We start from the raw sequence: 143,780 nt of genomic DNA, 5'->3' as shown, positions 1-143,780 counted from the left end.
CCCCTTTCCCAGCGCACCGAGCCGCTCCAGGGCCGCAATATCCCGCTGCACCCCACGGCGGGGAGCTCGAGTGCCGGCGATGAACCCTGCATCTCCTGGGAACTCCTTCCTGGGAGCGGGTGAGCTCCGTGCGGCACTGCAGGGGCTGCCCGGCCTGCAGGGTGTTGATCGGGCGCGTTTTAGGGGCTTCTCCCTGGATTCAGAGCAGAGGTGAAAAAGGCCCCGCTGCTCTTTGAGTTTCCTCTGGCCCAGGCACTGCAAACCCTGGCCCGGGTCACCTGCCTGCGGGACGGGCACCTGTTGGGATCCCCATTCCCAGCCGGGAGCAGCGGGAAGAGCCATGGCGCCGGAGCGGGCCGGCTGCGCTCGCACAAGTGCCTGCGCAGGAAGGTCCCCCGCGCTGAAGATGAGGGGGCTCCATTAGCCTCATTATAGGGGATCCACAGGAAGATGTAAACGGCTGCTTGGCATTAGGTAAATAAACCAGTTTCCATGCCGTTTTAAGGTAAAATTTTACATTTTTTGAACATATTAAAAGTGCATGGAGGGAGGGAGGGAGGGAGGAAGGAAGGGAGGGAGGGAGGGAGGGAGGGAGGGAGGAATGACCTCCATCACGGCTTTGCCTTTCCCCCCTCCTTCGTGACTTTTCCAAGTGAATTCCACCAGCATCTTCATGGGGAGCAGCATTTTGGTGTCCTCCGCCCCGAGGCTCTGGCCCTGCAGACCACCCTGTGTCCAAGGTGTCCTGCTCGGACACGCACGGGAGGCGGCACTGGCACCCCATGGGACAGGAGCCTGTGCAGGGTGCCCTGGGATTGCTCCATTTGCTAGAAAATACTTTCATTAGGGGGCTGATCTGAGGTGAGACAGACCCTGAGGAGAGTTTGCCTATTAATAGTGGAATTGTAGCCAAACTGCTTCCCACCATCTTGCTAGCAGAGTTCACCATTTTTCACTGCTTCTCCTGGACCTCTTACTGCCAGCAGAGATATTTATTGCCATCCTGCTCCCCTCAGTAACGTCGGTATCATTCTTTTCACTCCTTTATTCTTATTTTATTTATAACAGGATTGAGCTTCCCGTGAAAGAGCAGCTGCTTTATGAGACTGTGTTTGTCCAAGATGCTGCTGCCTTGCTAGATGAGGCATGCAGGGGAGATCCGAGTATTCATAGAAAGAGTGCTCAGCCTTTCGGATAGCAACAGCAGAGAGGAAACCCAGGTAGTCTTTGCCCCACGCAGTCCTTCTTTGGGGAGGAACAGGGTGGGAGCTCACTGATCATCATCGAAATAACTGCAAAATGCCATGCATGAACTTTCTTTAATTACTGGCCAAATAAAGTTGTTCTTTGGGGAAGGAGCAACACGAGAGGTTTTGAACCCGAGCCATAGACACTGGGACCTATGCCGCTACGTTCACCAAACACTAAATATCTTGGTTAAGTGTGGTGACACCGATGTGCGGGCCATGATGGAGCTGTTGGGGAATAACTGGCGCTTCCTTTGCAGAGCATTTATAAAACGGGTTGGAAAGTAGGATTTCCAGTGTGGGTGACAGGAGCGGGCAGGAGCCCTGTGCCAGGCGCAGCGAAAAGGCCACTTGAAGAACGAGTTTCCTACAAAGGACAAAAAGGGCAGCAGCTTTTCATCTATATTTATGCTGCCACGAACGCGTGGCAGATGGTAATGCTTTTGTGTCTTCGCACTTTCATTGATGTTTAATTACAGCTCTATAAATAGCTGGTTTTATGACTTACAGTCAGATGCTCTTTCATCATGGTGGGGAAAATAAAGAACAGCAAGAACATGGAGAGAATGCTGCTTTTTTTCTTCTTTTTGTGGAACTCTCTATGCCCAAAACGTGGTTATGTATGTGCTAAACAAATTCCACCTGCAAAAGGTGGAAAATGCTCCAAAATAGACTTCTCAACCTCCCACAGGTACCAGGTAGCTTTAAAAAGATCCCCTCATTTACTTGAACACATTGCAGCATTTCTTTTTATCAGGGCTGCTTTTTCACATCCCGCCTTGTTGAAACTAGGAGAGTTTGGGGCACGTCCGCTGCCTCTTCCAAATGCCCAGGCAAGCTTGCAGGAAGCGAGCAAAGCAGACCCAAACCATGGGAATATGGCCAGCTTTGGTCCCCCCTCCCAGAAACTGCCCAGGGAAGGGTAAGGCCGAGCCTTTCCCGCAGGGTAATGGCACGAACTGCCCGCTTCTCCTTCTGGAATCAAAGATTTTGTCACCAGCAGCGAGCAAGCAGGACCTGGAAGGGCAGTAGAGTGATCCCCGGGATCGGGGAGTGAGGAGCTGGACCCAGCTTTTGGGACCGGGATTAGCCGTTGGATAACAGCAATGCAGAAGCTTTGGGAAGAGCAGTAGGGAACAAGCTTGGGTCCAAGGGATTTGGGAAGGGGACTGCAAAGCTAATGTAAAACCAGCGTTTAAGCTAAGCTGTTTTTCCTCTCATTTGCTCGTAGGTCTTGTGCACTGGAGGGAGTACATGGAAACCCAGCAGCTCGGCCGGCGCAGGAGAGCCCTCGTGGCAGCAGGACAGCCCAGGACTCACTCCCCCCTGGGTTCTCTCTGGGCTAAGTGCTCATTGCCCAAGTGTTTGCGAGGGGGTGGTTTGTTTTTTAAATCACTTGATTACTGGAAAAATGGAAGTTGAAAGCTTCCAAAAAAGCAGCCAGTTCTGCGAGTGGCATAACTGAGTTCCTAAGAATAAGGGCGTGTAACAAAGCTGACGATTTTAAAACTTTTTTCATGCAGCTTTTCTGTGCCCAGCAACTTCTGCAGTCATCCCCTGGCTCTGCCCATCCTGTTTCTTAATCTCTTTTTGATGAAAATGCAGTTTGGTATATAAAAAAGTTAAATCTAAAGAGCAGAAGTTTCTGCTATGCAGTGCAGCAGTCTCTCTTCGATTGGGATATAACCAATTTATCGGCTTTTCTCAGAGACATCCCATCAATGGCCCCGCTAGAATAACCCAGCACACGACGCGGCTCCACCGCTGTTGTCTGCGTGTCCAGTGTCCACCTGTCCCTGCCAGGCCCAGTCCGGGGTCTTCCCAGGGGGAACAGTCCGTGTCGCTTTGTCTTGGAAAATCCCAACCTCCACCTGCTGCCGGAGCCGGTGTCTCCGTGGGGCTCACGGGGGGCCCCGCTGCTCGTTGTCCCTCTGCTCGTTCCTACCTTCACTAGGCAGCTCTGGTGCTTCTGCCCTTCTCAAGTGTGGTATCTTCCACTGGGATAATCCGCTGGATTTTTGCATTCCAGCTACATAAGGCCGGGCAGGTTCAAGGGTACTGGAGAAGTGACGTATGGCATGAGCCAAGAGTTTAATTAAACAGGGAGCAATGCAGAGTCCCTCGGATCATTTAAATGGCAGCTCAGGAGGTAGCCTCTTAAAACAGGTAATTACCCAAACACTCCCTTTGAACATCGCAAACGAAAAAAATGTGTGTTTCCAGCTATCATGTGCTTAGTGCCGAAGTTTGTAATAAACACGAGCAACTCATTATCCAGGTGAAATATCTACCTTCTCTATTCTTTAATTGTAGAAATAAAACTTTCAGAATATCCATCTTGCTATGTGCTTCAATGCAGAAATATTTCTAAAATGTTAAATATCTCACACCAGTGTAAAAATATGTGTACAGTAGAACTGCAAATAGTAAAGAAGAAAGAATAACACTTGCTAAGCAAGAAAAGAGCGTTATGAGGATGTGCAGTGCAAACTTCGTTGACTTAATTCCATTATTTTGCTATGCGTTTTTCACCCAAAGTGTCTCAAAATGCGCTGGAGTGTGGGGAAGAGATGGTGGGAAAGGTGCTGTTTGATGACGGCTCTGCTGCTTTTCCGGCCCCACAGAGAGCACGAGTGGCAACGGGACCATGGGCACGAGGGGCTCCCCCCGCGCCAGGGCCACCTTCGCCACGGTGCCGCCATTCACAAATCCACGGAATCTTTGGGGATTTAGGGATTTTTTTAGCTGGCAGCTCGAGCACAATGAACAAAACACGGTTATATTTAGAGCTATGAATAATTCTGCATTATGAATGAAAGAGCGTGTCATGCGGGACCCACATGGAAAGGCACTCCGTGCGTGCAAGCGTTTCTCTCCACTCGGGCATTGGGTTTCCCCTCCCAAATTGGACTGTCCTTCATATCTGCATGATTCATTCATATGCAAAAAGCCCTATAAAGATAGAAACCTCTTATTCTCATATATAAATGATAAGCAAAGCTATAAATACCTAATGATGTTTACATATTTCATATATTCAAGGCTTAAGACTTCTTGACTTTTCTCCTTTGCAAATCTATCTCCCTCTGTTTGAATAAAGGCATTGGACCTGAAAAACATGAATTTATTTAATAAGATGTCAGATAAAAAGTCTTGCTCAGTATTGCTGTGGAGGTTGCATCGTGCTTAGTTTTTATATCAAAATGAAAGAATTGAAAACCAAAGAATGATAACTCGCTGTATTCAAAACTGTTTTATGTAATGAAATTAAGTTAAGGCCTGACAAGAAAAACATGTCAGGAAACTATACAAAAAAAAACAAAACAAAACAACAAAAAAAGGCTTGTCCTGATGGAAGATGCATTTCGGGACTTCTTTTAGCTATAGAGCTGTGTGAATGACATAACAAATCAGGCTACAGACTCCCAGCCTGACCTGCAGTGGTCACTTCAGGCAGTTATCATTAGTCCTAGGAAGCACTGAATGGAGATCATCTTCCCATCGCGGACCTGGCCACTCGTGAGTCACCAGACAAGGACATCACTGCTCCTCTGGACTTTTTGGTGGTGGCCTTCACACCAGGGAAGATGGGGTTTGATATCATTTAGTATTTACCTAACATCTCTCTGTAACACATGCTGTAGAAAACTGGCTCTGGTGCTCGTTTTCCCACCTGGAGACCACTCAGGCCCAGCTCGTTAGCAGACCCAGCTCATTAGCAGACCCAGCTCGTTAGCAGGCCCAGCTCCTTATAGGCTGGGCTCTTGGCCAAGCCCAACTCTTGCTCAGGCCTCTATGTGCATGTGTCTGCAAGCTTGGGTCCCTCCACAGTGTTTTGGGGAGCTGCAGGCTGGCACTGGAGCCAGGTGAGTGTTGAGCAGCCCATGGGCGGCACTTTCTGGGAATGGGAGCCCTTGGGCTGAATAGCCTGAGGACTCCTTGGCCTCGGGGCTTGCACTTGAAGATGGAACGAGTCATTGAAGTCTTGGGGAGGTGCAGGGCATTGCTGAAGTGGCATTTCCCTGGGCTGCTGTGAGGGTGACAGAGGGGATGCCTGGCCTGGGTGTCCTACACTGTCTTGGGCATGGCCAATGCCAAGGGCTGAGGCTGCACACGGTGCTGTCTCTGGATGTTGGTACTCTTCGGTGCTGGCCAGGCTGCCCTATGCATGCAGTATCCTTCAACACAGAATGTCTTGTCATAGGGGCTCTCCTAGTTTATCTGATGCTCGAGCATAAAATCCCTTTAAGGAGTCCCAATCCCAGAAAAGCAGTGTGCCTTGCTGGTGCTTTGCTATGCCCTGGAGGCTGCTCCCACATGAGGAGCTGGGGTTTCATAGGATCGTTATGGTTGGAAAAGACCTCCAAGCTCTTCCAGACCAACTGTAAGTCAGAAACAGGCTGGTTTTGTGGTAACTGGGAATCCCTCAAGCCCTGCCATGAGCAGTGCAAACGGAGCTAAGGTCCCCTTGGACTGCTGAGGGGGAGGGAGCAGCTGTGAGGCTTGCCAACAGACTGATATCTGGTGCTAATATTAATACGGAGTAGTCTAATATTCAGTAGAAATAACTCCCACCCACCCCCTATTGGAACGCACAGCTGTGCCAGTGCATTTGTTTATATGGGCTTGGATTGCTTCTCTCCACAAAGGCCAGGGTTGGCTCGCATCTCCCTTCTTTTCAACACATGTTCTGCTTTCTGTTCTTGATGGAGACTTTTGCCAGAAATAATTTCACACTCTTCTCTCTGGCCTTTATTGCGATAACAAGGGTGAAGTAAGCATGAAAATACGATAGCCATTAAAAGCTTTATGTTTTATTCTTCCAGTAAGACTTCTCATTGGTAATGAAAAATGGCTTAAAAGAAAAAGCTGTTGCTGTACATATCTTGCTTTTTCTAGTAACAATGCTTTGAGATTAAGCCATCTGCCTGTCAATAAAATAAAAGCATATATAGTATAGTTGAGAAGTGTCATGTTTTCAGTGATGCACACTGACCCTATAGCTTATATTACAGTAGTGTTGCAGCTGATGGTAACACAAATTGCTCAAAAGCAGTGATGTTGCTGCAGTTAGCGTCCAGGCAGTGTTGAATACCGAGTCTTGCAGGGAATGGGAAGTTTCTCTTTTCCCCCCAGCTTGGGGGTGCTTGTCTGAGCGGTGGGAGGCTGTGGTGTGTCACTGTGTGCATCCAGGGATGCCCCTGACACATCTCTTCTCCTCTTCCCTTTAGCTACACCTCAGTTGCTACTGGGATAGTTGTTCAGGCTTAGACTAAAAGGCTTCGTGGCATTCAAAAAAGCTCCAAGAGCTGCATTGCAATTGCCTGTTCTGGCTGATGGCAAGCCAGCCTTGAATACTGTGCCGCTTTGTGCTCAGGACTCCTGGCTGGAGTTAAAGTTTATGTAGCTGCATTGGTGGAAATTGTGTGGTGTTTTCCCCAGTTCTCTGCTTGTTTGAACTAGAATCGTGTGTGTGAAGTGGCCGTTTTCAAGGTCTCATGCTATTGTAGCCTGAGACACTAGACAGATACAGCCATTTGTGTGACATCCCCAAATATCTATTGGAGAAATGCTCAATCTTTGTGCATACAGTTCTTAACAAATAGAAAATATTGTTGTTTTATAGCTTATTTGTATTGAAATAAGCCATTCTAATGACAAACAGTTTGCCTACAATATCTGTTGAAATTCCCAGATATAACTGAAAAACACTAATACCAACTTCCTGTAAGAACTGAGGACTGTTTAGTCTAGAAGTTCAATCTACTGAAGTATATTTGAATCTCATCTGATGCTAGAGAGCTTTATCTGCAATGCAGATCATCATATCTGCATGTGAACCTCAATGTTGTTGCTTGGATTCGATGTCCCTTGTTCAGGCTCTTCTGCTGCCTAGAACATCTTGGAGCACAAGTGTCTCTCTGGATGCAATACTTGAGGTCTCTCTAGGAATTCTATTTTAATCCAGTGTTTTTCCTGTGAGAGGCTGCCTTGGAGAAGCTCTGGCCTTTTCAAGGGAGTGAAAGCAGGTCAGGAATACAAGAAAGAGTTGTCTAAAGCCACCAGTCACACCTTGGTTGAGTGGTTGCTGCTGGTTGGCACAGGAGTTTTCTGAGTTTGATTAACATGACTGGAGAAAAAAGTTCTTTAACAAATTTGGATTTGGCTCCACGTGAGGTCAGGGACCTTTTTTTGGCTGCCTTTAGCATAAATGCAGCAATTAACCAAAATAGTTAACTGTCTTGGTGTCAGGCATAAAAATGATGCGACTCCCTTGTTGATCTGTTTATTTACTCCTGCAGCTTAGAGTGGTTAGAATGACACAAGAGTCAGACGGTTAATTTAGCCACTGTTGAGCTTTTTAAGCAATATAGAGTAAATCATACTTCCAAATCTCTAAACTAATTCTTCTTAAAAGCAAACTAAAATCTATTCCCCAACATGCTTTTTTAAGATTTAGTAATGTTCACACAAACTACAGCAATACAAGCAGTGTTGCATGTTTTTGTGATGGGGTTGTTTTTCTGTGCTTCCATCAGGAAAGCGGAGCTCTGCCAACATCCTGAGCATCACGCTTGCTCTCAAGATGTCTGCAGAGCTCCCTGCAGGCCTGCACGTAACGAGGTACAACAAACTACTCGCTCGGTAGAGCAACTGCTCCCCCAAATCCCTGCTGCCATGTAGCAAGTGCTCGCTCCTCCGTCAGAGCCCTGCTACAGCCTCCTTGCAGGATCTGCCCAGTCCTCAGGCTGCTGTAGAGTCTCCTCAGCGCGGGGCATCCCCGTATCCTTGTGGGCATCTCCACCACGTTTGCTGCTTGTTCGGAGGAACCTCCTGACCAATTTCCTGCTTGCTCCCCTGCCTGAGTGATGGATGTTTTGTGCTCCCCGGCTATTGGTGTGGTAAAGAGATGGGAGGAATACGGATATGCTCTTTATGCAGAGATTCATGGCAAGCAGATTCTGTAATGAGAGTTTTTCCCTTGTCATCTCCAGTGATTAAATCTAGGCAATAAATACTGTTTATGAATGCTTGGAACAGCAGCTTTTCACATTAATTTTGCACTGAACTACAGCATATTATAAATCATTAACCAGGGCCCATAGTGTATGTACATAACTGCTGCTGCAGAGTATTAGCAATCAGAAAACTTTGGAAATGCAGGAGGGGCTGATGTTCATTAGTATGTTGCTCAAATATAGCTGTGCAATTAAAGGCTGTCTGTTGAAAATGCCCTTTGAATCTAAGGATGCTGAAATTGTTGGTATATATCTCTTTTACAAATGTGAAGAGTGTTAGAACAAATGGAATAACTTATTAATATCAGAAGGGATTAAAACAAGTGCTGGGGTTAATTGCAGTGAAATTCTTTTGTAACAAATGCTACTGCTAACAAAACTACCCTAGGACTAAAAAGTCTTCAGTGATCTCTAGGATTTATTTTGAGGGAATTGCCTCTGTAACTTGCACCTGAGATTAGTGTTGTTAATAAGCTTCTCCTCAGAATTAATCAGGATGATGCATGGATTGATGTTTAGTCACTTAAAACAAGGCTGATATACCTGTCACTCTAATAGATCTTCTAGTTTAGTATGTGTAGATTCAAGCAGGATGCTTCTTGCTATTTTGATACATACAGGTCTGAAGAGGAACTGTAGATCTCGCGAGCTTGTTTTAGTCCTGAGTAGGTAGCTGATATTAGTGAATACAGTCAATGAATCAGAGCAATCCCAGACTTGGGTAGCTTGGGCATGGCCTCTGGAGGTACCGAGTGCAGCCTCCTGCTCAGCTAGAGGTGGCTGCTCAATGTCTTGTTCTCGCTCCAAGGACAAGCCCTTGCGGGTCCCAGCTCCTGGGAAGGTGTTAGGTCACCTTCCTGATGAGAACTTTTCCTCTAACTGGCATTTCATATGTTCTGATTTGCCTGTTTCCACTTAAGAAATGTGCCCCTACTTTGGGGCAGACTTCTCTCAGAAGTCTTCAATGATGCATTTGGGAAGTATAAATAGACCTTGATAATCTTTAATACAGCAGTATTCAGAATGCTTCCTCTGAATTCCTGGGTGAGAAAACCTCCTTCTCTCCCATACTCCACTGGGTTTACTCCAGAGATGATGTTTTGCATCTGAGGAGCATATATGAAACACTGTAACTACAGGTACTTTGCCTTGGGCTCATCTCTGGTTCCAAAGCTACGTGAATCCTCAGGTGCATCCAAAATGCTCCGTGGTGCAGATCTGTCCCCCAGGGAAGGCAGGAAGGAGCTGGTTTGTGAAGCCTGCTGCTAGGCTCACGTGTGTTCCTGCTGCTGCGCCGCTTCTCCAGCACCTCCCTTGGGCATGGCCAGGGTCCCATCCCTTCCAGCTTCCCAAACACTCTGCCAGGCCCGGGCTGCTCTTGAGCACCTGCAGATGCTGTAGAGGGGCATGGTGTGCTCTAATGCAAACACCTGGCCAGCTGGGCAAGTGATGGCCTTGTACCTCTTGTCTTGACCCTCTGGTGACTGTTGGAGCACACTCAGTACTTGAGCCTCAACAGCTCTGGGCAGGTGCCTTGAGACAGGCAGAGAAATAACTGGCTGTGACTATCACAGCATGAGAAAGCTTTAGGGGGCAGTGTGATACAAAAAAAAAATGATCTCCAACCCAAACACTAAGCTTAAATACATTTTTTTTAATCATGATGCTCTTCATTGGAAAGTGATCAGAAGGAGATGGAAGAGTTTTTAATAATCAAAAGTGTGTTAACTTTGATTAAATATAGCTTATCCCTGTCTTTGGATGTCTTTCCCTGCTCTCCTAGGAAAATGAAGAGAATCAATAACAAAGGCAGGATGATTCTTAAGAGACAGGGTAGCTCCTGCCTTGTCAAGCTGTATTCCGTGCAGTGCCCTCAAGGATGGGCTAGCCTCACAGCAGCTCTTCAGAGCCTTACTCTTTCCTAATATAAACTACTTGTTGAATAAATAGGTTTTAAGTGAAGTTTTGGCAGGAATGTAAGAGAAGAAAGAGACTAGACTCACCCACAGATCACCTCTGGCTTTCAATAAATATTTTGCAGAAGATGATGTTTCTGAAGCCAGATCCCACTCTGACTTGAATCCTTGTTCAAGAGTCCTTGTAAATGAACATGTGCGAGACCCTGTCCCTGACCTGCTGTTCTGTCGGAAAAAGCAATTTTCTTAAAGGACTGCAAGTGCTGATCCTCGCCCTGTCCCGCACCTCCCCTTGTGCTGGAGGTGCACTGCACGAGCACTCTGCAAATACACCTTGGGACTCAGCTAAATTGGCTTGGAGGGCAATTTCTGGAGTAGCAGGCACTGTCTGGCTCGGTGCTGTAAGTGGCTGCAAGTCTTGGTGCTTGCTGCAATGTTAGGGAATGGAAAATTTTGTTTTCTTAGATTTTCTACTCTGTTTTAGTTTATTTTGTTAATGTGTGCTATAGCATCAGTGAAAATCCTTTCAGTGATCACTCCTGATCCTGATAAAATTCCTTTTTTCAATAGCTGTGTTCAATTGGATTTCAGTTTTATTTCTGGAAGAATAGCTTTGCTTTTGAGTCTAGGGTTTCCTGGAAGGTCTGCATAATGTTTTGTCTGTATAGACATCTCTGCCTGCATTTCTGCAGATGTGGGTTAAATGGGAAGTGGGACAATGCACTCAGCTTGATCTGTGTCTTTTAAAATAATTTGGTTAAAATACCAAGGAAGTTATGAAGCCTCCTAATTACTTTTAATACTCAGTCACCTGTAGAATGGGTGTAATGGGTGAGTAGCTACAGCTGAAGTTAGAAGACCTTATAAAAGCAGTTGTATTTTTTTTGCTGGATGTGAAGGTTTATTACCTAAATTAAGATCAGGTTGTTAAACTAATGAACTATACCCCTCATAACATGCAAATTGAACTGGTATTACCACTGTACAACATTAGTTAAGCTAATAATCAAACAAGGATAATTCCCTTTAGTAGCTTATTATATTTGTGGTCAATTCTCTTGAATAAAGCAGTAAAAATCTTCTTTGGTATAAATTAGCTACTCCTTTGTTTGTCCTTGCTTCTCCTTGATTCAATGCTCAGGAGCTCGATGAATTGGATTTCCCTATTGCTGCTCATGTTCATTGTGAAGCTTGTTTGCTTGACCAAAATCAGGACTGGGGCTTTGACCATGTGAGCCATGGTAACATATGGCAACAGCTTTCACACCATGTGGAGGGTCTGATTTCTGCCAGGCCTGGATCTCCTCGTCTGAGACTTCCTTCAGCTTCAAGCTATGTTCTGTTTCTAAGCTGTTTTTTTCAATGCCTTTGTCCAGGAAATGACAAAAAATGTACATCTAACACTGGGCAGTTTGAGCTGGTTTGGTCTAATTGGCTTTGCTTTAGTGGGGCAACTGCTGATTTTATCCTTATTAAAATTTTACATTGCTTATAAATAAGAAATGGCTTTCTAATAATAGTAATTTTCTTTAGTTAATTAAGGTATTTTTACTTTACTGGCTGCTGCGTGTTTCTGTGTTTCTGAGTTTTTTTTTTTTAACAGCTACCTGGTTTTATTGATTATGGAGTTGGAGGGATTATGCTCAGGGGGAGGAAGAACTTTCCTGCATCAATTTGCAGAAACCCCTAGGGGATTGTGCTGTGCGTGGCAACACTCTGGCTGTTACTGAGGCCTGTCCATATTAATGACTTGTAGATGCAACCAGTGAGTGATTCTGCACCCTTGCTGGGAAGGGTGTCCAGCAAACAGGAGCTGATCCAGGACCTGGGGCTCCTACCCCTTCCTTGAGGCGCAAGGTAATAAATGCAGAGCGTCTTGGGTGCTCTCAGTACCCCCAAGGGAGGGAGATATGAACTAACACACTGAACTAAGAGGCTGTCGGGCAAACACTGTAGAGAATCCTCTGGCTTCTCTCACCATTTGCTGCTGTGAGGAGTAGACATCCCCCTGCATCTCCACAGCACGTTGCATTTTGTTCTGTTTTAAGAAATTGTTTGCGGAAGTACCTTCATTAGAAATAGATATGAGGCACCCCAAGTTGCACACTCAGATCTCCCTATAGAGCAGTAAGAGAAATGCTTTGCTTAAAGAAATTAGAATAACCCCCAGACTGTTTTCTTCTGGCTAGAGCCCCAGGTACTTCCTGCTGAAATTGTCATGGTGGCAGCGCTCAGACCACTTCATTGATGGAAACTCCAAATATGTGTGTGTAGGTATTATTTTTTTCCCCATTGATTCCCAATATATATATGCATATAAACATGGTTATCCTGTCATGTGGTGGTGAGAAGAGCCAGATGGCTCTGAAGTCAGTGGCCCTTTCATCCCTGCACTGTGCCTGGGTGCTTGGACCTGTCTCAGGTAGTTTCAACACACCGATGTTTCAAAAATTATGGCTAAAATGTAAAAATAAAAGTGATCATTACTATAAGCTTGGGGACTTGCATTTTACTTTCAATAGAATTGCAAAAGAGCTGCTGCTGCAGGCAAGTTCATCTTGCTGTCTTCACCTCTATGCTTTCCTGGTGGGAAAAAGGCCTGGGGCTCTTATCCTTACCCAGCTCTACTTTGTGCAGCAATTACTAACTTAAGAGCTGACAGTATATTGCTACTGTGTAGGATTCAGAATTGCGAAGAGTTCTCTTGCCTGGGAAGAAGCAAACTTATTTATTGTATGTTCTAATTTTGAGAATGATTTTAAGCTTTCACTTCAGGCTTTGAACAAGCTCTGAACAATCTCCCTTTTAAACAGACAGTTCAAACATGCAATTCCAAGGCAGATGCAACCTCCTTGGAGCACAGTTTATTGTCTCAGTTAATTATACTATTCTCTCCATGAGCAATCTGTATTCCTGCTGGAGAAGCATCATAAACTCTTTGGATAATACTGTTGTTCCAACATTTGTATTTTAAAAAAAAACTTGTGTTTTAACTTAAAATATGGGAGATTATTTGAGGTTATATTAGGTGTCTGCTGGGATAAGTGTTCTAAAATGCATAATGAAGATGGTTATTTGCTTGTTTCTCCCTCTGTTTAAATTAATAAAATCATAAATTAAGTGTTGCCCTGGTGCACAGCCAGGTCATGGCCCATATACAGTGGATGGAGTCTCTGCTGTCCAAAACTGCTTGTTTTGAAGTTAATTTAATGTTCAAAGAGCAAGCAATTACCATGGAGTGCTGGAGCCAGAGCCTTGTATCCTGTTGGTTCTGTGTTTATTGCCCAGCTTTGACAAGGCTGCGATTGCCCCCAGCCCAGCCTGTTTTCCCCAGTGTTCCTGCAAAGGAAGGAAATATGGGAATAACTGAGGGTAAAAAATCAAGGAAGCTATCAATGGGCTGATGACACTGGTGGGAGACCTCACAGCTATTCCATGATGGTTATCTCTAGAAGAAACTCTTGCCTCTTGAAATAGCAGTTTTAACCAGTGTTTACCCTTATATTGATTGCCTTTGAAATAAAGTAATATCTAATTGTATTAGATCAATACGCCATAGTGTAGAATTATACTTAGAACTGTAGGTTGAAAAAACAGATCTCAGTTCCTATAGGAAACAATATTATTGTTTTCCATAAGAGTTTGAGACTTCACATTTGAGGTTAGAAGAGCTGCCAAGGTTCTGCTCTTTGCCTTCCTGACCCAGGCATCGGCTAAGCACAAATTCCAGCTCCTGTGCTGGGAAGTCTGCTGAAGGTTTGGGCCCCAGAGCAGCCTGTGCACTTGACTTCCCTTGGCCTCTGGATATCCTTGGTGCTGAGAGCGTTTCTAAGGTTTTCACTAACTGGGATGCGAGTTGAATGTTTCATGGCTGTTATGCAAGAGCGGTGGTGTGCACTGCTTGTTCTTCATGCATCCCCAGGACCTCGGCTGCGGCAGGCCCAGGCCTGACTTGGCAGCTCTCTGCAGCCACCCCTTTGGAATGGGTAGGTCCCCAGGAGGCTACATGTTAGTCTAATCAAGGCATTTTTCAGGAGAAAAAAAAAAAAAAACACTAATGGCAGCTGAGTTCCTAATAAGAGTAATATTAGGTTCTATTCTGTTATATTGGATGGTGATAATTTTTTGGATAATCATATTTATAGACCATTTCTGTAATTTGAGGTCTTGTCTTTAGACAATGTAGATCCTGTCTTTATGGTCCAATATCTGGCCTATTTACTGTCTAATACTTGTCAAGGACCCAGAAACTAGAGATTTCAACTCTTTGCCTTAAAAGTTGGACGATCCCCAGCACTGCTTTTCCAGGAGGTGATTCCCAGATATTGCTGAAGCACAGTAACCTGGAAGCAACCTCAGGTTTGTTGTGTTGAATGCCCGGAGCACACTGGCTTTAAGGAGCAGGTTGTAGTGCCTGCAGCTCGCTTGGCACACGAGCCCGGAACACTTCTCGTGTTGGCATTGGCGAGTTTCCCACCCATGCAGCACAGGGAGCTCCTGTGATAACCTGGGATCTAGTGAACTGCAGGAGCTGCATCCCAAACACCCCAGGACAGAGGAGCGTGGCCACAGCAGCATTCCACGTTCCCGGCATGCCGAGTGCCTCCTTTCCTGCAAGGATGTTTCTATAGCAACTGCTGGGATCGGGCGAGCTGCTCGGCCTCGTGTGCCCCGCGCGGTGCTTCTGCGCCCGCGTTGTTGGTTAAACCCCCACGGAGCACAAGGACAGCGAGTGCCTGGGAGCCCCTCGGTGCATCTTGGCGCTTGGCCCCCTGGCCTTGCACAGGGGAGAATTCCTCAATTTCGGAAGAGCTGGAGAGTTTTTGCCAGCTTCACAGGAAGGTGCTTGGCATTGAACGTGGGCAATCTGCTCAAAAGGGAAAAGTGAGAACACTTATTGCATGGCCAGGTCCTGCTGGCACTGAGGCCACAGCTGCTACCCCAGAGGCATCCCTTAGTACTTCATCATTTGGTGCACATTAATGGTATGTCTATACCAAAACTGCTCTTAGAGAAAATAAAACTCTAAAGAATCCTTCCTGACTGCTTGTAGCATCTGAAATAGACTTTATCAGTGTTCCTGCAGCAATGAGTGGTGTATGTGGCACTCCTGTCACAAGGGGTGTAAAGTGGAGTGATGCTTCTGCCAAAACACCATTCCTCCTTCTCACCAGACAGCAGCAAATGCCTGTTGTGTAACTGGAACTGCATTTCGTCAGAGCCGAGATCTAACATGGAACTGATGCTGAAAGCTTTTGCGCAGGAACAATTGGTGTCTGCCACTTTTGTGGCTTTTAGTTGCTGTCCCTGTCACCTTTTTTATAGGTAAAGGGGAAAAATGATTCTCAATTCTCCTTCTGCTTCAATATTAATTGCCTTTTCTTGTGCAATTTTTGCCTTATGCCTCTGCTTTTTCACTCTTACATGAGTAAGGAAGGGGAAAAATATATTTCAGCAAGAACTAGAGATATTTGGCATGGTGGAAGCAAAGGAGAAGCAGCTGATGCCAAAGCTATTTGTAAAAAGCCCTACTGCCACTATCCCTCCTCCTGCTTTAAATGTGTGGAAATTGCTTCTGTGTTTGAATAGCTTAAATATTTAAAAATTTTAAATATTTAAGCTTTATATTTAAGTATTGTACCTGTCAATGCTATTTCATTGCAGCACTGAAGTGGATTCTCTCCAACACTCTGGCAGCCCCTCCTGGGGCTGGGGTGAGCTTGTTCCCCCTGCACGGCCAGATGCTGCACAGGGATTTCCCTCGGCTCTGGGGGAATTCATGGCTTGTGTCTGTAATCCCAGAGGCATCAGGGAAAAATGTGTTTGGGGAGTACCTCCCGGGTGCAAAAACACAAGTTTCTGGACACCTTTGGCACTGCTGCTTGGCCTCTGGCTCCAGAAGAACCTGGGGTCGGTTACACCTCCTGCTCCAGTGCTTCCCATCTGCTCAGGTCCGCTGCAAAGCGGAATGTGAATGCCCTGAAAACACCTGACGAGGCTCAGGCTGGGGTCTGGCCGACTGGGGATAACAAATCTTTCCAAATTAGTGTGATTTAAATGCTTGATGCAGCAGGAATTTTCTTGTGTAACTAGCAAACTTCAGCTGCATCCCTGTGCCATAAATGCATCAGCTTCTGTGCTGAGCTAGCTCTTGTGTGATACCCAAAGCATGGAGCTGAGTGGCCAGATGAAGCTGTTCTATTTAATACTAGATGCAAAGGTGTTTTTTTTGTGTGTGTGTGTGTGTGCTTTTTTCCTTCTTCCTGTGCTGTTTTCTGGCTAAAATAAGGCATTTTCCCCTCACCAGGCTGCTCCAGCTGTGGAGCTCGTGTTCTCAGTGTAGGGATGCAGGGATGGGGGATGCAGGGATGGCAGAAGGCAGCAGCAGGACACAGGGTGATGGAGCGTCCTGCTGCTTGCTGCAGCACGCAGCTCTCGGCAGGAGAACCTATTAGGTTATGCAATCTCTTTAAAACAATTATTTGCTAATTAGGCTCATCTGCACACTCCAGTTCAGCGGATTACAGTTATCTGGTGTATTTGATGCTGCTCGCTGTCCTGGCGCTGTACCCTTTTCCTCGTATTCACCAACGTTTTCCCAAGCTGAGGCAGCCCTGTCTCTATAGAAACCAGTGCTGTGCTTTGCTGGAGTCATTTCTTAAGTGTTTCATTTAATGAATGCCCTTCAACTTGAGGGGAAGGGAAACATAATGAGGAACAGGGAATGGCTGGTTCTAAAGATCTCCAACCCATGAATTAAGGGACTGTTCCCTCCTGATGGAAGGGGAAAAACATGGAAGAAAAATTGGGCCAAGTTATATATTTTTCCTCAACTCTCCATCACTCTTGGAAGAATGGAAGTGTTCCAGCACCTTTTCAGCCATCAGTGGCCATTTCAGGGAGGCAATGTTTAGTGGGAAGTAAATACAAATTTTAAAAGGACAAATTATCCTAACCAGTGATTGTTACTTCACATCTACATCTGCTGTCAGTCCTCCCCTCTCTCAACACAATAGCTCAATGTTTCTTTCATTAAATCCTCTACTCTGTTTATTATAACTCAAGTTACTTGAGTAGCACCTATTAAAGGCTTCATGCTTGATCCATTAGGTGCTGTTCTGATCCATGGACTTCCTTGCTCACCCATAGGACCTCTGCCTTTATTGCATTTACATTAAGCATCAGATAGGTGATGCCCTGAATACTGCAGCAATAGGTATAGCAAATGGCACACGAATAACATGAACACAAACTTCCTTGGTTTGGCTTTCCAGGATGTTAAGACAGAGCTCACTCTGCTTTTAGGGTTTAGGGTTTTTTTTTTTTTTAGGGCATGTGATTGCAAATGATTTAAAAATTAGTACCAACTCTCTGTAGAGTCTATGTGTACTTTTAAGACAACCTGAGAGAGCAAAAGCACCATCCTAGCCCTGTGAGCAGCAGCTGCTGTGGGGCGCTTGGTTTGCAGAAGCAGTAGCAGCACCTTCAATAGCAGGATGGGAAGTGAGATAGAGTTTGTACTGCTGCAAGTGACTAATTCCAAGTCCATGTCACCGTCCCTGCAAGGTGCCAAGCTGGGTCTGTGCTTTCCCTGTGTTGCCCTTTCCCGGAGTGTTTTTAGGGAGGGGAGCAGGGGGGTGAACCTAACCCTGCATTTATTTATCAGGAAGGGAGCAGAGCGCTTCCCTCCCTGGGGGAGCAAGAGGGGAATACACGTTTTGGTCAGAACCACGAAAGCAGCGGTTGCTTTGAGCACTTTCCTTGGGCATTTTTGGGACAGACTGGAGATAATTCAGCAAATACGAAGCCCAGGAGCGTCTGCGCCTTGGCAGGCCACGTGCGCGGGCTCGCTCTGAGCCGCTGCCCTCGGGAGCAGGATGGTGATGGGATCCCGGCAGCGGCTTCCAGGGCACCTTTCCCACAGCAACCCGGCCGTGTGCTCAGGAATGGGCTGTTTTTCCCATTCTTTTAGAAATATGCTTGCTCTAAGCCAAAACCCTGGCATCTTTTTTGTTCTATAGACCTGGGCTTGTTGGCTGTGGATGAGGGACATAATCCCATCTGCTCCACAGTGCCATGCGGGTAAGGGCTGACCGCTAGCGGCAGCCTTTCCAGGGCTTTAAATTGTATATAATTTAGACATAATAAAAGCAGTTACTAACTGTTAAGGCACTTTTTTTCTCTGAATCACTGGCAAGCGATTCAAAGATCAAATAATAGTGTGTGCTAAACTCTCTTTGGTCTGTTATAAAATGGACTCATTATTTTCTTCTAGTGGGGCACGACCCAGGGTAGATGCGTCTGGCTTTAAAAGGTGGAATGTGCGACTTCACGCTTGTTTCTTCTTAAGTTCTCAAAGTGTTGCTGTCTCCAGGGAATTAAAGATTATGTATCCTGTAAATACTTTTCTGTATCTTCTGTTTTAAGTAAAATTTCAGCAGAAACATCTAAGATTGCATTAGCCCAAATTATACTAGTGTCTCCTCTTTTGCGATAATACTCTAACAGCCAAAATAGTCACCACATTTTTGCAGTAAAAGCAAGGTTTTTTTTGTTTGTTTGTTTATTTGTTTGTTTTTCTTTAAAAGGAAAACTAAATCTGTGGCCTATAGGGAAAAGTGAGGGTTCTCATGAGATTCATTTTTCTCAATGGCAGAAACACTCTCTCCGGTCTAAGTAATTTTCATCAGATCTAGAATTTAATGGTAATTTAGGACATAAAGTTTTGCCTACATCTCACATGCAAGTCTGAGCTTTCGTTTTCTAAATTAAACTTTGCAAAGATGCATTTTAAAAGGAAAATTTCAATTTTTATGACTCTTTCATCCTCCATTAGAATTTGGAAGCTAGCCTTTTCTTCCCTGAAGGAAACAAAATAATCTTTTTCTTATGCTTCTGATAGAGCTTGAAATGAGACATAAATAGGTTTTGGTCTCATATATTAGCACATTTTCATATTCACGGTAATACTATGCAATAGCTCTATGATTTCTTTTTCTGCTGGATATAATTTCTGCAACTTGAGTCCACTGAATAGATGCAATTGTCCAATAATCCAGAAGTAAGTAGTAAGATAACTTGCAGGTGATGGATCTAGCAAAGTCAAGTTCAACAAGAATCTCACTATTCGCAGAGCCTGGTGAATGCCAGCTTTATTCCTCCCCGCAGTCCTTAGATAAAAAGAAGTAGGTGAAGAAGAAAAGATTAATGAAGTCCAGCCTGCGAGTAGTTATTTCTGCAGGAGTGGGGAGAACTAGGAGTTCCCTGAGAACTCGGGCTTTGCTGTATTAGGAGCAGGCAGGAGCTGAGGGCCGAGGGCACTTGTGACCAGGCTGCAGATAGGGAATAACGCACATGGAATAGCAGACACGGATGAGATCCGTGCTGCAAATTGCCTTTCCCCTCACTTGGAGAGCTTGGGAGTGGGAATTTAGATATTGATTGCAGACAAGAGCTGTAGCAGCAGCAAGGACGAGTGTTGCACAGGGGTCTCCAGGATCCCAGAGCAGCCTGTCCCAGGCTGTGTGAAAGGAGCATTCAGGGCTCCTAAATATCTATGGCAAAATTTTCAGCCTGAAACTTCATGGGCATCAGACCTATTTCTAACCAAAAAAAAAAAAAAAAAACCCTCTGAGTGTGTTTTTGCTGAAGAATTGGGTTCAAGCTCCCCTGTAAAACTGGGCTGTGCTGGGGTTGCTGATGGACCTGACCCTTTGTTACCCTGAGAACTGCTATAATTAAAATATTCTGGGAAAATGGTAGAGAAGTCTTTTAACTCGAGAATTCTGTAACACAATGTTTGTGATCAAGTATGTTTTATTCCAGCCAGCAGAATCAATTCCCAGCTATGCAGCTGCACTTCCACTATCATCCACAGAAAATCCATAATTAGCTGCTTATTCTGGTCTGTCCTCGTGCTCCTGCCCCAGGTCACAAGCTGTTAAGAAGAGAAGGACATTTCTAATGGAGAAGCGAAGGGCAGCAGCGAGGGTGAGTAAGAGTCCACTGGATTTCCAACTCCCTGGAGCTCAATCCAAACTTTCTGATGAAGAGGAAACAATCCTGGACACGCTTCATTAAAATAAAGCTTTAGGAAATAAATGTTTTTAACTTTTTCCGCTGTAGCTCAGTGTCATGTTCCTTCCCTGTCTCCTGACTTGGTGCTGAGCACCCGGGGAGGCTGGGAAGCAAGGTGGGAACAGCCACACGTCACCTGCATGGAAAAGCTGCAAGGTGGAATATCCCAATGCCCAGATTAACGCCCGTGTTGTGCCCTTTGCAGGGGGCAGCACGCGCTGGGGCGGCAGAAGCTGCAGACGTTGCCTCTCTGCGTTAGGTCCCACCATGCAGCAGAGGAACCTGAAGGCTGGGAAGGTGGTTGCCCATTCTGGCTAAGGGAAAAAACTGAACATATTTAAATATATATATATGTAAAATAATAATAACAAAACAAAAGTCTTTGAGAGCAAAGTGCACAGTCTCCCCTCTAAGTATTTTATTTCAAATACGGCATGTGTGGCTGGATTTAGTTCTGGTAAGTCTAGAACAACATGATGAAGTACGTGAAGCTGTTTTGGCGGCAGTTCGATGCGTTGCCTGTGTGCGGAGCTGATGTGGCATCGTGGGGACAGCGGGCCAGGACGCTGGCCCTGTGTCACACATGGCTCTGCCACGCGTTTACCTGCCAAAGAGCCTCAGGCTGCAAGATGCTGGACACTGCCAAATCTAGATGTGTGTAACCATGCAGATCCCATTTTATTAGGTTACACCATTGTATCTCTATAAGCAAATACATTGGAATAAGCAGAGAAGTTACCTGGAACAAATGGAGAAGGTGACCTCTGGCATCGTGGCATTTAGTGGGTCTTGAGCCTGTAGATCCCACCTATCAGGCCTTTCTGTGCATGCGTTGGCACAACATGTAACTCAATTAAGAAACATAAAACCATTATCACCCAGTTCAATTCAAAGACAGGAAGCTGCAAAGAATCCAATTAAATTTTCAGGGCAAATTAAATTGACCTTTTGTACAGCTTGATCTCATATTTTCTTTTCCCTTTAAAAGAGGGACCTCTGGGTTAATGCAGGCCTCTCTGTCCTTGGATTCTTGGTGCCAATTTGCCCGAGCCTCAGCTCTGAGTGGCGTTTCCATAGGAATGGCAAAATCTTTGTGAATGCAGCAAACAGCAGCCCAGCATTTAGGGGCGGTGGACTGCAACAGAAAGCCAAGAAAAAGTGTTTAAAAGCTTGCAGTGAAATTGAGGAGTGAGTAGCAGAGTCAGTAGGAAGTTGAGTTTGGTGAGATGAGCCCAGGAGTGTGCGTTTCCAACAGGTTTTTATGTTCAGCTGGTTGGGAGCTATTGCCCAAGCCTTGTCTGCTTGGAGAGGCTCCCAGTTCCAGCAGCTTCCTGATCTTCAGCCCGTTGAGGTCATCCATGTGCTCATCAACCGTGTTGTGCCGTCAGGATCCCTTCTCCAAAGGGACAAATGCCTGGAGAGATGGGGCCTGGTGCAGCAGTGGGGCTGCTGGGACCTTCCTTGGAGCTGCTGGGACCTTCTGTGAGACTGTCTGGGACCCTCCATGGGGCTGCGGGACCTTCCCTTTGGTCTCCAAAGGGAGCACAGAGCTGGGCTTGGGGATGGGGAAGGAGATGCTGCAAAAGCTGCACTTCCCAGTGCTCTGCTTTGGGAGAACAGCTGGGAGCACCAAGGCCAGAGGCTGACTGACAGCTTTGCTGTTGCTGCTACTTAGCTCTTAGCAAAAGGTGACGCACAGAATTCCCCCTTTGCTGGGGAGAACCGGTTTGTGTTTCTGACAAAGCGTTTGCAGCTCGCTGAGCAGCATTAATCTGGGGTTTGTGTCCGTGAGCTATCGTGAAAGAGAGGAAAACGAAAAGCTTATTAAACTTAATCGGGTTTCGGGTTTTCATTGTATTTTATTCATATTCATATTCATATTTTATTCCCATTTAATTGAAATTTAAAGTTGCACTTAGAAATGACCTTCCATGACCGAAAGACCAAAAATAGTGTTTCCATGTAATTGCTTAATGCCCGTCAGCAGCACGATGCGGACGTCTAGGGCATCGGATACGTGTGCAGCAGGGCAGGGGGGTTGGCTGCTTCCTCCCCCTCCGCAGCAACTGTCCGAGTGCTGCTTGAGCATTTTCCCTGCAGTATTTTCACTGATTTCCTGGCATTTTCACTGCTTCAGCGAGGGAAGGAGCTCGATCCGCAGGCCCTGGGTCTGCACGGGTGCTGAATCCCATCCCCGCAGCACCCCGGGGAGCCCTGAGCAAATGGGAGAGAGGAGAGGCTGGATACCCCCCGAGGGCCAGCAGCAAACACCCGCTCTCCCCCTGCACTTTGAGTTTCCTGTACGCTATCGGCTTGGTTCTTGTTTTTTTTTCCCAGAAGAAAAAGCAAGTATCCTGATTGTTCCTCTGGAGGACTTTTAAATGCAAGCGTAGATGTACGGCATTATACTGCTTTTATAGGAGGGTTCTGCTCTTGTGTGTGTGTGTTTATATATATATTATATGCATATATACACGTGCACAGTGACACTGGTGCACACATAAATACGTGCAGATAAGCTTGAGTATAAATGAGTGTTGAAACTTAAGCTTATCTTCCTAAGAAATTTTGCTCCTTCTGTAAGTTGCAGGGTTTTCTGGCCTTTGAATTTATGTGCTTGCTGCTTTGTTATTTTATTTAATAGATTAGAAAGTAAGGTCATTAATAATGCTAAACTAAAATGGTCTTAGAAGAACACAGGATGTTTCAAATCTTTAAAAATGTATCTTACTAAAAGCTAATAATGTTGTTCTCAAGAATGCAATACAACTACATATGCTTTTTAAAATTATATAATATGCATTTCATGATCAGGTTCACAATCTAGGCTTATATTTTTTCTGTAAAATGGCCCTTACGTCATTGATGCATATGCAAAAACGTATCAGAGGAGCCGTGAGGGCTGAAGGGCACGCGGGGGCTCTGGCCGCATCCCGGCTGGGTTCCCCAGGCGAGTCGGCAGAAACGCAATTCCCAGGAGCTGCTCCAGCTCCAAGCCTAGGGCAGAGCAGCGCCCTGGAGCCGCTCACACACTTGGGAACAGCAAAAGGGTTTAGAGGGTTTTATCTTTTGAGCACTAACCTCACGCAGCCCTAAGAAAGGAAGGTTCCCGCGTGCTTATTGCTTATCGCTCACCTTCGTGAGCTGTTTCCTATATCCCCGCCTTGCATGCTTAATTTAGCCATTGTAATCCCCGTTTAAAGGACCTCAGTGAACCTCCAGTTATTTGTGGAATAAAATAAAGCAAGACTGGAAGTGTGCACCATGCACCTACTGATTTCCAGGGGAGAGAGGAGGGGGTGCCCCACGATGTCCCGTGCAGCACATCCAGCACTTGGCACCACCTCCCATAGTATTTAAGACGAGCTGAGCCTTTATGGCTGTGCCTACGGCCAGACACCGGGGCAGCAGATAAGGCTGGCACGTCCCCATCGCTGCAGCATGACCAGCGACACGACACAAATAGGCTGTGAGTAAGATACGGTGGAGAAGGGTCTGATAAAAAACACAAAAAAATAGGTTGTTACTTAGTCAGACTAAGATTTCCTTTCAGCACGGAAATGCGGAGGAGGTGGAGGGTGCATGCACACAAGGCTGCCTCCTGCTTCCACAAAACTTGGAATAACCCAGGCTCGGGCTCCTGGAAAGGGCCTGTGCAAGAGCAGTTCCCATCAGGGAGCAGGTGCCCGGGACAGAAAGGGCTTCCATCAATTCACCGCTTCCCAAGAAACACTGTGTCAGGCGCAGCTGGGGCTGGGTGCGCAGATGTCTCAGGAAGCGGGCTTAAAAGCACTGGAAAAATGATGCAAATAATAGATAACTTGGGAACCCCCATACCTTTATAAGCAGCCGCACCCCAGCCCGGTGCCCTGAGCTCCCGCAGACACTTTTGATGCAGAATATCCAAGCCGCTCCATGAGGGTGGGCGGTCGGGAGCTGGGATTGGTCCTGGAGCTCGCATGGCTCCGGACGTGCTGCTCATCCATGACTGCACCTGGAAATCTGCCACGGGGAGGGCTTGAACGGGAGCAGCACAGCTAAGAGCACTGCTTCCGACTAGGAACTGCTTCCCAACTGGGCACAGAGAGGAGGGTGTTTTAGAAAATGCATTTCTTATAATCCCCATATTGCATGTCCGTTCAGTCCATGTCTGCATCTAGCTGCTGGTTTTGTGTTTTTTAAAGCCCGTGTGGGTCACACATGGACTCTACCATTTCAGACTTGCTTGTGATAACAGGACACCTGTCTCTGCAGGACCAGAACTCAAATCTTCTCCTTTGTTTCTCTCTTACAGCCGTTCCCACGTGCTGGGATGGGGTAACAGGGAGTATCCGGCGCGCGGTGCATCCGCCGGCGCAGCCCGTGCTGCGCTCCCACCGGGACAGCGGGACCTCGGGGATGGAGCCGCAGACAGGCAGGGCCAAAACACATTCATTCTGCTCCGTCGCCATAGAAACCCCTCATCCACCACGGGTCCCGTTTTACCAAACGCGTGGCAAGGCAGAGCAGGGGTTGGCGCTGCGACCAAAGCGTGCTTGGGGCCAGCAAGGGGAATCGCTGCTGCTGCCAAACTGCTAAAAAAACACGGATACCGAGAGCTAAAAACGCTCATCTGTGAAATCCCTTCCGTTTAATGAGAAATGAGCTCTTCCCAGGAGCAGAGCACTCCAGAGCTGCCCACAGCACCCAACTCCTGGTGCAGCAGGAGCCTCGCTCCCGTTTCCTGGCTCCGGTGTAAAGCGCTGTGGGAACGGTCCGCGTGCCGGGCGCTCTTGGTGCTCCCTGCTTGCCTCTGGTGTGCCGAGCAGGACGGGACACGCTGGCACGGGGCACATGCGCTGCCCCACGTGCAGCCCCGGCCGTTACAGCCAACCGGCGCGATGCAGCCACCGCGTTTTGACAAGGAAGGTGTGAAAACACCGGGTTTCGCCTCCTTGGGAAGGAGGAGGTCTGTGCGTGCCCAGCGCAGGGCCATCTCCATGGGAGCTGCAGCAAAACCACCCGTGATCAGCAAGCCCGAGCCACGGTGCCCTCCCGCCTGCGCCGCCTTCCTCAACCCTTTGGGTTTTTCGTACTGCCGTTACCAGCATTTAATTTCCTTTGCTTATTCCCCCCTCCTTGGCAGGGGCTGGCAGTGCTGCCCTTGCGCCCTCCTGCCCCACGCTGTTCCCATGCCCAAGGCGGAGAAATCCCAGCTCCCGACGGAGCCTCTGCAGCAGCCGGGGGACTCCCGGCCCCCGTTGCAGAGCGGCCCTTGCAAACGCAGCGTCTGTTAATGCAGCTGCTGAGCTCTCCTGCTGCAACGAGCATCGAGGCTGTTTCCCCACTTTGTACGAAACAACGGCAAAAAATTAAAACACATTTATTAGAAGGAGAGCAAAATACATTCCTTGTGGTGTCAAAGGAGAACTTCACTAGCTTATTTTAAAAAATTAAGTTAATTTTAATGCAAAGTGTGGATGAACCCATTTTTTTTATCCTCAAAGAGCAGAGTAATACCCGGAGGTGGAAGAGCACCTGGAAATCTGGCAAGCTGCAGTTTCACCTTCTGCCTCCTGCATTGGCAACCAAGACGGGGTTTGTATAAAATAATGGAAATTAAGGCAATAATGCAAGACTAATTAATAGCGCAGGACTGAGCTGCACAGATGCTCGCCGTAGCAGTAATAACGCAGGGGCATTTTTAGAGCAGCCAGAGCTCTTGCAAGGGCTGCAGACAGTTGGGCACGCGTGCCTGCGGGCTCCCGTGTCGGAGATTCCCTCGCATTTCCGAGGGCAACTTCCAGCCTTGTAAGCGAGGGGCCGAGGCCGGGAACGGTGGGACAGGGGCTTCTGTAGGCAAAAGCAGAAGGACCTGGGGGATGGCTCAGGCCTCCAAACCCCAAACTCAGCCCCGCTCCAGTGACGGGTTTTGTATTTCTGCTGTTTCAAAGAGCAATCAAGAGACCAGCTCTTCCAGCCCACAAAATGGGAAACCAGAGCCCTTATACAGCTCGACTACCCAGTCGTATATATGGTCCAAAACTGGACCAGATCAAAGACAAAGACACGGGGACATTCAAAGCGAACATTTCTTTTAAAGTTTAATATAGCTTTAGATAAAACTGAGCTTGCAGTATTAAGGAATACAAGAGTCTGTTATTTCATATAATTCAAATAAACTTGTACATTTATACAATTATAGACTGCATGCCAGGAAATGCATTTAGTTGCTCTCGTCTGACTATGTACAATTTACAGCAGAGCGGGAGCGCGCGGAGCAGGGACACAGACCGGCTGTGCGACGGGGGCAGCGAAGGCGGCCACGCTGATCCAAATGGGCTATGAACCAGGAACGGCCCCCACATGAGGGCCTAAAGGAAGCTGTCACCCTCGCTTGCACTTTCACTCGCACGTAGGAAGGACACAAATTGCAACCTTGACGTACATAGTACACTGCAGCACAGCCACAAGCCGCGGCAATCGCGCGCCCAGCGAGGACGGGTGAATATTTCAATTAAAAAAAAAAAAAAAAGATTTTCAATTTGGCGTAACTGAGCACTTTCCATGGAATTACTTTAACCAAACGAGAATGCGTTCCCAGCGCTTCGCATGCTTTCAGAGCATTTTTATGCAGGTTGCTGAGTGTGTTGCAGCCACCCTGCTGCCAACACCCCTTACAGGCTCAATGTCTCCCTGTTAACCAATTTTAAGTGGCCTCAACTTGTCTCGCTTCGTTCAATGCACAGGTTTCCCCTGCGCCCTGTGGGGTGATGGATTTTCTTGCCTTTCTGGGGCCGGAGGTGACATTTTCACTGCTAACATCTCGCACTGAACCTGGACGGCTTTGCTGCCCGTCACGGGCCGAGCCTGCTCCGTGCACTCACTTGCCATGGAAAGACAGGATTTTTCCAGCCATCTGGACATCTGCTGGCCCTGTGTGTTTAGAAGCAAGTGTGAACATTGCTCTTGTGGGATGGGTCCAAGTGCGCTATGGCTTTTAATAATACAAGCGATGTGGCCCAGAATGGGAATCCTGGCCCAAATCCCAGCTCCACTGACATTCCCCCATCACCAGCTCGCTCTCCTGGAGGAATTCTGCCCTTTCCATGCTACACACTCCCAATAGCACCGGGAACCAGGCGCCTGCTGCTGTTCTAAGCCGCTCTTCTAACTTACAGATTTGCAGCTAAGAAAGGAATTCGTTTTTACTAATTATCTCTAAAGTGTAAATTTTATAAATCTATTTATTTTTCCCCCTTGCCTTGATAACTCTTCTTTTAAGCAGCGCCTTATGAAATGCATTTTCATGTCTTCTGGTTACCTAGAGGCAGGAAAAGAAAAAAACCCGAGGAAATATTAAAGCAAAACCGAAGCTAGCGGTGAATTTGAGGCTAGCGGTTTCGGTGTTAGGAACCAGCTGATACGCGTAAGGCTTCTTTGAAGGAAAAAACATGCACCATAATTACTTTGTTGAACAAAACCACACAACCTACAGCAGGAAAAAAAAAAAAATACTTTTTCAAATCAAGTTATAACTTACCTGAAAGTCACCCACTCTCATGTCTTCACCTACTACTTACTCTTAAGAAATCCCGGGGCGAGGAAGGCCCCTTGACATGTGTTCCGGAATATACAGTATAAATACAGTAGGAATCATGCCATAAAACGATATGCAAAAATGGCACACGGTTATTGCATGCGTGTTGGGCTGCTCCATGCCAGTAAGCATCAGCGGCCTGGCCGTGCCAGGCACGACGTCCCGTCCCGTCCCCGGCCGGGTCCTTGCACGGGGCTACGGTCCGCGGTGCCGGGACGCTCCCCGGCACTCCGGCAGTGCCAAGAATCCCCAAGTGCGGCGGCGCGGTTATGTGAAGCGGTCCGAGTTCATCTTCCTGAGCTTGGGGGGCAGGTTGCCCTCCAGCCGACCGCCCCCCGACAGCTTCTGCAGCTTGGGCGGCAGCTCGGCCACCGACTGGCTCATGGGATCCGACAGCATCTTGGGCGTCTTGGACACCAGTTTCTCCTCCGAGTTCCCGGGCACCGAGCTTATTCGCTGGAGCTTCATGGGCAAGTCGCCCATGCTGTAGGCCTTCTCCGAGGTCGTCGAGCTCATCCGCAAGAGTTTTTTGGGGAAGTCTTCCCGCCCCGTTATTTTCTGCAGCTTGGAGGGCAGCTTGGTGCCCACGTCGTCCAGCCCGTCCAGGCACTCCACCGAATTGTTCCTCTCCTTGCTGTCGCTCACGGCCGGGGCGATGAGGGGCGAGGACATGAGCAGCATCTCCTCCTGCTCCTTGACGCTGTAGGGCGGCGTGGGCACCTCGAAGGTGGCGTGGAACTGGGAGTAGTCGACCTTGAAGAAGCCTTCCTCCAAGGAGATGACCGGGAAGAAGCGGTGGCCCCAGAGCACCTCGTCCTCTGTATAGGAGGTCCTGGCTTGGCACGTCATCCCTGCGGCAAACACAAGTGCAAAACCGTCACCGGCGCCAGGGACCGCAGCCACATAGACACCGTGGGGATTTTTGAACATTTGGAAGAAAAGCGCTTTATGTTTTCACACATACAGAAGACATTGACATGGTGTCCCTTTGCATACGATAGCTATTAAACTGTCATCTCCAGCATGAGAGGAGCCAAAAATAGAGCATGGAGCCAAACCGTGCGAATGATTCGTGTATGTTATTCTGGACAAAGGGCAAACACAGGGCTGCACTGATAAGCCTGGCATTAAATAAATAAGAGCTGCTGATTATAAATAAAGCAACATCAGGGTTGTCCAAACCTTAAAGCACCACTGAGTTGCACTGAATGGTTGCACTGAGTTGCTGGGGCTGTTGCCGGGCCCCACGTACCCAAGCACAGCACAGAATTTTACTGCCCTTCCTCCCGGTGCTTTTTCAGCAGTCACCGTGTGCTGCAGTTTTTGTTTAGGAAGGGAAGTGGAAGCAATTGCACACCTAATGGATTAGGGGGGAAAGAAAAGATTTGTCACACAGACCCCAGGAGAAAAACGCAGGAAACTATGTGGTGAAGAAGGTATTTTCCGTGACACCCTCCATCTGTTATTTTTAATACCTTGCCTAAGGATCGCTATGGACTCACATCCATCTTCCAGCTAATGTATCCTCGTGTTAATGGACCTGTTAAAATTTTACCAAGTTGTCCACATTATTAATACTCATTTGCTACATGAATTTAAATTCTCTTTCAGAAGCAAACATACTGTATGCTGTGCATGCAATTAAAACCCCATCCATTTGTCAAAGCAAAAGGCTTAGACGCATTTTGCTGCTCACTCTTAATACCCATGTCCATCTCCAAGTGCTCCTCAGGGCCGTTAACGTTAACGTGCAATGCGCGTCAGCAAAGCTTGGCCTGAATACAGATTGCATTAATGCACCTGACAAATAGGTGTACTTAAGCAGATATTCCAGCATGCAAAACAACATAGGCAGCCCAGAAATCCTCTCTACTATTTTAAAAGCATGATCTGCAAAAGCTCTGCTCGTGGTATCGAAGGAAGGGCATTTCCTTCTGAAGGTGGCAAAGGACACAACGCGTCCTGAGGTGTGAGCAGAGGTTAAATGTGCCCCTTGGGTTGGCACATGAAAGGATGTTCTCTTTTTTTTTTTTTTTTTTTTGAGCAACCATGCGTTTTCCTCTCCACTTGCGCTCTCACCGGAGAGGAAATGCCCCCATCTGCCACCTTTGCACCTGCAATCCACGGTCCGTGCAGGCAAGGGCAATCTTGATGCGATGGTATTTACATAACGATACATTATTTTGCGCTCCTGCGGGACTCAGGGATCTTTACACCGTTAGGAAGAGGCAGTGTGTGATGTGCACAGACACAGACCTCTCTTGGGCACCCTGTACCGCAGCTAAGGGACACGGTGGCTTTTTGCAAATCTGGTGAAGACAAGCTGCTTCCTTTCACGTTTGTTGAAGTCACAGCAAGGCATCCTGATGCTCACATCTGGCCACTCACCTCCTATGGATTTTTCAGCGAAAATCAGCGTCTGAATAGTGTGAAAAGCCAGAAAATGGTTGCTCAAAACTTGAACTCCAGAATGATTCAACACTTCATTAATAGAACAGACTGTGAAGGCTGCTCTCCAGCCTTTCCTTTCTATTTGCTGTCCATCCGCGTCCTGCACCTGCAGAACACAGAGCCCTGCAGGGCGTCCCGGGCGGCTGCGGCGCGAGGGCAGCGACCGGGGCTCCCACCTACGGGGAGAACACGGCCGCGTCGCACCACGACGCTCTGCCGGCATCATCCCAGGGCACAAGGTGCATCAAGCTGAGGACAAACCAGCTTAAGCATAAAAGTATAAAAAAACAAAACAAAAAAATGTAAACAATGAGGTGCGCAGAGAGGCGGAAGGAGAGCAGGGTGAATCCAGCAACCAAGCGCTCGTTTATGCACCAGGCAAACATCAATCTCATGCTAAACATCTGAATTCCTCATCATATGGAGCAGCCAGCCCCGGCTTCTGCTTTCCTTCTCCATTTAGACACTGTTTATGCTCTGCTGCTATAAATACCTCCCCGGTTTATGCAGACCGCGCTGTTCTCCCAAGTGCTATCTTGACATTAAAAAATAGTAGTGAGAGCCAATATAAATACATTTTTTATCAGCTGGACCTGTTCTTCAGGCAATTTTTCATCACCCACAGGCAGGCAGGCGGTTTTCTGACGCCCTGCAGACAGCGTGATGCTCCCCAGGCTCATCCCGCGCCATGCCGGGCGCGCGGCACCGCGCGGGGCCAGGGCACGGCGAGGGGACCGCGTGGGCGCCGCCACCGCCGCCAACGCACCCCGCATCGCTCACAGAACGGCGGGGAGAAGAAAGAGAATAAAAGGAAAAATGAGCATGGCAGCATTTGGAATGGCTGCTCTGTGCTCAGCACTCAATTTTGCAGTGTTTTCCATATTTTGGAAAAATAAAAAATACCAACGCCAGCTCCTCGGCTGCCCACTGCACACACTGCTTAATGTTCAAAGCATGCCTAATGCCGTGGCTGCAATTTCCGCTGAGAATGTGGCCTGGTGGTGGTGGATTTTTTTTTTTTTTAACCTTTTTTTATACTCCCTGCAGGAAAAAGGACCATTTTGGAAGGCTCTGCAGCGCTCCCGCCTTGCGCGCTCGCCGGGAGCCGCTTTTGCACCGAGCCGCCTGCCTCTCCCCAGCCCGCGCCGCGCGGCGCGCAGCGTGCGGGGCCGCACACACGTGTCCCCGGGTTACCTTCAAATAAACAGCACCGTCTGGAAAGATGATGCCAGCAACAAAACCCCCCTCGCCCTTTGCTTTAGACGCACGAGTCCCCCGCGGCTCCTCCAACACCCACCCGACCATATGTCCCCGCGGCGCTGACACGGACTCTCCGACTGCAGCGCGGCGGCTCCATCTCCGCGCTGCAACGCGGGGCCTGCCGGGCGCTGCCGGCCTCGCTGCCCTCCCCGCTGCTGCCGAGCGCCCCGGGGCTCTTCCTTATTCCAACGCCACCAGCGTGACAGCCAATTTCCAAGCAACGCGGCTAAAAATAGCCGGCCAGTTGGAACTGTGTCACCGGGAGGCTCGCGCGGCGCTCCGCAAGGAGCACGGATACGGCTGCGCTGCCCTGGCTGGCACGTTACTGCCGCAGGCCTGCGCCGCGCCACGCGCTGCGTCGCGTTCTGGCAGGATGTATTTAAACGCTGTGGTGCACATCCGCGTGCGGGAGAGCGCGTTGCGCCGCGTACAGCGCGCGCCACGCTGCCGGCTCACCGGCGCGGCCGGAAAACACCCGGGAACACACAATTTCCCAGGAAAGGCATAAATAGATGCAGCCAGGTCTGGGTGCGTGGGGCCCTGCGCGGCGCCCGGGGACTGCTGGGACACAGAGCAATCAGTGTCCAGAGAGATTACGGAGTAAGCGGTATTTGAAGACCCCATTTCCATTTTTCACAGCTTCCTCTTCCAGAAGTTACAGCAATTTTTCTCTATAATAAAAGTGTTATTTGCAACAACTTTCAAAACACAAATGGAAGCCCAGGGAAGTATCCTGCTTCAAACACCCAGGTGAACCCTTTGTGCTGACGAGCTGCTCAGCAGGAACCTTCTCCAAGCAGCCTCTCAAAGCGGGGCCTAAGGAGCGCAAGGAAGGAAGGCTGGTTTAAAAAAAAAGCCAACATCATGCACAACTTTTCTGTACGGACTCTAATCCTAGCTTGTCACCTATAAAAATCACTCAGTAAAAAAATGCCATTGTTCCCAGTTCCCACAGGTTTAAGTAGCAACATTACACCTAATATATTCAAAATTGTAATTAATAACGTGGGTGCTCGTGTGGAGACAACTTAACGGTTGAATAAAATTCCTCCCATTTCTGCGGAGGCCTCTGCGCTCCCGCTGCGCCCGCAGGTGGTCGCGCTCCATCCCGCCTCCTCCTGCCGCTTCTGGAAGGCAGGACAAGGGCTCGGTGGGACAACGGCTCATGGAGAACTGCTCAGGTTTTGCAGAACAAACAATAAATAAATTGGTGGGGTTTAATCCCTTCCTAGGGCACAGACAGCTACACCTGGAAAATTCTGGCTTCCAGCAAGAGCCCCAGGTGGAAATGCCCAAGTGGTCTCCAGGGTGTCTCTTCTCTACTCCATTTGCAAAAATTATTAGTTTATTATTATTATTATGTTCTGTTTAGTATATACTCTTCCCTCTCTGCTCTTCAAGGCATGAAAATCACTTTGTGCCTTTTCGAACCGTCCCTGAGCGCTGCAGGGTCCCTGGGAAGGCGGGAGCTGGCTCACGGCCTCAACCTTCGTGCAAGTCACATCATTGCCCGGCTGCAGGAAGGACATTCCCAAGTGCTGGAATCTGCCTCGGCAGCGGCTCCGGCCGGCGCTCCGCAGGCGCCGGCACCGCGACGCAGCTCACGCCTTGGTGTCACGAGTGCTCCGTCCTCGTCAGGCCACCCCAAACCCAGGCTGGGTCAAACCCCAGGCGAGCGGGTCCCACCTCCTCCCTCCCAAGGAGCAACTGCAGCAGCCACAATAACATTACCCTACCTGCGAGTCATTAATTATTTTGTTTGTGTTTACTGATGCTCTCAGATTGATCTGCGTGGCGCTAATGAGGCATTTACTTGCAATTAGGAACCTCTTGCAGAAAGGGGCTCTGATTCCAGGAAGCTCTGCAGATGGGTTAATGCCAGCAGCGCGGCTCGGGCTCTGCCCCTGCGCACGGATGCATCACCTGCATTGCAAACCTGCACCGTGCATGTGCTGAGCTGCCCGGCCTCAGCCCCGAGCTCCTGCGAGCAGCAGAGTCTCTCCCGCGCGGCCCTGCGCTGCAGCATCAGCTCCGCAGTTTGCACCGAAACGCCAGCGCCGGGTTCGCACGGGTAACGTAGATCCACGCGACGTGCCACCATGTGCGGCCACCTCCACAGGAACGTGTGTTGGGCATGCTTTAAACTCCGGGGTCTTCCGGGAATAAATCCATTTTTGTTTCATAGGCACTCCTGAGTATAAAACATTAGATAAATTTCCTGCAGCTTTAAAAATCTGCCTCGGTTTGACTGCTGAGCGGTACTGTGAGATACAGCCACAAGCAGAGACGCCTTGCACTGAGATGCCTGCTTGGAAAGAAATATTAAATATAAATCTGTGCTATTTCATCATGCAACATTAAGTCAGCAATGTTCCACTGTGGGAAATCTCATCCCCATTACTGCATACAGGGTGGATTTAAGCATCTGCAGTGTAATGAGAAAGACGAAACAAGCTACAACGAAACATTAGGAATATGCTTAGCACTACAATCTGTGTCCTCTTAGATATTTCATCTGATAAATGTGAAGTGTCATGCTAAAAAATAAAAAGGGAAAAAAAGAATAAATAATTAATAGAATACTGAAGGGTAGTTTGGAAGAATATCTATATTTAGCAGGAAAGTCTCTAAGGTCTGTTCCCTATCTCACTTTTCTCCTCTGGCTCATCACATGTTATCAAGTGAGAAGCTCTCTTGAACCCCGGTTACATTAGCTGCCGATGCAACCAATTAATAACTAAATGCAGCTTCTCCCCAGCCGACCATCACGTTCTGGGGCACTTCCTGCTGCTGCTATGAACATCTGAGGCGTCCGAAATCCAAGCACAACTTCTGCAGAACCAACATTTAACAACAGTGAGCCAAGGCCCACAGAGCCACGGGGGGGCTGAGGTGGGCAGGGACCTCTGAGATCATCCGAGTGTCCCTCAAATGCGGATGGAGCTTGGAATGGGAGCAATGCCGAAGGTCCCTTCGCGCTGCCATCCCCCGGAGCAGCCGCGCCAGGGCTCCCGCCGCGCTGCTGGCCTGGTTCATGTGCTGCCATCTCCCCAGAAACTCCTAAAAAATACATCAAAAACGTCGGGGCCCTCGTGCAGCTCGACTCTTTGCCAGTTCCGTATAAAAAGTGAAGAAGCCAACACTGCGTAGGGATCCTTGGCATATTCTTTCACAAAGAGAATTCAGGTAAATATATATAGTGCTTAAAGGAGGAAAAATCCTAAAGAGCAACTAATGGCTGAATCTGGGTTCATTAAGAATAACTCCCATGGGATTAATTATGCAATTTACTGAAAAAAGCTAGAGATCGAGCAATAACATACGCTGTATGGTAGAAATGGAAGCTTCAAGTGGCAGTTACACTTTAAAAAATCATTTTAAGTAACACCCATGGGAGAAATAGGGACAGATATATAAATGAGGAATCCCAGGACACAGAATTAACGAGCCAAACACCATAAACTTACAACCACGGATGCTTCTTTAAGCTATAGTTGTTCATAATAAATGTCACATCTCTGTATTTTTAAACCTTTAAAGTATGTTAAATATGGGTGTTCCCCAGTTTTCAGTCATTCTGTGCACCCAAACCCATGCAGACATGGAGCTCCACGCTCGGGATCTGGGTCCTGAAGGGACCAGCACCGATACCGCGGGCACGGGGGAACTGAAGTATCCGCAGGGAGGTGGATTTGCAGGCAGCATTCCTGCTTTAAACTGGAAGATCATCCTTAGAAAGCATTGCTGTCTCATATGTCAAGCAAAAGCTCTCTCTGTGCTCCTGATTTGTTTTGTTTCTCACAAAACACGCTGCCTTAATAAAGCATTTTTACTAAGCAACAGAGCTGTTTAAGCTTTTCCTGGGAAAAAAAGAAGTCTCGCCTGAAAAGAGGGGAGGCCAAGAGGAGGCTGCGTTTCCAGCAAAGCAAAGACCTTAAGAGATGTGTCCAAGCGACACCACGAGCAGCAGCACTTCTGCAACATGGGCTCCTATTGGGAGCCCCAGCAGTGACAAAATTGGAGCAGTAAATCTGACCGCAAGAGCAAGCTGCTTCCTGAGGGCCCACCTGCAACGGGCTCGCTCAGCGGCTGCATTTGGAGCCAATACACGTGTGGCTCGGCCATCTCCTGGCCAGGTTTGCCCTCTGAACCCATCCTGGCCTTCCATCTCGGGTAAGGATTCCCAGCTTAGCCATCTCTGTCTTCCAATCCTGGTAAATTCCTCGTTTTCCCTCTACCCATTATGATGGCCCCACATCACCTTTCCCTACACAGGCCTCCAAGGCCAGGGACGCGCAGGGCTGGTAGCAGAAGTTGTGTTTCTGAGCACCAGAACAGTGACTGCACCTTTAGAAACCCACTAACAACTTACCCAGATGATTACTTTTACAAACCTTTGCCTTTCAAATAGGTGAGCAGGCTTTTACAACTTTTGCTTAGGCATAACGCATAAGTTATGTGTTATTATTTTTTTTTTTTCTGGAAGATACCAGGACTGCAGGCTCTACGGGCTGCTCCTTCCTTAGACCAGTCTTACCACCAAGCTGGCCCGGCATCGCTCGCTTCCCTTCCCAAGGGAGGTTATATCCCCCTCAAATGGGATACTTAATGCATATCACCTTCTTCTCTTTCATTCTTTCTTCCTTTTTTTTCAAAAAAAAAAAAAAAAGAAGAAGAAAAACCCCAAAGTGACACAGTTGTCTGTGTTTATGTTAATACAGAATTGGCTGTGGGATTTCAGCCGGTTCAGCCCGTTATCTGAGTGACGCTGTCAGGGAGGCAACGTGGGCTCTGCTGAAAACCCCCCTCTGCTCCCTCGGCTGCCGGGTTTTCCTCCTGCATCAGCCGTACCGGCGGTGCTGGAACTCCTCCTGCAGCTGGAGGTTCAATTTCTCTCCTAGTGTGTCTCTGCGATCTGCTTTTGTCTGAAACGATAAAGATTCACAGAAGCCGCAGCCAGCCAAAGATGCTAACCTTCCGAAATGGATTTGATGCATCTGCATTAGTGCAGATTCCCATCTACACGCAGCACTAATTCCATGTCTGGTTATTCCGTGCCAAAGTGCAGATATAGCTATTTTAAGCATTAAGTCCAAGCACTCGATGCAAAGAAAAGCTGGGCTGTGTTAACTGCTTTGCAGGAGCAAAGCATGGATTTTGACTTTTGCTAAGGAATTTCTGGAGTTACCCAGCGTCGCTGTGGTTATGACCAGCCTGGCTGCATGTGAACGATTAAACGGGACCACGGTCACTGCCAGGCTGGGGAAAGGACCGGGAAAAGGCTTGTCCGCCCGAGGGGGAGCTTTATGGGCTGAGGAAGGTTTTGCCTACAGCCCCTTGCTGAAAATTGGGCAGCGTGAGCAAAATGAGGACTAAAACTAAAAATTGAGGAAGATTGATACAAGTTAAATATTTTATTATATATAAAAAAGGACTTTTTCAGGAGTTAAACTTCTTGTCATGTCCTCAAATACCATGTTGTTAAAATAGTGTCATGATACTCACATAGATTAAAAAAAAATCTGTTTGGAGCAGCCTTAGGTTTTACCAAACACACTGAATACTATTCCCTGTGAAAACAATATTCAGGAGTGTGTTGAATCCAGACTTTTCCTGACATTGTCCAACAAGAAAATCATTTGGCTTCCCCCTCTTTTTTTTTTGAACTTGAATCTTTCTGCAAATTCCATGACTAGTTTCCCATTGCAGGACTGAGGGTTTCTATCCTTTTCTATCTCTCTTCTGACTCTACCTCTTTTGACGTATTTATTTTTATGCCGATTAAAAATCCTGTCCATTCCCATCAGTGAACAGGCAACCGTGTACCAAGAACACATCATCACAAAATGCAACCGTTTTACTTTTTCACTGCACCAACTTGCCAAAATGTATTTTCCTCTAGGCAAAGACCAAGCATGAAAACCTCAGCCTCACAAATTAATTGCCTGGAAATTTATAAATAACCCGAAGTGCAGAACCTGAACAGACACGCAGGCTTGAGCCCCTGCAAAGAAGGGCAGTCGGTGGCACACACACGTCCCAATGCGTGGGACAGCACCCAAAAAAACACTCATTAGGGAAGAGCATAAAGGCAAACGCAGTCGAGCAGCAGCCAGGGAACCCACTGGCATCAGGAAATCTTCGTTTTTGGGTCGGTGCACGGACCAGGGTTCGGTTTTGTACCCCGTTGCTCGAAGCAGAAGGCTCGAGCTTGCTGCACAACCCGCTCTGTGCCTTACGGAGCTGCTGCACAAGCAACGTGCTCAGGATCTGCAGAGCTGCAAGCCCCTTTGCTCAGCAGTGACACTTGGGAGCAAACACGCACTAAGGCACCTCCACGTTGCCCCAAATCACCTGGTTTCTACCCAAAGCGGGCGGCGCCGACGAGCCGCGCTTGAGAACGCTCCTCTGTGGAATTCGGGAGACCTTGAAACAGCAAAAGCAGCAAAGAGGAGAATCGAGAGCACCAAGTCAGGGTTGCGTGCCAGCAGAGTCTCTTCTGAAGACAAACAGCGCGTTCCTACTCGGTTATTGCAATGACTGTGCCGATAAAATGGCTTTTCAAGCCGTTTTGCAAATGTAATACTGGAATTCCGCAGTTTTCCGCAGCAGGGCGTTACTGGGGCTCTCCTTTGCTGCCTGTCCCATTTCTCCTGGCTCGGCTTCTCCCCAGCCCCAGGAGCCGGTTAAAGCCGCAGCCGAGCCAGGCCAGACGCAGCAGAGACGGGCACCACGTGTCACATCATTGTCACCTTCGCCAGCACCATCACGGATGGGGCTGGGGACCCCGCAGAGCTGCCCCAACTCTGACCTGCTACGAGCTGCATCCAGTGCAACGGAGAGGCAAGAGCTCAGCCAAATGTGCCTTTTGCCCAATAATGAGGAGTTTGGGCTTGCTGATGCAGACCATCTCCACACACCCCAGCACAACTGTGTCAGGTAGGGAAAGCTTCGCCATAAAGAATGTTCTTAACTTGTAAAATGACAAGACAACGTCATGTGAAATTGGCAGTCATGCAATATCTTCTTGGCCTGGCGACAGACATGTGCATTCCTCTAGGAAGCCTTTGGAAAAGTATCCCAGATAAACCAAAAAAGCTTTGAGATAAACAATAATTGAAAAAAAAAAAAGGAATTTAAGGTGGTGAGTCAAAATATTCAGGAAAAAACTCTATTGGGTAGCGCTCTAAATGAGGAGCAGTGATGCTAACGGCAGCGCCTGGGAGCAGGTAGGCGGCACCCATGGAGCAGACGGGCTCCGCTCCCGCTTCCCAGCAGACGGAACACGCGCCCGAGGCAGGAGGCCCAGGAATGCTCTGCAAGGCTTGAGAGGGATCAGTGGCACTGACAATGTTATCAATAATTTATTGAAAACAATACGCGGGGGAGGAAACCGGGAAGGCCATCACCAGCGACTTACATCAGTTCTGTTGAAATAAGACTTACCTAAGTGTTTACAATGCTCTTCCATGTCCACTTACATGTTTATTACAGGAGACAAAAATCTTAGCTGTTATTTTGAAATATTCACTAAGGACAGAAATAAGTAGCTATGCCAAAATAATGGCATAGGCTTTCATTAATACAATATGCAAAATGCTATCTTTGGAGAATGATTCGTATAAAGGAAGCATGCTTTGGGTGCCTTGCTTTTGCAAAAAAAAAAAAAATCCCGTGATATTAAAAAATACTATCCTTTCAACAGAATTATTTAAGCATTGCAGAACGATTTACATAAATTCTGTAAATTATAAGCATAGCTTTCATACCTCCCCATGAAAACATGCTCCTAAATACAAAGGTGTGAGGGAGGACAGCAAAACACAGTGCTCCACCATATCCAGCTATGCAACAAATGAAGAATGCCACATATTAAACTGTAAAATGAAAGGCCATGTGAGCATTTATATATGCAAAGAACATAAAGTTTAATAATGTTTAAGTATCACCAAGGGGCTCTACTTTCAGTCAAGCATGAGCTTTCCATTTAGATAAGGCTGCAAAATGTTTTCCACAGCACGTGAAAACATACTTTGCCTGCTTTCATTGCACATGTCCTCCCTCCAGACCTGAATGAATCCAAGGTTCCTAAACCAGAATTAACAAACTCCGCAGCCCTCCAGAGCAAACAGCCCCCTCTCAAACCCCGAGTCAGGAAACGCGCAGCAGGGGATTAGCCGGGGCAATGCAACACGAGGCACACAATAAAAACGCAGCACTAATAGTGCACTAATAGGCAGTGAGGGCTGCCCTCTGCACAGCGCTCACTGCCCTCGGCTTGCAAAAACCAACGGAGCGCTGGGTCGTGTTCCAGAGCAGCCGGCACGAACGCGGAGCAGGAGGGACGCGGGGCCCGGCCGCCTCCAGCTGCAGATCCGGGTCATCCGAACCGGGATCACGCCTCTCCGCGTGCAGGAGATAGTGAGCAGGCAGTTAGGTCCCGCCCTCTCAACCATGGATATATATATATTAGTATTCATGTGTATATATATATATGTATATATGTGTATATATATGCACACACAGGCACACACAGGGTCCTGCTTGGCCACATGGACATCGACCTCAGGAGTGACCAAGTGCCCCGGAGCGTTTGGGAACAAAAGGGCCCAGCCTGCTTCCACCTCCTCCTCCTCCTCCCTCCTTCCAGCACTCGGGTGGCTCCCGGCTCCCACCCCCAGCAGCCAAACTTAGTCCAGAAGGACCCAGTGCGGAGCCGGCGGGGCAGCAGCAGGACCCCATTTAAGCTCTCTTTGATTCAGCCAGAGCTGTAAAAAACATGTTATTTTCTATTGATTGCACTCCTCTTTTTTCCTCTCACTGCTCACGAGCTCCTTGCGGGAAGGATCCCCACGGGCAGGGATGCTGCAGCGGGAGGCAGTGGATCCATGGGCAGCCAAGGTCCCTCTTCCTCCCCTCCGCCTGCAGCCACCACTGAGTTTCATTCCTCAGGGCTGAAGATGCTGCCATTTCCCCCGCCAATTCTGGGAGAGAAATGGGGAAAAAAACATGCAGTTTTCTACTTAAAGGTTTTTTTTCCTGTTGTTTTTGTGCCAAAGCTGGTGGGTTTTAAACGCGGGAGTGGATACTGCGTCCGTCATGCGCTGGGACTGAAGGCGGTCGGCAGCTTTAGGGAGAAAGCTCCTTTTCTCCATGGGGCTCTCGCACCCAGCACAGCAGGGCACAAGGAGACGCCTCCTGCGAACACCTCCTGCACTGGGAGGAACCACGGAATAGCAGAGAGGCAGGAAACCTTGTCCCTACGTCCTGCACCCACAGCAAAATCCCACCCCAGGTCCAGGCATGGAAATTTGCACCTTATCCTTACAGAGGTCAAAGAGATGCAACGCTCCAACCCCTACGGGTAATGTCAGCTGCAGCACCAGAGCTTCCCACCTCCTTGCAGGAGGGTCCCTAGGGCAGCTCTGGAAACAGCCCTTGGCCATGCACAAGGAACGAGGGTATCCTGAGCAGAAAACAGCCCGGAAATGTTAATTCTGGGGGCTTTTTCACAGCAAGCAAACACAATAAAGAGCAAACATCCAGATAAGGGCAACTGCTATACATCAAATGGTGTATATGTGATGCAGGATACAAAATATCAGTGTAGTGTAGTAATAATTAGGCCCAATAACCATCCTTACTGAGTGTCTTAAGAGTAAATAGTTCAGCTCTGTAATAATACATTCAGCAGCAAACATGAGTCTAAAACATTCACTTTATTATGTTTTCTTAATCCTACTGAATTTGATTTTCCTCATCTTTATAATAAATTCACTCTTGTAAACATGAAACCACTATAAATGTTAATAGACCTCCACTCGATCATGCGTCCTAGGACTTGGTTTGCATTCATATTTTCAAGTACCACATTGCTCGGTCACTGATCTTCAGCAGCAATAAACGGCGCTGAGTGCTGGAAGAGATATCCAGACATTCCCAAATCAGATAGCGGAGTAAAAAACAAGATGATTACACAGCTCCTCTAAAGCTGTACTAAACAAACTATACTAAAATAGATTGCTTTTTTGACAGGCTCTTACTGGGTTGCATTAAAAAAAAAAAAAAAAAAAGGAATAAGCACTGGGAAAAACAATGTAAAACGTCAACGCCAATTTGATATGCCAACTTGGCAGACTAATTGCAAATGCTTTCAAACCAGTCATAAAGAGGTGCACTGCTGTAACACAATACTGCACATCCTATTTTCATGAGCAGTGATTCATTCATTTTGTTAAAAACTTTCATTTCATTTTCATTCCCAGATTTAATTTCTTTACTATTCCTACTTCACGTCAAGGCAGAAAATGAATATTCTATAATTTGATTGTCACGTAATTGCCTTTTAATTATTCCATTTACGTTAAGTTCATTTTTTCAACACAGTCTTGATCTAAATTTGCACTCGCTCTCCAGCATTCTGCAGATTTTGCAGAATAATTAAAAAAAAAAGCAGCAAATCCTGGCACAGCCTGTGGCAGCTGCTCCAGATCTGCGTAGGATGATGGTACAAAGGGCAAACGCAGAGGGCAGCCGGCGGGGCTGGTGCTGTGCTGAGGCCGCCCGCGCCGCGCTGGCTGCCCAGTGGCACCCCCAGGCCTGTGCTGCCTGCACCAAGTGCCCACGCGCTGGCATCATCTGGAGTATTGTGTCCAGTTCTGGGCTCCACAGGACAAGAGGGATGTGGAGCTGCTGGAGAGAGTCCAGCGCAGGGCCACAAGGATGATCAGGGGCCTGGAACATCTGCCCTATGAGGAGAGGCTGAGGGAGCTGGGCCTGTTCAGCTGGAGAAGAGAAGGCTGAGAGGGGACCTGAGCAGTGTCTATAAGTACCTCAAGGGAGGCAGTGAGGAGGATGGGGCCGGCCTCTTTTCAGTGGTGGCCACTGACAGAACTAGAGGTAATGGCCACAAACTGAAGCACCAAAAGTTCCACAGGAACTTAAGGAAAAAATTCTCAACAGTGAGGGTGCCAGAGCCCTGGAACAGGCTGCCCAGAGAGGTTGTGGAGTCTCCTTCTCTGGAGATCTTCAAACCCGCTTGGACGCAGTCCTGTGCCACGTGCTCTAGGTGACCCTGCGTGTGCAGGGGGTTGGACTAGACGATCTCTAGAGGTCCCTTCCAACCTTCAGCATTCTGTGATTCTGTGATCCTGCTGCCAGCATGCGGCCCACGGGAGCCCGCGCTCTCGGGACCTCTCTCTAGGGGACAGGTTTGCTGGCAGGGAAAAGGCAGAATTTAACATATCTTTTGTTTGCAGGGCCTACGAAAAATGTTTCAGTACGTGCAGGTTCTGGAAAGCGGGAGCTGCACGTGGCAAGGCGAAACGTCCCTGCTCGCCGACTGCTGTCCGAGGGGCAGCGCACGCGACCAGGACTGGGGCGAAGCCAGCCCAAAACAGCAGCTCAAAACCAAGCAAAACTGCAGGTCGATACCAAGCCAAGGTGACAATATCCAGCGTTTCTGAAACTCAACTGGTGCAAGAAAGATGCTGCGGTAGAAGTTTTGAAAAGACATCAAACTAATAGGAGCCCCTTCCCAGACACAAACACCCAAAAGTCTCTCTCAGAGGAAGGGGCAGCAGTGGCTTCCCGTCGAGGAACAACATCTTGCATTAAAGCAGAGAAAATGCTGCATTCGTTGCACACAACTGAGCAGGTGACTTCGACGCCGCTGTCCCCAAAGCTTCTGCTTTTGTGTGTCCTACAGAGCAGAGGGAAACCTTCCTTTTGTCAAACCCTGTCAGAGAAATTCCACAAATGACCCAGTTAAGGCTGCTAAGTATACCAAAATAACTGCAATCTCAACCTAAAAGACACAATTTTTGTGACAAAGGACTCATTTTCATGAAAAGCACAAAATTGCTCCTTATTTCACAGCAACGAATGGTAAACTCTTGCTAGGTTAGTCCTATTCTTTTCAGGTTATATATTACAAAGGCAACATAGGGTTTTTCCTAGCTCCGTCATCCGTCCCCATTATTTCCAACATTAAAATATTCACCACTATAGCACAGCACACAGGATACAGATCTTCTTTCTCACTTTTAGGCCCTATTTTCTTCAAGAGAAGTACGTTCTTCTTACACTGGGCAGCTCAGTACATTCATTTCAACTCTGATTATAGCAGAAAATGGGCAATGGGATATGAGTTTGAGCATTATATTTCATACTTATATTTTAAAATATGTATTACTATACACATACAGATTGCACCACTGAATCTTTCAGGCAAGGCAGCAGTATGCTGGGAGACATCTTCATTAAATTAGTTAAATTATGCTATAGAGGAGGCTGTGTTAAAACATCTTTTCCCCGCTATTCCAGAAAAGGCAACCCTTGTTTTACCCAGCCACCCTTTCCCCACTGCTGCATCTAAAGCGTGAGCAACCCATCTTGGCCTCATGAACTGAAACAAGCTCCGTTTGTGCTGGTTGCTATTACTAAAATCATGGAGTTATTTTACAGTGATCTCTGAGCTCTTTAGACATCCCCCGACACATTCCCCGCCGCACCAGAACCCGCCACCCATCTCACCCTAAATACGGGTCTTGCTCCTCATATTCTCACTGCGGTGAGAAAGGCTATTTTAAAAAAGCAGAGAATGCTGTAAAATAATAAATAGCAGGCAAAGCATGAGAAAAAGCTTTCTGGATCCTGCGACCCATAGTAATAACTTATCACTGTCAGCCAAAATTTATGATACTGAATATTGGGCTGGAGACCTGTTCTTAAGCGGTTTCAGGAATGTGCCTTCGCGCCTTGTTTTTCTCCCTTGTGCAATTGGCCAGACATAAAAGCTTGCTAACATCCGAGTTATTATTTATTATATTTTAATCTCTTCTTTCCCCGCCAGGATCCAAAAGCGTGTCCTCTGGGATCACATAAGGAACCTCCTAATGTTACATGTGAAGTACTGCCAAATCACTCGACAGGACAACGCTGCACTGGCACGCGGGGCTGCTGTACCTGGAATACGTGAAACGGAGAAAACCATCACGTCCCCTTGTGCCATCTCTTGTATTAACCAGTCCAGTTGCAAAGCCAAGCTTCCCCTACAAGGAAAGTCTCAATCAGATCAGCCTTTAAGGGTTGTCTTGCCTGCAGTTATGGAAATTAAGATAGAAAATGTGTTTGTGCACCTAAAGGAATGATCTTTGCAAAAGCCTTTAGCACAACAGTCGGCAAAAATCCCTCTGCACTGCAGATCTCTGCTCTCACGCTCCAATAGGAGCCGGGGAACATCCTCGCCAGGCAGTGACTGCCGGGACGTGGCAGCGCATGTGGCAGCGGGTGACACGGACACGAGATGGGACAGACCCGGGACATGGGCACAGAACGGGCCCCGGGAACGCGCCAGCGGCCACCGCGCTGAGCACGGCGAATCGCGCGGCACGCGCTCATTAACAGCGGCATCCCCGGCGCACGCGCGGGCGGCGATGGCCTTGCACCTCCTTGCTGCTTTCCGGGAACGCATGCAGAGCTCCGGCAATCCCGGAAACTCCTACAAGACTCGTATTGAAGCATTCCCTGAGTAATCCCAGGAAATTGTCACTATCGCTCGTCTCAGCAGCAATTCCCAGCAAATCCCGCAGGAGCCGGGCAAGGGCTCAAGGCATGCGAAGGTTTGAGTCCTCCTTCCTTCTTTTCTTTCCTTTTACACTTGGAAGAAAATTGCAACCTGTTGACTGACAAAATCCCCAATGAACTCAGATCAGTGCAGATAAATGAACTCATCCCCGACTGCACTGGGAAAAATGTCCCTTGCTAGAGCAGTAGTTCAGTATTTAGGAAAATGCTACAAACCCTGTGACGGTTGCGATTTTTTTTCTGGTACACGGTTTGGCCCCATCTGGTTCACGCTCTTCTGAATGATGACAGATTGCTTAAAACTCGTGCTTATATTCCGTGATTAATAGAAGCACGGAGTTGTATTCCGCTGTGGCCGCACCGCCAAAGCCGGCGCCGCAGCAACGCGCGAGGCTTCATTAGCAGCAGTAAATGATCAAACAGAAGAGCTAAGAAATCACACGGCTACTGCCAGTAGAAAGCCAACCCAAAGGCAGCTCCTCGCGAGTTAGCTGCATGTTTCTAACAGCTTATTGGGAAGCAGGATAAAAATAGTTTTGTATTTGTTTCTAAGAACGGTTAAGGATTTTGATTGCTGCAGCAACGAGCACGGCTGCAACTCGTGTCTCTAGAGCTGCATTCTCCGGCGAAGGAAGAAACGTCCCTGTCTAAGTGGGAGGATTTAAGAGCAAGAAAAAGCCCTCTGAGATGGTGAAGATGGAGGGTCACCACTCAGTGTTGAATCTTCCCAAATCCATGCATTCTTCAGGAATCACAGAATTTCAGAGTAATGAATCTGTGAGATGGCCATGTTTAATTGTTTAATGAAGGGCAACATCATCATCCCTGTTGCGAGCACAATCATCACAGGTTTCCGATGCCCCCCAAACCCAAAGTTGCTCTAAGGAAATCATCAGCAAAATGGGAACCGGGCAAAGAAATCCTCACTGAGGAGTGGGGAGAAAAGGGTAAGTAAAAGGCAGCCTCCAGCCTGGCTGGGTCTCACCGAACTCGTCCTGAAGGAGCGTGGGCTCTGGCTGCGGCACGGGATGCCAGGGAGCACGGAGGACATGGGCAGGATCCGTGTTGGGAATGGAGGAGGAGGAAGGAGGCGAGCGATTACAGCCCAGCCAGGATAACCTCAACTCACACACAAAAAAAAGTGCTGTGCAAAGTAACGACACCGCTTTAATCAGCCAGGAGATAGCGAGGTTGCAAGCAAGGGCATAACTGGATTTGTCAGAGCAAATCAGGTCAAATCAACTTAATTTCCTCCCAAGGCAGAGAAATGTGACTTCTGAATAGGAAGGAAAAAAATAGAACATCCTGCAAAATTAAAATTCTGAACTTATTTTTCAGATAATGCTAACAAATGGGAGAAAGGAAGCTGAGAAAGACGGAGTACACTAGAAAATGGGTGGGAAGTGCAGCTCTCGGAAGCAGGAATAGATTTGCTGCACAACTGCAAACCAGGAGAATTCCTAGCGACTTTCCAGAGCCAGGATCTCCGTGTGGGTGCTGGAGCTCTGTGCCGGCCAACGCGACCCGCGGATAAAAGGTGCCGTCGGCCGGGGAGCCGAGCGGGGATGAGCAGATCCCGGCCGCCCGCCATGCGCCAAGAAACCTCCCCAGCGTCGCTGCGTCCCGGGGCAGCACCTTGCCCAAAGGATCCGTGGAGGAGATCAGTGAGAACGGGCTAAGCAAAAGCGTTTTCAGAGACGTAGGGAACGCAAGCGATGGGAAAAGGCTGGAGGAGCGGCGGCCCCGCCGGGCTCTGCTCCCGGCAGCCTGCGAGGCAACGGCATCGCCCTCGGCATCGCTCCGAGACCGGAGAAGGGAGGCTGCGGACACAAAGCGACCTGCGGTTCAGGGACTTCTGCAAAACGGGGACGTCCGGAGAGGCCTTCAAAAGAAACAGGCAGCTCAACCCAAATGGGCTCAAACTGGACCATTATTAGCACCTGTCACCCCTAAGGATCTCACTTCAGCAGACAGTTAGGCAATAAAGTTGTTAAGGAAATCTTGGGAAATGCCTGACCCACGCAGCTCCAACACGGTGGCTTCAGCCCTGGAATAGATGCTTTTCCCTGGCACTGCATTGGAAATCCCTGTAAACCCAGAGCAAAACCCATGGAAATAAGAGCTATGATGAAGGTGAAAAGGGCAAAACCAGTCAATCAGCCTGCATCAGCACATAAAATACCTCCTGCATTAAGACGAAATTGAAGCATCCCCAGACAAGCATTCTTCTTTGCTCATCCCTTTTTCAATAACCTTACTGCAAGCACCTTCTGCAGAGCTCAAACTCCAAGCCAGGACAAGCAAATTTCCCTCAAATTCCTCATGATTCACACCCAAATTTTAATGCAATTCAAACACACGTATGAGCAGATCAGTTCTTCAAGCCAATCTGCCTCCAGATCCACAGCTATTCTCATGACTCCCATGAGGAGGCTCTTTCAGCCAAAGCTCCTTCCCACCCAGAACTATGAAAATCACTGAATCATTTATACGACTCAGCAGGAGAGGCGGTGATGATGATAAGGTGATAGGAATAAAATCAAGCCCTCCAATTTGTGCTTATTAGCTGATAAACAATAGGAAACAGGGTAATTTGACCGCCGCGGCGCTTCCTCGCTGCTTTACGAATTCATGAGGAGCGACTCGCTGCTATATTTAGAAGGTTGAACCAGCACCTTCCCCTCGCTGCACGGCTAAACGGAGAGAGGATTCCCTGCGTGGCGGCGGAAACGGAGCAGCCCTCCCAGCAATGCTGCGTGTGCTCTCAAAAGCCAAGGCACAGCACCCGGGAACGGGCAGCGGCGTTTTTCCTGCTGGATGCGTGCGCTTTCCTGCGGGCGCTGCACAGATTTATACGAGGGATCAAGTTCTAGTGCTCCTGCGTTTTCCAGATCATTGCCCATGTCACTCCGGCAGCGATTTCCAGCTCGCGCTCATCCCTCCGATACTTAGTCATGGCAAAAACCGAAACCCGCGCGGAGCCGGATTGCGCGAGGTCCCTCCATGCTGGATTGACCAGCACGCGGCAGCTCATCCCAGAGAAATGCACGGAGTGATCAAGCAGGAAGAAGCGTTCCACCAACGTGATGAATCACCCGCTATCCCCATTCCGTGCAGCCAAGGGGAAGCTCGTGCACATCTTGGTGTTCAAACCGCCAGCCAAACCGCTCTTCTCCAGCCGATCCCAAAAAGAACCCAAGAGGAAAAGGTACCCGGGTGCAGGAAGGCCGTGCAGTGCGACCCAGCACGGGCAGGAGGTGCTGGCACCCCAGCTAGGAGCCTCGCACGCTGCCCCGGCCCCTTCTCTGACCCGTTTGCGCAGAAACTTCATCTTTTCACTATCACTAAAGCAACACTAAATGCTCATAAAAGTCATAGTTGATGCTGAATGGCATTCACCAAAGTGGAAGTTACCCACAGAAAAAAAACCCTTAATTTCCATGATTTTATTTTCATTCATTTCACTGCTGCCATGCAGACTTCTTCATAAACAGAGATTTACATTTCTGTCTGAAAAACAACGAAAACACTCTGAACTGCAACAAATATAGGACCATACCTTCCTCACATATTCGCTGTCTGCTCCCAGTTTAAACAGACAGGTTAAATCTGCAAAACTTTCCAGCTTCCCCAAATCTCACCTGTTGAAAATACCTGTTCAGTTGGTTGCTCAGAGCTTAACCAAAAGTAGCTACATTGGTGCTGGGGTTCCTTTAAAGCGGAGGGACCTTGAAGCCGATGCATGGGGAAAAAATAATAGAAAAAAAAAAACATGTTTACACAGTCCTTGTAATTACCTAAATCGCATTAGCTTTCAGATTTGTGTTACTGTTCTTTGTTCGCCCAAGCTGTCTCGTCTTGGAAATGACTCACACGTACCTGTTTCCGAGAGAAGCCTCTCCACATTTTCATAATTCAAATTATTCATGCTTTTAAAAAAAAGGGAAAACGCCGGAATGTGTCTTTGCTTCCATCTTCTATTTATTTAATTAAAAGGCATGGCAGACTGTTTCATTCCCTTTCCCAGAAAATGATGCTTTAAGGTTTTCGGAACAACCTTTAATGGACTTTGAGAATGGAGTCGCACGCCGCTTTCCTGGTAGCTTTCCCACACTTTGCAGGTTCTTATTAACTGCCCATTTTTAGCAGTTTCAGCAGCTCATCAGCCAGCTGCAGGATGCTGCTGCCGTGCGAAGGGGACGCGCGCTCCTAAGCGCAGCAGCCGTGCAGACCCCTAAGGACATCCCGGACAAGAGGCAGGATCTATTCCCCAACGCTGGGATATTCCCCTGTGCCAGCGCCCACGGTGGCACTTGAGCCTCTCCATCACCATAATAGGAATCCAGGACAACGTGTAATTCTGGAAAATCAATGCTTTGAGTGTACTCCAAAATTATATGTTATCCTAATAACGTAGGGGGCTGAACATATATAAAAAAAGAATCCCAAGTGATTAGCAATTACCCACCCTGATGAACCAGAGCAAGTTGGAATTTTGGAGAGCAACATTTCAGCTGTTGAAGTACTCTTTCTTCTATCTTTAACTGACATTCCAGAAAATCAATCAAAAACTAATGCCAATATTGAGCAGTTGCTAATATTTCCAGGAAATAAATGAAGAATTTCCATGCTTCCATCCTTGCGGAGTCCAAATCAGCACCAGCATAGGACATGGGACTGGCTGAGGAAATGGCCAAGGCCACATGGAATTGCTGTGCCCCACTCGCTCAGAAACCCGGGAATCCTGCTCCCTGCTCTTCCCTGATCCACAGGCATTCCCCGTATGCGGGTTTTCAATACAACTGAATTAAAGCCATATAAATGCAACCGGCAGCGAGCTCAGGTGTCGCCCCGCGGGGCTCGTGGGCATCTCCACGAGACGCTGCACGTGACGCTATTCCAGAGCTCCGGCTGCTCCAACGGGATCCCAGCCCAGCGCGTCCCCGGAGAATTAATGCTAGACTGAGGAAAGCAAAGGCAGAAGGGAGCCGAGCAGATGGCCGCTTAAAAAAAATGAAATAAGAAATCTGTTTTCTGAGATATTTTGCTTCTGTCTCCTGAAAGGAACGACTGGATGGAAAGGGATACGGCGCCGCTAGGAAAGGAAGGAACCAGGAGCGCTGGTGGCTGAATCACGCTGCTCTCCCCAGGGCTGTCACGTGAAGACCATGACGTCCCTTCTCCAGAGAAGGTAGAAATGATCCGGCCTCGGCGCCCCGGGAAGCGAGCGGACACCCGCGCGGCAGCCTCCGTCCTCCTGCAGCATTCCTGCATTCCTGCAGTGCTTCCAAACTCGGAAAATAAACCACGCGCGGCCGCCTAAACCACCAAAGAGCTCTGATTAACGACGGGAAGGAGAGGATAAAGAAATGTTTATATTTCAAGAAATTAAAGCTTCGGTGACTAGGCAGCTGATTAATTAAATCAAGTTGGGAGGCATCTATTAAAAACCATTTTATATGATTTAATGAGAGAAGGTGCTAGAAATGGCGATTTTAATCAGCCAAGAGAGATTTAAAAGCAAGAAGATCCTGCTTAACCAACTCATTAGAGTTTTCAGAAGAAGTCTAGCGTCCCTGCAGATGGTGAAAATGAAATTTATTGTATATATTTACTCTAAGCCCTTGGTGATGCTGCACATCACAAGTTAACTGATTAAAACAAAAAATAAAGTCAAAGGAAAAAGAAATCTGCTAAAGAAAACCCAGAATGGCTCCAGTGCTCTGTTGGAGGACAGAACTCCCTCAAAAGCCAGTGCTATTAGGACTCCCAAATCCCTATCATAATAAATTAAAGGCTTTATTAGAGCCAGGAATACTTTAATAAAGCATTTTAATGCTTTTTATAATGTGTAAGAAGACATTCACACCCTGGCCTCGGTCACAGAGCAGCACATTTGGTATCCTTATTGCATCAGGACATCGGGAAGCACCGAGAAGTTTACAAATTCCTGAAGAAAATGGTCAGCAGAAAGAGTTCTGCAGTGTGTGTGCCAGCTGGGCCTTCCTTTCTCCTGCGGCTCTTTCCAAGCATTTAACAAAATACCATGGAAATAGGTGTCTGGTTCTTTTCCTTCCCTCCGGCACGAACGGGCTCGTTCCTCTCTCCTTGCCTGCAGGAAGCCAGCAGCACCTCACGTGCCAGAGCAAGAGCTTGACGATGGCACAGTCCTATGGCTTGAAAGAGATGTTTATGATCGTAACATGGCAAACGGCAGAGCAAAAAGAATCAGTCAAGTTATTCACCCTTAAATTGTGCTATATATATATAAAATTTACAATATATATTATATAATAAATATTGACACGATACACCTTCCAAATGCTATCTCATTATATATCTTATTATATGTATATAATAAGACATATATATAAAAAATAAGAGATGAAAAAACAAAACATTTTTAAGGAACCTGACTCGACCCCCCTGACCCGTCAGCGACTTCAGTTGTCTCTGACTGCCTGGGTAGGCCGAGCACTCTGCGTTTATCTTTCCTTGCGTTTCTTCCTCATTCTATATCAGACTGTAGGCTGTATCTGTCATTTCAATACAAACAGGAAAAAAGCAATGCTTAGAGCATGTCACAACATAAATATTATTGTTACAGGATACTGTTTGTTTGCTGTGTAATTCTGAACTGTGGCACCAGCAGACCTCGGTGAGATGCAGGATGTGCTTGTGGGTATCTCAGGTCTTTACAAGGGATGTTGAAGAGCTCAGCTCAATAAGATAACTGAAAAGCTCCCCCTGAGCCCAAGCAGAGAGTACTAGGCATCCATTTAAACTCATTAAGTTGAGGAATTGATGAATACCAAGGCTTTTTTCTATTAAATATGCTGACCTAGGTTGCAAGAACAGATACTTATGGTGGGAGCCTAACACAGCCAAAGCAGGAACCTGCAGCAAGTCACAAACCCCCACAACAAAAAGCAAATCATGCACTTCATTTGCACTGGATTTCTATGGCTTGAGAAACAATTTATCTCCATGGTATCAATGTTCTTCGTGTCAATTTTATATTTAAAAAAAAACAGAAAATAAGACAGCCACTTTAGAAAATTGCTGTTATTATGAGGCGGGTTCACGTCGAAGTCTGAAGCCAGGCTATTCCAGTCAGCTCCTTGGCATCACCTCGTCGAGTCAGGAGGCACAGAGCAGAAGCAAAAACTACAGCTCTCTCAGCACAGATTTTGCCACTTGGGAATGAAGATCCTGGAGCGAAATTAACTGTTCTCGTACTGAAGCATTAAACTGGGTGCAATTTTAAACCCGAACAAGCGGATTCCAGGCACAGGAATGGGGAGCTCTGCCCCGCGCTGCCGGCCGCGGGACGGCCGAGGAAAGCCGGGACACGGAACGGACACGCTGCGTCTCATGTCCACACATCTCCTGCCTTAGGAAAGCAACCAAATGCCCAACCTGTGTAATTACACAAATCCATCCGTCTTCACTGTCCTCTGCCCAGCCTTATGAATGTGAAAATCCAATTCCGCTCCAGATCCTTTTCAATAAATGACACCAAGTGTTTCCCGATGACCTTTCCGCAGCTGCTGGAGGCTCCGGCTGCAGCAGCAGGAAGGCCCCGGCCCCGCGGGACAGGGCTGCTCCATGGGATCAACCCTGCCGAGAAGGGACTTGCTGCCACGGCCCTTGCACAGGTTCCACCACATCGAAATGCACCACTGCTCCCAGCAGCATTGACTGTCCAGAGTGCCACGGGCACTATCATTTTTAACCAAAAAAAAAAAAAAAAAACCAAAAAAGGGCTATTCCTGCCTCGCCAAGCAAACTGATCACACTAGTAAGAGCGCAAGGGGCTATTCCGCAAGCACGAGATGCACCAGGTTTGTTGAGCTGCAGCTGCAGCACAGGAGCCCCCTTTGCCTGCAGCCCTCGGCCTGCCCGAGCTCACGCACCAAACAACTCCAGTTCGAGCTGCACCAGCTTCGGTCCAAACTTCCACCACGCGCAGCTCCAGCCCGGGTGCATTTGCAGATCAGCTGCAGTTTATTTAATCTTCCTCCAGCCTACTTCCCAGCAGTCTACATATTCATTAGCAGCCAGGCTGCTCTGAACTACATGCAGATTAACCAGCCTTCGCGGGGCTCCTGCGAGACACCGGCATCACCAGAGCTCCTGCTCCAGCCACACGGAACGGGAATGGCCTTGCCAAGCGGGAATGACTTTTCCAGCCCGTGACCCATGCACTGGCTTTTGCAGACGTGCTACAACCCAGGCATCGGCTTTGACCCCAGCAGAGCAGAGCGCCCTGCCCTCCGAACACCCCCAAGCTGTTTCTTGTCCACTGTTTTACTGCTCTTTCCAAGCCAGCTAACATCCAAAACTTTTATTACACATCTCACATCATTTACACTGCGCAGCAAGAGCAGCTAACACTATTTTACACTGAGAATAAAAAAAAAAAGAACACACACAACAGACCAAGCCTCCTACAGGCTTTCCCCACAGAAAAATCCAGGAGTGCTAGCTGCAAATTGTTTTATAGTACTGCAGGAATCCCCGTCAAATTATTGCTTCTGCTCTGGGATGACTGTGGGCGATTAGAAGCAAACCATAAATTAAGGTAGCTTAGGTGGGAGATTTCTGCAACGCATTATTTCCATGAATACGAGAGCGCTGTTTTGCATAACATCTGGTATCAATGGGGCACATCAGATTTGCTTTAAATGATGTGCCTATTCCTACTGGATTTTAGTCAGCCTGACTCCAGCGTTCAGCAGTCACCACATTTACCTCCCTAGGAAGGTGCCTCTCCGGTTACATCCACTCTTCCTTACCCGACCCGTCCGGGTAAGCCCCACGGGGAGGTTGCCCTCACCCTTGGCACGAACACGCGGCAAGATCAGGGCTGGGGTTCCTCCGTGTCTCCAACCGCCTCCGCGGGAATTCCCGCGGGAATGGGGAGGCTCTCACCCCGCTCCAGGCCGCCTCTATTCCAGCCTGTCTTGCCTTCCTCCCCAGAGCCTCCTCCTCTCCCCTCTTACCACTTTAAAGAAACTTTCAACTTCCAAACCCCTTCCATGCCTCCATGTTTTATCGAAGCAGATCTTATTTTCCTTTATTTTACCCAACATCCACCCCATCAGCAGGTCACGACATTTGCAAACTTTGGCTAGCTAGGATTTATACATTCAGAAAATACTTCCTTTTTTTTTTTTCTCTACTTGCAATGTTCAAGTCTGAAATATTACAAAAATATATTTGAAAAGATGTAATCATGATTTTTATGTAATTTGTTTCAAAATTCTGATGAGTTATTTACAGAACTGCTTTTCCTCCATCATTTATATTTTACATTCATTTATGTGTTAAAAAGCACTGGAGTCCTCCGGTCTGTGTGCCAGCCCCCAAATCCTAACGCAAGCAAATTAGGCCAATATCAGTAAGACTTTTCTTTTTTCTCGAAAAGCACCAATGATTCCACTGCCAGCAGCCTCACTAGGTATTGGGCTGGATCCAGTAAAATATTGCAACGCTGGGTGCTAGGAGACTGCCTCCTCCATGCGGAAAGCAGAGCGGAATGGGAACAAGGGGACACAAGCGCGGGAACGGGGAATATGGAGGGATGTTTTAGGTTAAAAAATCACTTGAAACGATCACATTTTGTGGCAGGTGGCCAAGCGTTTGCTTGGATTTCCTGCACTCACCAGTGGTCTCCACGATGCCCTCCAGGATGACGACGATCTCGAACTGCTCCGTCTGCATGCTGCGCTGCGACAGGTCGTAGAAGGGGCTCTTGGCGTCGATCACGTGGCAGATGGTGAGCGGGGACACCAGGAACAGCTGGTCGGCGCCGGTGCTGAAGCCGACGTCCAGCTCCAGCTGGTCCAGCGGCAGGAACTCGCCCTCCGGCGTCTGGCGGGACTGGACGGCCGAGGGGAGACACACAAGGACAGGAGTCACCGCGCGGCCGGCGAGTCCCGCCGCGCGGCGGCTCATTCGCACGGGCTCACGCGGGTCCCCGGGCAGGGACACCCGTCCAAGAGCTCAGCTATTCCACAGGTAAAACCCTGCGCCCCTGGGAAGCCAAATCAGCCACAATGCACAAAACGCGCCGTGACACGACGACCCCACACAGCCTATTCCTTGGGCAAGGGCTTGCAGCCACATCCACGAGTGGGGAACGGGCCAGCAAGGCGCTCCAGCAGGACAGAGCTCTTCCAAAGCTGCCTAACGAGTGGAAAATGAGTGCAGAATACAATTTCCCAAGGAGTTTTCAGATCTTTAATGACTATTCTTTTGACAAAAATAAAAAATTTGAGATGTGAATGCTGCTGGTGCTTTAACGCTGTCCACCGAGAGCCTCCACGCCACATTTTAAGGACTCCAGGACAAGCCACAAGCAGCTCCTCGCGCTGGAACGTCCCGTCCAAGCAGGAGCCCGTGCACCCCGGCCGCAGGCGAGTCCCGTCTGCAAGGCTCACGGCAGCCTTTTATTCCCCCGCTCAGTGTTATGAACAGACCAGAATAGAACATTGCAGCCCTTCCTGGTAACTGTGCTTATTGCAGAATTTTCTGTTATTTACAGGGGGAAAAAAAAAAAAAGAGAGGTTTATGAACTGTTGTGTTTGTCATATGTAACCAAAAGGCAAGGCTGAATCACTGCTGGAAATGAGCCTCCACCACCCTCTGCATCCACGGCAGCACCGGTGCCCGGGCAGGAAGAAGTCACTGCTGCTCCCTCCAGTTCTGCTCCCATCCCTGCTATCCGGATCCGTCTCGGACACTCAGCAGCCCCGTGCACTAATGTGGAGGCTCCCGGGGGCCGCTCGCGGCGCGGAGGAGCCGCCGCGCTCGGCGCTCGCGGGCTGCACGGGCTGAGCAAACCCCAGGCAGGGACGAGCGCACAAGTGGATTACGCCTCTCGCCTCGGATTTGGTTTCTATTTTAAAAATTTTGCTGCGCGCCTGTAGGATTTGAAGGAAATTCTAATCCCAAGCGAACACTGACACATGAAACTGGAGCTTCAGCTAGGAAAAGCGTTCCTGTTTCCCAGTGTGTGATAAAACAGACTCATCGCGCTGCCGCCGCGTCCTCCTGCTGCCAACGCGGGCTCTGCCCAAACCGCCCGCGAGGCCCGCGAGCAGCTTCAACACGACCCTCTCCTGCTTCTCCTCGGCTCCCCACAGCGGCGCTTTTACCCGGATTCCTGCAATCCGAGACCCAAGGACAATTCCATGACACCTATCCCCGAAATCCACCCCCGGCTGACACCATGGTCACCGCTGCGGACACCAAAGCAGGGCAGCACCGACCTTGTGCCAGGCTGCGTGCAGCACTCAGCGCAACGGGCAGGGGAAGGCTGGAAACGAGGGTTAAACACAGGGCGGTATGCAGAAATCCAGAAAAACAGGCAGTGAATATAATAAATAAACATGGGGAGATGAGACCATGCGAAGGAAAGGTTAATATATAAATAATAGTAATATATACACTTTATATAACAACATATATAGTATAATATATATAGTATATAATATAGTATAGTATATAAATATATATGGGTCTGCTGAGGTTATGGGGATGGTACCTGAGCTCAGGAGACACCCCTGTGCCCACGGTCGCTATAGCCGCCTGCAAGGGGCTCCCTGAGCTTGGCGCTGGTTTGCCACATTGGTCACAAAACCCTCCTATTTTACAGCTGCAATAAAACCATGTTTTGCATTAGTCAGCTATGAAGTCACAGCATGAAGCGTGACTGCTTTTACTGGAAGGGAATTCGAGTTAAATGGAGAGTTAAGACGTTACAGGCAAACCAAATATTATTTTATGGCTGCACCTGAGTTAAAGCCACCATTCGGTCCAAGCCAAGGGGCAAGAATTCATATTATTTACTGTTTTGCTATTTAAGCTAATACGTTTGTGGGAATGACCTTGCATGACTCTTTGGACTTCATTTAAGGTTGGGAGGGAAATACAGGACTACTAAGTTTCATCTGAGTTGTTTCCCAATTTTGGAGATTCATTTGAAAAAATGCTCATTACAACTGGAAGTTTTTGCATTAACATTCAAGTTTTGAAGTTCTGTACTGCCTTCCCCCCTCCCCACCATAAAGTCAGAGCTTAGCAGAAAAATAAAATCAAAACATTTTAGGCAGTGACGGTATCTAGGGGAGGGCCACATTTTAGTCCCTTGCTTCTCCCCTCCTTCTCCCTCCACAGTTCTGTCCCTCATTACACACCGAGCCCTCCTGGCTCCGTAGCTTTGCGACGGGTGGAGAAAGCGTCGCCTTCGTGGCGAGGAGAAAATGAGTAAACGGAGGAAGCAGGAGGGCCGTGACGCCCAGGAGCCGCTCACTGTCACACTTGGGGACCTCAGCTTTAGGCTCTGGCTTCTGCAATCCCCTTGGGGCTCCGCGGGGACGAGGACAGGGCCCATGTGGGTGCCCTGCGCTCGCTGCCGCTCCGGCCGCTCCTGCAGACGTCCCAGGCTACCCCAGCGCGCGGCCCGATTGGGCACCGGGCACGTCCGCGTGTCCAGGGGGATCGCGCATCCATCGGGACCGCACGTCCGTGTGTCCATCGGGATCGCACGTCCGTGTGTCCATTGGGATCGCGCACCCATCGGGATCGTGTGTCCATCGGGATCGCACACCCGCGTGTCCATCGGGATCGCGTGTCCATGTGTCCATCGGGATCGCACACCCGCGTGTCCATCGCCATTCCGGACACTCCCTGCTCCCTCCAAGCGCAGCAGGAAGGCGGCAGCAGCCCCGGGGGCCCGAAAACACGCGGTTTTCCTTGGACACAGGCATCGCCCTGCAGTATTTTTAAACGTGCATTGGTGCCCTTCAGCTTCCCACGGAGTTTACGCACCAAAATAAATAAAGTTCTGCCCGGCTGCCCTCCAGGCTGCCTGGAAGCACCCAAATAGACCAGGGACACCACACGCTTTCCTTTAAAGTCACACACAGTCAAGAATTCTAAGCATAAAGTATTTCCACTATATGAAAAAATCTAGCATTCACTTATACACATATATATGTGTGTGCATATGCGTGTGTGTATGTTTTTAGATACTTACATACACACACATATGCATATGCACACACAGACATTTACATAATGGGGAAGAAATTTAGCATTCATTTATATAAATGTATGTACATATAAATATACACACACATATATATGTGTGTATATATATACTGCATTATAGAGAAGAAATCTCCTGTTCATTTATATAAATATATATATGTACACATATATAGACACATGGATACATAAGTAGCCATGATACATATGGATACATATATGTATACATATACATACATGTGCATATGTACACATATACACACATGTATATATATATAGGAGGACTGCCTCATATACAGACGATAGACGAGGAGGAAGAAGAGGAAGAGGAGGCAGAGACATGACCGGGAGAGCCTGGGGAAGGTGCCCAGGGTGCAGATCCAACCCGAGGGGCGCAGGGGGAGCGGGCAGAGGGCCGCGGAGCGGGGGCTCGCGGGGACGGGCACCCACCTTGAGCAGCTTGCAGCGGATCTGCGCCGAGACCATGTGGCTGTTGCGCAGGTTGCCCACGCGGAACATGAGGGTGAGCTTGCCGTCGCGCATGGAGATGGCGGCGTGCTCGCTGAACATGAGCGTCTCGGCCCGCTTCTTGGGCTGCGACATCTTGATGAACATGCAGCCGATGAGGAAGGCGTCCACGATGGAGCCCAGGATGGACTGGAAGAGGAAGAGGATGATGCCCTCGGGGCACTTGTCCGTGATGTAGCGGTAGCCATAGCCGATGGTGGCCTCGGTCTCAATGAAGAAGAGGAAGGCCGAGGGGAAGTTGTAGACGTTGGCCACGCAGGGCGTGTAGCTGTCGTCGTGCGCCTTGTTGAGGTCGCCGCGCATGTAGGCGATGACCCACCACATGGAGGCCATGAAGAGCCAGGCCACGGTGTAGGTGAGGATGAAGATGAAGAGGTTCCAGCGCCACTTGAGGTCCACGAGCGTGGTGAAGAGGTCGGACAGGTAGCGGCTCGTCTCGCCGCCCAGGTTGCCGTGCTGCACGTTGCAGCGCCCGTTCTTGTCCACGAAGCGCTGCCGCTTCCCGCGCGGCGCCGCCCGCGGCGGGGGCAGCCCCGCGCCGCTCGCCGACGTGCTCACCACCTGGTACTCGTCGCCCAGCTTCCGCCGCAGCGCCGACATGCTCCGCGCCGCGCAGGGCCGGGCGCCGCCGGCCCCGGCCCCGGCCCCGGCCCGGCCCCGCGCTGCGCCCGCCGCGCTGCGCCCGCCGCGCTGCTCTGCGCGGAGCCGCCCACGCGGAGCCGCCGCCGGCGCGGGGCCGGCCCGGGCCGCGCGACGCGACGCGCCCCGCCCACCGCCCGCGGGACCGCCCCCGGCACCGCCCACCGCCCGCGGCACCGCCCCCTGCCACGCCCCCGCCCGCGGGACCGCCCCCGGCACCGCCCACCGCCCGCGGGACCGCCCCCTGCCACGCCCCCGCCCGCGGGACCGCCCCTGGCACCGCCCACCGCTCGCGGGACCGCCCCTGGCACCGCCCCCCGCTCGCGGGACCGCCCCTGGCACGGCCCTCGGCCACGCCCCCCGCCCGCGGGACCGCCCCTCGCCCGCCCTCGCCCCGCCCCTCGCTCGCGCGCTCCCCGCCCCTCGTCCGCGGTACCTCCACCGCCCGCCCGCGGCCCCGCCCACCGCCCGCCTTTGGCCCCGCCCCTCACCCGCGGGACCGCCCCTCGCCCGCCCTTGGCCCCGCCCGCCCTTGGCCCCGCCCCGCGCTCGGCGCCTTCCTCGTCACCCCGCTCATCCTCGGCGCTTTCTTCACCCTCCTCTTCCTCAGAACCCCCCCTCCTGCACAATGCCCTCCTCATCCCCCAACATCCTCAGCGCCTTCTTCTTCATCCTCACCCTGAGCACCTTTCTCCTCCACGGCACCCTCCTCACCTTCCACGGCTTCCTCACCCTCCTCATCACCCTGCTCATCCACTGCTGTGCCTACTGCACCCTCCCCATCCTCCTGGCCTTCCTCCCCTTCCCCATCCCCCCACCTCCTCCTCATCCCACTCACCCTTGGTGCCCTCCTCCTGATCCTCACCATCATCTCAGGGCTCTCCTCACCCCCCTTCTCCATGTTCTCTTCACCTTCACCCCCCTTCCTCATCCTCAGTGCTCCCCATCACCCTCCTCGCCCTTGGTGCCCTCCTCATCCTCATCCCGCCTCACTGCAGGAAGCTCAGGGATGTCCTTGGGAATGTCCTTGCAGCCAGGGATGTCCTGGCGGCAGCCCACGAGCCCCAGGGGTGCCGCAGACCGCACAAAATAGCGCTGTTTTGGGGTGGATATAGCGCCCGCGGCCCCCCAGGGCCAGCACGTGGGGCTCTGATCAGAGCCAGGCGCCCCCCTGCGCGCGCCCTCGTGCCGTGGTTCTCGCGGAGCAAAAATGAGCACTCGGATAAACGCAGCAGGTGAAGCCGGTGCGAGACCGGGCCCCATCGGCAGCGCGCCCGGGAGGAGGGCCGCCCGCTCGGCCTCCCTTCACTGCAGCCAGCGGCTTGAAGGAAACCGAGAAGAGAAACGAAATACAAGACAAGGGAAACCTATCATCAGCCAGTCAAAGATAATAAGAGGGATTTAAAATATATGTTATTAAGTGCAAAAGTGCTACAAACAGAGCTGTCAAAAATAACGCGCGAGAGGCGGGAGGATTTTCCGGCAGTGTCGCCTGGCTGGCGCGTCGCATCCCGGGCAGTGACCGGGTGTCTGCAGTTCGGTGTCCCGGCGTCACACGGCTCAGATAACGCACTGCATGGGTTTGTAAAACTGATGGGGCTGAGCACCTCTCGTGGCCGTTCTTACTAACACTTCAAGTAGTGGGCGAGTTTCAAAAGAGCAGAATAAAAATAGGCTCCAATATTTGAAGAGTAAACACCACGATAAGAGAGACAATTCTGGGCTCTCAACAGATGATGATCACAGGCACAGGAACAGAAGAGCTGATAACAATGCTATTTATGAGGAATTAAGGGAGGGGATTATACATCTGCGTTAACTTGGGTTTATGGAAAGTTGATGTTGTAAAAATAGCCTGATACCCCCTTGATTAGAGCGGGTGTGTGAAAGAAAGCAGTAACGCCAATCTGCATGATTGTACAGCTCTGCATGTAACATGTATACGAGGGATTAAAATCCAGACAAACTTCCAACTGCATTTTTAAAGATGGAGTCATCACTAAGCAGATGTTTCTTTCTATTTAATCACACAGAAAATCACATTTGGTTCTATATCATCTGTGAAATTGTAATTTTTATTACTAAGTTCAAATACAATATAAAACCACACCTGGTGGAAGTCTGTGGATAAAACAAAATTAGGGAGTGGCAACAGATGAGAGCAACTGCTACACAAAAGTGCTTTGTGTTTCATTATGCCATAATATAATATAATGATAATATAATATAGTGTGAGTGTAGGAGGAGAGCAGGTTGCTGTACTTATGGCTTAGGAAACATAGGCTGGAAAACTTGGGAGAGAAGTAGATGCAAACCGTGCTGTGAACAGAAAGTCTTCTGTGATTGGTATTTATGTATTTATCAAAAAAAAAAAAAGTAACTAGACATATATTATTATCTCTGTACTTGGTGACCAGCTGACCGCAAACGGCGCATTGTCTGCAGTCCTCAATGTGCAGCTCAATGAAGAAGGCGACGCGCGATGAGTTGGAGAACAGCCATAGGGTGGAGAAGGAGAGGAGAGCAGCGAGAACCCTCCCTGGTGCAGGAGCGCGAGGCCAGAGCCCTCCCGTGGCCGGGACGACGCCGAGGAGAGGAAAGAAATCGGGTTGAAAAATTCAGACCAGGACGGATTTTTAAACTGAGAGCAAAGAGCAACAACAACAAGTAAATCTTAAATAGGATAGGTTGAATTTTTGGCCACTGGATATTGTTAAAACAGTATATATGTAATATATATATGATGTGGCTCAAAGAATAAGTAGTTCAGGGCAACCACAGAGCTGGGTTAAACGGCCAGCTCAGAATCGGGTCACACTGATCCTTCTGTCTCTGTCACTTTGAAGTCTATGAATGATAATCACCAATTTATACATATTTATATTCACATATGAGTGTGAATGAGGAAGCTCAGAACAGTGACGTGATCCGTGGCCAGCGGGTCCATAGAATGACCCTGTGGCCACCGGGGCCCCCGCACGGGCACGTTCTCACCTGAGAGAGCAGGCACCTTCCCATGCCCAAGCCCCAGCCACGAGAAAGGGTGAAAATCAGCTACCGAGGCCAAAAAAAGGCGTTGGGCAGCGGGCTGTGAACACGGGACTGCTGGGGCTTTCTAGCTTAGATTTACTTTTTCATAGTAACTTGAATAAGTTTTGAAGTAACTTGCAAACCTAACCATGGTTTTCCACCTGATCCTTCTTTTCAACGATCCGTATGGGCTGATAGAGCTTTAATTTTCCTGGAGAGAAGCTGTGTATGTTCTATTCTTCCAGCCTGCGAGGAATTAAACGTGCAGCGAGATTCCCCTGCTCCTCCTGCGACGCTCCCTGCTCTTGGACTGGGCTCTCGGGCTCCGTAAACACGAGTTAATGCAGGGAGAGACGGGCCGGCGGCTCCACAGCAGAAGGCCAGCAGTCTATGCAGACAAAATGTAAACCATAACCTATCTGCTTTTCATCATGTTTAAAGCAAAATCCTGCCTAATTCTCTGTCCGTTACCATTTCACCTTCTTCGGTGCTACTTTTCCCTAGGATTTTCTGTGCTCATGTTTCAGATTATTTTCCAGTTGCAAAACCAATGTACTCGTACAAAATCAATCTTGCTCTGCCATTTGTCACTGCCACGTTAAAGCCGGCGCTCTCCAGCTGAGTTTCCCTGCTGCTCTGCTCCCTGCCTTCTAATTCAGGGTCATTTGCAAACACCCGTGAAAAGTCTTAGCTCCTTCTTGCCCATCAATTAATACGAACGCTGGTAAAACCCACCTCCATCTGCCTCTCTGCAGTGCTCTGCTACCAGGATTTATCCAAAGGGATAAATCCAGGCCCAGGCAGAACACAAGGCGCCTCCTCCGCTACCTCCTTCCTGCCCCTGCTTCCAGGCTCGTCTCCCTCCTCCTCCGTCCTCCCTGCACGCTGGAAGGACACAAAGATTTTTTGTATTAATACTCATATGTAACAGAACATGCAGGCACTAGAACAGCATAAAAGCAGCTATTTCCTTCTAATTACAGGTGTTCAGATCAAAGTTGTTACTGCTTTTGGAGACAGCAGCACACCGGCAATCTACCTGTCCTGCTGTATGTGATGAGGTCAGGGAGTAATGCGAGTGCAAAAAAGAAAAAAAAAATTATAGATACTAAAAAATGTCCTTCATCATATGAATGATATTGGAGAAAAGAACACTCTGCTCTTAAAAATGCCTTGGGAAGACTTATTTTCTCCCAGGCAGGAACTCCGCAGCTGGTGAAGGTGCCCGGTAATTTTTTCATGCTGTAACTGTGAGACAGAGTGAAAACGCCCTGGGGCTTTAGCTTAACCCCTGATTTCCCCTGGTGCCCATTAGGGATTTGGGTTCCAGGGTGGCTTCTCAGGGAGAAGCTCGGCCAGGCCGGACCTTCTCCCCAGGCCCCAGGGCTGGGATCTGCCCGGACACACTGGGACAGCGTTGGGGGACGACGGGCACGAGGGCCCACGGAGCCGCGTCTGGGTGCGGAGCCGTCCGGGAAGGCCGGGCCCATCGGGGATTTCAATTCAGATTCAAATCCAGATTTTGAATGTTCCTGGGGCACAGAACAGAAAATTCCACCGTGAATCATCTAGCTAGTTCACAAACAAATCCACACGCACACACAAAAAGCAGGAGGGAACGGCAAGCTGGCTGAATTTCTGCAGCTCCAGAGCAGGTACCTACACCCCTGTTGAAGTGACAACGCAGGGACTAAACTGCACAAACGACTGACCTGGAAATCTGTGACATTAGCCATGTCTGAGATTAATACGAGCCCCTCTGGCTTCAATCTCTGTGATTCCCTGTGGCCAGGAGATATCCTAGTCCGCGTCCATCTGCTAGCATGGACAAACATGGGCCCGCTGGTTATCGTAAATCCAAAGAAAATCTCACGTGGCGGAAGACGCTGCTACGTGGAAATACAAAGATGCCGCCAGGAGGATTAGGGAACCGCGGCCCAAGAGCGCGGCCTGGCCGTGAGGGACATGGGGAGCCGCAGGCCCCGCCGCGCCACACGAGATGCACCCGCATCCACCACAGCGAAACCTTTGTTTTTCCCTTAGCTTTAATGCTCCATGTGGGCTGTGCCAGGCCGAGCCGGGCGTCTCTGCCCCGGGGCACGCTGGAGCGGCCGTTTGGTCCCCACAGAGCGATGGGGGTTGGCACGTGCCGCTAAATCCCACCCTGCCCCGTCCTCGGGCGCTCCGGGTTTCCCGGCGCTCGCTGCGAGTCGCTCCTCGTGGAGGCTCCGGAACGCGGCGCGCGTGGAACGCGGCTCCGCCACAGCCGCGGCGGTGCTTTTATGGAGCCTGCTCTCATTTCCTCCGGGAGGGGAAATTCTGCCGCCCCAGAACCAGAAATCTGTGAACTTCACCTGCTTTGCTGTAATTCCTTACTGCTTTGGAATAAACAGCTACGATCACCAAGAACACGTCATGCCTGGGGTGAAGAAATGTCCTTGATTCACAGGAAAATGATAAATATTGACAACTATTTCTAAGGGCATCTAAGGATATTGGGAATATACAGCATTAAGTTATAACACTACCTTTTAGAAGAAATAAAAGGCTTTTGCACTAGGACCAGGCCTATGTGAAGGGCCGGCTATGTCTGCCCCAGGCTTCCTGATGTTTTAGAGGTTGGGATCCAAACTCTTCTTTCCGCTTCTGCTTGGTGGTTTGCTGCAAAACCTCCCCAAATGTACTCCCCCCCACCCCCCCAAAAAAAAAACCACAAACAAAAATGATGCAAAATACCCTTTTCTCACCTCTCGGGTGGGTCCCGGAAAGGCCCAGCTCACACTTCCATTCCAGAATATCATAATCCTCGTGAATATTCTTTCCTCCAGCTTTGATTCAAGATTAGCAAGCCAAGGCCTGAAACTTCTGCTGCAAATACCTGAGCCAGCAAACAGCTGGTCTGAAGAACAACAAAAACGTTATATAAACGATATATAATAATGAGAGGCCCTGGCGCCCGGGACGCTCCGAGGCCGCCCCGCACAGCGGAGCCGGCTCCCAGGAGAGGCCGGGGGATGCCAGGATGTTCCCGAGCCCCCCGGATTTCACAGGGCCCCGCTGAGAACAGTGTCTCATTTAGCGCTTCCCAAGAGGTTTCCCATGCGGGAACCGGCTCTCGCTGCTGAGGACCCCCAAGACGAGCGGGAGGCTGGAGCAAGGCGCAAGGGCTCAGATTGCAGTTGCTTAAACATCGTGCCATTAAAATATATATAGAGAGAGAGACGTTAGAGGCAGGAAGCCCCATGAGGTTATTCACTTGCCTGCTTGGCAAACACACTCTCACCCGGAGCACTTTTCCAATCCCATTTAAAAGCCTTTCCGCATGTTCTGCCCGCAGCCGGCTCCGCTCGACGCGTCACGGGTCGTCTCGCGGCCCCGGTGCCCTCGGCTCGTCCTTTCTCACACCGTTGCTGTCCCCGTGTCCCCATGGCTGGTGCAGGGGCCAGCACGGGGCTTTGCCGTCTCATTTCATTTTATACGTTCAAATGGAGCTGCAGGCGGACCCCGTGCACGCGGTGGAAGCAGCCGTGGTTATTTGGAGCAAACACCACGGAGCAGCGGCGCGCCGGGCCGGGCCGCGGGGATCTGCGCGCCCGCACCGGCTCCACGGCCCCGGCTGCAGCGTCCGGCACCGGGACGCGGCCACGGCCACCCCACGGAGCAGGAGCGTCACCTGCAGCAGGGGAACGATTCGAGGAGCGGCACCATCCAGGAACACCGGGGTCCAAGGAAGGGTGCGACCCAAGAAGGCTGGGAACCCAGGAAGGGCACAATGCAAGGAATGCCGTGATCCTAGGAGCGGCAGCATCCAGGAATGCCATGATCCAAGGAAGGGCATGATCCAAGACGGCCATGATCTAGGAAGTGCACAATGCAAGGAATGCCATGATCCTAGGAAGAACGCAATCCAGGAATGCCATGATCCTAGGAAGGACATGATCCAGGAATGGCATGATCCAAGGAAAGGCATGATCCAGAGGAGGCCATGATCCAAGGAAGAACACGATCCAAGGAAGGGCACCATCCAGGAATGCCACAATCTAAGGAAGAGCACAGTTCTAGGAAGGCCATGAGACAAGGAAGGGCAAGATCCAAGGAAGAACGTGATCCAAAGAAGGCCATGATCCAAGAGCACAATTCCAGGAGGGAAGGCCACGATCCTTGGAACATAGGTTTGGGTGGGCCCGCTGACTTGGAGCCTCATCCCCGTTGGCCCTTGCGGGTTCGGTCCCACGCGACATCCGAGGAGTTTCCCGGAGCCGGCGGGACAGGGCTCCCACGGGCGGCCGCGCTCCGCGGCGGCAGCTTCCCGCGCCAGGGAGTCCCGGGCAGCGCTCCGGAATTTCCCACCGACTCCCCGGGCAGCTTCATCACGGCAGTGAAAAACACGGAACCAGCGGCGCTTCCCCCAGCAAGCGATGCATTTCCATGAACTCTGTATAACCAGATGAGTCATTTAAATCCTGCTCCTACAGATTTTCAACCCTCTGTACATATATAAATCGCTTTCATCTCCTGCACCGATCTGTATATCAAGTGACTCATCACAGGATTCATATTCCTCTCTCCATCGGCCTAACCTCGCTCCATTTTCCATGTTTTCCCCTAGTCCAGCAGCTCTGTTTCCAAGAGCTGGCGGTCGAGGAGGTTTAAAGCAGAAGGTGCTGGAGACCCCGCGGCCTCCTCCGCGGCCCCTCTTCCCATAGAACATGAAACACGTTGGCGCTGGAGCAGAGCGCAACGGGACACGCGGGAAGCAACGGAGCAGGGAGCGGGGCCGGCGCTGCTGAACACGGGAAACCCGAGCCCACGCGGCGGCCGCCCGAGCCCGCGCGCTGCCACGGGCCTCGCTGCACTCGCACATCATCACCCCGCAGGACGGGAACGCCGCGCCGTTCCCGTGGGAAACACCGGCTCCTGCAAAGAGCTGGTATTCCTGAAGCGGTAAAGAAATAGAGAGGTTGGCCCTTCCGCTCGCTGAGCTCCCGCAGGAGGGAACCCGAACCGACGGCAGGGCCAAGAACACCCGGAGGGGCAGAGAAAGGGCCGTTCCTGCTGCTCCGGGACATCCCTGCTCAGGAAAGGCAGAGAAAGGGCCGTTCCTGCCCCTCCTGGACATCCCTGCTCAGCAGAGGTACCTGAGGAGCTGCCCCTGCCGCTGCACATGAAGAGCAGAGTAATCCCGGGCTGGAGGGAGCGAACGGCCCCGCTGCCGCATCCGCGGCTGCTCCCGCCACGCCGGGCGTCCCGGGCAGCCTCGCGCCGCCTCATAACAAATATCCCATTTGCCGTTTCATGTTTACGGATTATTATGTTTTCATAATAATGGTCTATGCCACAGGCCAGCAGCTCCTGGCATTAAATGTTTAATAGGTGAACACAGCAGTAGATGAATGTTGTTGTTCTGTCCGTAGCACAATTAGGATGACCTGAAAACAAATAAATAGAGAAAACTTGGGGGGGGGGGGGGAAATGCATTCTTCAAATTGAGTTTATATAGTTGAAAATTGAGAACTTTTGCATTCAAACACGTGTGTAAGCGCCACGGTGAGGCAGCATGGGCTGCTTCCACAGGAAGGTTTGTCTCTATAGAACTCTCAGATGTCTCCGAACATGCACATTTTTTTAGGATAAATTAAGACGCATGTTGTTTCTCCTGCTACAATTTCGGCTCCATAATCAGTCCTGCTAACTAACACTTCTGTGACATGCAAAAAAGAAAAATACCTCTATTCCTGCATCCATTGCTCACAAAGAGATTATTTTATGATTCATCTAAACGCTTCACATACTATAATTAAGATGAGCTCTACAGTTAATTGCATCTTTACCAAATAGTTTAATAATCAGAGTAGTGTCTTGACAATCATCTTTTTAATTGCATATATGTGATGGATGTTGTGTACAAACTCCAGCTCACCAGAAATAAATAGACAAATACGCATTCCTCTGACAGCAAGCGGGATAATTTTAGGCTCAGAAAATACCGAAAACGCTCAACCTGGCTAGAAGGTGTTTTTTTCACTTCCCTGCAGTGCCCAGGGCAAGGCCATCACCACGGGGGACAGGGCCCGGCTGAACGCACCGGTACCGCGGGGTGTTTCTGCAGACGGGTCGTGGTGAAACCCGCCGGCTGCAGCACGGAGCGGTGTCACAGCCGGAGGCTCCACACCCGCCGGGATCGGGACACGGCGCGCGGCCCACGGACACTGGCCACGTCGCCACCTGCTTGGGGGAAAAGCCCATCTCCGTCCCGTGGATGCATTCGTTCCCAAACAAAATATATTTACGGAGATGGTGGGAACGACCCATCTGGAGAGAAACGCTTCCAGAAGGCTGGACGGGAGCGCCCGCTCCTCCAGGCCTGTCTCGGAGCCGGAGCGGGCTCGTGGACGCAGCGCGATCCCAGCCACGGCCCCGCTCTGACCCCCCTTTCCCAGTGTCCCGGCGGGTGCCTGTCCCCAGCGCCCGCTCCACGCTCCTCCTCGGCGAGGGCCACGCGCTCCGCAGAGCCGGTACCAACCCCGGCTGTTCCAGGGACAGGGCCGTTCCTTTCCTCACCTGTTTGTGCGATTCCAGGCAGCCGGGCTCCAGCGGCACGTGGACGTATACCCGGAGCGGTGACACGGAGCGTGACACGTGTTGGCAAACGGCAGCGCGAGGAGCCTCCCTGGGCCCCGGTGCTGCAGCAACACCGGGAAGCGGGTGCCCAAACCGGGGCGCCAGCAGGCCCGTCCCTTGGCAAGGACACCGAGACACCCCCAAGCAGCTCCCAGGTGCCCGTGTCCGGGGTGGCTGATCCGCGGAGCGCGCAGGGCCCCCGCTCCGACCTCCTCCGCCAGCCCCGGACGCCCTGCGTAGGGGCAGGACCCGTCCCCAGCGCCCCCAGGAAGCCTCGGACACCCCCGAGCGTCGTCAGCGCCTTTTTAATAACCGTGTTAACAAAACAAAGTAATTACGCCACAAAGTCGTCGAAAAATAGAAATAAGCATCTGCCACAGCTACCGAAGCGAGGAGAGGCAGCGCGAGCGCCGCAGCGGGTGCCGGGAGCAGCGCGGGCACGCGGGGAGCCCCGACGCCCGCAGCGAGGAGCGCGGCGAGCTGGGGCTGCCGCCCGTGTCCGTGTGCTCCATGGGACAGCCGCGCTCCCGGGGACAGCCGTGCTCCCGACGCCTTCGCTGGCGCTCGGAGCAGCCCCGCGGGCCGTCGCGCCGGCGGATCCCAAGGGGCTGCAGGGCGGCTGCTTCCCCCGTGTCAGCGCTGCGGGAGCCGCGGGCCCCGTCCCTGTCCCGCTCCGCGAGCCCGGTCACCGCGGCGGCAGCGTCCGAGCGGAGCCTCCTGTGCTGCTTGCGGCGGCCAAGGCGCTTCTCCGTAGCGGACGGAGCGGCGCTGCAGCAGGGAGACGCCCCGAGGTGCCTGCCCGGCCGGCAGCGTCTCCGGGCCCTGCGGCCGCCGCCGCGGGAGGACGGGGACATCAGGGTGCGCGGGGCGCCCGGCCAGGCCGCTCAGGCGCCCAGGGTCATGTTGCGCAGCAGCCACTGCTGCGCGCGGCCGCCGCTGCAGTCCCTCACGCTGGGCACCATCCTGTCGTCCTCGGCGGGCTCGGCCAGGCACTGGTTGCTGTTGGCGTGGCGCAGCGTCAGCCTCTGCAAGAGAGAAGCGGGAGCTGCAGGAGCTGCGGGAGCTGCGGGCGACGCGGCGGCGCCTGCGATCGCGGGATTGAGCCCCAGCCCCTGCACGCGGCGCCGTTAGAGCCTCCTGGGGCAGCTGCCCTGGGAACCTGCGTCCGGAGAACCATGGGGACAACAGCGACATGTGCACTGGCACCCTGAGGAAGGCGAGAGTATCAAGGGGACAAGAGGAGATGGGGTATATTTTGGGGAAGTAAAGGATCTACTGGAAAGCACGGGGACTATATGTTCAGTAACATCACACAGAGATCCAGGAGAGCTAAATAGAAAATAATAAAACTATGAACGCACACACAAAATAACATGAATTAACATGAAATAACATGAATATGAAGTAACACAAACAAGCCTAGACATGCCCCCCCCGCCGAGGCGCGGGCGCTTTGCTGGCCGGGCCCGGGTGGCTCTGCTCCCGGCGCTGGCCGCGGTGTCACCCGTGTGAGCAGCCCCATGGCCTGCGGTGTCCCCGGGCCGGGCCCCAGCGCCGGGTCCTGCGCGCCGGCTGCAGGGGCTCACCCCACGCAGGCTCTGTTTTTTGGCCTCCGTTCACCTGCTCTGCAGTATTTTGAGGAGCAGCTTTCCCCAGCACGAAGGGCTTCTGTCCAAGAGCACGAGCAGCAGCGCCGGCGCGCCGGGCTGCGTGCGCGGGACGCCCGTTTGAGACACCAGCATCTCTGCCAAGACTCCCCAGCCACGAGCACCATTTGTGCATCCCGGGAGGAGCCGGGCTCGCTGGAGCCAGCGCATCCGAACGGGCGGCCAGGAGCCCCTGCGACGGCAGCCGCCGGCTCCCCGCTCCGTACGCGGGGCTCACGTTACGGAGCCTTTGCAAAAACACCGTGTTTCACAACGCCACAGACCAGGAACCAGCCAGCAGCCAGCCCTAGACACTGGGCATGCGCTCGGGGCACGGGATGCTGATTTTGGGTGAGATTCATGATTTAATTTTAGCCACGCAAGCAACGAGGCATCTCAAAGCCGCCAGGACCTCGTTGGGAAGCCTCGTCTGTTGCTGCTCCGCGTTGCGGTGATGGGTAAAAAACCAGGGCTCTGCTGGGACCGATATGAAGCCTGGTGTGAAAGACAGGACGGGCTCCCGGCGCCTCGCCAGAGACACCATCCAGGCCCGAGGATGCTGCTCCTCAGAGGGACCTTCTCCTCTTCGAAAGATACCCACCACATCACATTTATGTGATTACTGCCTCCGAGCGATTCACCACGCACACTGTACCCGGCCTTGGGCACGGCCAGCTCCGCGCACCGCGTACCAGCGCTCCTGATCCCTATCATGAATATTCCTCCAACAGCCTCTCCCTAGAGATCTGCTCCTCCGTTTAGAACAAACTATTATGCAATTCTCAACGAAAAGCCTATAGACACTATAACAAATCATTGAGGGGCCATTTGATATGCATTCAGTGATGAAAATTTAAGACATTTTTTTCTAATTACAAGAGGAAAGAATTAGTAGTGTTAACAGAAGTAGTTTATTTGCTAAATAGCACTGTTCAAAGCATCACTGATTCTTCACTTATATTGTCTTAAGTGCAATTAAGCTGCTATCATCTTCTGCTATCACCAGAAAAGCAAACAAGCCCAAAAATGCTGCTGCCGCCTCCCTCAGCTGTTCCCTTTTATTCAGTGCATAATTTCATGCTAGACTACCATATCATTGGGATTTTCATCTAAGTGCCTTTTTCTGTCTTCTATTGTTATTTATGCCATTGCGAGAGGGGCCTCCTTGGCTTGGGAGACAGTCAGTCCCTGGGCGATACGCGGGGAAGCGAGCGGAGGATCTCGGCCTTGCCCGTGGGCACGGGGCCCACGCAGGGGGTTCCCCTCTGCCCGTCCCTGGGTGGCCCTGGCCACCGCATGGGGACAGGGAGGGTGGCTCTCAGCAGCGGGACTTCTGCAGGGGCGAACGCCTCAGAACTGCCCACCGAGAGCCGCGGGCATCGTCACACTGAGCCACTTTAGGGGGAAAAAAAAGGGTATTTCCAAAAGATTTCCATCAAAAAACGTCTGTAGCTGGCCTTACTTAGATGTGTTGGAGAGGAGCCCATGAAATGTTCATGTGCTGCAAATACTAATAACTGTTCCAAAACCAACACATCATGGAAGTCGCTCCAGGCAGTGCCATCCATCTAAAGCTATGTGTAATTTATAGCGACTAACACCAAATGAGCACTCCAGCCTGCATCCCCCACGGCGACCCGCATCCACGGCACCCAGCCCAGGCTGCCCCGCGACAGCGCGCTGCACCCTGCGCCGCCGCAAGAGCAAGAAGCCGTGGGGTGTGCGGAAAACCCGCCCCGGCGCTCGTGTCCGAGTACCAACCTGGGTGCGGGCGGCTAAAGGACGTAGTCGCTGGGGCTGTCGAAGACGTTCCTGAAGACCTCGTGGCGGGAGTAGTTGCGCAGGGCCCAGGCCTGGGCGGCGCGGCCGCTGCAGGCCTCCACGGTGGGGCCGCGGCTGCCGTCCTCCACGCGGCTCACCGTGAGGCACGACTGCGTGATGACGTGCAGGAACGCGCGGCTCTGCGTGGCCGCGGCGCCGTCAGCGCGCGCCGGCCCGCGGGCGCCGCGCCGCTACGAGCAGCTACGGGGGCTGCAGGGAGAGCGGGGTCCCTCGGGCCGGACGGGGCCGCGGGCGCTCACAGGGCACGGCTGGCGGCACCGCGCGCACGCGGGGGCACCGAGCGGGCTCCAAGTCCCGCACGTGCCGCCTGCCCTGCCCTGCGCCCACGGGAGCCCCGTCTGCCCAGCGGCTGGAAGTTCTGCGGGTTAGAGGCCAGCGTCCACCTAAGCCCTTCTGCAAATGCACTGCTGGCACCTCGCTTGCCCTGCAGCAAGGCCGGGCTGCAGCTGCTGCTGCAGAAATGCCCTGCGAGGAGCCCCCGTGCCCACGACCTGCTCCCTGCGGCCGCTGCGGCCAGTTCGGCCTCCCCTCTCCTCCTTTTTGCTAAGGGAACAAAGAAAGGGCGTGCAGAGAGCCCACTGCAAAACACTGAGAGCAAATGTCCTTATAATGTCACTTTGTGTAACCAGCCTGAACGTCAGCTCGGGGTTTCGGTTCACTGTGTTTTACTCCTTCATGGTCACTTCTGTCTGCCAGCCCTCCGAAGAGAAACAAAGGTACAAAAGTCCTTCAAATGTAACGAGCTCTTTATATTGCATGTTTATACTGTATTAAATGCCCCAGTTTAGCAGATTCTGCACAGGGGAAGAAACAGTGTGAGGCATTATTTTAAAAACCTGACCAGCTATTTTCTCTAGCACATAAGACAAAGTCAGTAAATCAGGAGACTTTAGAAAAGCTACTGTAATGCAAACAGGAGACAACTTTGTCTTCTTGCTCTTGTTTCATTAAACATTCCTTTCTAGGACTGTACCAAGGAAAACCTCACTTTTTTCCCTACTCATTTTTAAAGAGCTGGGACAAATCATTTTAAAATGCACAGCAGTAAGACTGCAATTTAGAGGAATATTTGAGTTAGTGGCCACATTCTCTCACGAGAAAAATCCGTTTGGCTACACTAGGTCTACACTAAGCGAATCCCAGTGAGAAGGACTATTAAGGTATACAGTTGCCAGGGAAAGCAGCTCACTGTTCAGCCCAGCCATGCCATACCGGCTCTGGAGGGTACATTTCCCATTAAATGACTTTTCTGATGACATATTCCTGAGTCATCAGTCTGTCTTAAAAAATCCATGTGTTCCTAATAAAACACTGCGCGCTGGAACCGCAGCGATTGTGCAGGAAGGGGCAGGGGCTATCGCGTGGCAGCAGCAGCTACAAGCAGGGGCTCGGACTCGGAGGGAGAGCTCTGCAAGGGGCTACGGGCTGCGTCTGCTACGGGCTTGCTGCTCTTGCCAAACTTACCTCGAAACTATACTCCCATTTACCAGCATACTGATGGAAGGAGAAAAAACAGAAAAACCGGAGTAAAACAGTGACTCGAGAAGAGTTTTTTTGGTGCAGACGCTCATCTTCCAGTGCTCACACTTCCAATAGCTTTGCACAGGTGTCCACTGACACACATAACATCAGCTGCACTGGACCAGATCCTGGCATCCCGAGTCACGACTCGCGCACGGGGAAGTGAAGCTATTCTCTATCAGATATGACACATTTGCAGCATTTTTTTTTCCCCGAAAACTCTCCTCTGTGTTGTACATCCTGGGATTTCACAAGGTGTCAGAATTTGCCCAGGATGTCACCGGAGCCGAAGGGGGCACTGCCGGGGCTGGCAGAGCGGCTCAGCGCTGGCAGCAAGGCAAGGGCAAGGCAGAGCCAACGGGAACCAGGGCTCATCCCAACTGCAGGACGTCCTGGACCGGCCTCCTCTCGCCCTCGCGGGACTCGGACGCGACTCCACGAACGCCCACGGTGCCCACGTCACACCAAAAGCTGCTCACAGAACTGCCCCTTGCCACCGCGCCAGCACGGCCCGTGTCACCCAGGACGTGCTGTGGACCCTGGGCGGCCAACCTGAGTGCACGCTCTTACCCAACAGCTTTCTGGCAAAGGAGAAGGCAGGGACAGGAGGGAGCTGCAGCCCGACTAAGTGAAAATGGCATATTGGTGCTAGGCTGCTGCTCCGAGCGGGCTGCTCTGGCTGCAATTCCCCTTGCTTGCCCTTAGGGTACCTCTCTTTGGAGTCATGTCACCTGTTGCACTAAAACCACGTGGGATGAATTTAACCTTTGTGCAAACGCTGAGGTGCAGGTGAAGGTCCAGCTCCTCCCGCTCTGCCCGTGTCCCTCTGGTTCCACCTCCAGCACCAATGCGGAGAATCAAAGCGTCCAACGGGAATACCGACCCCTTGGGCGGGAGGACACGAGGGCTCTGCAAACAGCTCCCTTCGAGCTCAATGGAGCTGACAACTTCACAAACAGGGACAGCAGCTTGAGATTTACCCTTCTGAGTACCACAAAAATCTTCCTCGTTCCCTGTTTGTGTCTGTATAATATATATAAAGATATACTATAAAGAATATATAAAATATAAAGGTATACTATAAAAGTATGAACACTAGGAAAAGGTAAAACAATTGTTGTACTATTAGCTCCTCAGGAAAGGCTTATTTTCTGTGCATCGTTTATATGTATTTGAATGCCATAACTCAAATAAAACCAAACCTGAATGCCCCAGAAAAATTAATAATAGTATGAAAAAAACTATCTGAAAACCTTTATTGAGAAAAGGCTGTTTATGAAAGAGGAGCCCAGCCCCAAGCAGGGACAGCCGCGGGGGCCGCGTTCCCTTCCCGGGGGCTCCATCTAACGGCGGCGGCTGCGCTTGCACCGCTGCGCACAGAGCTGCTGCTCGGGTCTGTACGCGGGAAAACGCAGCACGTTGTCAGGTTAAAAGCAAAGGGGAGCACAACCGGTGGAAAGAAACGTGTGCATCTATTTACAGAGAGCTGAAAGCAGCTGAATTTACACGTGAATTTATTGCGGGGCGCAATGGCCTGCACCCTGCAGGCACCTGCGCGGCTTTCCGCGCGCTTCCCGAGGAAACGGCGTTCCGTGAAGAACCTGCTCGTGGGCTGTGCATGTCTATGTAAAACCACCCGGACTTGGGAAAACCGGTACATACGGGAACGAGGGTCTGCCCTGCGGTGCTGCTGGAGAGGCGGGAGCTGCAGCAGACGAACCCAGTACTGCCTGCTCTGCGGGCGATGCGCTTCCTAACGAAAATCACTAACGAAACGCGGAGGCCAGACCAACAGCGAGGAGTCCTGGGGACACACCGCCCCCGGGCTCGCTCACAGCCTCCCAACACACCAAGAAAGAGTTTGGCAAGGTCTCCCTAAGGCCCCTTCAACATCCGCATGCCCCTGTCCCATCCCACTGTATCAGCACGCTGAACTGAGTGCTATATGGAGAGTGACCAGAAAAGCAACACACAGTCCAGGATCCTCAGGAGCCAGAAGAAAACTTGAAAAGCTGTAATGTGAAAGGATTACTTTCTTCTACTTTATATATTTAACAATGCAGAATACTTTTTAAAGTTTGTAACAATGCACTGGCATCTCCTAGAAATGAGTTCCCTCTTGAACAGTAAAGCAACTTCGCCTTTTTGCCCCTCTAGTAATTCATTTTGTGGAAGCAGATTTTAAAAATTTGTCAATTAAGTGAATTGTTTGTCACTCCAGATTTTATACTATTGTTGGAAACAGTATTAGCCTCTCGTGCCACCAAGCCATGGCACTCTCATATCCTTCCTGATTCTACAGGGATATTTTACTAAAAACAACCTTCTGCCTCCAAGAAATCCCTGGGAAAGGGGCTGGGGGTGGCGGCCGCGCTGCCTACCTCGGCGTCGTACTCCCAGAGCTGGTTCCCCCGCAGGTGGTGGCACTTGAGCATGATCACGGGGCCGTTGAGCCTCGAGACGTCCAAGCACAGATCGTCCGTGCGGATCTCCTTGTCAGCAGTGTACGAAAATACCTGGGAATGGACAAAGATGACGATTGCACAGCACTGGGAACACAAATCCCTCCATTCCTGCTGGTGTGGAGTACAGATTTCCCTCCAGTGGTGCACAGAGATGCTCCTGCTCAAACACTGCGGCGCTCTCCCAGATTCCAATGGAGCTTCCCAAGGCCCGGCGCAGCGGAGCACTTGGGAAAGGAGTGGAAGTGACGGCCCTGGCGGGACAGGCCCTTCATCCTATCCCTGCAGTGAGGGGCAAGGAGAGCAGCAGAGGACTCATCCCAGAGCTCTGTGCACTAATATAACTGCGATCAATATCTTCAGGAATCATTTCACGGATTTTTTAATAGACTGATAAACTAACCCAATTATTTGAAGCACCTGGAAGTTCTTAGAAGAAATATTCTTACCAGTATCTGCTTCATTTCTTGCACCAAGGATTCTCCCTGCTAGAGATCTGGGTAGAGACCTCTGTTCCTGGGTATTTCAGGAGTGTCTTAGTAACATCAGAAAATAAAGCAAGCGACGGGGGAGCAATGCACCCCACAAACAGCATTTCACCACAGCAGCTGCACTGATGCAAACATCTATTTCACTCATAGCCAGAAACATTCCTTGGTTGTCTAGTGCAAGAATCACCCATATACTTCTATGCACATATTATGCAGATATTCTATCCTTCGTTGTGCTCATTACCTAAAATTTCATCCATTATCACTTATCTTGAACCAACTTATAACTGTAATTTGTAACTTATTATTTGTGTTTTTGCATGATAAACATGTAAGCATCAGGCATCTCCTTCCAGCCTCAAAGAGGCAGCAGATTTCTTCTTCCTGTGCTTTGAGGTTAACTTCCATTTGCAACTTTTGCTTCTGCCCTTGCCCCTGCTAATTGCAGTGCACTCTTCCATTGCATCTCTTGAAAGAACAAGTGATGTCTGAATTAACAGACGATGGGCTTGAAAAAGACGCATCTTAAGAAGGAAAAATGAATGCTAATTAAGAATATGTAAAATTACCAGGCTAGCCTTTTTCTTACATCCATATTAATTAGAAATATAATTGTATTAATGTCTTCATAAAAACACGTATTAACGTCCTCATGAAAGCAGAGGACGGGAAACAGCGCGCTGCATCCCCCGGGAATGCTGTTCATGAGCAGCTATTTTATAGCTCGTTATGTGGAACTGAACCTGCAGGCCCATCTGTGCAACCAGGGCAGGAGCACGTAACGCGACAAGGATGGTCATCAACGGGGCAGAGCCAAGGACGGGAAAATCTAATTTATCCTGACAACCTTTTTAATTATCCACGGGCCTCCCAAGGTAAATGCTGAATCCACCTCAGAATTGATTCAAAATATTCTAATGAGAGCTGCAGGAAGGCAGTTTTCCTTTCCTCCTGAAACTGTTTACGCGCTAATGCTGAAAGCCACCTTAGGCAAAACATGCAAATTGCAGTCATCGCACTACTATTAAGAAAAAAAATCAGGAATCCTACTGTTAAATTTCCAGTTAAGTCACTTCTGGATACATTTTGCCTATTCCTTTCCAAACTCACATTTAATTATCAAGTCCAGACATTTACTTAAGGATTTGAGTGCAGGAACAAGTCCGGGATAGGCATGCAGAAAACGCCAGCACGGACTGCACAAGACAGGCTTGGGGCTTCCTATTTAAACTATTCCTAAACTATTACTACTGCTACTAAGCTGTTTAAACTTAAACAGTAATCCTCCAGCTCATCAGAGTATCTGAGCATGAAGCACCTCGAGGTTAGCAGCTAGAACTGCACTAAGTGGTCAGCGTCATGACAACAGAATGAAAGGAAATAGAAGTAAAGAATCCCGCTCGGAAGCGGCCCCGGGACGCATTTACAGGAGCATTTTTGCTACCTAGACTTCATTAGCACAACGTGATCCATCGAATGCTGCTTCTCCCACATCCCCTGGCAGCTATTTCCACCCAGGCAAGGCCCAACCGCCTCGCTTTTACCTGGGCTCTAAAAGAAAACATCATTCTCACTCGCGTTGTGATAAATGGAAGATTTTGCTATTTAACTCGCAGGCATTGCTCCTCTGTTCCCTATTAATCAAACTTATTATAATTGCACTTAAAGATCACCAAGGGCTCCGTTGTGCTGGGTCCTGAACAAATCAAACAAAAAATGAGCCAGTTCCTGCCCCCAAAGATTTGTAATTGCAATGCATAAGAATGATGTAAAGTCTGCAAGGGAAATCATATATCAGCAAAAAGGGCTAACAAAATATAAACTCTAACTAATTTTATTCACAAAGAGTTTGCTTGGAAAATGCAAAGCTAAATACAAAGGCTAAGGGAAACAGGAGACTGAAGAAAGCAAAACGGAATAAGGCAAAGTAGAAAAGGGCCAGGAACCTTCCAGGAATCACAAAATCTAGGATTTACTTATGGTGTTACAGTGAATAAACCCAAACTACCCTAGATTAATAATGGCTGTGAGGGGTGCAGCGTTCGCTTCTCCCGGAGAGGCCGGGGAAGTGGCTGCAGACCAGGGCCCTGGCGCTGGTCACTCCTCTCCTCCGACACAACCTTCGTCAGGAGCGCGAAAACTCAGCTTGCACTTAAATGTCCAATTACCACTAAATTGAATGTTGTTCTACTAAATCTTGTGTCCTTTAGATGACTTACAAGTTAATAATCCATCAGTGACTTAGATGGCTTAATAACGTATCCATAACTGAACTATTTAGCTGAGTGCCTCAGCCCACAGCCTGGCGCTGTGCTCAGAACTGACCTGCAAAAGCAGCCAGTGTTCGTGCGAGCATCGGCGAGCTCCGAGCTGAGCCTCCTCACAAAACACTGCCCGAAGGAAGAAACATTTACTAAAATCTATAAAACATGTGTTTGTGCTGTTGTCACCCTGTAACAGATGCCACAAGGTGAACTAAGACTGTGGAAAATCCTGCTGATACAACCTCATGTTCATTAAAAATTAATCCTGAAAAACACTGGAAAACCTTCTGCTGGAACCGCACCTCCCCGCGGGCCCTGTCCAACGATGTTTCTTCCCTGCAGAACCTCAGACCCGAGATGGAGGGCACCAGCTCCTCATGTGCGAGGGCTTGCTTGCATCGAACCGGGTAAGAACTGGTACTGCAACAGCGGGTGATTTCGTTTTATTTGAAGAGTATTGAGAGTAGATTATTAATTACTATTTATTAAGAGCAGGTGGTCCAGAGCTGTCGTGGAGGCTCCGTCTTTGGGGATGTTCACAGCTGAACTGGACACGGTCCTGGACAAGCTGCTCCAGGTGACCTGCTGGAGCAGAGGGTTGGACCGAACGTCTCCAGAGATGTCTCCAGCCCCAGCTGCTCCAGAACTCTGGGATGAGGTTTCGGGCTGAGGCAGCTTCCTTTCCCTTCCCACCTCAGGCCTCTGTGGTGAACGCATTGCGGCAGCTCTAAAATACTCAAACCTCCTGCAGAAGGTCTCTTCTTCGGTAAGCAAGGGGATGTAACTGCCGAGGCCATGCATGCAGAGCAGCAGGGGAAAGGCAGGTTTATTGCCAGACCTAGTACGTTAGAGCTGTCGGTCTGACAAAAGGGAATCCAGCACTACCGAGCGGACAAACGACGCCAAGCGCTGCAGTTCCTGCGGGCTGCTCCACCTCCAGCCCCGCGAGCGCCGGGGCCGGGCCGGGCGCCTCGTCCCGCGCCGGTCGCAGTAATCCCGGCGCGCAGGATGGCGGCTCCGCTGGCATCTCCATGGCAACACGGCAGGGCCGCGGCCCAGGCCGCTTCCCCCCTGCCCGGCTCCGTGAGCTCCGGTCGGGCTGATCCGCGACGCTCCCGTCACCACGAGGACAACCCCATCGCGGCCTCGTGCTCAGCTCCCAACCAAGGGTAACGCGTGTCCGCAGGCCCAGCCCCGGGATCCGATCCACGGCTCGGGCCCTGCGCCCTCCGAGCCAACGCAGCAGTCGCGGCACCTCATTTTCCCTGAGCTTTTAGAAGATATTTGCGTTCTTAGAATCTTATCCTTACACCCTTCGAAGCAGTTGATGGCTACATAATATTTTTAGCACGGTTTTGTCTTGAGATATTGTCTTTTGCCTCAAGCAGGAGAGCTGGCGTGCATTTAGCCAGGGACTCCAACAAGCCACGTATTATCGCTGCTTCCTTTCCATCCTGAAACAGATACGTTCCGTAGCTATTTTTGTGAAGAGCCCCCCACCCCTAGAGTTTACACTTCGTAGTTCTAACTTCTCCTGCTAAGGGAGCTGGATAAGGGTACAAGTTCACGGGAGCTGCGCGTGGTGCAGGACGGGCACCGCAGCAGAGCCCCAGCAGGGCCCAGCTCCTGCTCCCGCGGCGCAGGGGACGGCTCTGCCCTCTCTGCAGCTGTGCACAGAGCATCTCCCCAGGCTTTCTCGTGGATATCAGCAGCATGAAGGAGCCTGCGAAGGCAGAAGGTCTTCACGGATTCGTGTCCCATGGGTTTAGGGAGGGAGGGAGGTCGGATTTTCTCCAGGATGCACCGTCCGTACGTGCTCGCGGCTTGTCCGTCTGTACCTCGAGCCCTGCAGCCCTCTCAGCCTCACGAGCAGCAGCCGCGATGGGGACATTGCAGCTGCCACCTCCTTTCCTGCCCAAAGCCACCTTTTCCTGCTCTTTTTTCAGCAAATCGAGGGGTCTCACTCTCATGTATAGAGAAGGAGAGAAAACATGCCAAACAGCCAGCATATACCAGAACCCTCACCCAGAAATACATGAAGTTTTATTAAAATGCTAGCAGACTGATCTCGTAAGTGAAATTTAAGGAAAGAGAGAGCATTGTTTGGGGTAAATATGGTGGAAACCTTACCTGTGAAAGGAAAGAGGAAGGGGTTTGCTATCAGATCCAATGGTGACATACCACAGCTGTGTAAAAGTTCCCTAATTAGAGCTCGATATTGCAAACAAGAACTAATCCCAACACACACCAGCTGTGTTCGTTTGAATAGGAGGTATTAGAAAATGTGAAGTTTACAGATCTTTGCAGAGAAAACAAGTCACTGGCCATACAATAATGAGCTAAAAGAATTTTACTTTTACCATTTTACTTCCCATCAGAACACACCTAAAAAACAGAGGAAATACCCCACAATTATTGGAGTCTTCACTAGCTTTGAGAAAACTCACGTGAGCGACGCATAGCCAAATCCTCATCTCGCACTATTATTTTTTTTTCCTTTTTCATATACACATTTTAGAAATGAATGGATTCCACTATAACTCTTCTGGATTCTCACCTATTTCCACTAAAAAAAAACCCTATGCTTGGAAAATCACGGTGTCTCCGTTGTGGGAAGGAAGCAATGCTTCCAGAAGAAACGAGCATACCAATCCCAGGGACTGGTGTGGCCAGTTAGGCTGGAGGGGACTGAAGACTAATGCAGTTATCACACAGACAGTGAATAGTCTGGGTTTTTACCTGATTTCCTCCCATGCCATGGCAATTGAACATGCCCACTTTTTCATTCTCCTTGCGGCCCATGTTGTCTAAGCACTGGTTGGTTTCAACGTTTCGGATCTGAGAAAGAAAAAGATGAGTGAGAAAAAAAAAAGACTGTCATTTTTGCAGAGTAAGACACAGAACTGCATGAAAAAAATACGTTTGTGCACTCAGCTGCGTGAATGTTTTGACATGCAGACGTGTCATATTCCCAATGTCTCAAACCAGAATCCCTGCTCCTGCAGGCGCCGGGTCCCAAGGAGCAGGGGCAGCTCCTGTAAAACCCCTCTGAAACTCTGTATTCAGAAAATGCCTCAGCAACCTGTAATGCAATTATCAATCATCCTGCAATTACGCTGCTTTTAGGAGGCTTAGCAGGCACTGAAGTAAATAGTAAATCAATGCCACTGGCCTGTGCTTAAATCAGCAACACAAGTAAAAGGAGATAGTAAAATCTGTCTATAAATTTGCTGGGAAAGAGTGGATCAACAGAACTCAACATCTGCTGCTTAATCCACTCCAGCATTTTTCAGCACCCAGAAAGCAGCGCTGGTGCGTGCTTTATTTTTTAATCCTCCAAGCGCTGCTAAAGGAAAGGGCAAATGGGCTGTAGGCAGAAACGCTGATTAGGAGAATGCTGAGAAGTGGGAAATATTCCAGTCCTCAACAGCAATAAGTGGGAAAACTGCTGAAAATTCACCTTTGTTCTGGTAAAACCCTCATCTCGCATCCTGCTGAGCTGCTTCAATTTTCCCAGGACAAACTCCATTTTATGGAAAGCTCCCTGCAAGCGTTTTTTCTTAATCACCTTTTGGTAGAAGCACAGTCTGAAGTATTTCCATGGAAAACAAGTTTGTGTTTTGCAACCCCTTAATTCATTCAAACAAACACTTGCTTGAAAAATAATCTGCAGTCGTTTATGTCTTGGGTTTACAAAATAATTCCTGTCTTGCATTTACTTTGCAACCAGCATCAGTGTTACGTGAGGCAAACACAGAGCTGGAGAGCAGTTAACACCCACCACATTGTGCATCCAGCTATATGCCCTCTTGGGGGCATATTTTCATCCTTCTAGGAAGTTTGATCAAATATAAAATCTAGCTGGATAGGAGTTATGTTCTAATTGAAGAGGAAATTCCAGTGTGAAGTCAAAATTTGGTGATTTGCAGAACTTGCTGATCAAGGCTCTCCTGCAGAAGCTTAGGAGCTTCTGAGGAACACCACACTGGGGCAGCTCCATGCCTTAAAAAATGGGCTTAAAACAGTGCATTTCACTTAAAAAAAAAAAAAAAAATAGAGTGGCATTTTGGTGAGCTGTGCTGGACACGGATTTTCTCTCACTGGCTGCCAAGGCAGGTGCCGGTGCTCAGGGGCTGCTGAGCAGCTCCGGGCTCTGCGCAGGCCGAGCAGGGCTCCGGGAAGCGCTCCGGGGCGGCCGTCCCTCCCGGGCACACAAAACCCCCCTTCCCTGCACAACTGCAGGAGCTCCAGCTCGTAGCTCCTGCCTGAGCGCTCGTTCCCTTGGAAACTGCAACCGTGTTGGGGAAAACACTGTGTTTTTAATAACTATTTTATTATTTTCGCGGGTTCTGTTTTCCAGCCTGACAGCATCACACAGAACTGTATCATTTGACATCTGTTAGATGAGCTTTTCCCTTGCCATAAAACCATGTTTGACTTTATTTTGTCATGGTTAAACCAGAAACCCTCCTGTGACTTTTGTTTCTCATTGCAATTGCAAGATTCAAAAGCAGATTCCTTTCCGGGATGTAATAAAACTGTATGTTCTTTTGACTGCTGCTCTATCAGCAGTCATTTTAAATCAGGGCATTCAAGGGCTTTTAAACGTCGGCTTAGATCTGACTCAGTCGAGTATCTTTAACAGTAAATTATCTGAATTCTGAAAAGCCACCAGCTCCCAGCCCTATTCAAATCCTCACCAGATTTTTGGTATGTTTGCAGTATTAAGCTCTAGGCAGCCTTGCTGGAAAACACAGCATAAATGAACAAAAACATTTTACTAAAGAAAAAGAAAAAAGGGCTTTCATACTCTATATAAACACGTTATTTAATAATTTATAAGCAATAGTCACGATCATATTTTTTTCAATATACTATTCAATTTGTCAGATACATTTTTAATGAAAGATAAATACAGAGATGTTCACAAGCTCTTTCTTCACTTCTCCAGGAACATTCCGTGTCATTAGTAATAACCTCACTCACACTACTTACTTATTGTTTTAGCTTAGTTTAATGAATAATTCCTACCTCCCCAAGTGAGTAATAGCGCCTGGGAATCTGGGAGTCGGGGTAGATGTTTTCCAGGTACCACGAGAAGGGTTTGCACTGCAGAGACTCCCTTAGTGCTTTTCTCACCGACACGTCACCATAATCCACTTTAACAACACCTGAAATTTGGAAGAGGATGCACAAAAATACAAGTTTTGAATAACTGCAAAGAATAAATCACTGATCATTTTCCAGCTTTCATGATTTCCCTTTAATTATCATCCATTTGCTATAATTATAGCATTGTATGAATACACACGCAGCTGCTGCAACACATATCTTTACAAGCATTAAATAAATGATTTACCAAATTGAAATGCTTGAAAACTGTATTTTTTTCCCCTTTACAGATAATTTACCAATCTGGAAAGGCCTCGTCGTTGAATTTTTTGATTTCTTTATATGCCCAAATATTAAAACCTATTTATTTAGGAGGTCAGGACCAAACTGGATAGAATCCAAATATTTCAGAGCAAATAACAACGCATTTAAGTTCTGTTTAACTAAATGCTCTACTGGGTTTGTTTGTTCTGATGCTCCCAGAAAGAGACCCACATCCATGCACGTGCTATTACAAAACCACGGCAAGTTAATACACCTGCAGCGAGAAGGCGAGCGGAGGGGATGAACTTCTCAACACGAGCTAGAAAAATCAATCATGTTGAGAAGAAATCTGTCGACCGTGCAATTTTAGTGCTACAGAGGGGAAAACATAATATATTCCACTTCTTTTCCATAAAGACAGTGCAACAGGTAAGGCCCATTTTCCTTGTACGGCGTCTTAGCAAGCTGACTTTTCCGCAGCCTTGCAGATGACGTTGAGCTCAGGGTAACCCTTGTCCCCGAGCAGCAAGACCCGTCCAGCACCGACGTGTCCCGCGATGCTCCCGAGCCTTGGGAAGAGCGGGACAGCCAAGGACAGCGAGGAGCCTGTGAGCTCCTTGCTCAGGGCCATACTGAGCAGCTGGGAACCACAGCCCCAAAAGCATCCGAAAAAATACTCAAGAAATACTTCTGTATTCTAACTGGTTCCTAGATGAATGATCGAACTGCAAGTTTATAGTTACACAAGTTTATAACAGCTATATATCTCTCTAGAGTTAGCAATATAGGTGGTCTTTATCAGCATTGGGAATTTGGAAATAATCCCTCAGCCTACTGGCCTTAATTTTGAAACATGTTTTTAAGCAGACTGGTAGCGTTTTTTCTTATCAGTATGTTAAAGAAATGCTCTACAAACTCAACTGCGGTGCATGCAAATGCAAGCAGAGGGCTGCCAAGAGCAAGGATATTTTGGTCCCAGTGTTTGATTTACTGCTTTTTAGACAGTTTTGAGTCCGTGAAGGTGGCACTCGTTATATTTACAGAGTTTCAGGTGACACTTCCAAAGACACTACCAGATTTATAACTGAAACCCAGCCAGGTTACATGTTGCATTCCCATCATCTTCTCCTTTCCTGTAATCATGAGATCTTTTTGAAACTATTATAGAGGTAAAAGCCCAAGCATACTAGTGTATTTTCCTAGGAAATGAGGCCCTGTATCACAAGGTGATAGCAATTCTTAAAGAAACTCAGTAAGCAACAACAGCTGACCTCTTCCTTGCTATTAAAGAACAAAACCCAAAGTGTCTGATATCTATTTCCCAAGTACTTGCCTGCTCAGCCTTTGAGAAATTAGGCTAAAGTATGATTAACTGCAGGAGATTATTCAATTCTTGATAAAAAATAGCCCAGAGGGTACTCTGCAGACTGCTGCTGGAGGCTGAGCTCAAGCCAGGGCAGCACTGCATCACATTCAGCCTGCAATTTCCTTCTGCTGTCTCTCAGGGATTAAAACCATCCAAAGGTCAGTATCATGGTTGTTATTTAATAATTTACTTTTTGAAATGTCAACTCTCATCCCAGTACACCTCATCACACGCGTGAGCAGCCCCAGGTATCCCGATCCGCTGGTTAACTTGACATATACTGGCTAAACCACGATGGTTCAGCAGACACGTGTGCAGCTGACCCACACGACCTCCGATGTCCTCTCCAAGCGGAATTTCCTGAATCCGTTCTTATGCTCCCAGGGCTCACAGGACTTTGAGGCTTTCTTGGAGCAGAATGTGCTCACTTGCACTTGAGAAGCACCGCTCATTAAGGTAATTCACGCTCGCTGCTCAAAGTGGAGCCACGTGAAACCATTAGTCATTCTTAAAAGCCTGGAAGGGCCTTAAAATTATCATCGGCAGAAATGAAGCATTTCCAAATTCACCACTAGAGAGAAAATGCGGATATCAGTCTTCCTCTCTTTTCATCACCAGCTTTTCCGCTTACGGCAATGCCAGCCAGTCTCATCCGAAAAGGTGCTTACCATGCAGATAAGGGGTTAATTGAAATTCCAGCTTAGATAAGGTCTCGGGATTCAAAGGATGCACAGGGCGTTTTCCCACAGCAGTCAGGCTCTGCCTGGCCCCCGCGGCCCCTCGGGGCATCCAGGGCTGTTTTGCTGGGATCCTTCTGCACGGGACTGCTCTTCAGGAACCTTCTGTCACCAAAAATGGCAATAACACAGAAGTGACCCAGGAACATCTTTGCTTTCTAAAGGGACCTTTTTTCACCATTGTGCCCGCTCCGAGCAAAGCGCCTCAGCTTCTCCTTGGAGCAAGAGCCTCGCTCACACGGGCCCCAAGCAAGCCCTTGTGCTCCCTTCCGACCCACCGGCCCCAGTCTAATCCAAATCAATACCTATTGAGTGCCACTACCTGCTGGGTGATCAATGGGACACGGAGGAAGTGCAAAAATAATGACTAGTAGCTCTGCTCATATCCGAGTAAGAAAATGGGAGTGAAACACCCCTGAGCAAAAAAAAAAAAAAAAAAAAAAAATCAACATTGGAAGAAGCTACAGGGAGGGCAATGTGCCACATAATGGATTAGAAACGACCCGGGGAGGGAGGCAGACGAATTGAACAGCACGGCTATGTTTCAAGTAGAACAAATGGATGGTTATGGAATTGCATTACCTGTGCTTTTCCTAATGGGTGTATCCTGCTAATACGCACACAAGGAAATAGTGGCAAAATTGGATAAACGTATCTGTTCTGCAGAAAAAGATACCTACTCATGGTGATAAAGGTGGAAGTATTTCACTTGGACCAAAATACAAAATTGCAGGATTTGAAATAAAGTAGAGGCCCAGTAAGTGATACATAAGATAAAACAAGAATTTTATTTCTCTTGATTCAAGCATATTGATTATGAGGGGGCACTTCTGTCTTCACAGAAGTTCTGCTTCCTCTGCTTAAGATATTTATAAACCGACATTCGTGAAACAGGACCAACATGTAGGAGGAAAGGCTTTTAGCTCTATTTTACCTGCAGCTTTAGGTTAGGACCATAGTAGTAACTTGTGCCCTTTAAAACAACTCCTGGAGACCTCAGAAATGCAATTACCGGGCGTGCACCCTAACGAAGCCAAGGGATGTGTCTAACGTACAATCACTGAGAACAACCACGGGCTCCTCTTTCTCTTAGGACATAATCTAGGAAACCAAGTGAATCGGATCCCGGAGGAGAGCGGGCAGATGAGCGCGTGCTGATGGGTAAGGGTTTCCGAGGCCTAATTAGGAAAATGCAACTTTCTTTGTTCTCCAGCAGAATTATCTAGAGATCTCTGTTCTCCTGATTAATAAAGCAAAAGGAATCTGTGTCAGACAAAAGGATAAAAAGGAAGTTTAGCGATTCTGGTAACAATTTCTGACATTCAGCAATGACCTATAAAAAAAACTAACATCTCCTTCACATTTTCATTAAGATTTCTTAGTTCAAACAACGTCAACTTTGTTTTCTACATCCCCTAATTACCTTTCTACTTCTTTTGCTTCTTCAACCCGAGGGACATTTCAACTGGCAATTTATATAGCATATCCATAAATAATAATAATAATAAAAAAATCAGAAAATATGAAGCAGATCTAGGACTATTTAAATTATTTCCATGGAATGAAATGGTAACGCATGGCCTCAAAATGACTTTTATGAAGATGAAGCCATCAGCAAAGAGTGACTCAGAAGGCCACGATGGGCTGGAGTAGCAGAAGCAGGGACAGATGATCTTCTTGCCAGTTTTACTGATTTTAAAGGCCTCTATGTATGTATGGAGAAATTCCAAAACCATTGAAGGATCAACACGAATAATTTAAGAAATTATGAATAAATCTGAAAGCTAGAAATAAACTACACGTAGACAACTGCAGAGTACTCCAGCATGCAGTCATTATACAGAAAGGAAAAAAGTTCATGGCTTGCTTCTTCAACCCGCACTGCCCCACGTGTTTAACCCTTCAGAGGGAGCCAAGTCAGGTTTGATTTTTAAACAAACTGCTTTAAATTCGTATTTCTGGCAGTGCAGATGCCACTTCTTGTGCCCCCTGACTCCAGAACAGGGCACTTTGCTATTTTACCTTTCCCCACATAAACCAAAAGGCAGCAGCTGTGAAGTCGCCCATGATCTGAAGCGCTCAGCGGGCCCGGCTAGCCCCAAAACACCCTGCAAGCCACGACATACAACATGAGCCCCTTCCCTAAGCTGTTCTACAGGCATTTCAGCATTATGTTATCAAGAATGAATACCTTAATCCTTTTTTACATTCTGGTTAATTTGAAAAGGGGCCACAAAGGGCACTGACTGCCCCAGGGAGGCCCAGAGGCCTCGGTTACAGCATGAAGGGCACCAGGCCCTGTTAACAAAGTCTACTGCAAAATGGCAAAAAACTCTTTCACTTTAATCACTTGTACTTTCTTCTAAGCTGTTGGTCCCAAATCAATATATTGAATTGGAGATCTGACATATCAAACTGTCAGAACAGCTGAGCAGGAAAATCGGGGCATTGAGGGGGATCACTCAGGCTTTTGGAGATGGGCTGGAGAAATAGTCAGGCCTGTCAAAGGTTGGCATAAACCTCATATAATTTTACATGTCCTTTTTCTGTGTCCAGACTTAAACTCTTGCTCACCTCTGAATTCCTCATTCCTGCAATCCAGAATATCTAAGTAGAATTTCTGTGAAAACAAAGTATTAGAAAAGTAAGATGTACTCTGGGAATCCTGCTGCAGGCAAAGGGACCCTGCCTAGAAGATCCCAAAACAAAAAGAGAAGCAAGGGAAGCCAAGAGGAGAGCAAAGAAATAGCAAGAAAATCCAATGCAGGACCTAAGTGTTGCATTTAGGAATTTGAAAATTAAAACATGTCAAGATTTGAAGGATTTCTTAACTGAAATGCTGGCACGTTTTAGAAAACTAAGTAGCTGTAATTCTCTCTTACATTCTTCTTGAAAGTGGAAATCTTTAATTATTCTGCTATATAGATCACTACTCCAGTCACTTGCACCTTAATGCATTTTACCAGTAACTCACTTAAAATACGTTCTATTTTACAGAGCCCCCAGAATGGAACATTTAGAGCTTCAGCTCACCTAAATGCTTTAAAAAGCAACTAACCCCTAATCAGCCTAGAAAACCTGCTGTCAAGGCAGAATACGAACACCCAGGGGGTGACAGTCCCCAGGCTCAATGAACTAAGATTATTTGCAGCCTCATACCCATAAGAAAATAAAAAAAGAAATTTCAGGTAAATTATAGACGTGCACTAAGCTCAACAAAAATGCAGTGGGAACCTGGTATTATGGGACTGCTCAGAAAGAGAACTTAATAAAGGAGAACTGAGTTAAAGAGTGGGCAATCCCATGCGGTAGCATTCATGGTTTGATCTCTACTGCATCTCACCTCGATTTTCAATTCACTTGTAAATCGTACAATCGTACAATCATACATTAACCATCCATTTCTCAGCATTAAGGTTTGTTTGTTTGTTTTTTCATTTTTCCCCTTCCTTTGGCAGGAGAATACCAACCAGTTATGCTAACAGTTCCAGCGCACTCTGCACCGCGCGGAGCAGCCGTCCACAGGCGCCCGGGGTGTCACCCCTAGAAACCCTCAACTCCTAGAAAAACGAAGCCACAAAAGAGCTGGTGGCAACAAGGAGGTTTTCCAGCTGCGTGAGCTCAGCTAAAACACTAGGAAATTGTGCTGCAAAACACATGCAGATAATGACAGGGTCTGGATTTTAATCCCTGGGGACTGTGAAAATTGGCACTCACAGGTGCTGTTGCTACGGAATTCAAGTTGGAAAAAAAAATACACAGGTGGAAAACAGGGAAGATTAGCCAAGAGCACACGCTAAAGTGAGGACAACAGCTTACATAATGTATGACTACCAACTCCCACTAGCATTTTAAATAATAATTTATAAATACCATGAAAAATAATGGCCTTTCATACGTGAAGCCTTTGTATGTTCTGGCTCTAAATGGAAATGATTTAGTTTTCATTTACTGCATAATTTTAAAGTGTTAGTAAAACAACTGCTCAATGATTTGCCATCTTTTACAAATACTTTCAAAATGGAAATAGTTTTCTAAAGTGTATTTCTTTATTTTTTCATTTATTCCAGCCAAATAAAATAAAGTTACTTGTGCTGGTGCACTGAAAAAAAGACTCAGATCATACAGATGGTTTTTAAGACCAACTAAGAGATTATTTGATCTACAGGTGCAAAACAGTCTTCCCCAGTGAGTCAGCTCACAGTTAGACACTCATTTTTTTTGTTCATGGTCACAGGTTTAAGTCTTTAATTCTTGTCTTTAATCCAGAAAATAAAACGGCTTCATTTGAATCACTAAATTTGATCAAAACTGATTTATTCCAAGTTTATTTATTGAGCAGATGAATTTTCAATGACAAAAATAAGAACATGGATACCATGATCTCAGAGCCTTCAGCATGGTTATAACTATTCCAAATAATTATTCAAGAGCTGCATGAAGTAAACTAATGCTTAAGTAAAAGAGAAAAGTCAAATAAGATGTTATAGAGCTTCACGTGTTCCCTCTTCATACAAACCAGAGTGATGGTGACCGCTGCGGGCACGAGGTTGCGTACGGAGCCGGGCAGGATGACCAGGATGACGCGTCCTTCTCCGAGGCACAGCTTGGAGTGGCGCAGGCTCGAGTAAAACCTTCACATCTGACTCCCAAATTATTGCATCTACACTGCTTCACTCACTAATTCGGATGACACAATCTCCTCTGGATGGAAGCATCCCAAATCTTAGTACAGCTGCTTTACGTTACTGCATGAAAATATCTACCCACAATACAATACAAGCCTTAATGTGTAACAGCAGAAATAACATCTCTTATCACATGCAAGTGTATAGTTTTTGTACATGCTACGTGTGCTGTACTGAAACGTAAAAGAAAACCATCACAAGGAAGGAAAAGTATTTAAAACACAGTATTTTCATTCAGGACTGATACCTAGCAAAGGCAAGACAGCGGAAGTTGGGAAAGGTGCTCCATGGCACTGGGATACCTCTGCCCTACAAGACCTTGGCTCTTCAGGCTGTGACCCAGAGCAATTCCGCTGTCCCACTCACCAGCATCTTCTGAAGGGACCTTCAAGGCACAGAACAAGGAAGGGGCAACCTGGCCAAATTCTGTTTCTTAGACTAAACAGCTTTACATATAATTATGACCAGAAAATAAATGATTACCTGGGGATATGATATAGAAGAAGTCTTTAAACTCGTCCATCCAGACCTCGGCGAGCCTGCGGTTGTTCTTGTTGATGACGTGGCCGGTGCCGCCGGGGAAGGTGTACGGCGTGGCCTTGCGGAACACGTGGCCCACGTGGGAGCACGTCACGATCTCCAGGGAGCCCCCGCACTGCCAGACCTGCAGGGAGAGCACGGGGGAGGCGCTGAGAGCGGCCGGGACGGCCGAGACGCGCAGGAGGGGCTCTGTCTCACTGCTCATTAGCAGGGATCTCCTGCTTTACTTCCCCGCGTCAAAAGCCAACAGGGAATGCCAAGCAAAAGCTTAAGGCAAACAGTAAATAGCTGATGATAAAGGTAAGTTCACAGGCTTTAATTGCAGTATGAAAGCTTGTGTGAACGGTATACTTGGCTATGTGGCCTTATGACATAAACATACACAGCTACATTTTCCTCCACAATTTTAGAAAGATGTAGCCCTGTAACAGACTGTTACAAGTGATACTTATGCTACCCATGTATTTGAAATTTTCAGGAATTCATAATATTTAAAAAATAGAGTGCATTTTTTCTTTTCTTTTTTTTTTTCTTTTTTAAATCAGTAGCAGGTTTAGGGCCATTCTGAGCAAGGTGCCGCAGACCTCAGTTAATACTACAGATAGAAATAGATGCAGAGGAAGCAGCACAGAAACCTTGAACACCACAGAGCTACGGAAATGAAACACAAATGCAAAATCTTTGCTCGCTGGCTCATACGCCAGGTGAGTGGCATAGTCTACTATAAAAAGAAGTTTTACACAAAGAAGGGAGTTTGAAGAACTTTTCCCAGGTGCAAATTCTCCCTCGACACTACTGGAGCCAAAAACTCTGCTCCAAGTCAGCCCAGTGCCTTCAGTATAACTGTGTTAGTATAAGCAATTTTATAATCCCAAATTTTGCCATCCTGCTGTTTAATGAAGCAGCAGTGAGATTGTTTTGCTAGATCCTTGCAGTCTGGCCAGGATACACAGCAGCTCCTGCCCTGCCTGGGCTCGGGATGGTGCCTTCATCCCCCTTTCCAGGACTGCCTCTGGAAATGCCGGGGAGGACGGCTACGTCACTCGCTCCCAGCGATCCACACCAAATGCCATGAATTTTAAGGCAAGTGTCCAGGAACGTATCCCTGTGCTCAGCCCACGCAGCATCGGCTGCTGCAGACGCCGGTGGCCCCTCCGTGCCACCCACCGCAGGGCACCGCGTTCGGGGTGTGCCGAGGCCCCGCTGCGCCGGCCCGGAGCGGCACCGGCGCTGCGCTCTGCTCCGCGTGACGGGACGGGGATGGGCTCCCGTGGGTGGGATCCCCCGGGCTCTGCTGTTCCGCTGGACAACGGCCGGCTCTGGGATTCATCCCTCCAAGTCCTCCCTGAGGCTCATCCCGCTCTTTCCTGTGGGTGGCAGGACTAGCGCACGCAGCACACCGCCCCAGCAGCAAACACGGCTGAGGAACCATCTGCTACCAGACACCTGAGAACAGGGACACCGCTTTAAGTACAGCTCCTTGGAACACACGCACCTGTTGCCATAGTAACTCAATGCACACTTTATTTAATGAGGGATAAACCCCTTTATATAACTCATTAGCGTGCCAAGTGATGCGCTCTGCTGGGACGAGCAGGGCCGGCATCGGCCACAACCAGCCGCTCGGGGCGGGCCGTGGCCGCAGGGCTGCCCGGGACGCAGCGTGTCCCAGGATGGGATGGGATGGGATGGGATGGGATGGGATGTGCGGCACGGGCACCCACGGCCACTTCCCCGGAATTCCGCCCACGGCCGCGGGTTTTCGGGGAAGCCCCCCATACACTTCCCTAAGGCACAGCCCTGCCTGCCCGTGGTACAAGCTGCTGTTATACCTGCCAAGGGGATGCCGACGACCTGGCGCTGGGCTGGGAGAGAGGGCCGCTTCCTTTCCGTATTAAAACAAATCAGTTTGGAATACTCGCTGCTAACGCGTCCATCTGCAGAAGTTCATGCAACTGCACAAGATGCCTGGCACGGAGCAGCTCTGACCCAGTAATCCTTTGCTCACTGCAAGTACAGTGTCCCTGATACCCGTTTCACATCGAGGTACCACAGGAAACGTGTCCCAGCCTCTCAATCCAGACGTTCAGCACTAGCTTATCCGGACCCTGCGGCTGCTCCAGGTAAGTCACAGAGGCAGCAGAATTTGCTATTAAATTTCATTCCAGTCTTTTCTCCGTTTAGCACTCATTGCATATTTTTGTATTCCACCAAAATTTCTTTGGAAGCAAATGCCTTGATCCTTTCAAGGAATTATATCCTATGTTTTCTCCAGCATGCCTGGATTTTTTAAGCGCAGCAATGACTTTACGGCTGATGCTTCACGAGGGTGCTCCGGGCTATCCCAGCTACCTCTCCCGGGAACCTCAGCAAAGCCGGGGGGCCCCTCGCGCCTCCCCCCACAGAGCGCCCCAGATTGTCACCTCTAATCCAGATTACTCATAAAGGAGTTACTGCCACATGACAATCGTTAAGACTGAAGGTATATTCCCTCTCTTCTCCCCTGCTGTTCATCCCTTCTCCTCCTACCTAAAGGCATTCACAAAAAGCAGGTATTTTCAAAATCTCAGTATTAAATCAAGCAATCAAAGCTCTGCTAGCTTCCACTTGGGGGGCAAAACCCCCCACCCTGGTAGTTCTCTGCCCCTCTTTTGGCTCCCAGGGCCAGCAAATGTAAATGTCCAGAAACCCAGGCCCTCCTCTCCTGCAGCCGTCCCAGCTCTTGCCCTACACCGATGTCCCCATCACTCGTTCCTTGCTCTCCGACCTCTCATTCTGCTCTGCTGATCCATCACCCCACGAGTGCTGCTCAAATCCCCCAGTTCACCCAGATGCTCCAAACCCTTCCCTGCACTGCTGAGACCTTCCATGTCAGCACCTTCTAGCTGCTTACTCCCCACCTCCTGTGAGGGGACACTCGGTGACAGCTCTGGGCTGTAAATTCCCTGTTAAGGAGCAATAGCTGCCTGTCTCCTCCAGCACTAGCCATTTTCCACCTGCCCGGCTCGTACCGATCTCCATGGGCTCCTGATCCCGGAGACGATTCCAGTGTGTCCCTCCCTGCGATGTCCCGGTGAGGGACAGCTTCAGGAGCCCTGCCACATTTCCCCGGTCTGCAGAACGAGCTCTGCAACCCAGCATTTCATTCTTTACCTTCTGCACACCCATGCCAGTTTATAACCCACTTCCATTTATCTTCCTGCTTACAAACACTAATCCCTTCAAAACTTGTGCTCAGACACGGCCTCCCTGGGGTGACAACCACGCCGCCATGTGCCCACACGACATGTTCCTTTTCAAGTGCAGACATTAATCACACCTACGAGCAGTGGCTCTGCCTCCCCACTGGTGCAATCGTCCCCCTTTCCATCAGTCCTGAACAGAGTCCAAGCCAGTTCCTGCAAAAATCAGCGCCTGCCAGCTGGAAACCTTGCCCGTGCGCTCCAGGCCAGGCAGAGAGCGCGCACCCGGCCTGCGGAAAAGGGACCCCGCAATCCCACCCCACTTCTCCCCACGCTTCCTGCACCACTGCCAGCCCGGTCCTGCGCTGCATCCCCGGGCGCTGCATCCCGCATCCCGGGCGCTGCATCCCGGTGCCCAGCAGTTTCCATGGATACCTGGAGCCGGCGGCTGGGGGAAGCAGCCGGATTTGGCGCGTGGGCCCTGCTGTCCCTCCACGAGTCAACCTCTACAACGCGGAGCGCTGGCGAGGACACTCCTGCCTTACTGCCCGCTGCCCCGTTCCGGGGTTTCACCTCCATGCAAGCTCCTGCCAGGGCAAACAGAAGCAGAGCCGACTGCAAATGAAACACACTGCGTTCCAAACTCTTAGCTTAAACCAAAACTGGAACCTTAGGTTGAAGAGATACAGCAAAAAGCAATTGTTTTGTATGTTAATTTTATGTACTTCATTTTAAAAAATAAACATCCCTTTACATAGAAGGTTTTTTTCTTCTGAGTGTGCATATTGATGCTGCTACTGGATTAAACAGCCCTCACGTGTAACAAGCACAGGCTAGAGCTGCAGCAGAAATCCCCCAAGATCCCTGCAATCACCAAGTTACACTTCCTGGCTGTTATCCAGCAATGCCTAAGTAAAATTTAGGAAAAAAAGCCCTGAAAGCTCTAACATCAGCATAAAAGATGTCTATAATGAAATTAAGTGCTGTATCTTGAATAATTTCCTCTATGAAAATTTTTACATATAAGAAAACCCAGTTCAAAGAAAGGGGAAATGTATGCCTTAAATTTAAGCATATAAACCTATTCTAAGTACATTTTTGCAAGCAAACTGTGCTCTCAAATTCAATCAATACAGTCAAACATCTAAAGAGTATTGAAAAACAGGTAGATTTTCAATTTGTGCATTTGGGAGCTGATTAGAGATTTATATAGCCAAAATTCTGCTCAGAAACAGCCAGCATCACTTTCAATGTCATGACATGGTTCTGAAATAAACCCTGTGTGCCTGCAGCCTTGCCAGCTTGTTCAGGGCTGGCTACAGCTGCCCAAGCACAGGCCGCGCTGCTCTTTCTAGGCATGCAATTCAGTGCTCATGCTAGAAATGTTTCCTCCGGCATTTTTAAATGCTCTATTACACCTACAATCTTGCAGCTGGAAATTGAGACCAATAAAGTCAAGCTAAGAATTTACTATTAAAAACCTAGCAGTCCTACGTGCGCTTGGGAAGGCTTCGTCCCTGCTGTTCTGCAGGGCAGCAGGGAGCACGGAGGGCACCAGTAGCTGCTGCACTTCAATTTTTCAATGGTCAAAACCAATTTCAGGGACCCCAAAGGACACCTCAGTATCCCGCGCTAATGAGGAGGATACAGGGACACGCGGGCATGCAGCATCAGCTGCACAAGGGCACTGAGCAGCACCACGCTCCTGCTAGAGGACACGCCGCTTCCTGTAGCCCCATCTCGTCTGTTCTCCTAAAAAACAAATTTTATTTCTGATTGACAGATTATATTCAATGCCCTGTCCCACGCAAGCTCCTTCCGCAACACTAAGTGCTCTGGGAGCTCTCTGATTGTGGAAAAAGCACTTAGAGACTTAAACAGAAGATGAAAAACACCTGAAGAACTCTAAAAAGTTTAAGGCTTTTGAATGTCTCCTAAGGTAATTTTCTGGTATGGTTAAGAAGCAAAGAGTTTTACAGCAATTGCTGTAAAACACCTATTTCGGACAAACTTTGTATTAAAAAAAAAAAAAAAAGGAAGAAGAGCTTCCGACGCTGCGTGAGGCCGAGCGCTGGCTCCGCGCAAGCTGCATGCTCATAAGATGATTGCCAACGAATTTGACTGCTCCCTGATGCTCTTTAGCCTGACTAAAGGCTGAACAATTGATGTGGATTTTCCGTAGATTGTAAAAAACGCCCTTATCTACCACTGCTATCCTGATCATAACGTTTCCTTGATGCTTAACATGCCTTTTGCTTTAGAAACTGCGAGCAGCAGCCTTGACTCCTAACAACTTCTGCGTTTCAAGAGCAGTCAAGCAAGCACTATTTAATATAAAGGGTCACCTATATCCTGGATTCTTTCACTATCACATGACTTTGCACAGTATTATTGCAATAATTCTGTTGTTTTGCTGAGGTAGATCTGAGAAAACCCAACATCAGCAATAGCAAATAGCATATGCATGGATTAACAGAATGACAGAATCGTTACTTGAGCAATGGTCAGCTAAGGAAACAAAAGCCTTTCACACAAGGGCCTTCATGATTAGGAATTATTGCTGCTACAGCATCTATTTTTCAAAAATATAGCCACTGCCAATAGGAGTCAATAAAAGAAAAGCCTCTATATTCTCCACTACGTGCCCTGAATAAAACTCCCTTTGCCTGTGCCCTGCGTTAGGGTTGGGTTTTAGAATCAACTGCTTATGAAGACGACCCAGCATTTTTTCTAGAAAAGCCAAAGCACATTGGCCTCTCCGGCAACGAGCACGGGGCCTTCCCAAAGGAACGAGCGCGCCGGGCTCCGCGGAGGCAGCGCCTCATTTAAAACGTGAGCACTCAGGAAAGGTCTCTCTACCCTTCTGCTTTTCTGGAAGGCTGGATGAGGCATAGTTTACAGAAAATGGCATGAAAATCCTTCCAAATTCTCAGGTCATTTCCTCTAGATATGTCTGCTTGACATCTTCAAAGTAGTTTTTGCCAATAGAAAATAGGTCACCAACCCCAACCCTGAAAACAAAAGAGAAAAAAAAAAGAAAGAAAAGAAGGATATAACCATAAGGTTGTATAGGAACGCATAGCTATACCAGGTTCTACTTTGTGTACTTACTAAACATGCAAAAATTGTGATACTTCAGAGATGTTTAATGTCATTTTCAACAGCCTTTCTAATAATTAGGGTTAAGCTAATTTTTCCAATTTCAATTTGTGCCCAAAAGACATTTAATGAATAAATTCCTTTCCCTCAAAGAGGTTTTATTATTGGCCCAGGAAAATACCTCTCACTGACAGAAATAGCGGCACTTTCTGCAGGATGCGAAGCTCCTTGGAGAGCCTGACTCTCGTACATGAAAAAGAATAACAATTCCAGGCAGAACTTGCAAATTCACGATGACATAATTTTGAAAGCTTCTTTTAAAACACGATTTTGGATCGTTTATACTATACACATTTATACTTTACTTATGACAATTAGCATTTGTTAGCACAAACCCTAAGTGTCAGGGAAAGCCTTCTTTTAATGCAAAGATAAATTGCCAAAATATGTATTACATTAAAATGCAGTGTAAAAAATTCCAAGCAGAAATGATTTTTTCATGCAATAAAAAGTGACCAAAATGCTACAGGGAGGCATCCCCGAGCACCTGGAGGATTTGAATTAAGCGACAACTTGCATGTTAGCTATAAAGAAAGGGCCCTGTGTACATAGTAGGCACAAGTGTGTTACAGCATAACTGTGTTGGTTGACAGAAAATGAAGGAAAACAGCCATTACCCTAAAAGACATTTCAAGATTCTCGCCACCCCAGATATCCATTCCTGCATCGTAACTTCCTATCTCTTCAAAGTAGTTTCTGTCAATAGAAAATAGGCCACCAGCCATAGTAGGGGTCCTAGTTGAAAACAAACAGAAAAAAAAACAGAGGCAAAGGAGGGAAAAGGAAGAATACCTTTAGCGCGAGGCTGCGGCGTCGCGACGCGGTGCTGCGGCAGCCGTCCCTCCGCGCGGCCGGGACGGCTCCTGCTCCTGCTCCTGCTCCTGCCGGGGGCTCCAGGGCGCGGGGCCTCGCTCCGCCTGCCGGGGGGACTAAACGTGCACACAATTACCGGGGGGCAGCGCCCCGGGCGGGACGGGGCCTCCCCGCGGGCCCTGCAAGCGCCTGCCCTGCTCTGCTCAGCGCTTAGGTGGTCACCCATGGGGGAGTGACTGCAGGGAGCCGTGGAGACGCTGTCCCCACGCGGGGACACTGCAGCGTCCCCGCCGGCCTCGCTCCCTCTGCGGCTCCCTCCCGGGGCGCACGAGCCCCCACGCGTGCACACACATGAGGGGCTGCTGCCAGAACGAGGTTTCCCAGCCCCAAACCGGCCTGCTCACGCTACGGATGGATCCACACAGCCGGCTGCTTGGGAACGCTGCGGGGAATGCTCGGTATTTGCTAGCAAGAGCTGTCCCCTGCCTGCGACACCCTGTGCACAGGAGCCAAGGGCCTGGGCGGCCTGTGTTAGTGAGGACCCAACGCCAGCCCCACGGTCAGTGCCAGCCCCACACCAAGTGCCAGTGCCATCCCCAGTGCGCCCAGCACCAGCCCCGTGCCCGGCATCCGCGGGCGCTTGCAGGCGGCCTCGGGCAGGCTGTGGCACCCACGTGTGCCCAGCGCGCTCCAGGAGAACCGGCCAGCAACAACTGCCCTGCGCGCTGGGAAAAGCCATTTGGGAAAAGGGGTCATGGGTCTGCACGATTGATCAGGAAGCGGCTCTGCTTCGCGAGTTTGGAAATGTGTTGGGAGGGGACAGCGCTGCAGGGGGATCTCTGCCACCGAGCCGCTCTCCCGCCTGCATCCCGCACTCGTGCATGGCCTGGGCACTGCCCGCGCCGAGCCGCAAGTACGGCTGCACTGCCCCCTTTCTCCATGCCCCGCCTGCATCCGCATCGGGGCCAGGTTCTCTGGAGATTCTGGCACCCGACGCTCCTGCAAAGTGAATGCTCCCTTCCAAAGCGCCCCTGACGCGGGAACCGCTGCCCCCCGGGTGCCCCATGCAGCTCCACGCGCCGGCGTGTTCCTAACTAGTGCAAGGGGCAGCCAGCACCAGCCTGTGCCACAGACATGTAATGTGTTAGACACACAGATCTGCAGCATTCTAACTGCAAAACCTGCTCAGATACTAGTATTGCAGAGACCAAGCATTGCTTCTTTTTTCCCCCAGCTTTACGCCTGGTCCCCTTGGAGTCATACTAGCAACTGAAGTAATACGTTGTGACTAACTCAATCCCCATCCAAACCTAACTTTAATTTTGCCTTGGAGATGATGTCTGCCTTGCGTTTTGGAAATTACTGAGAGCCACAAGGATACTCATTCCGGGACCTGCCTCTCTAACGTCCTGCAAAGGGAGCAGACGTCAGCAGGGAGCCCCCCCACCGTGGCTCCGCGCCGGGGCTCGGCGCGCTGCGCGTCGGCTGCACGGGGTGCCCGAGCCCCGGCGGCCCCGCGCGGGCAGGTCCCCGTCCTCGTCCCATCCCTGCGCAGGGCCCGGGGCCACCTGGCTGCTCCGTGCCCCCTCCCCGTGCCGATGCGGTGCCCGTGTCCACAGATTCCCAGTCCCAAGCGCGTGTCCTCCTGCTACAACCGCCTACGTAAGCGACGCTCCGCGAGGGTGCTGGAGGAAACGCATCCCCGCGGATGACGTGCCCGGCCCTTGCTGGCACTTTATTGCCTCCATTTTCAACAATGTTTCATGAGGAATCACCAGGCCTCCCGTTTCAGGCTCCTCAGTGCTTTGTGGCAGACACATTCTGCGTGACCTCGGCCTGGGCGCAGCGAACAGCGCAGGCCAAACCCGGGGATCCAGACCCAAGAACCCAGAGCAAACTGCAGCCAGAGCCATCACCACCGCTCACCTGCGCGGGAGGAGGACTGTCCGTGGGCAGCACCTCCCTGAACCTCCCTGCAGCACCCGGGCAACATTAGCTGTAATCAGCCTAAGCTCGATTGCTCATATCTTCGATCTTGTATTTCTCCTCACTGTAACTAACTGATGCTTGAGAATAGATTCTGGGAAAGAAGATATTTGAGTACTAGCCTGCAGTGCCCTGTGCTCACCAAAGTGCCTGGCAAATACGGAAACGCAGAGAGGTGCTGTGCGACCTGCCCTGCACAAACACGCAGCAGGAGGCCGGGCGTGCTGGCTGCGGGCAAACCCAAAAGGAGCCCGAGAGCTGCTCTGCCCGGGACGCCTCCTTCCCACCGAATCCACGGGGAGCAATCCCCGCAGGGAGCTTCCCAGCGGCTCCGGGCCACATTCCCACCGTCCCTCTGCTAGGAATGCGATGAACAGCCTCGAACTGCAGTAGTAAAGGTTTACAGCCACACTGCGTGACAACTGGCTAAAGGCTTCCAGGACCACCAGGGAATTGATCAACCCTTCCCATTCATTCTAAACATTGCAGCAAAGGTGGTTATTTCACCGACTTGAATCCCTAACATACAAACCTAATTTTAATGCTAGGCAAACAAGCAATTCTTATATCTACTAACTAGAAAGAATCAGGTATCTTTCTTTTAAAAATAAAGCATGTTCTGTATGCAACTTTTTGTTGGCGTTAACAGAGCAGGTCAGGGCTGAACCCTGCTCATACTGACTAATGCGAGCTAGGAGTGAGTTATCTTGGATCTCCTTTTTTATAGAAAATAATATAAATGTAAGTAAAATTGTATTTGGAAACTGCATGCATTATGACATTAAGCATTAAAAAGTAATGCAGGAGTTTATCAATTTTTATGGAAGGCAAATATTTTCTAGTAAATGCTTCTTCCAATGGCATGGACTTTTAGTGCATCAAAGAGCACGATTGGAGTGCAGTGGTTATATTACATATGTACATAGACAAAAAAAGTAATACCATCTTGATATATTTTACAGTTACTGCATTGACTACAAAGAAAAAAAACCTGAATAAGCACAAACTCAACCTGCTTGAGCCTGAAATGATGTGACAAGAAGGGTAAAGTTACAAGGAAAGGGGGAAAAAATGGTCTCATGTTGGTAGCATTTTTTATGGACTAAAGTTTTGTTTAGTTTTATCCCTCTATTTTTTGAGCACTTGGGTGACAATAGCTGCCACAGAGCGGTCTGAACTTGACTGAGATCCTGCACCTTTTCCCTTTCCATCTCAGCTCAGAGCTGCTGCACTGCCGCGATCCCTCGGGCACCCGGGAACGCCAGCGATGCCGAGGGCAGCTCCGGAGGAATGAGCTGCCCTTCCCTAGAGCGGGGCCGCCACAGCCTGCTCAGCATCTCCACCAGCTGCTAGTGGTGCCCAGCAAACAGCTGTGGTTTAATCTTGACTGTTACAAGAACAATCCTGGACTCGTTTTAAGTACTACCCTACTTCAAAAGGGGGAAACATGAACTCGGATTTGCCTCTCTCTGGAAGCTCCAGACGCCCGCAGATTTACGTGGAACAAGGGAGGTGCCTCCATGGATCCCCTCTTCTAGCAAACGTAATTAGGACAAGCTTCTCTTTGCTCATCCCCTGTCTCACGTGTGATTTTTCCTTAAAGCTTTGCTGTACACTGCTCTCATGAGACCTGCCTCTCTCTCTATCTGCCTGTTGCATACAATCACGGGGTGTGAATTTTTTCAACTTCATTATGTCTCTTAGACAGGTTTGAAACCGTCACATCCACTTGTGAAAGCCTTTTTCAGTTTTCTTGAAGACCACAGAAGCTATTAGAGCTGAGCAAATAACCCATTGCAAGTAATTTATTCCATTTCAATTTCATTTAAATTTTTTCTGCAGTTTCTGTTACAGTCCTTGATTTGAGCATTTAAGTGGCAGTTCAGGAATGATCACAGGAATTCGGGGCATACTGCGAGGTCAGCTTTGACTGGGCATGTACTGCCACCAATTTTATTTTCTAGGTGATAAAAGTGTACATTTCAATGCATGTAAAGTGTCACTAGAAAATACTTGGCAAAAATGTTCAAAGATAAGCATTTCAGGAAGACATTCTAATACGTGCTTTAAATTTCAAAAAATATATTGTCTGGAAGCTTAAGTTCAACAGGTTACTCGCAAAAAAAATGAACATGGAAGGAACTCAAATATTCACAGAGCAGATAATATCTTACTCTATTGAATAGTCCAAAGAAAACAGAGATGAGTTTGCTCAGCTCTGATATCTCAATTGCAGCATTAAAGGTAGGTCAGGCTTTGGCCTTCTGTACACTGAAGGTTGTACCACGGCTATCGGACACGTGCTCTCCGTCATTATAGCGTAACCTTAATTAGTAAGGGTTATTATCTGCTTAAACTAGTAGCTAAGGGTCAACTACCACGGTGCTCTCGATGCATTCTCCTTACCTCACAGGCAAGGTTCGGTCTCCTTTCCTCCTGTCCATCTCTCTCTGGGGAACTGGATACCAGCGGAAGTTTAGTTTCCAGTTAAACCCTCCGTAAGTCATGTCGGACCCAGCCATGTATTCAAACGTGTCATCACTGATCACGTCGATGATTGGGCAGACCACAGTTTTCCTGTTAAGAAAAGATCAGCGCTTTTGAGAACAAAAAATCGAATCCATGCAATACACTAAATATCCCAGTCTTTTCCTGTGTGGCTTCACTGCAAAATTAAAAAATAAAAAATAAAGGAGGCCATGCAGGATTCCCTTATGGCTGTTGTCAGTGGCTTTTGGGAGCCTTGATGTGGACTCGATGATGTCTAGAGGTCCCTTCCACCCTTAACCGTCCTGTGATGACGCGACCCCTCGCTGCTGTCCCCAGAGCTGCGGGCTGCCAGCGCCTCTCCCCGTTGCCACGAACGCGGCCACGCTGTAGCCACGGACCGGGGTGTCTCCGCAAGGACGTGCTGCCCGTTACCCATGGAGGGGACGAGCGGCCGCTCCTGGCTGAGCGGGCAGCACGCAGCACAGGCCTCCCCGTGGCACCGCCACATCACAGAACCCCAGAAGGGTTGAGGTTGGAAGAGACCTCTAGCGATCATCCAAGTCCAGCCCCTGCTCCAGCAGGGACACCCAGAGCAGGGGCACAGGGCGGCATCCAGGCAGGTTTGAAGATCTCCAGAGAAGGAGCCTCCACAGCCTCTCTGGGCAGCCTGTGCCAGGGCTCTGGCACCCTCACAGCAAAGAAGCTCTTCCTCACATGGACATGGAGCTACCTGGGGTTCAACTTGTACCCGTTACCTCTTGGTCCATCATTGACAAGCCTGGCCTCATCCTCCCTATATTCTCCCCTCAGGTACTTGAACGTGTTGATCAGATCCCTCTCAGCCTTCTCTTCTCCAGGCCAACCAGGCCCAGCTCGCTTAGTCTTTCCTCATTCGATAGATGCTTCACTCCCTCCATCATCTTCATGGCTCTCTGCTGGCCCCTCTCTAGCAGCTCCAGGCCCCTCTTGTCCTGGGGAGCCCAGAACTGCCCCCAGTGCTCCAGGTGCCTCCCCAGAGCTGAGCAGAGGGGCAGGATCCCTCCCTGGCCCTGCTGGCACCGCTCCTCCTGCCGCACCAGGAGCCCATGGGCCTGCGTCCTCACCGGTCCTCCCGGATCCTGGCGAGCAGCGGCTCCAGCCAGCCCGCCGTGCACTCGCAGTGCGCGTCCAGGAAGGTGATGACCTGGCCCCGGGAGGCCGCGGCGCCTCGGAGCCGCGCGCGGATCAGCCCCGACCTCTGCTCCATCCTGATGATTTTTATCGACACGTCCAAGTTTTTCACGTAGTTCTCTAACGAGGCCTTCAGAAAATCTGCCAAAGATAATCAGCAAATCAGGAAAACAGAAGAAAAACACCTACGTAGAGCAGCTAAGGAGGTTTCTAAATATAACAATGTGGTTTATGCGTCATGCTAGTCGCTCTGCAGATCACTCCTGCACACCCCAGCAGTGTCACACTGGGGACCTAAGGGCTGAAGGCCAACGCAGGAACTGGATGAGGACGTGATCCCGAGCACGGAGACACGGGGACTGCCGGGGACTCTGCCCACACGGCCACGCGGAGCTGTCACCCGCGCGCTGCACGGAAACGTCAAACACACCGATTCTGAGCAGCGCATCATCCGCTCCCAAAATAAACCAGCCACAACACCGAGTGCAAAATGATTGCACTCCTGCTAATTTGCTAATGGCCCATTACAAATATGGCTCTTTCTGATGAATTTCACTGTCTGAGCACTTAAGATTCCCATATTCTATGCTTGGAAAGCATGGAAATGCAGGAGGGTAATTAGCAGGGCACTCCTGCTACACAGGCAGACCAAGGATGGCTTAACCTGCACCCTCTCTATAAGGGAGGACTGCGGAGCGAGGGGACGGAGCCTGCGGTGTGCAAGTGCTGTGGTGCATGGAGAGCAGATCTGCACTTGGAAATATGTCGTAGGAGCCCTCTGTGCCACGGTTAAGCACCCACCCAGCGCTGTATTAAGCACTGCGGAGACTTTCCTGTCCTCTTTTTTTTGCAATTTACCAATTGCTGAGTCCAACTCAGCACGCAGGATGAGACTACTGGATTTCTTTTTTAATCAACTGAGTGACTGCAAATATATTGTATTTGTCATTAAAAAAAAGTGGCATGGGAAACACCTGGCTGTTCCAGGCAAATTTGTTTCTTATTTCATCAATCCCACTTGCAGACTGCGGTTCGATTTGCAGGCAAGGTGAGCGGCTCCCCCGTGGTGGCACCGCGGAGGCCGTGCAGGGCCCGGCTCGCACCTCGCTCGCTGGCGTCGTCCACCAGGATGATCTCGGCGAGCAGCCGACGGGGCGACCGGTTGATGACGCTGTAAATGGTGCGGAGCAGAGTGCTCCAGGCTTCGTTGTGGAACACGATCACCACGCTCGTGTTGGGGAGGTCGTCGGCGTACACCTTCGTCTTGCACCTGCCCGAGGGCGGAGAGAGAGAGAAAGAAAGAGCCCACCTTGAAGAACATCTCCAAAAGGAGCATCTGGAGGAAAACGGGCTCCCGACCTGCCACGGAGGATATATTGCAATGCATTATTCATCTCTCAAGGCTCCCAAATTAAAAGCCTAAGAGGCAGTGGGAATTCGGAACGCCCTGCAGAACCTGCAGAGGATTGTGCACCCCTGCACGAACCCCTGCGCCTGTTTGGTAGGACACTGAGACACCAGTACTGAACAGCCACGGCCTAAACGTTCCCGGGAATCCCAAAGGGAAAATTCTTAGTCATGTACAAAAAAACAGCACGATTAATATATGTCTCATTAAGCAGTAACCGTGTAGTTCAGTAGTTAAATGTGACAAATCCCCCATTCTCTGAAACGACAGCCGCCCGTCTGCAGCCGTTTCTCACAAACAAAGAGAAAGCATCAACGTGCAGAACGGCAGCCTGGTTTGCCCATCCATTGGAAGAGACAGCAGAGCCATTCCACCTATGCCTCATTTTCTACATTTTCAGGGCAAAGAGGAGAGCGGAGAGCCGACACTGCTCATTTTGTGGAAGCTCATTGAATTTATTTGCTTCGTTCGAAGGACAACCCCCAATTTTGTGTACTCTTACCAGATCTTTGACTTATTTCAAAAATCCATAAATAGCTGTACCAACCTACAAACAAAATTTATTTTACGTTAGCATATCTCACACATATTCTTAACCATTATGACGTAAAGTACTTTCCACTTTTTGGATATTTCACTGTTTTCTCATTTTGTGACTCTAGTGTCATCACCGTTGTCCTAATTCAGCAACATCCTCCAGACTGCACAGGCAAGCACATATTAAGCACATATTCAGCAGAGGAGTGCACACAGCAGTCACTTACATTGCAGGTGAAGTGAGAAGAATTCCATATATGTTTTAGTGCATCTTTTTTGTAAGACTACAAAGCTGAAGCTTCGCTAAAACACTCCTAAATAGGTGATTTAGTTTTGCACTTACGCCCCCTGTATTCTCCAATTCTCACTCACACACAGAAAACATTTTTGCCTGTCCTAGTCCAGAAAGCAGAGCATCCAGCAAATGCCACACTGCTGCAGGGGAAGCCCTTGGTTCCTCCTGGCCAATACCTTGACCCTTCGGAGTTGTTAAGCGCCGCTTCCCGATGGGGAGGCTGCTCCGCTTCCTGCTTCCCGCGTCCCCCGGCTCTGCTGCCCCTCTCCTGCGCTCGGCGCCTCCAGGCCATCGTGTGGTGCCGGGGCCCCGCTCAGACCATTGCACCTATTCACTTTGCTCAAACGGGGTCACTTGGGCTCCGCGGAAATTGTAAGTGCTGCTACTTGGTCTGCGTTATAGCATCACCCTGCAACAACTAATTGAGCTAATTAAACTGCAGCAGGTTCAACTCTTTTCCCTCGCAGGTGGAAGGTGGCTTTGGGCAAGCAGGAGTCCCCGGGTGCCACCACGGGCACTCACAGCCACATCTCCACAGCAGCAGCACCACGTGCAGCGCCGAGACCTTTTTTGCTTGAAATCAAGAAAACCCGTTGCCCACGGTTGGCAGAGGGGAAGCGGCGCGAGGCTCTACCTGTTACTGCCCTTCCCCTCGGCGCCGCGCGCCCTGCGTGAGTGCGAGGGGCTGCCCTGCAATTCCAGCCCTTCCGGGGTCGTCCTGGTGCTCGCAGCGCACCAGGGACTGCAGCAAAGAAAGCACCACACCTGGGGCAAAAAATGAGAATAAACATTACACACTGCTTGTTAGTCACTGCTTTTTGATATAATGCATTTGGGAACACCTAGAACCGTGCAGAATACATAGTTTATGTGACTTGTGAGATTTTCATGATTATTGAGTCATTACTTTTATTGCTTTATGTTAGTGAAAACAACAATAAAACAATGAGAGCGAAGACTTGCAATACTGATGACTGGTGTGATTGCTGTATGCAACCAGAGCTTGCACAGCGGCCTTCTGAAAATGTGGGAATTGTTATTTATAACTTTCAGCATTTATCCTAGGGCTGACATTCTCTTCGGTACCTTCAACAAAATAATGATCAAAGAGATCACTTTGTACCTGCACATAAAGTATTAAACAGCAGTCTAGAACAAATCTCTCTGTTGTTTCACAGCTTTGGGAAGCCAAACTCCAGAACCAGCCTGCGGAAAGTCACGGTCAGCAGAGGGCTCCGCACAGGGAGCTCTGGCTGCTCCTGCACGGCTCCTGGGACACAGTCCAAAACATTAGGAACACTCACCCGCACGTCAAGGGTAATGCATGCTAGAAAGGACCGCCTCAAAAAGGGGAAGACTCGAAGCGATGGATTCTCCCATTTGCAGCAAGACCCTCTGCAAAACTGCCCGGGAAAAGCAGCAATGCTGCCCTGGAAGAGACATGCCCTGGAAGAGACAGAAAGCTGCTTGTCCTTGCGGATTGCTTAAGCCTTGTAGGTTAAAGGCTCCCGAGCAATCCCAGAATGGTCCTGGCTGCATTCCTATGGAAAACGGTGTTCGGAAAAGGCTTCCATGCCACAGCTCCCCCTCCACGACCGCTAGTTTGCCACATTCTGGTCACTTCTCACTGCGTGGGGCTTTTTTCCCTAAAAATTGCACTCGGGAATACAAGTTAAGTGCCTGCAGGAGGGGATCATCTCCATTGAAGCACGCGAGCCCCTTGCTTAACCGCTCCTGCTTTCTCCCGCGCAGCCTCCATAAAGGGGTAGCTGTGAGGGGAACCGAAAGTCACTGCAGCGACACGTGTGGCACAACACCACGAACGGCAGGAACGCCTGTGCGACCACCTGCAGCCCGGCCAGAGCAGGAGACCCGGGACTGGAGCCTGACCAGGAGCCGCTGCCCCTTCCCGCGGCCGCCGGCACCTCCGGGCAGCGGGAACGCCTTCGGTGCACGCAGCTTTAAACCCTTCCTAAACAAACTCACACACGACTTGGATTGCGCCGGTTCATATTTCAAACTGGAATTTATGCAGATGAAAGGTAAATAGGAAATAATGGAGCAGGAATTCATTTCACTTAGTGGAGAGTGGATTTGTAAAGGAACTGCATCTGCGTAGTCTTATTGAATTTTATTGCATCAGAATACTCCAAAGCTAATCAATTTTTATACCCAGCTCACGATGGATGCGAAAATATGTCAGGAAAATTGCTCTCTGGTGCTTCATTGCCAAGTCTAAACAGGTCTGCAGTTTGCAGGAACGAAGACCCTTGCGTGCACCTCCACGCTCGCTGCGAGCGCAGCCCTCCATGTAACACCTTCCAGGGGATCTGAAACCCTAAACACTGCTTCAATGTTCTAGAATTGCTTTGCAATTCATTTAATAAAAGTCCTTTCATGTTTGAGGAAGAACAGGGTAACACAGAAGTATTATTAAAGGCAAACACCAGAGGAATGTATTATGGGTCCCTTCCCACCTTCTCCACGTCGAAAAAAAAAAAAATATATATATATATATAAAATAAAAAAGGCAATCAAAGAAGTGCAATTCCCAAGTCTTTCAGCAGTAGGCTAAGGGGATTTTCACCTTATCCTTAAGTGGGAGCATTACCATACCTGCGTTTGATGAGGTTAAAACGCTGTTCGGCTAGCAGCTGGAAGCGGGGCACATCTGGAATGGAAATCAGCCCTCATCAGACAAGACTTTTAGAAATGGCTTTGGGGAAATAATTTTGCTCCATTTCCACTGCTCCTGGTGATTATATCATTTCTGAATTTTCTTTGAAACTCGCCAAATTATTCTCTAACTTCCTCTGAATGTTACCATGCTTTTCAAAACGTTTTAGCAAGCACTGCCCTTGACCCTCCAGAGCCCTTAACCCCTACCCACAATAGGGGAAGCAAGAACGAGGAATTCACAGGATATGGGGCAACCGGGAAGCACGTGGATCTAGAACAAGGATCTACCTGATATAACCCTTCATTTTTTAATAACACGTGTTTTCCCAAAGCATCCTATGCAATAGTCATCGTATTTACTTCTAAAGGCAGAAGATTCATGTGTATCAATCTACAGGAATCAACGTCACTACTAGGTATCAAGGACTCGGTTAACAGCCAAAAGCTCCTACACTCTGCAGCTGTGATCCTTCCGATCCTTCCTACCTAGCAGCATTTCTGTCCCTTTGTTGCTCCTCTGTCTGCACAGAAATCTCATGCATTTTCAGGTTAACACCAGTACGTGAAGCTACTTCAAATGAAATGAGTTGTTCACAGGCACCCCGACAGGTACTCGCATTTTCCCCTCTTCTTCCACACGGTGCTCGGCGGACGGCCCCTGATCAGAAACGCTGCCCTTCTCCCTGCAGCCGAGCACGTGCAGGAGGTTTCCCTTGGCCACATGCAGCATTTTTTTCCATAACCTGCTCATCCCTCATTAAAAATAAAAATGTCCGCCAGCCCTGAGCCGCACCATGAGGAGCAGTGACTGCAGGCAGCAGAATGACGTGAGAAACCGCCGCGGGGCCGTCCCGAGCGGAGACAGCTCCTGCCTCGGCAGCAAGGGGATTGAGAGCCCGGTAATTAGGAAATAAGTTAACGAGGGTGCCGGCTAACAGAGGAAGGGCTATAGTCACTGGTGCAGCTGCACGCCAGGCTCCCAGGTCTGCCGAGGCCCAGGACCCCTCGGACCTCATCCCAGCCTGAGCCGTGGCTGGAAGGAGCCCGTTCCGTCCTGGCGCTGATGGGGGCTGCAGGGGGCCGGGCGGGAGTGCCCCGGGATGCAGCGAGTTGCTCGGGACATGGCTCCGCAGTGCTCTTCCCTTCACAGGCGAGCACCAGGGCCGCTCGGCAGGGCAGCGCCGCGGCCGCGAGGCCCGGTCAGCCCGTCCTGCCCTGTGGTGCCGCGGCCATGAGGGCCGGTCAGCCCGTCCTGCCCCATGGTGCCGCGGCCATGAGGCCCAGTCAGCCCGTCCTGCCCCGTGGTGCCGCGGCCACGAGGCCCGGTCAGCCCGTCCTGCCCTGTGGTGCCGCGGCCATGAGGGCCGGTCAGCCCGTCCTGCCCCGTGGTGCCGCGGCCATGAGGCCCAGTCAGCCCGTCCTGCCCCGTGGTGCCGCGGCCACGAGGCCCGGTCAGCCCGTCCTGCCCTGTGGTGCCGCGGCCATGAGGGCCGGTCAGCCCGTCCTGCCCCGTGGTGCCGCGGCCATGAGGCCCGGCCAGCCCGTCCTGCCCCGTGGTGCCGCGGCCATGAGGGCCAGTCAGCCCGTCCTGCCCTGTGGCGCCGCGGCCATGAGGCCCGGTCAGCCCATCCTGCCCTGTGGTGCCGCGGCCGCGAGGCCCGGTCAGCCCGTCCTGCCCTGTGGTGCCGCGGCCATGAGGCCCGGCCAGCCCGTCCTGCCCTGTGGTGCCGCGGCCATGAGGCCCGGCCAGCCCGTCCTGCCCCGCAGCACCCATGGCCTCCCCACAAACGCCCTGCACCAACAGGCCCCCCAGGAGAGCGCCACAGGCAGCCCCTGCCCCTCGCGGGCTCTTTCCAGAGCCTTCTCCCTGCCCCGCTCGCACTGCACACCAGGGCTGGGTCTCCAAAAGCACCGTAAAACACAGCGCTGAGCTCAAGCCATGATTGTAACGCAGAAAACGGGGATGCTGGGCAAAACTAATTTAAAAAACTGCTCCCATATGCTTCCTGGAAGCAAAGTACATACAAGTTCCTTGTGTATTGCCTAGCACATATATTTTATTTAGTGGGAAGAGTCAGTCTTATGAGCAGAGATTACTTATTTATAAACAGCTCTCATCTTTAGCAGTAACTCATTTTTAATAAATGCCTTCTTTCATTACAGAAGCTTTGCTAATAGCCCTAGACTTTCTATAAGCAGTAGCAACAGCATTTTTGTTATACTGTGCTGTGATGCCTGAAATTGAGAGCCCCTGTGAATGTGAAACATGTCACAGACCATGACAGCAAATCCCTACAAACCTTGCTGTGGAGTCTCTGCTTAAGTCAAGCCAAAAATACCGGCCATGCCAAGTGGGCTGCAGCAAAGTGTGCACTGAGAACATCACCTCTCGTGATAGCAGCCAAACGTGCCCCGACAGCAATGGACAGGCTGCTGCAGAAAGCAGCCCCAAACGTCCCAGGCACAGAAACCTCGGGAACTGCAAGGTTTTCACTGCAAACAGAAGGTATTTTCTACTGGAATTCTCTTTCCGGATCTACAAAATCGGTTCTGAATCAGAGGAACAGCTGAGCATTTCCAGTTCTTCAGCAAGTATGCTGAACCAAATTAAAGAATTAAAAGCACAGGATGAAAAATTTATCTTCAGAAAAGCGCTGTCAGTTTAAGTGAAAAAGTAGCACCCTTCTATTTACCAGCTTTTAAAAACTAGGTCCTGAGTAAAAAAACAAGCAACTTACAGAAAGAGTTTCTCTCCCACAGATTTTCTGAGACACGATCTTCTTCCGAAATTGCAAAAATGGCTTAGCCTCGTTTCCTGTGGTGTCCAGGAGACTCCGAGCCTTCTTATATAATTTTACTTTGAAGCAACACAGACGTATGACAAATTTAAGCACTTCCTCCCCCGCTTATGGATAAACTTCCTTCTAGATTTATCTTTGCAAACTCATGCTGAAGGAAAATTTTAGGGGCAGCTTTTTGTAATCAGAGCAAAAAGACTAAATGATCTTTAATGTATTGCTCAGAAAACCTTATTACTTATTATGAATATATATTGCAATAGCATACTTGCATTTTACTTTCAGATGAGGTCAAAAACCATCTTGTTACCATAAATCTTGTCCTACTGTGCAGGAGGTGTCACGGAGCCGAGGTGCAGCAGCAGAGCAGGTCACGGCCCGCTGGAAGCCTCTCAAAAAAAATAAAGAGGTTTCCAGAGAACGGCAAAGGTTCCCGGTGCCAGGGCCTGCAACACCTTGTACTGCAAGGTGCAAGAGCACGTGCCAAGTAAAACTGCATTCCGACGCTGTACGAGACAAAAACTGCTGTAGTTATAACGGGCATAGACGAACTCTGTACATCCAAGACTGCTGTCTCAATAAAGACTTTCTAGAGAAAAGATAAAGCCTCTTTTTTCTCACTTGAGTTTGGTTTCGATCAGAAAAGGTGCGCGTCCTGGCGCTGAACCGCACAACCTCGGCAGCTAAATCAAACCCACCTTTAAAGGGGAAGAAAATCTGATTCTGATGAACTACGCAATCGGTAGAATACAACCTTATTCGCCCATAAAAGACCGAAGAAGGATTTCTTGCTGGGGAAAATACTTGAGGGAAAATTAAACATTTCTGTGTTGAATTAACCTGTTTCAAGGTTTTAAAAATAGGTACTTCAGATTAGACCTTAAAATCCTGAAGATGGCAAGTAGCAACGGCACCTGGAGCGCTGCAGTGATAGGACAACCTTTGGCAGCTATTAAAAACACAGCGTGACACGAGCTGGGTGTTATGGTGATAGTCACCCCGGTCAGCTGCAATTAAAGTGTCCAGACTCAGTGAATTATTTCCTTAGAGCCCGGAATCTGCACGTTTCCTGATCCTCGGGGAGAGATCTCCTTCCCACCAAAGCAAAACGCTCGTGGCCGAGGCCAGGGCCTCGCGCCAAGGCTGTTCACAAACACCCTGCTTGGCAGGCGAGGATGAGGCACCTTATTCCCAAGGCGGTAAGGATGACCCTTTCACTAGACATTCATCTCGGGGTTACCCGTCTCCTTCCAGTGGCTGAAGTTAGGTCAAACTTTCCTGGAAATCGCATTTCTTTCCTCCCCATCCAGACAGAAGTACTGGTTGCTGTTCAAACCCGGCATCAGCTCAGTCAAACTTCGACAGAGTCAAAACACTGCAGGAGCCGTATAACACTTAACACACACGTCTAAATAATTCCAGCAGAGCTATGGAGACAGTGAGAATTTGCACCAGGAAATGATTCCCACACATTAGGCTTAATTCCCGTTCCCAATCCGCATGCCCAAGGCCTCCGCTCACCAGGTGCCGCCGAGCCCTTGATCACCTGCCCAGACAGCCAGAACGGAGAACGCGGCTTAATGGCACGGGACGTGTTGGAGCAAAGGGAAAATGCCACTTACCCTCAGCAAAACGCTGACGTGTGAGAGACACAATGAAAAGGTCAAGTCCTGCCAAGAGTTAATTAGTTTTGTGTCCACGTCCTTCATTCCTTCCGTCCCCCACATCCCGAGGGAGGTGGGGAGCCGCTCGGTCCCGTCCCCGCGTGCACCCGCGGGCCCCTCCGTGGCCACGCCGAGCTCCAGCCGCCCTTTCCGCAGGGTTCCTGCTGCCCCTTGCCTGCAGCCTGGAATTAGTTCGGCTTTTCCTGACCACCTGCCAGCCAAGTTTCAGCTCTGAACATTCCTTCAGCAAGAACATTCCTGTCCTATTCCCCTACAACACACGGGTAAGGCAAGGAAAACTTCCTGCAAGGTTTTGAAAACTGAAGAACGCTTGTGCGTGTAATGGAAAAGGGTAGTACGCTGGACCCCGGGGAAACCAGATGCCAGTCTACGGCTCTCCCTGTCAATAAAAACGTCATATGCTGAATATATGAACCATGAAATCATATTCCTCCTTAGAAGTAAAGTATTATAAATTAGCATCCAGAACAATTTAATACTCCCCAAAGATAGAATATGCACAGTAAGCATCTCTCTGAAGAGGAAACTATAAAAATAAAATGTGCTTTCTTTTTCCTCCCAAATCTTTGCACACTTTCTGTCTTTTCAACAAAGGTAGAAAATGGGATTCATTTTCACTAAGAGAATGTGTTTAGACAGATATTTTTCAGCACTGAACAGCTCGTCTCTTTTAGCCCGAGCGCAGCTGTCCTTTGAGCTGAACATTTTACGTTTTCCCCGTTTTTCGCCCCTGCTCCTCGCAGGAGGGGAAGGCTCTCGCAGACGGGACAAGCAGGCGGCAGCGTGTCCCCGCGCGGGTCCTGCTCCTTCGGGGCTGCAAGGACTGCGGGGACGAGGGCGGCATCCCGGGACGCGGCCGGCGGGAAGCGCCAGCTCCGGCGGGAAGCGCCAGCTCCGGCCGCGCCGGGGCTCGGAGGAGCCGAGCGGAGGCACCACCAGGACCCCAGTGCCCAGGCCCTGCACGTGCTGCCCCGCAGCCTTGAACAAACTGCACCCTCACGCTATGGCTTTTCCTTCTGCTACTTGCATGTATCCACAAATCAAATCCCGGGAATGTACTACGTATTTTACATTCCACTGGAAGCTGAAGAATTTAATTTCAAGACTAACAAAACAAACAAGGTTTCCAGCTAAGCGACATTCACCTTAAAGAGCAAACGTAATAGGAGAGCTCAGAAAACCTATTCATATTTACCTATGTTTATATTTCTCTAACATTATATTGTGCTGATATAAACTACATTAAGTATAATTCAGCCGTAGGATACAACATTACGCTTAAGGTGACATATTTTAAAATGAGATGAAGTTTACAAAGTTTTTAGTGATTTATGGCTATAGCTATAGTGATTTATATGCCTTAGTTTTCATAAATCCTGAAAATGCTCATGTGAATAAATCAATTCCAGGGCATATATTAAAGATTTCCAAAAGTCTGTCATTAAATTATTCATCTTGCAAGCCGCAGACGATCAGGTTGAATAATAAGCACTAGGGCAGAGCTGGGAGAGCAGAGCTGGGATGAGGAGCCCCGTGGGCTTTGCAGGCAGGCGCATCCCGCGCCGCTCGGAGCGGCTCCCTCGCCCGCCCGCAGAGCCGCGTCTGTGCGGGAATCAGGGATCTTAATTCCAGCTCCGTTACCATCGCACCGAGCGCTCAGGCTCAGCTGCGCAGCTCTAACGCACGAGCAAACCCGGCATTTCCAAGGATCCTTTCTGGGCGGCCAGCCCCGCGCGCGACGGCCCTGCGGCCACTCACCCGTCCAGGCGCACGTCGGGCAGGCTCCGGTTGAGGGCAATCAGGTCGCTCGCCATGAGGTTGAACTGGTTGATTTTGAAGAGCTCCTTCATCTTGTCCTGGTCGTCTTTGGGGATGAGCACGGCCTTGCCCATCTCGCCGGGCCCTTCTTGGTTTCGGGAAATGACTGCTGCAACACAAGAGAGCAAAGAGGCGGCTGGAGCGCGCGCGGGCCGCGCTCCTCACCAGGGGCTTCCTGCAGCTCCGGCCTCCATCAGCACGGAGCGCTCCAAGGAAACCAACACCCAGGACCAGGGGCACGCGCCAGTGCAGGGGTTCACCGCGAGCTGCATCGGAACATTGCTTTCTAACAGCAGTTAGCAAAAAATACGTATTTTTGCACTCTTAGGCTTTGATTGGATCTCCAAGCAGACAGGATGTTATTCTCAGAGTATTTATACCAGGTTTACAAAGCACGGTATGAGATTTTTGCAAACAGAAAAGGTTTGGAAAACACTTATGTAGCTATTGAGATAATCTAGAGCACTCGTAGACTAAAGCCTTTCTATCTGACTCCCATTATTTCTAATTTACTCTTAACTGCCAGGCATGTGATACTATAATTCCATCAATAAAATAAACACTCTTCAGGCTATAATAAAATAAAAAAAAATCCTGAAAAATATAGTATCATAACCCAGTTAAAATATCTATTAGGTCAGATTAAAGATTAGTTTTACACAGTATTTGTACAGTCTTTCCATTATTAGGTCTTAGGTCAAAATTTGACATTGTCACATTGACAGCATATGAATTTTAAGGAAAATCATGGTATTATACCACATCAGCACCCGAAAATAAGCAAGAGGTGGTGGTGGCAGCGGCAGCACCTCTTCCTCTTCCCACCCAGCCTCGCGGGTCCTCGGGCACAAGGACGGGCGAACCCCTGTGCTGCAACGAGGAGCTGCTGCCCAAAGCGATCCCTCATGGCTGGTTTGTAAATGCCTTCTGCACTTGTACGGATGACGAGTAGGAGCTACCCCTCTCGAAGTAATAAATGAGCAAGAGCGCAGCGCAGACGCAGCGCTGCATCAACACCAACCTGAACACAACGCCAGGATCTTGCTCGTGCTGCTGCGCAAACACCCCGCTGGTAACGAGAGCCCCGCGCATCGAAGGCGCCCGAGGATGTGCATCAGCGCGGAGCCGGTACCCGGAACGTGCCGGGCGCCAGGGCGAGCGCCGCGACGGAGCCTCTTCCTGCGCTGCCGAGGCCCCCGCGCTCAGAGCCCACCGCAAACCCCCCTCGCTCGTTAGCCACGAGGTTTATAAGCCAAGCGGCTACGAAATCACGCCCGATATTGTATAAATGAAAAAAGAGAAAAGAAATGGGACAATCATAGCACAACATGTGCTTTTTAAAAAAACTTTCCGGCATTTAATTCTGCAGGTTTTATTCTCTATGCATCAAGATTTAAACATCAGCTTTCTGGCCACGCACACATCTTAATCCTATTAGGAAAAGCTGTCTAGGGACACAGAAAGGGCTGGATTATCCTCTTCATCGCAGTAACACATCCCATCATTGAGCAATCCATAATTTAAGTTTATCCATAATTTCCTATCTTCCCAATTGCCTGCCAAGCAGTCGCTCTATACAGTAAATGACAAATCAGGTTAAGTCAATGCCATATACTAATGATGCACAAAATAGGACAAAGACGTGCACCTGGGAGAAATGAGCAGTATGAGGTGAAACAAGAAAGTCCCTTAAAGCAGAATTCAGGGAAAATTTAAGCTCAAGTTCAGGCACAAGTCAAGCACATCCTCAAAAGGCAGATGCATTAACGCAAATCTAACATACAAGTTCTTGCTCAAACCTTTGGTGCTTATAGTCTACACCTCTTGTCTAAAATAGCATGTATGTGATTCCAAAGTACAGTGTTTTCAGAAAAAAAAGCCTTTTTGTTCTTTCTGGAGTTGCTCTCCATTAGCAGGGTTATTCGGTGCTTGCCCTCCGAGGCAGCAGGATGCACCAACCCCTGCACGAGCTTCCTCGCTCCCGTTTGACACAGATCCCGCGCTAGGACTGCCCGTTTTCCCAACCGCAGGGCTTCCTTTCCTCCAAAACGGAGCAAGGAAATCGTATCACTCCGTTCAAATCTTCATTTAGTCCTAACAAACCAACCTTCTCCAGGGGATATACAGAAAGACGTGATATAAACCACTAAAAACAAGTTATGACCCAAAGCAGCGGGCGATGTTCACCCCTTCGCGTCCCTCTGGAAGCCCTCCTGTTTGCCTTCTGCCGTCAAAGGCTTATGCAGGCCAAGCCTTTGGCCACAGAAACTGTAGCCTAAAGGAGCTCTGAGAGCAAACACACGGACTGACTCCATGTGCGTGGGCAGCGGGCTGACCCGGACCACCCGCAGCCTCGACCCGCCGGGGCCCGGCCGCGCTCCGGCCCGCGGAGCGGATGGAGGCCCCGGGATGCAGGGGGAAGCGTCCCCAGCGCTCCGGCCCGCGGAGCGGACGGAGGCCCCGGGATGCAGGGGGAAGCGTCCCCAGCGCTCCGGCCCGCGGAGCGGACGGAGGCCCCGGGATGCAGGGGGAAGCGTCCCCAGCGCTCCGACCCACGGAGCGGATGGAGGCCCCGGGATGCAGGGGGAAGCGTCCCCAGCGCTCCGGCCCGCGGAGCGGATGGAGGCCCCGGGATGCAGGGGGAAGCATCCCCAGCGCTCCCGGCTCGGCCAAACCTGCAAACTCCTGCCCGCTCCCGGGAACACGCGGATCCCTGCGACCCGGATCCGGCCCATGCTCCATGCTGAGGGAGAGCTCCAGCTAGGAAGAAAATACAACCCTGCCTTTGTCTCTGCTGCCCGAGTACGTATGGATACGCACTAACCTCACTCAGGAGCACATAAATAACACCTGCAGCAGAGGAAATCTTAGCCTATAGTCTGGAGAAGAATCGGACTTCAAAAAAAATACATATTTCAACAATTTCTCTGGCCAATTTATGGTGCGGGCCACTATTCCCGAACATACTTCAAGGGAAAATCTGCAAGGAATTTAAAATGCAATTTTTGCTTTGCTGGTAAGCAAGGAACGCGCTCAAGGACAGTTTCTATCACCAGCTACTGTCCAGCTGGGCTACCACAAGGCAGACGCTCTGCTTTGCCACACGAGTCCAAGTGGCAACCAGGACACAACACAGGGGAGCCCAGAACTCACTCACACACAAACCCCCATACTCTGCAGGAAGCTGCATGTTACATGCGAACACACATCGGTTAAAGCACTTCGTGCATTTTTAGTTGTTGAAAGAAAGAATAAACAAGGCAGCGCTGCTTGCACAGGCGAGTCCAGCCGGGCGCACGGATCCCAGGGATGGTCGATGCAGCCTTGTCTTTAACAAGAGCTAACTGCACAATAAACCCACGCTTTACAGGCACAGCGTTCTATTTAAATCAAAACCCATTAAACACAAAAATCCTATAAAACTCTTTCACCATCAACAATAAACTCCTAACGCAGACATATATATTCAACATTTTTCTGTGGCTTATATTGAAACTTCATTTTTTAAGGAATGTAATCTTCCCTTAGAGATGAACCTGAAAGCAAAGTGGTTACAAAGCCCACGGAAACTGAGTATCCAAATGTGGGAAAAACAAAGGAGAATATATTTTTGTACAAACACAGTTAATTATGTTTTAAGCATGTACTTTATTAAAATTCAGTAAAAGCTACTTTCAGCTTAGCATGAAATTGTCAGGAAAATAGGCAATCTGCATTTAGAGGGTGCATGAATATGTTTATTCTTCTTGAGGGGGTTTGGGGAGAGTTTAACATCTTCTGTGTGTTCCAGCAGTTTCGTGTAACTGCATCAGGCAAAATTGTATATTTTCTGAAGCGTTACCGAAATCAATGGATGTGTTCACACCATCAACGTGGTAGCACACAGTATAGGGTCTAAAGGTTACCAGAATTCTAATACAAATGTAAATACAAACTCCACAAGCTAAAATAAGCAACAGGTGACTTCAAACGCAGCAGCTAAAACCACTGCTTGTGTTCGGGGAAAACAACCCCTCTAAGAACAAACACTTTTCATCATAAGGGAAAAAATGACTAAATCTGTGATATCCAAGAGAATTTCACATGAACATGGACAGCAAAAACCATGTACCTAACGCCTTGATTTTTGCTGCGGTGCAAAGGGTTAAACTTGACTCCGAGGTATGAAAACACCAAACTGAAAGGGTCTCCTAGTCCTTCAGGACTGCAGCCGCACACGTGCCCTTGATGGACACTGCCCTTCCCTAGGGAAAGGCCACAGGGCTGCGGGAAGCTTCGGAGACATCGCGGTTTGGGAGTTGGTGGTTGTTATTTTATTGTGTTTTTTTTTTCGTTTTTTTGAACCTAACCTGATTGATTCGGTGTTCCTGAGCTGACTGAGCAGACCGATTTTTACCTCTTTCCCCTTTTCCAGGTTTCAGCACAGGTTTTTTGGGTGGTCGCCCCACACGGCCTCTCATCCGCGCTGCAGGGCTGTATCTGCCTCCAGCTCCCAGGGCAACAGGTTCCAGCTAAGACCGACCTAGCAAAGACGGCGCCAAGATTTAAGGGCGACCCTGAGCTCCAGGTCCTGCGGGGCAGACCCAGCCCTGCTGCCAGATCTTGCAACTATTCCCACCTCTACGTTTGTATCAGATGATAGCGCGTAACTAACTGGATGGTTATTAGATGCAGAGTCTCTTTCTCCTCATGGTCTCCTCCTGTGTCGATATTCCTTATTTCCACACCTATGGCTTTGCCTAACGCTCCTAGGTTTAGGAAGTCTGGAATACAGAAGCTTTTTATCTTCGCAAACACCCATTACCATTCTGCAAGTGCAATCGCGCTGCTCGTGTCAGTTTAACAACCTTTTTTCTCATTTCCTTCCACTATTCCACCCAAAAGTGTAACTCTGGTTACAAGAGTTGAAACTTTTCCTATGAGCCCAGCAAAAGGAATCTCTGATTTCAGCTTTCCTGCAAGGATGCCCCGGAACCCGGCACGTACACCAACGCTTACACATGGAAAGCACAGGCTAGTTTTAATAAAACATCTACATACAGATATTGCGAGGCAACATTAGACACACAAACGAATCGGGTGGCAGCATTCACCTGCTTGCACCGTTTCCAGAGGCTGTTTTAACAGGACCCTGCGCGGTAATTTTGGAACTTCACTGCAACTTCTGTATTTGCAGAACATCTCAAACATCTCCAAAATAAAGTTATTTCAGGCATAATCACAAGTGACAGTCGTTAACAGGCAATTTAAGAAATCCCCGTTGTAGCCATAGTATTAACGCTTTCTTCAGTGCTACATTCTCCAAAACTGCCTCGAAGTAGCAGGTAACACCTGAGAAAGTAGCGCTGACCCAGCGAGACCCAACTTCCTAGCTGCAGAAAGTTCAAAAATCGAAACAAACCAACCAAACCAAACACACGCTACCAAACCAAAGCACACCCAAAAGCACAACGCAAACCGACCCATTCTTCTGCTCTCTATGTGTATTTAAACGCTTCCAGACTTTCCCTTCCTGCTCAATAGGATGTAAAATGGAACCAAAATTATTCACTCTTATAATAAAAGAACTAAAGCACACTTGAAGTACAACAAATATAAAAAAGAGAAAACACAAAATAATCACCTTTTACAGAGCATATATTCAATTTCATTGTCATGCTGCATATAAGGATTGAAGTACTTTACACTCAGGATAACATACAAATAATGAATGACCTTAATTACAGTATCCTTGAAGAAATTAAAAGAAATGTTTAAGCGAAATATTTATCAACAATGCAAATCTTAAACCTCCACAACAGAAACGGGCTTTTGAGGAGTTGGAACAAAAGCAAAAATAAATAAATAAATAAATAAATAGCAAACAGAAACCTCTTCCCTCACTCTTTCTGCTCAAACGCGGCTATTTCTGGCATTTTCCCGTGGACCGGGACACGCTCCGGGACCCGCGCTGCCCTCCCGCCGGTGTGGAGCGCCGTTCCCTGTGCCCTGCTCCGCAGCCCGGGCACCTCTGCCCACATCCATCGTTCCTGCCCAGGAGCAAGATAAGGAAGCCAATGACCCGATTTTAAAATTAACAAACAGCAAATCTAGCGCGGCTACATTTTTAGGACCACCAAAAGCGGTCCCGACCGCTGAGCCTGTTAGCACTGAGGCCCCAGTATCACACGTTCAAACTTACTGTTTCCAGTGGGGTGGCAAATGAGGGGAATTCCCACCGTATAAAGTCTAAAATAAGACAATTTAACGCGGTTAAATTGCTCCCAAACCATGAAACAATGGGAAACTTTTTCATTACAAATGGCTTTGTTACCACTTAATGAAGGAAGACTGAAGTTTTACTCAGCATTCAGGCACCAACACCGCACGAGGAATATTGCTCCTTCAACGCCACGCGATCCGGAGTGCAGGATTCTCTCAGGAGAATCCCTCAGGATACTCAGAGCTGCATGCACCACAATAATTACACAGCGTTTCATGCTATGGAAATCCACAGCTTCTTGGAATGCTGCTGGCCGCTGTCCCAACATATTTTTGTTGGCTTCAGGGAAGCCCAGGCCCATGGCCCGGGCCTCGAGCGGATCCTGGACACGGCACCGTTTCGCCTCGGTGGTACTGCAGGAAAGGTAAGTTACAAAGAACCTCGAGGCCTTAGATTAAAAAGGCTATGTGGGTAAAAGCGCTGAAGTAAATTTGAAGCACAGGATAAATAACCAAACTGAAAATGCAACCCCGTGGGCAAGACTATGACGAAGCATCCCAAAGATTTTTAAATTTTCCGCATTGAAAATTTGCTATTGAGAAAGTAATATTATAGAGAAAGCAATCTCTCCTGCAACATTTAAAATCACTGCACGAAGACACGCCACGCACTGTAAATAAGCCGGGTTAATTTAATTCATCACGCTCTTTAAATACGTTTTTGAGCAGCAATCCCTGTTGCTCATGACTATTCTAATGCTTCCTACCTGTACGTTCATCTCCCGGACGGTTCAACACACACAAACACACGGAGCAAAGCGGTCGGGATTTCAGAACCGGCCTCTCCGGAGCGGCTGCCACGTCGGCTCTCCCGGCTCCGCGGCCTCCGGACACACGGCCACGGCGAATCCCTGCGGGATCCGAGCCAGGCCCAACGATCCCAGCAACAACCTCTCCTGCCAGGACGGAGGGGCCACAGCACTTCCCTGCATGGGCTGGCACATCAGCAAGGTAGTATTTTATTTATCTCCCACCAGGCATGATTTAGCACACTTAATTCCAAGAGCTGAGTGACAGGAAAGCACGATGGAACAGGAGAGCGGCGCAGAACAGGCCTGCTCACCACAACGTGCTCCCCTGCACGCGCCGACTCTGTGCGACCCCCTGATTCCACTTGGGCCCAAATAGGATTCGGGCTTTACCAGGGCTGATCCGCCAAGAACCGACTGCAGGATTAAGGGCCTAATGCTCTAAATAGCGCAGGATTTCAGCTTGAACAAAGCTTCGGAACGTGCCTGCGTTATACTGGCAAACTCCTATTCATCTAATATGTTTCTAAAGAATCTCTGTAATATGAGATAGAGCAAACGCTCAGTCTTGGCCCTAAGGAAAGCTAGACAAGCTAGATCTGCAGCACAAAACCGGCTTATTTTGCCCAAATCTGGGAAAGAAGGGGGAAGAACAAAAAAAATCATTACTTATCATTCATTCCAAAACGACACAACGTAGTATTAGTCTGATGTTGTCTTCACTACTGAGGTTCAAGCACACAATGGAAATTACTGGAAAAAACAAAACAAGCAAACAAAACAAAACAAAGAAAAACCAACAAAAACCCCACAGAGGCTGCAGGTTTTTCCAGGAACGTGTAACCACCAACTTCAGTCACCACATGAGCACCTTTAAGAGCTCTTGTTTCATGTGAGGGATGCATAAAACGCTGTAGCTTGGACCTTCCTACATAAGAGAACGTATACAATGCACTGCAATCTGTTAATAGAGTGTTAACTTTATATGCAATACAAAGAAAGAAAGAAAGAAAGAAAGCTTTATTAAAAAAAGAGCAGACCAGGTTGGGAATTAGACATCAACATGATACCTCTTATTTCTAGCCTAGAAAAAGGCCTTACTGAACACCTGATTTAAATTTCTTCGTTTGTATGTTGAAGAGGAAGAGCCTTATGCACCAAAATTGTATTTTGACTTCCCTACGAAGGTTAATTTTCCAGGTCAGATTTTTGTAAGCCTCCCTATGCACCTGGATGAAGAGGGGACTTCAGGACAGACTGCACCCGGGTCTGGGCCGCGGGGATTAGGGAGGCACAAAGAGCAGAGGCCGCTACTTTGTGCACAAACAAACAGAATATCCAGAACCTGGAAAGGCTTCTCCAAAGGTCTTACAGGCGCCCTCGGCTGTCACTTCCCTTCCTTTGCCCAGACGGCTCCATTTGGAGCGCTACCATCCCCGTTTTGCACATGGATCATCCCTGGAGTGCGTAATTAAGAGGGGCTCACGGAAGGAAGAAGCTGTTTGTGTCGAGCTAATCCCACCCGGCAGGACTCGGCGCGGGCGGCGATCCGTGCAGGGGCCCGAGGCGGACACGGAGGCTCTTCAGATACTGCAGTGCGTCTGGAGCGGGGCAACGGGGCTAGGGGACACGAGGCCAACACAACCTGGTGGAACAAAGTCATTTCTGGTGAAAGGGGGAAGGATTTTCAAAAAGAAAGGGGGAAGACGCTGGCCAGGTAAACTCAGGACTATAGGAGCACATAACTAAGTACTTCAGGAGTCACCCATTTCAAATTGACTTCCAATTTTAATAGAACCCTAACAATAAATCCACACAGCACAATGCAAAAAGATTACTTTAATTTTTTTTTAATGTGTAATTTCAAAAAGGCTAGATCGAAGGCATGATCTAATGAAAGAAAAGTCCCAGATAACATTAAAAGTGCAATTAGGAAGAGATCAATATGCAAGACTCACCCGTAAATTTCACAGATACTCAGATGAGCTAGCTCAGATGAGCTAGTCAGTAGCTCTTAATTATTTTGAGTCAAGCTCTTAATGACGTGGGACGCAGCTTCGCGCAGACTGTGGAAGCTCATCCCACGTTTCCCCTCGTGCTGCGCTGCCGCCCGGCCCAACCCCGAGGTTCCTGCTAGCCCCTTGCCCATTGCTCCTTGCCCATTAGCCGCAGGGCTCCTGCGGCCAAACCTCGAGGGCAGGCGGCACCTTTCTGCTTCCAGCAGTTGGGATTTCACAAAGGACACACAATACCAGATGTTATTCTTAATCTCACTTATATTAACATATTTTTCAGCTTGTCACCTGGATGGCAAGAGGCTTTTCTTTCTTTCTTTTTTGTTTTAAAGCAGAACAGATTCCCAAGGACAACAATGACACTGGAATAAATTTCCCTCTAATTCTTTAGTCATTATTATGCAAATGCTCCAGATTGGGCAATCAAGGCCCTTGAGAGCATCTATAGCTGGAAACTCCCGTTCCAGCAGACCCAAACACTCCATGTGATACTGCCGAAAGAGAACACTGGGCACAGCATCCACACACACAACCGGGGCACTATTACAGACCCACCAACATCTTCAATTATTAAACTCCATCCTGTACCAAGAAAAAATTATTAAAATCATCTATAATGATAAATCTGAGGACTATTTTGAAATCTTCCCCAAAACTCTGGAAAATTCAGTCATAAAGTGATTTAAAGCCAAAATAAAAACACTATTCTCCCTTTGCAAAAGAGGAAAAACCACAACATGTGACAACCTGGCACCATGCATTCCCTTATCACTGTGGGTACTTGCTCGGTAATTCGGATTGCTCTAATGCTTTATTCCATTTCTTAGAACGTTTCTAAGACTCACAAGCAGGGACTACCCTGTGTCCTGAAGCTGCAAACAGCACAGACCCAGATGTACTGCGTGATTTGTTGGGCAACTTGAGGATTACTTAAAATTGGGTTTCGGGGGCTGCGTGTGGTTCGAGATTCCCACTTTTGGGCTCAGCCACCCATGGAAACCTGTGCCCACTGCACATCCGCAGGGCTCTCCCGTCCCCAGGGAAGGCTCCAGCACGGGCCGCCCATCCGCGGGACTTCGCTAACCCCTGGGCAAGCGGAATTCTTTGGAATATCCACCATCAAAGCTCCCGGTGCCAGGGATGCCCACGGTTCTCACAAATACCCTCTCTCTCTCCTAACACTATTTTCTCCCAGGATATTGACTGTCACTAAACTCTGCAGGGAGGCAGGTCTACGTGTGACACGGGCTTTGCAGAAAGAAAAGCCAGTGTCTGAAGGTAATTTCAAGTAATCCTATGACTCATTTGTTGAGCATTAAAAAAGCTATTCCATTCATAACTTCAGGACACAAGGTGGGCTTCTCCCTGGGCAAGCTTTTCACACTGACTTAGCATCAGCCAAAAGAATAAAAATAACCCACATAAACTGTTAATGTATCAGAAAATATTCACAGTTCAAAAAATAACCAATACTGACAAGAGAGAGCTGTAAATTTCCACACAGCTTTTAAACAGAGCCCTGCTACAAAGTACACTGGAGTCACCCGACTTGGGGGCAGCAAGAGGGAACACGTCTGCAACTACATCGTGAACTTGTCATTTTTCTGTCAGCTACCACAGGTGAAGAGCGTTCCTGATGCCTTCAATATTTACTGTGAACCAAGCTAAAATACATCTACAGTAATTAAAATAATTAAAAATTACTTTAGAGAAACAAATCCTTACATTACAAAGTATCTGTCAATTCATCCTAAGATGGGATTCAGCGTGCTGGATGGCACGACACGATCTGGAAGGAGTCTCTGAAGACTCGTAAGCACCACCTCGCCCAGCAATGCTGCCTTTCCCTGTTGTTTGTGTGTTTGGGTTAGAGGGTGCAGTCAGAAAGGGGTTTTCTTGAACTCTGTGAGATGAAAATGTACAAAGAAACTCAGTGTGTTGCCACAATAGCCAAATCAACACTTGCCATTTTATTTGTCACCAAGTTTGTGACCACATTTCAGTGCAACGTACCTATTGATCCAGCTATTATTAAAACTATATATATATTATATATATAGATATATATAATATATATTTTATATATATTAAAGGTACCTGCTACCACTGCTACTGCAGCCAGTCTAGCACATACAGGAATCGGACAAGTAAATGTGTTTCTATGGAAACGACTGAAATGAATACCTGATTTTCAGCTGGTCATAACCCCAAACTTTTATTACAGCATCCAAATGTCTCCTTCACGTGCTTTGCAAGATCACAACACAGGCACTTCCTCTCCAAAGACAGTGATATGTTATAAGACTTGAATAAATTACTTTCATCTCATATTTTTTTCTCCTAAAACATTTTAATAATTTCTAACAGCTTTAACTTTTCCCCTTCTTTGCACTACCTAAGATGTAGTTAATACTGAAACAAAAATATATCTGCATAAATGTATTAGATACCAGAAGTCATAATATTAAAGATTTGTCACTGCTTTATGGAAAGCTGAAGCATATATTCATGTTCTAAAGCTACATTAAAAGCATTATTCATCCTGCAAAGCCAAGCATTCAAAAATTACAATTTCATCTAAATCACATGCACTCATATATTAAGAATTCATTTTTCTTCACAATTACTACTTCGATCAATGCACATGCTCCTCCTCTTACTGTTTAGAGAGCCCCGTTTCTGCAGTCCCCACGCGCATGCCCAGCAGGGTAAACAACTTAAATGTTGGTCATTTGGGGGTTTTGTTTGGTTTTGGGGGTTTTTTTTTTGGACTTGCTAACTTTTTCTTCCATTCAAAGCGCTGGCCAGAAAATTTCCTAACTGGTGCCTTTTACGGAGGACAAATCATGCAAGAACAACACTGATACACATGTATCCGCTATCTCACTGACGGGGAAAGCAAGGAAAAAAAGAAAGGAAGAAAAAAAGGCAAGTGAACCCCGGGAGTGCTAACAAACCAAGCCCACAGCACCTCCTGGCAAGGCTGTCGCTCCTGCGCGTTCCGATCGGTAGGAAACGTCTTCCTTGCTGGCCGCTCCAGGCAGTCCCTGGAACCTCCCGAAGCTGCGGATACGTTTCCCAAGTTTCAAGGGAGATGCCCACGCTTCCCACCCAGGGGAAGGGATCCCCGGGAGCGGCGAGGGAGCCCCTTCCCGGCCCAGGCTGCTGCTCCAGCTGCGCCTCGGGAGCCTCCTTGGGTGTTTTCCAGCTAACGTTGCCCACGCTCCATGATTTAGGCACCTGAAGCACCTTCCAATACCCACACCACAGCATTAGGAGAAAGCAGCAATTAAACCAACGCAACCTGGGCACGGTGCTAAGAGAAAGCAAGGCTAATATTGTATACTTTCTACTAAAAATCATCCTGCTAAGTAGCAAAAATGCAGACCATACTTAAAAAATAATCTATGATCACTTTTCCGCAGTTGAAATAGGGATAAATGCTGTCACTTTATTCATAGTATGTTAAATTCTAATATTTGTTAATATCTACTATCTGTTTTTAAATACAATATTTCTATTACACAGAAAAACAGGAACAATAAACAATACCCTAAAGCTTTGGAAACACACTAGAACAGTAACAAATCAAAGTTTACTCTGCTTGGCTACGTGCATGTTTGGAAGGTGAAAGTTATATCTTCCTAACACATTTTGATAAGGACTGCTGTACAACAAATACATCATTTCAGTATTTCCATTTCAAGTTACTACAGCTATCAACACAACCCATATCCCCCAGACTCTTTTGGAAGGACAGCAATGACTTAATCTGCAGCTGTGGATCTGTGGAGATACATACATATACATATATGTATACATATGTATACATATACATACATATACGTATATGTATATGTATGTATACACATTTATGATAAGAGTAATAGACTCAGACACACCTTTTGTCTCTTGCCAACACTAGGTGCATTACAAGAGTAATTAGCCTTGTTCCAATCCTCTTAGAGATTCAAATTACCTTTCCTCCTCCATAAGCTGAACCTAAATTCCTGAAGCATAGGACATTAATTTACAACAAGAAGAAAAAAGAAAAAAAATAACCTGTGCACAGTTATTTCACAAGATTTTTTTCCTCCTTCCAAGTGAGATTTTCCACAGGTTGATAATCTTAATTCAGGAACTGATTTTAGTTAGTCCATAGGTTACTATCAGGTTTATTACAAGTCCTAATCAGTGCTTATGTCATTTCTTTTGGCTTTTGTTCTTTTTGGCACACCATCTGTCCTGTGAATCTCTGCTCTGCAAATTTGCCATTACACAATGAAGACTAACTAGTTACTTCTGTCAAGGTTCCCTTTTCATGCAGGCTCCCTGTAGTAAATTACATTGCTAAAAATACCTGGAGTGAGACAAGCCTCTCTGCTCCATCTGCGTTTGAGACTTATCCTCATGTTTTCATATCGCAGAATGAGTCAAAGTATCTTTTTAAAGTTCTCATTCAGCAAGAGTTAGGGTTTAAAAGCATGTTTCCAATTAAATAACCTACACAAAAGTAAAAAAAAAAAAAAAAAAAAAAAAAGCATAGTGTCGATGGTAAGTTGAATGACATTTGTTAACAAAGGGAAAAAAATACACACTTTTATTTCCTTTGGTTTTCTGTTCCACACATCAGAAAGCTGTACTGGTTTTACTGACATGCAAAACTCAGACTGTCTTACAGCAAAGGTCAGACCCCAAGATAACTGAAACTAATTGAGAAACCACTAAAATACAACAATAGAGAAAAAAGTATTTCATGTTCCAATATTTTATCTGTTTTAACCAGAAAAATGATTCAGAAAGTATAGGAAAACATATATGAGGTCAAATGCTTCCAACAAAGACGAAACTTGGCACTTACCCCTTAGAGCCGGCAGCAGAGACCTCTCCTTCTTGTCATCACATTTATTGCACTCACTGAAGTACAGAAGCAAGAAGACGTCCACGAGCACCCACAGGAGAGAAGTGGCTAGGACCACCTTGCAGTAAACAAATCTCCTCATTGCTTTGCCTCGTTTCTAGCTAAAGCGCCGAGGAAAGACGTACGGAACTCGCACGGATAAAATCCAACATGGGAGCAGACACGAGCACCCCCTGCAATTGTTAAAAAGAGTCCAGATTAGCTAACAAGTATACACAGTTTGAGCCAAAATACATGAGGTACGCCGTTGAGATATTTTAGTTATTTGTCTCTCTGCATATATAGGCGCTTTTTGTTTTCCAACCCACCGTTCCCATACGTCCCCGAACAGTAAAGCACACTGATTTTACCGTTCAGAAGTGTCATCCTGGATTTTTGCACGCCCTCCTGCCACCCCAAACATGCCTGCAAAGGAGCGCTGCAGGGGCCCACGTTCCTCGCCAGCAGCAGCACTTTGGCCAAGGGAAGCCACGTGCCAGGGTCCTCCCGTCCCCTCAGCCTCCCAACTCCCACCCCGAGGTCACACTTAGGCTGCGTTTAACCCCCTGCACCTACCGTTATAGAGCTCACTCCATGCCAAGGGAGGGCTTGCTGCTTCCCGCTTCCAAAGTGCAGTCTTAGCACTGGACTGCAGGATGACTTTCCCAGTGCCTGAAAAACAAAACGGGGGAGAAAAAAAAAAAAAAAAAAAAAAAAAAAAAACCTTACAACAAGACTGTATTTTCTAAGGCATTAAAAAGTTCCTTTTAATTAAGAAGGGTCTCGTACGTTTTTCCCACATTTACCTACCTATGTTAAACAAACACATTTCTATGCACTGCTTTCTATTCCAGCTCTGAAAAGGTCTGAGCTTCTTAGAGCAACACTGTTCAGACTGGTAAAACTCTGTCTTTTCCTCACTCACAGCCTGGCTTTCTTTGTACTTACTTGGACTTACACCCTACCACTTTGCACTGCCATATTACTTGCTAGTTACACAATTTCTGGCAGTTTCAATGTAATCTTCACAAGGAAGAAATCTTCACAGATATAAATTCGGTCATTATCACACCCGACATTAATGGAAATATGAAAGAATCATGGACAACTGGTCAACTTTATCTCTGTGTTTAAAACAACAGCGTCCCAGATGACAGACACCCCTGGAAACGCTTCCACGGGCCACAAACACAGCCACGCTCATGGCTTGGGGAAAAAGGCTCATGTTCACTTTAAACAGCACCGAAATGTTCTATAATAAGTCTATAAAGCATTTTAATTGTGACTAGGCTGAACTAACAAGATAGAAGAGATGAAGTCACTTAAGTACATTTTTCCAAATTATCCTTGAAGTGCTATTTCACTACATTATAATCAGCAAAGTTTTCTGTGCATCTTAGTGTATGAACTCAAACCACAGATCTTCCTGCAACCAAAGGAAGTGACTTAAAGCCAGTTGATTAAAAATCTGAAAGGCTCAGAAATACTAGTCTCAGGTTAGCACAACTCATTTTCATGCCAGGTAGCAGAAACAGTTTAATTATAGGAAGCAAATTACAAAGAAAGAAACAAATTAAGGCAGATCTTTATTAGAAAAAGGGGAGAGAACAGTGAAGTGTTAACTGTGCCCGCCCCGTCTCTGTCACCATGGTGGCTGTAATTGGCTTTTGCACCGCTGAGCAGAATAGTTATTTGTTCGGCACCAGCTGAGACACAAAGGCACTTCCTCCCCAAGCACTTCATCATAGAGATTTTTTTTCCTCATCAATTCTCATCTTAATGCAAGTGACCAAACCCCACGAGTGCAGCAGCCACGGATGGGGGATCGGAAAAATCCTCCGCTCCCAAAGCCGTGCAGTTTTTAAGCACACTCCCAGCAGCAGAACCGCGGCAGCCTGGCGCTCCGTTTCAGCTGGCGGTGCCGCGTTGAGGACCTCAATAAAGCTGATGCAGCAGAATAGGGTAAAGTTAACAGCAAAGGGTTTTTTTGTTTTTGTTTTTTTTTTTTACAGTAACTAACATTCCGATTAAACATTTCTCCCTCTAAAAAATAAAATTAAAACAAGCCTGCTTTATGCTTCTGAAGCCCAGCTAATTCCATGTTACTGGGGGAGGTAGACAGTGACGCTGGTTCTCACCATCAACACGGGCCTGCACTGCTTGCCAGCAAAGTGAAATAGCAGCAGAGAACTGAGGCTTCTATTCTACATATCCTATAAAGACCCCTCTTAAGGAAGAAAAATAATGTATTTCACTGCCATAGGGAGAAAAAGTAAAAAAAAAAAAAAAAAAATCAGCAGCAGATATTCTATTTCAGCACTCTATATAATCCCAGCCAATTATGTTCCAACTGTACACGTAAATATCTGTAGGAAATCTTAGATTCATTGTATATGGATATGAAGGTGCTAAGGATTAAATTTCCTATTGAAACAAAAGTTCCGAATTGCTAATAGAAGAACCATCTATTCTGGGGGTAGGATGGAGATTTTGAGGGACCTAGCGAGGGGTTGGATCCCTCAGGTATCATCTAGCTCCAGGGATGCTTCCTGGAGGGACCAGGATAACCACCTGCAGAGGAAGCAAGGATGCTTCTCCAGGGATACTCTGCGCTTTGGCTTCCTATGGACATGCGAGGAAGCAAAGTTTTCAGGAGGAGGGGAAACGTGCTGGGTTTGAGCTGCCGTTTCTGAGAATGAAGTTAACTTTTACACAATAATTTAGCAGCAATAAAGCAACGGTAATGTCCTCCCCCCGAAAGTGCAGTTTTACACTGCAATGGACAACTGAAAACAGGGGTTTCAGACAGGAAAGAGGTGGTTTCCTAAAACAACCATAATAAATGGTGTGAAAAAAAAAGGCAGTATAGAGGTTTTATAGTATAGAGGTTTTATGTACATAACCTGACCTGCCTTCGTCATCAACTTAAAAACCACGCAGCCCCCACCCTCCCGGATCAGCTCGGTTAAAATGACACAATTACTCCATATTTCTCTCTCATAACTCCCCACATGGCTCCATCTCGTATTTGCTTCACGCCAGCACCCAGATCATGCAGCGAATGAAGGATATTTAATTTCCTTATGGGCTCAAAGCTACGGCATGCATCACTACGCTATCCAGTTGCTTCGAAAGCTTTTCATTTAGTTTCATAGCATCTCTGCGAGATTAAAAAAAATAAACAAACACTGGCCCCTTTGTAGAAGCAACGGGAGCACAGACTAGGGCCGAGACCGAGGGAATCGCCCCGTCCTGCTCCCCGCAGCGCTCCCAGGGTCACACGCTGCCCGCTCGGACACGCAGACCACGCTCACGCTCCGATCACGCACAGCCGCAGCTCCCGAGACGCTGTTTTCCCACCACGGCAAGGAGGGCCCCGTCCCTAGGTCTTCACGGCACTTTATCTCCGCATATATTCCAAGAGGCAGCTTCTGTAAATCCGTATCAGCGCATCCTTCAATGCTCCCTTAATCTGCATCGCCGCTGTTAAGGCTGGACGTGAATTAAGCACGTAATCCTAAAGCAAGACAGAAATAAACCACTGCTTGCAAATGCTCTGTCAAAAAAACAACAACATGAGAATGACTTCCCAGTTTATCACTCAGCACTTTTAATGATCTAATAGGAGAGCAGTCAGGAGTCCTGGAACAGAAAATACACCTTCCAAATTAATATTGGAACTATCCTGATCTCAGATGAATCTTCTGAAGCAGAGACCACAAGGGTGCCGTGCAACGCGTGCATCCAGGAAAGCTGGAACTCACCCACGGCTGCTGAAAGGACTTTGGGGTAAATTTACATAAGAAAGGAAATACGGGCTGCGAATCACGGCCATAAAGAAGGCGGCGCCGCCTCAGGGCCCGCGCGGGGCTCCGAGACGCGCGCGGCGGATGCCTGCGTGGCCGCTGCGCCGCACAGACGCAACCAACCCGCACTCGATAGAAACAACCTGCTCCAGGGGAGACTCCCCCTGCCAGCCTCTGCACCGTACTGGAGGGAAGGAAGAAAAAAAAAAAAAAGAAGCTACTTTGAAAGGGAAAAAATCACAAAATAGGCCACCTGTTTTAGTTGACCTTTTTGCTAGCTACCAGTTACCATCTGCAATCTTCGGGTCACAGGGGCATTAGAGACCCGCAAGCAGACAGAGATGCCCCGAGCTCCATCGCGGCCACGGCTCCGGGGTGATTTCCTGTCTTCCTGTTATTCACGCAGGGCACGCTGCATTTCCTGGGAATCTGCTATTTGTCATGTGGAGCAGCGGTTTCGCACAAGCCGCTGACCCCCGCCGCCAGCGCCGGGATTTATCCCGCTTGGCATCTCTGTACAAACAGCTATCCCAACGCGCATCTCAAACACTCATCTCGCGCACATTTGCAAGAATTTAGGCTAAAAGCTAAGAAATAGAAACCTCAGAATGGCCAGATATTGGTGTAATATTGACCACAAGAGTGCTATATATGGGACACACTGGATTATTTTATGAACAGACTGTTCAATTCAAACACATTACATTACCGCTGTGACAAATCCTCATTATAATGCAAGATTTGACACTAGAGCGATGTAGGTATTAACAACGGCTGCATTTCGGATGTTAGCGGAATGCTTAATTTAAAAAAAAAATAATAATACTGTGCCGTGGTAAAAGGGTCCATAAAGCCCCTCAACGAGCGAGTACTTCACCCTTCCAAAACTCATCTCTTCCAACAGACCTAAACCCACCTCCTCAGAAGGTGGGTACCAACTGAGGAGGAATCGGAAATACGGCTGCCACAGGGATTTCAAAGCAGGAGAAACAGCTATCACAAGAGTCTCCTCACACCCAAGCAAAGCCCGATTTATCCCCCCTGTCTAGAACTGCTTCGAGAAATCAAAGGACGACCAGGTCCGTCTCTGGTGGCCCTCGTGGGATGCGCCGAGGACGCTGGTGTCAGGACAGACAACAGCAGCAGCGCTCGCGGCACGGTCACACCAAGTTTGGTGTTTGGTGGTAGTTTCTGGCTGTTGCTACAGCAGAACCACAGCCAAACCCGGGCAGCACTGCGCCAAGCGGCGACTAGCCCGGGAGAAGGGACACAGGCAAACAGCAGAACCGCCACGCCGCGGAGGAGCGTCTAGTGAATTAAAACCTGCTGCTAAGGATGCAGTGCAAAGTGTGCTACGTTACATAATAAATCTGAAAAACATAATTTGTACCCAAGGAATTGCCACTTTTAAAAAAGCCGCCTTGCTTTAAAAGTTGTTAAAAGCCTTGCAAATCTATCATCCTAAAAGATGTTTTAAAAAGATACATGCATACAAAACGTATCTTGCCTATGAAAAGCTATGATTTAAGTTTCATCTAACCTAGCCTTGATATATATTACACTCTCTGAAAGCAGGAACCATCATTTAATACCATGAGCAGTTTACTAATTTATGTACAGCTACCTCAACAACTTACAGTGGTAGAACTACCAGTCTCCTGGAAATTAAGACAGGAAGCTCTTCCTCATTTAAGGAGAAAAAGAAAAAGGCAATCTCTAACTAAAGACATCCAGGGTTTTGTGTCTTAAGAATTATTCCCCCTCCCCTTTCCTGAAATAGCCTGCTTGACATCTAAAAATAGGCCTATTCTTCAAGATAAAACGCATTTCCATGATTCAGAAATTAAAGTGGAAAAGACTTGTCGGTTACTGTAACCAAACCTCTTCATAAGAAGGGTCTGCTCTATCCCACATTGCTTTGCTCAGATTACAGCAAAGCGATACGACTGGCACCAGGCTCCCCTGGAATCAATGCCACAGAGCAATATATCTCCTAGATCCCCAATATCCAGACAGAAAAGCTTTCTGTGCTCAGAGCTACCTCACTATAAGCCACTTAGCTTGCAAGTGATGTCAGATTTGTGAAGAATTTATCTGGGTTTATTCCCTTCCTTGAAGTTCACATCTTCAGACAATAACCTTGCACTAAAACAGGCCGTTCCTACGGCAGCGTTAGCACAAAGCACTAAAAGGCAACCACTCATGGAGAAGTCCAAAGTTACGCCATTATCCATACTCTGAAAAACACATTATATTATTCTACTGATAAAAACAAAAGAGGATGTACCTATGAGGCTGCATCTATGAGTGACAAGCATCATAAATCCCAAAATTGCAGGAACCGTACCATCACACACGCAAAAATGCTGCCTTCTGTGCAAGTCTTGCTTATAAGAGACAAGCAAGTGACTCCTGTACACATAAACAGGAAGGACATTCATTTCAGGAGAGTGACTTGTTGATTCTTCAGCCTACCAACCACAGCCAAAAATATAATTTATAACACAGGCAACTAGAACTCCTTCACTTCTTGCAAACCCATAAAACAGTCAATTTCTGACCACCAAAACATGCCTGGCTAACATACTTAGCTTGAAAACCAAGCCACCACAAAATGAGTAGAAAATACACTCTGCACTCCTTTTTCCTTATTAATCCCAAAGCTTTTGAAGAAGACAGCTTTGTTTTAAGCGCACAGGTTTCACCAAATTGGATTAAATACACACATCCCACATGTATCTGTGCCTTCCCACGTGTGTACAAGCGATGCCCAAGCACATGAACTCAGCTGCCTCCTGAATCCCTCCGCTGCTGTCGCCAGAACAGCTTAGACAGGTTTCCAAGCTTCTTATTTCTAAGTGCTCCCGCTTTTCCTTTGGCCTTAATTTCTGTCATGTGACGGCAGGTTTAGGTAAATCTCCGCTTTATTTTGCCTCAATACAAAACAACTGCAGTTAGTGTTCCAAAGAGCGTAACCAACCCGATTCTGCAGGAGAACCCCCAAGCAGAAACCAGGCATCAGCTTTTGCTGCGGTTGATAAGGACTGCACAGCTCATTCTCCTCTAGTTATAGGGTTTGGGGGGGTATATAGAAAAGATATGCCTCTCCTTCCCAAATATTCAGAAAGGATCGTGTTTTACATACGTAAAACATGCATAAAACAAGAGCCTTGGCCCATGTGCCCTTCCCTTCACTCTTCATTCGTGTCCAGAAGGCAAAGCTGTTTATGCTCCTATTTTCTACATCCCCGGTCAGCAGCGAGAACAGCAGACACAAAAACACGAGGTTGCCAGTCTGGTTTTCCACCCTCTTCCACCAGCGTAAAAACGTTGCAACAGCCCAGAGCCCCCGTGGGGAACTCACACGCAGAAGAACACAGAGATGGTAAGAAACGAGTTCCTTAGAATATTGTTTCACTGAAGAAATCACTTCCAGCGCTCGTGAAACCAGTCTCGAAGGACCCAGATTTATGCCCTATTACACACTGTTCAGTTTAATACCCTCCAAGACTACTTTCTACAAACAGAAAAATCCTAAGACGTTTGTAGCAAGGGGCCTTGCTGAAAAATAACCAGAAGTGAAAGCAGCAGTGCGCACATAAAAACAAAATCCACTGCGTAGTCCTTCCTACCGCCCCATCTGCCTCAGTACCCTGCACAGCTTTGCTGATACCTGGTAATGAGCAATTGCCAACATCACTGCTAATCAGCACTGCTACTAACCGAGGGTGCAGCAGGAGGGGGGATTAAAACCAGACTACTGGAAGAGCATTACCAGATTTAATAGCCCCCCTCTTGCCAGGGGGCTCGGGGCCACGGAGCAGCTGGAATAACCCTCGTCTCCTGCCCTGCGCCGCCTCATTCCGAGCATGTCGGATTCCCTGGCTCGTCATTTCTCTCGCTGTTTCCAGTCATCCAGAAGCACCCAAACAAGCGCGGAGCCAATTCTCATCTTCCAACAAAGCAGAAATAACGACAGCTCTAGCAATTGTTCTCCCCTTACTGTTTCACACCGAGAAAAGTATTTTATAAAGGGAATTAATAAAGTTTATTATCTCAGAAGAAGGTTATAACTGACTCTCAAGGAAACAGCACCGTAACTTAACTACCTATGATCCTACCAACCAAGAAAGCACTCAGCTCGAAGACAGCTGTGTCAAACCCCATTTACACTTTCTTGTTGTCGTTGTTTTCATTTATGTAATATGCAAAAGGCCAGGATAAAAGAGAAAAAAACAAATCAGAGCGGCGCCTTTCCCAGGCACTGCCGCACAGCCCGCTCTGCTGTGAAGGGAGATGGAGGAAAACGGGGAGAGGAGGGAAAGGAAAGGAGCAGGATGAGGGGCTGCGCAGCCCGCACCGGGAATGCGGACCCCGGGGTTCGGCTCCTTCCCGCGGTAACGCGCTCGCCCTGCGGCTCCCCGGCCACGTCCCCCGCTCCCTCTCCCGGCCGCCGCGGGGCGGACCCGGCCGCCGAGGCACCCCCGCCCGGCCCGCAGGGCTCCCGGGCACCTCGAGCCGCCTCCGGGCGGGCCGGAGCGGGGAGCCCTCCCGCGGCCCGCGCCGCTCACCTGCGCGGGGAGCCGCTCCGCAGCAGCGCCGCGCGCCGCCTCCTCATGGCGCGGCCGAGCGGCGCCCGGGGCCGCTCCGCGCCGCTGCGCGCACGTCCGCAGCCGCCGCCTCCCTCCGCGCGCGCCGCCCAACGGCCGCGGCGGCTCCCGCGATACTTGCGCCTGCGAAAGGAGGAAGGAATAAATAAATAAATAATAAATAAGAAAGATGCGTTAAGGAGGGGCAGGAGGCAGAAACGGCGCGAGGCGCCGCGGCAGGAGGGCGCTGAGGGGAGGCGGGTAGGAGGTGATACTTGCGCCTGCGAAAGGAGAAATAAGTAAATAAATAAATAAGATGCGTTAAGAAGGGACAGGAGGCAGAAAACGGCGCGAGGCGCCGCGGCTGGAGGACGCTGAGGGGGAGGCGAAAGGCGGGAAGGAGGTGATACTTGCGCCTGCGACACGATAAATAAATAAATAAGATGCGTTAAGGAGGGGCAGGAGGCAAATAAATAAATAAATAAGAAAGAAAGACGTGTTAAGGAGGGGCAGGAGGCAGAAACGGCGCGAGGCGCCGCGGGAGGAGGGAGGCGGAAGGCGGGAAGGAGGCGCTGAGGCGATGGCCGCGCTGAGGCGAGGCGAGGGTCGCCCCCGCCGCCCTCCTCCTCCGCAGAACCCCCATTAAGACACATATATACATACACATATTTACAAATACATATATAGAGAGATTGTACAAGGAGATGCCCTTGAATTTCACTGTCCTCCATAAGAAAAGGTGATGGAGTCGCACAGATTTTGAAGGAAGCTCCTGCTGCCCCATCTGAGGAGACCCTGTGTTGTAGTGGTGGGGCTACTTCGGATAACCAAAGCCATCCAAAATAAAAGAGGAATTTTTTGAAATTGTCACTCAATCTTAGACAACCTGCCTCGTGTACTGAAAGTGGCAACACATTTTCAGCACTAGCTGGATTTTTTTTTTTACATTTGCAAGAAAATTGCACTCATTAGAAAAACAAAACCTACACATCTTGTGTAATAGCCATGCGAAGATTTCTTAGATATTAACGTTTTTCTCACTGGATAGTGGATAAAAGGTCCGGGAAACTTCATATGTGATGTAGGTGGCTGGTGTCAGGGGGCTCCTCTCCCCAACCATAAGTGACCAGACTGGGCAACATAGCAGCAAAGTGGGAAAAAAAGGGCCCTTTCATACTCAGTGTAATAGCATCTTTCTGACCCTCAAAGCAGGCAGCTCCGAGGATGAGAAACCTCCTAACAGTTCATGTCGCTGTTACAAAATAATGAAGTAATAAACACGATTTCAGAATGTTCCAAAATAGCATTTAAATAAACCATTGGATGGCCTGTGTTGATCTTCGTAAGAAATACTGATATAAGACCACTCAGAAATAACATCTCTACATGGGTAAAAAAGAATCTATTCAGTGTATATTATACATACCATTTAATGTAATAACCAATACCAAATATAGGCTTAATATAAACCAAGTGGAGAACTTAAGTCTAGAGGCTCGAGACGGAGATTTGGAGTCCAAAGATACGTGCTTGTCTGATGATGAGCAAGCCACTTAATTTCTCTGCATTGCAGTTTTCTTATCTCTAACCTCACTTGGGTGTTGTAAGGATTAATTGCTTCTGTAAAGCACATTAAGATGCAGGAATGGATGTTGCATGTATCAGTGCAAAGTATTCTTTCTCTGTTCATTTTTATTATTAAGATCAGGATGTATGTTCTAAGTAGGAGAAAATGAGTTATCATCAGAGGCAAAAATAAGAATCCACACAGTTTGACATCTTATTTTGTACACTTAACTAGTTAAAACAGCAGGCATATTTTTAAAAAAAATCATTTTTCCTCTTGTTGTTCAGAACTAAATTTCACCATAACAATGTTTAGTTTATTTGTAAATACCAAAACTTCCCTTCTCCCTCCTTCTGTATTGTCTTTGGCTCAGTTTTTGAAAGCACTAAAGTAGCTATTTTATAAATTTCCATGGTGGGTTGCGTTGTATTCTGATAATCATGAGGAAGATTAATTTATATTTTTTGCGAAAAATACCCTAATACCTTAATACCTAAAAATACCTAATGTATGAGGCTAAGATATAACATAAGGATGTTATATCTTATCTAATGTTAAGAAGACAGAACATAAGAATGGGATATACCCTCAATGAATCAAGGACTCGTATACAGTGGTCTGGAGTGGATGCTTGGAAAAGAGCATGAGAAATAGAGCAAATATAAAGTAAGTTTTTCTCAGCCATCAATGCTTCCCGTAATTAGCTGTGTAGAGCAGTGTAGAGTGGTGGTTGCATTCAGACCGTTGCATTTAACATCTATTTATAGATCTTCTGTAACATCTATTTTAATCTATTTAGACTTTTGGCTTCAACAACAGCTTGAGCCGTTGTGTTCCAAGGTTAATTATACATTTTGTATAAAAGAACTCCAACTTCCCTACATTAACTTTATGCTTGCTGCTTCATATTCTCAGCGGGTGCTCTCCCATGCATGTGTCTTGAGAAACAGCGACTGGTCCTTTCCTTTTCCATGACAGCAGAGGCTTTACAGGCTGCACGCACCCGTCTCCCTCAGTCTTTACAGGCAGAGGAGTACAAGTCACTTAAGTTTCCCCTTATTTATAGGGAGGCCATTCCACATCTTTATTGATCCTCATATATTCCTGTGCCTTTTTTTTTTCTCTTCTACTAGTTCTTCTCCTTTTGCCTCCCAGAGCAAACGGGATTACAGAACGTCCCTTTGCTTTCCAGATAGGCAAGTAGCAGCACAGGCAGAGTAGCTGTCAGTCGCCTCACTGTACAACTAGCCTAAGTTTGTGCTGCCATGCTTTGACACACTGGAGCTGAAGAGCACTTTAAAACAGTGCTTTTTGGGGGCCAAGTACTTCGAAATAGTGTTGCATAATATAAGACAAATAGATATACCTATAGTTATCCCCAAACTGTCTCTAGCGCTACTCGAATAGCTGCCACGACCTTCTAACCAATCTGTCATGCCAGAAGGTGACCTTTTTTGGAGGAGGAATGAGCCTGGAGGTTGCTTTTACATATTGGTATTTTCTAGAAGTGATCCAGCGACTTGTGTATGTTCTTACGCAGACAGGAAGACAAAGCAGAAGAAATCAATTCATATTCACCTGAATTTTACATCAATAATTATGCAAAATACAGAACTCTTTCCTACCACATAATAGAAATAAAATAGTCCGATAGATAACAGACTGACAGTTATTGCATGTATACTGCATTTCAGTGTAATTCATTTATTATTTTTAGGTAATAGCATTATTTTTAGGTAATACTATTCTACTTACTCAATTTTATTGCTTTTGCTGTAATACCTTTCCAAATACAGAACCAGCAGTAAACCAAGCGTAGCCATTCGTCAAGCCATGAAGTATCATCCATAATGTTAAAGCAATCACAGCTAATGCATCCGTTCATCCTGCACCCTCTCCAGCAAGGGCTTCCTTTACAGCTCCACAACTTGGCTTTGCCTTTTGAAAAGAGAGGATAACCTTTGAGATATCCTATCTTTTGATAAAGATAGGATAGCCTTTGAGATAAATTTCCCTGCCCTATACAGGAAGGTTGAAATTCCCTTGCATCTAAATCCTTTATGTTCTGTGTTGCCTCTATGTGTTGAACACAAATCTTAGACCTTTTTTATAAAGCAGGCACATTTATGACACATAGTCCGCTTGTCTGATAGAGGAGCTGCATGTGGTGATACATTACCTATATCTGGCAGCAGTTCAGTCTCTTCACACTCCAGTTTCTTCAGGAATCTTAAACAAATGCCAGCTGGTCTTTGTGATATAACACCCTGAGAATTTTCCTTCCTCCCTGCTTTTTTTAGTAACTACCTGTGTTTCGCTTTCTTTATTTCTGAAGGGTAAACTCCAGGCTGCTTCTTGCCAGGCCTCTTGGAATCAGTTTACCTCTGCCGCCGTTCTCTTGATTAGGAAATAAAAGATATTTCATGAGTATTGAAAGTAACATAAGGGCATTAGCATTAATACTGCTCCGCATTTTGTTTCTTATTTAGGCTAATCAGGCTGCTTCAAATAAAAAAAAAAATGAGTAAGATCAATAAGGCTGCAAGATGATAAATTAATATCCCCAAATCGTTCACTATTTGAGGGTGAGGATGATGACAGACACGAAGGCGCTTCCAGACCCAAGGCACCCACGATGCAAGAAAACAGCTGGGAAAATCCTTTTCAGGACTCAGTTTTTCAGAACATTGTCACCCACATGCACCCCTGTGTGGCATTACCAGAGAATTAATTTGTCATCAACCTATTTCTTCATGTTTGATAAAACTTCATTTCAGAAATAAAGGATTTATAGCGTACTTCCCCTCAATGCACAGTTTCATTTATATAACTGACAGGTTTGGTTGTTAAAAGCAGTACATGAGGGTTTTTTCCAATAAAGGGCTCACATCTTGCTGACATTTATTACAAGTTTATTACTTCAATACCCTTCTCAGTGAAGCTGTTTCATTCATTGTGGGAGTGTCTGTAGTACAAATTTTTCATTACCTGTGACTTACCATTAATTTTAGGACAGAAGTGATTTCATTGTGACTAGCTGTTAAAAACAGGAAGGACATAAAAATACATGAACTCAATTAAGCTAAGAAAACTCATTTGGGATGGGAGGGGAAGGATAACTCAGGATTTCTTCTAGGTGACATGCCCACCTATTCAGAGCAGGGAAAAGGGTGATTTAGGCCTTATTTGATTGTTCTAAAATGCAAGTCACTGCCTAGATGATTCAGTGAACCGCTTACGGACACAGAACTTTTTTTCTTCCTTCTGCAGCACCGTCCTGGGGATTCCTTCAGGGCAAGGGCACCCCCAGCTGCACGGCATCGCCGCCCTCAGCTCCATGGTAGATAAACCAAGTTGTGAAGGACGTTGTGTGCAGGGGCTAAAGGGGGTTGCTGCAACACGGGTCGGCTCTTCCCCTGCTTTCCAGGAGCATTTCGGCAGCATTTGCACCCCTCGTGCTGCCTGGGGTCCCGCCTGGGGCTGCAGCTTCCTCCTGCCCCATCGAGGTCAGCACTGAGTTGAGCAAGCGGCGCGCTTCAAGCTTCAGCCCTCATCCGCACTCGTGTACTTAGCCATGCTGTAAAATATAAAAGATGCACAGCTCAGATTGTGACAAAGCATAAGAGGAAAACAAAAGAGCCTGAAAGTCACTGAAGGCCCCCCCAAAAAAAGATGCAACCAAAATCTGCTGACATTTGTGGTGGGAAGTTCACCGCGTTGAGAAAGACGCCCGGGAGCAGCTGTGTGGAAGGAGGCCACCTCGTGCCGGTTGCTCTCCAGGCCGCAGGACGGTCCCAGCACGTTCGGTTACTAACAGAGCTGCAGCCTCCAGGAGCCGCTCGCTGGATCCTGAATTCTGACCACGGAGCAGGGCAAAGGGCTCGAAACCGGCTCCGCTGGGGACGCAGCAGCGCCCCGAGGCCGCGTGGC

General features: G+C 48.7%; 2 protein-coding genes across 4 annotated transcripts; both read right to left on the bottom strand.

Annotated features, from left to right (window-relative positions):
* Window positions 1-28,100: 28,100 nt before the first annotated feature.
* On the bottom strand, window positions 28,101-59,333 carry KCNJ3 (potassium inwardly rectifying channel subfamily J member 3). The gene is made up of 3 exons (XM_010216296.2): window positions 58,643-59,333; window positions 54,805-55,021; window positions 28,101-28,689 (listed from the first exon to the last, which is right to left on the bottom strand). Exons 1-3 carry the CDS (start codon window positions 59,318-59,320, stop codon window positions 28,106-28,108), a joined length of 1,479 nt encoding a protein of 492 aa, XP_010214598.2. The 5' UTR covers window positions 59,321-59,333; the 3' UTR covers window positions 28,101-28,105.
* Window positions 59,334-69,894: 10,561 nt separating this feature from the next.
* On the bottom strand, window positions 69,895-130,077 carry GALNT13 (polypeptide N-acetylgalactosaminyltransferase 13). 3 transcript variants are annotated; one of them, XM_088519795.1, is made up of 11 exons: window positions 129,850-130,077; window positions 115,904-116,072; window positions 105,847-106,013; window positions 104,677-104,884; window positions 103,490-103,660; window positions 98,902-99,019; window positions 91,887-92,067; window positions 84,268-84,407; window positions 81,976-82,074; window positions 76,401-76,535; window positions 69,895-70,035 (listed from the first exon to the last, which is right to left on the bottom strand). In XM_088519795.1, exons 1-11 carry the CDS (start codon window positions 129,989-129,991, stop codon window positions 69,895-69,897), a joined length of 1,671 nt encoding a protein of 556 aa, XP_088375921.1. In that variant the 5' UTR covers window positions 129,992-130,077. The 3 variants fall into 3 exon arrangements, with proteins under 3 accessions (XP_088375921.1, XP_088375922.1, XP_088375923.1); XM_088519796.1 differs by having other exon boundaries at window positions 115,904-116,069; XM_088519797.1 differs by lacking the exon at window positions 69,895-70,035 and adding an exon at window positions 72,424-72,617.
* Window positions 130,078-143,780: the final 13,703 nt, after the last annotated feature.

This window comes from Tinamus guttatus, unplaced genomic scaffold (assembly GCF_059628265.1).
Source record: "Tinamus guttatus ecotype Peru unplaced genomic scaffold, ASM5962826v1 Tinamus_guttatus_pri_ptg000073l, whole genome shotgun sequence".
Taxonomy (NCBI): domain Eukaryota; kingdom Metazoa; phylum Chordata; class Aves; order Tinamiformes; family Tinamidae; genus Tinamus; species Tinamus guttatus.
The sequence above is the reverse complement of the archived record's forward strand: the minus strand, read 5'-3'. Positions and strand labels throughout refer to the sequence as shown.

Coding starts and splice junctions, on each gene's coding strand:
- KCNJ3 (XM_010216296.2), bottom strand. CDS start 59,320: ATGTCGGCGCTGCGGCGGAAGCTGGGCGACGAGTACCAGGTGGTGAGC. Junction 55,022..58,642: donor TCCGCTGCAAGCTGCTCAAG/GTGGGTGCCCGT, acceptor TCGGCCGTCCAG/TCCCGCCAGACGCCGGAGGG. Junction 28,690..54,804: donor GGGCATCGTGGAGACCACTG/GTGAGTGCAGGA, acceptor TGTTTGCCGCAG/GGATGACGTGCCAAGCCAGG.
- GALNT13 (XM_088519797.1), bottom strand. CDS start 129,991: ATGAGGAGATTTGTTTACTGCAAGGTGGTCCTAGCCACTTCTCTCCTG. Junction 106,014..115,903: donor CCCGACGTGCGCCTGGACGG/GTGAGTGGCCGC, acceptor GCCCTCGGGCAG/GTGCAAGACGAAGGTGTACG. Junction 82,075..84,267: donor GCTATTACTCACTTGGGGAG/GTAGGAATTATT, acceptor TTTCTTTCTCAG/ATCCGAAACGTTGAAACCAA.